Here is a 144179-nt window from a genome sequence, read left to right as displayed (position 1 = left end):
GGGAAGATAAGTGCTCTCATATAATTAAATTAATTATCAGTAGAAAGGAAAAATTATAGAATTTATTTTTAATTATATTTGAACAAGTAAAGTCTCAAAATGTCTCAAGGAAAGAAAGGTACAAGAAGCAAAAAGAATGAAGAAGATGTGGAAGTAGAAACACAACCTATACAAGAGGAGAGTTTAGTTCAAGTTCCACAAGATACTGCAGAAATGAATCCAGAAAGAGAGGAAAATGTCAATATGGCAGCTTTGATGTCATTAATGATGCAGATGAACAAGACAATAGAAGAGAATTCAAAAGAAATCAAAGAAGACATAAAAAAATTGGAAGAGAATTCAAAAGAAGTCAAAGAAGACATGAAAAAAATGGAACAGAAATTGGAAGAGAATTATAGAAAATTAGAAAAGAAAATAGAAGATAATAATAATAAAATTGTAAAACAAATGGAAAAACAAATGGATAAAAAACTTGAAGCTGCAGAAAAAAAAGTTGCAAATGAAATAAAAAGTATACGGAATGACTACAAGAAAAGGATAGACAATGAGAGGACAGAAGTAAAGAGGATTATTCAAGATAATAAAATAGATATAGAACAGAAAATAGAGTTACAGAAATGTAACTTAGAAGTAAAAATTAACGAAGACAGGAGAAACACAGAAGAAAAATTAGACGATATACAACAAAATATCCAAATAAATAGTAATCAAATAAGAAATGTGGAACAGAGAATAGATGATATTTCACAAATGAGAGACATAGGGAGACCTTACTTAAATTTAACAAATGAGACTGGGATTAAATTCTCTGGTAATATAAAAAATTTGCATCCTAGAGTATACATAAATAGTTTAAAACATAAATTAAGATTTGTGAATAATATTAATGATATTAAAGATTATATTAGAGTGACATTAAATGACAATGCAGCAACTTGGTTTGCTAGTATTGAAAATGATTTAGATAACTTTCAAACATTTGAAAATAAATTTTTAAATTATTATTGGGGTGAATTAGAGCAAGCAAAGTTTAGAGAAATTCTATATTTTGGAAAGTATAATCAAAATTTAAAATCAAATATGGTAGATTATGCATTGAAATTGATAACAGTTGCAAAATATTTAGAACCACCACTTAGAGAGGATGAAACAGTCTTAAATGTATCTAGACATTTTGATGCTGATGTTGTGCAAACCGTAACTGTACAAAATATTCAAACAATAGATAGTTTTATTAATTTTATTCAAAGAATACAAAGAGGCAATATGACAAGTAATAATAACAACAGAAAAAACAATAATAACTTTCAATATAATAAAAATGATATTCAACAATATAGACAATCATATAACATTAATACTAGGTATGGTAATAATTTACAAAATTTTAATAATAATAACAGTAATCCAAATAGACAGAACTTTAATAATAATACTAGTTATAATAGACAAAATTTTAATAATAATACTAATTATAATAGACAACATTTTAATGACAGTACTAATAATAATAGACAAGATTTTAATAATAGAAGAAATACAGAGCGACCTAACTATAACAGACAGGTAAATTGTGTTCGAAGGAATAGAAGCTGCGAAGGCAGGGAACGATGTAGTACAAGGCAGGAGAATGTGAGTAGAAGTCATAGTAGGGAAAGACATAGGACATCAGATCCAAGTGGTCAGATACAATCTGACAATTCTAATAATCAAAATTTTGTGCAGTAAACTTTCTGAATTACAAGTTAGGCCATTGCTATTATGAAAAACCTTCTGAATTTATTTCTTTAGATGAAGAGAAAATTATTGAATCTATTAATTTAATTTATATAAATGCTTTGGCCAAAAATAAAATGATTAAAATTATGATAGATACTGGTTCAGAAAGTACATTAGTCTCGGAGAATTTTATTTTTAATACATTAAAACTATCAGATATAATAAAGATTCCAAAAATTAAAATTATTGGTGCAAATAATAAGAAGTTGGGTGAAATTGATAAACTAGCCAATTTTAAAATTAATATTCTTAATAAAGAAATTAATATGCAAGGATTTATTGTCAAGGATTTATGTGTTGATATATTAATGGGAAATGATGAATTGGAAAGGAAGAAAGTAAAGATAGATTTTGAAGAAAAAATGGTAACTTTGGAAGGGCAAATAATTAAATTTATGCAGAAAGATGAGGTAGAAGAAGGAATAAGAGTTGATAGGATATTATTAAAAGAAAATAATGATGTTTATGAAGAAGAAATGTATTTTGATGATAGGGAAATGTCCCAGAAGAATGTAAAGAATAATTATTGTAGTGAATATTTAAGGAATGGAAATTTTAAGCAGATGGATGCCTACGAGGCGGAGTGCGTAAAATTGGAAGCAAGGAATAATGAGTACATAATGAAGAATAATGTTATTTGTAAAGAAGAAGATATAATGAAAGTTTTAAATTGCCCTGAAGAATATAAATCAATAGTCATTTCCATATTGCAGCAACACAAGGGACTTGTCAATAAAGAAAATAGAATTGCACAAAATTATATCCATAGTATAAAAGTTAAAGAAGAAAAAGATTTTAAAACAAAATCATACCCAATACCATATAAATACAGAGAAGAAGTAAACAAAACAATTAATAATATGTTAGAAGATGGGATCATTGAGAAGGCAGACACACGTTTTATTAACCCCATAGTAGTAGTACGAAAAAGATCAGGTGAAATCAGGTTATGTTTGGATGCAAGGAATATTAACAAGATTACTGAAAAGCAATTTGAAGCACCAATGAGTATAGATGGAATATTAGGAAGAATTACAGGAATGTCATTTTTCACTAAAATCGATTTACAGCATAGTTTTTGGTTAATACCTCTAGAAAGAAAAAGTAGACAGTATACAGGATTTCAGATAGATGGAGTAGTATATCAATTCAAAGTAGTACCATTTGGACTTCAATCATCTTGCAGTGCTCTATGTAGATGTCTTCATGATATTTTGGATCAATATGAACATTTTGTAATTCACTACATTGATGATATATTAATTTTTTCTAAAACGGCTGAAGATCATGAGAAACACCTAAAAATTATAATAAATAGATTAGACAAAGTGGGACTAAAAATAAATCAAGAAAAATGTACATTTTTTCAAAAAGAAGTCATATATCTAGGTTATAAACTTAACACTAAGGGAATCGAAATGGATCCAGAACGGACACAAGTCATTCAGGAATATAAAACACCACACAATTTAAGAACTTTAAGAGGATTTATTGGAATAATTAATTATTATAAAAGGATGATACCAGATCTAAGTATAAAAGAAATTCCATTACTTGAACTACTGAGAAAAGGTGTAAAATGGAGATGGGATCAGAGAAGAGAACTAGCATTCCAAGAAATTAAAAACATTTTTCTGTCAAATTTGAAAATATACTATCCTGACTATACACAGCCATTCATATTAAGAACAGATGCATCAATAGAGAGATTATCAGGGGTATTATTACAAATACATGATGGGGTCGAATACCCAATACAATTCATTTCAAGAATCACAAAGCCACATGAAAAGGGTTACTCAGTTTCAGAATTAGAACTAGCAAGTATAATACACTGTGTCACAAAATTAAGATTTTATTTGTTGGGTAATGAATTTACAATAGAAACAGATCACCAAGCTTTAACGTCTATATTAAATAACAAATATGGAAACAGTAGAATACATCGGTGGAGTCTAATACTTAGTGAATACTGCTTTGAAATCAAATACATTTCTGGAAAATCCAATATAGTGGCAGATGCTTTATCAAGGTTAGAAAATACACCACAAAAAGGGCAGCGCACAATAAAAATTGGATTAAATCAATTAGTAGAAAGTACTGGATTATATTCTAAAGAAGAAATTATAAGAGATCAGATCAATTTGAGTGAAAAACAAAAAGTCCTTAGGAAAGATGGGGTATATTATAAAATAAAAAATGGCATAGAAGTATATGTAATAACTAGAACTTTAGCAAAGAAAATATTGAAAAATTTACATAACGGTTATATGCATATTGGTTCAAGAAAGCTATGGATGCTATTTAGGGACAATTATTTTGCAAAGAATGACATAAGTATAGCAAAGGAAATTACTACCCAATGCCCAATATGTCAACTAAACAAAGAAAAGAATTTCAAAAACCAGAACACATATAAATCTAATGTTGTATATGAAAAACTAAATACAGTTTCCATGGATTTTATTTCAAATTTAGTTCTCAGTCCAACAGGAAAAAAGCATATACTAGTGATAGTTGATTTATATACAAAATTTATTAAACTATATCCCTGCTCTAGAACAAATGTTAAAACATTAAAATTATATATTAATCAATTTTTCGAAGAAATAGGACCATTTAGAAATTGCATAATAGATAATGCTACATATTTTAACAACCAAAAATTTCGGGCATTTTGTGAGAAAAAGGGAATCAACATTCATTTTACAAGTATCAGACATCCTCAGGCAAATCCTGCAGAAAGATATATTAAAGAAGTTATAAAATATTTAAGGATACTGTGCCAAAATCAACACGAAACTTGGCAGCAACATATACCACAAGTAGAGTATTTTTTAAATAATACACATAATTTGAATACAGAGGAAGTACCAGAATATATAATGTTTGGCCATATAGGAAACAGAAAGTGGATTAGTGAATATAATCAGGATATGTTAGAACAAGTAATGCAGAAAGTGAATAACCGAATTAGGAGGAAAGCTGAAAAATATATCAGAAGACAAAATCGAAATATAAAAAAAACCAATCACATTTCAAAAAGGAGACCTAGTGTTAATTCGTTCACTTAGAAAAAGTAATGTTAAAGAAAACCGTTGTAAGAAATTACAACCAATGTTTGAAGGTCCATATACAATTGAAAATCAGAATGGACTAAATAGTTATGTGTTAATAGATGCAGAGAACAGACTAAGAGGCATATTTCATATCAACGACATTTTTCAATATCATGAAGAGATTGAATAATGATTTCTATACCTTTAACACAAATATAATAACACTAATAACTTACTGATGTGTCCATTTTGTTCAATAGACTTGATTTGTTAAATGGTAGATGGTAGATTTCATTATTTTGAATCAATTTGACATCATACTTGTTGAATTTTGTATATATGGAAATTAATTTGTACCCTAAAAATCATAATTTGGGGTTAGACACAAAATTGATACTATAATTGCTATAAAAATGTCTTTCTAATATAATAAAGTAAAAAAAAAAACTTACCAATTTATATTGATGAAGTTATTTTGAATGGAAATAATTCCTATATTTTGTCTATAAATAAACAGAACACAATATAGATTATATTTTTAATTAAGGTTATATTTTATTCTCTGATAAAATCCATTCTCCATTTGACATGACAGTTTGACCATAGAATAGACGAACTGTTCTCCGTTATTCTCTGTTTTGACATAGACAGCGAACAGGGATGTATTTAACACATTTTAAATAAATAAAAAAAAAATTTGATTTATTAAATTTAATAAGGTATGAGAAAATTAATATTTAAAAAAATAATATGTAAATTATTTATTTTAAATATTATTTTTGGGGTATTGTAACGATTGGGGTTTATAGAAAATAATTTATAAGTTATATACTACATAATATTAGATATAAAAAAGTATTTGATTATTTTAAATAAGTTATATACTAGAGAATTTTATAAAAATATATTTATGTGAGGGCATTTTTAATAAATTAGCATATAATAATTGTAAAAAGTTGTATTTAGTAATTTTAATGTTGTAAATAGATTTAAGTGAGCCATGTGCCTAGGCAACCAACTATACATACTCCAAGTGTCAAATTAAGAATCATAATTACGAATAAAAGTGGGGTTATATAATATATTGTTTGAAATGTGTATTTTATTAAATTAGAGTGTTAGTTACTAATTTAATTATATATTCTGATCTGAAAAGCCTAAATGTAAACAAAATTATTAATAGAAAAGAATGGAATTCTCTGGATCTCCGGAGATGGCCATGTTTGCGAAATGGTTTGTTCCAGAAAATTCAGACATGTATTAAATAGAACTGAATAGAACATGATATCTTACGAGATGGTTCTAGAAATCCAAAAACATATAAATACCCGTGATTTGGATTCAAGATGGCAGTTTTTGAGTTTTTAGTCTGAAGTCAAGCAGTTTTTAGAAGTTTTTAGTCAGAAGTCAAGCAGTTTATTATGAAAGTTAGTTAGAGTCAGTGAATCAAGTACAAATAGTCCAATAGTTTAATATAGTGAGTTAAATGAAGATTAAAAATTATGCATATAATTTAATGCACATTTATAATTATACACAAATAATTATTGAAGATAAAAAAAGGTATATTGGAAGAAATTAAATTATATTATGGTTGGAGATTAGTATAAATCAACTTATAATAATTGGATATTGGTATATTGAAAAGAAGAATAAATATAAATGCTGTTTGCTGGTTTGGTTGGTGGTGTATAGATGCTGGTGAAGAAAAATATATCTTAAATTAGTAGAAGCTGATAATTGGAAAAAGAAATTTCACAAAAACAAGGATAACTGAAGTACGAAGACATTCAGTGGTGATTAGAATCTATATACTTAGTGGAAAATAGTTCATTTAGGCATTCAGTGAAAGAAAGGTACAAAATTTTGTTAATATAATTTAGTTAGTGTCATAACAATTTCAATTTTGAAGATAGTTTGTTTAAATTTTAGATTGTCTATAGAATTTAATTAGTTTTATAAGAATATCAGTTTAAAGATAGTTTATTTTAAATTTACATTGACTAGGTTAGATATATATGTGTGTTTCATAATAGTTATAATAAAGATAATTTAAAAAAGTACTTACAAGCTAATTCTTTGAGAACCGCGATAAAAACCCTATATATTATATTATTAAAAATACTCATTGCTCATCATTCAAACAAAAAATACATCATAACAATATATATATATATATATATATATATATATATATATATATATATATATATATATATATATGCATTTTTCCTTTTAATTTTTAATTAAAACATATTTTTACAGACTTTTATATACTGGTCTCAGAAAAAAATGCCGATGCTATATCCCTTTAATTTTGCCGAAATAATTTTTAAGTTTTAGCTTACAAAGCATAATACATATTAAGCATAAGCGGTATATGAATAGGCCAATTTAAAAATTGTGCCACATTTAAAAGAAAAAATTTCTTTTTAAAATGTCCTTACAATTTAAAAAAAGCAATAATTTTACTCCAGTAATTACATTCTGACAAAGGCAACAACAATTAACCAAATTCATAGGAGACAAACCCCCCTATTACCTACATATTTTATGGCTTGGTCACAGACAATTTAAAAATAATATTACATATTTCCATATCTGGGACCTAATGGGTCCTAATGGGTCCCTTAATGTTGTTGTTGAGTTGCAAAAGTAAACATAATAGGAGAGCTTTCTTCTATCTGATATGTCTTTTGTTTTTAATTTTTTCATATAATTTGTTTAACTTTGTACATATAATTTCAAATTTAACGTACATTTCTATATCAATTATTAACTGACTACAGTGTACAATTTCCATCAGACTAATTACAACCAATACCATACATGTCTTAGTGTATTGTATATCATTTCAATCCTTTCACTAAATTAATTTTTACAGTTATCATCTAATTAACAGTATTTATGGTACTCACTCTCTGACTTAATTAAGGTTACAGTTGTTTGCTTGACTGGTAATTTTGATTTTATTGTTTTGTATTAGGCGTTAATTCTTTGTTTCATGTTGTTGTTTTTTAGCTTTTAGTGTTTGTTAGAAACAATACTTATGTACTGTGGCCTTATAATTGGCATATATTTTAATCCTCGAAACCGATAGTCTAGAAATTCTACTAAAATAAAAAACTTCTCTAAGATTATGAGAATTGACTTATCTTCTTAGAACTAAAATAGACTTTAACGCTAGAAATGAAATCAGAATCAACAACACATACTTCCCTCATAAAGACCAACATAAATACACTTTTAACAATAATCGAGGCCAGCGATCAATGATCGATTTTATAATCACGAATCGAGTCATAACACCGTCACAAGTACTTGATGTCAGAGACTTAACATGTGCTAACCTGGGGACCGATCACAACCTTGTTTTATGCAAGATGCTATTAGAACGTCCGCAATGAAACAGAAAACTTCCATTACTTATCGAAAAACACAATATAGAGTCGCTAGCAACAGAGAGTACAAAACTAATTTTGAGAACAGGATTACCACCAAACTAAAAGATCGAGTTACAACCAGAATGGGGAGTAGAAGATACTTGGCAAAAAATCAGAAAATGCATCAACCAAGCAGCAGAAGAAGCAATTGGAAAGCGGAAAATTAACACGAGGGCGATAAACCACACCAAACCATGGTTTTATCAAGAGGTAAAAGAACTCTCTGAATTAAAACGCAAATATTACCTGAGATATAAAATCACACAATCGGAAGAAGCTCTCGCAGAATATGTCCAAGTAGGAAACGAAGTAAACTCAAGAATCAAATCAATCAAAAGAGAACATTGGGCTAAATTTACCAGCGACATGGACTACGATCTACATGGTGCCTAAAAAAAAGTATGGAAAATGCTTCGGAACAGGAAGAAACCAGTTAACGAGTTCGTGCAAACCAAGGGAGTACCTACAGAGACATGGCAACAGCATTTTAAGGAGCTATATGATGCTGAAGAAACGCTGAATATAAACGAATACGAAGCAGATATAAGTGCTACAATCAATGACGAAGAGGTAGAAGCAAAGATCAAGAAGCTAAAAAACAGAAAATCACCTGGAACAGATGGTATACCCAATGAACTCTTAAAATATGGAGACCCTGAACTTGCAAGTAAATTGTCACAACTATTTAACAAAATCTTAAACGACATAGAAACACCAGAGGAATGGCATAAGAGCATCATAATCCCCATATTTAAAAAGGACAAAAAACTTGCCCACAAAACTACAGAGGAATAACCCTCTTAAATACAACGATGAAACTTTTCACGATCATTCTTAAGAACAAATTAGAAAGGCAAATTATTATTGCTGAAGAACAACAAGGTTTTACAAGAGGATGGTCTATAGCAGGTGCAGTATTCATAATAAAACAAACAAAAGAAAAAGCTATAGAGTTCGGTATGTCAGCGTATATTTGCTTCATTGATCTGACGAAGGCATTTGACAGGGTTCGCCTGGAAGACATTCTAAATATATTAATAGAAAATAAAACACCGACCAACATAACAAAGATAGTTCATAACCTAAATAACAACAATATAACCAAAGTTAGAGCAGGAGACCAATTCACTGAAAATATTTCAACACCGGGAGGAATTAGACAACGCGACAGTTTAAGCCCCTTCTTGTTTAACCTACTCATAGGCAAAATTATAAACTAAGTAACACCTCTCAATCTCGGATACAGAATGGGCAACAAAAGAATTGGTATGGTGTGTTACGCAGATGATGCAGCAATTATTGCCGAATCAGAAGATGTTCTTCAGAGACAGCTCTTTCAGTTCTTTCAAATAAGCCGCCAACTAAATATGACGGCATTTCTACCGACAAAACTAAATGTATGACAATAGCAAAAGATCCGCTCAGATGTAAGTTGGTGGTTGAGAACAACCACATAGAACAGGTGATGCAATTCAGATATCTGGGCTTAGATATATCAAGCACCCACGACCCAGTAAAGGATCCAAGTAATCAGATCAACAAAGCATCCGCATTGTCGGGATGTCTGCGAGAGATAGTCTGGTCAAATCCGTATATGCGCACAGATACTAAAATTAGATTCTACAAGACTTGCATACGATCGATCATGACATATGGCATAGAAGTGCGCGAAGATACCAACAAAACGAAACAGATGCTAAGGGTTGCCGAAATGAAAACCCTAAGAACAATAGTAGGCAAAACAAGAAGAGACAGGTTGAGAAATATAAACGTCAGAGAGCAGTGCAAAATTCAAGATATTGTAAGATGTGGAAGGCAGCGTAAAAGGATGTGGTACAATCATGTAAGACGAATGGATAAGCATAGACTCCCAAAAATTGACCTAGAAAACAACCCGCCCGGTTCAAGACCTCTCGAAAGACCACCTAAAAGATGGAGCGATAGTTGGCAATCTACCTCCCAGGAAATTAACCAGAGGCAGCTTCAGAATTAAACAGATCGAAAGATCTCCAAGAAGTAGAGGAAGAAGAAGACTTATCTCCTATACAATAGTATTGTGGACTCAGATTGGCAACCTTTTCATCATTTTAAAAATATTGTGACTAGAGGCTGATGTTTAAGGATTTCACTTTAAGGGAATTAATTATAGGTGATAAGACCTTCAAGGGAGATATTTAGAGATTTTTAGTTAATACTCAAATAATAGATGTATACTGTCGATGTTGTCTGTGTGTGGTGGTTGAAAGTATGACTGTGGATTACAAGATTCTGTGGATGTTGCTTTGAACCAAATTTAGGTGTAAGTTATATTATTGTTTTAAATTGTATCAGATTTAATAAAATTATTATTTATACGGTGTAAATTACAGTTGGTTGAATGTTTCTGTTATTGATTAGAAAAGACTAGTATAGTTCATCAGTTAATAAGATACATATGAGTTATTGTATGTATTTGTAGTATCATCACCATCATCATCATCCAGCCTTCATTTATCACGTTTACTGCTGAACATAGGCCTCCCCTAATCTCCTGCATTCTTTACGATTTTTTGCTCTTTGTTTCCAATTTTTGGGGATACGCCTGATATCGTCAGCCCTACGGGTATGTGGTCTTCCTCTACTACGTTTGTCTGCTCTTGGCCTTCAATTTGCAATCTTGCTCGTCCATCGTAAGTCGTGCATTCTCGCTACATCGCCTGTCCAGTTCCATTTCAGTTCCGCTATCTGTTCCACAACATCAGCAATACTCGTCCTTCTTCGCAGATCCTCGTTTCTTATTCGGTTCGCAACGTCACTCGCAGCATATACCATTCAATTCGTCTATGTGCCACTCTCAATTTCAAAGCCGTAGGCTTGGTTAGAGTTATATTTTCCGCCCCATAGGTTATCACCGGTAATACGCATGGGTCAAATACTTTTCTTGTGAAGCTAATTTGTATGTTGGCCATAAGTGTGTCTCGCAGTTTTCCAAAGGCTGCCCACGCTGGGGTAGTAAGTAATTCGTCTTCGGATTTCGCATGTTTGGTTATCCCTGCTGATTTTTAATTCCTGGCCCAAATTAAGTAGGTATATTTCTCCACCAGTTCTACCAGTTTATCTTAAATAGTTAAATGGTTATTGGGGACCATAGTTATCATAAACTTAGTTTTGGTCAAGTTCATTCTATTCCACCTTCGAACATACAAATTCCGATTCATTTAACATATCAGTGGCTTCTCCTTAATTATTTGTGATAAGGACAATGTCATCTGCGATTTTCGCCGTCTATTTTTACTCCTCTGTGGTCCTAATTGACAATTTGAAAGGCATACCCTAATGCCGTTATGAATAATTTCCATGACAATGTATTTTTATTGGTCGGGTTTTATCGTGTATCTTATCAGTCTTTGTCATCTTATCATCATATCAGTGGCATTTTTGTTTATATTGTAAATAAATTCATTATACCTATGGTCAATCCAGCTGTCATTCATTACTTCTATAAGGCTGTCTATTTCAATCAGTCGAACGCTTTAAGAAAATCTATGAAAGTAAGAACAAGAGGTTTGTTGTATTCTATAGATTTTTCAATGAGTGTCTTTACTGTATGGAGGTGATCATTGGTACCATACTTTAAAAGGAATCCTGCCTGCTCTCGCGGTTGGTAGAAATCTAATTTTTCCAATCTTAAAGTCACTAACCTAGTGAACAGCTTGTAAATGTGGTTCAACTGGCTAATAGGTCTATAATTTTCTGGGTCGGTTCTATCTCTCATTTTTTATGAAAAAGGATGGTTATATCATTGTTATATTCTTTGGGCACCTCTTTTTGCTGCAAACATAGATTAAATAGTTTCCATAATTTATTTAATAACATATCTCCTCCATTTACGATAGTTACTATTACAATTTCATTCTCTCCTGGGGCTTTGTTATTTTTCATCTTTCTTAATGATTGTCGAATATCATCTACCTTTATCTCTGGCATTAGTTCGGAACCTTGATTCATGACCCTCTTTAAAATGGCTGTTTACATTCCTGTTTGATCTTTTCGTCTACTTCCATGTAATTCCTCGTAAAACTCTTCGAAGACCTCTATTAACTCGTCTTTACGTAATACTTCATTTTATTTGTTTCTTTATTTATGAATTTCGCATTTCTCATTCGTTAGCTTTCTACGTAGTACGTAGAACTTTTAGGCTGTTATTTTTCTCAATAGGGCTTTTAATATTATCGGTTTTAAATTCCCTTCAATTTCTCCTGATTGCCTTCGAAACAGTTTTATTTATTTCTCTTAGAGTATGGCTGTCTGCATTCTTATCGCTTCTTATTTGTCTTCTTTGATCCAGCAGCGTTTCATTATATGGACTTATTTTACTGATCTGATTTTTTTTAGGACAGTGCACTCGGTGACTTTCTTGTAAGGCGTTTATCATGAAATTATTTAAGTCGTTAAGATCGTTCCCGAAGGTTTTATGCAGTAGTAGCTTATTATTGATATAGGCCTATTGGTTGATATCTAATGGGGGTGTCCAGATACAATGAGATTTATTTTTAATTATTATGTCCTTTTTTTATGTCAAATTTTGACTTTGGCTCGTATCATTCTATGGTCACTGCTTGTGGTAAACTTGTTGAGTACTGTTACATCTTTAACTATTTGTTTTTTCTCACTTATAATGTAGTCGATTTCGTTCTTTGTTCTACAGTTTGGACTTTCCCAGATCCATCTTCTCTGCATATTTTGTTAAAGAAGATTATTCTGGTGAAGGAGTCCTAGTAGCGTTTCTCCTCAGTCATTTCTTCCTGGGGAACCGAATTTTTCCAAAGATCGCTACATACAATTGTGAATTAAGTACGAAAGTCATTAAGCCAAGTAGATATATCGTCATAAAACATTTCGATTTCTTCGTCTGTATGGTCTGTTGTTGGAGCGTATACTTGGATAATTTTGAGTTGATATCTACTTTTCAGCTTCAGAATAATATATGCCACTCTAGATGATATTATACTTTATTGTTGGATGTTTAGTATCTTGTTCGCGTGGTTTTATGGATAAAGAAACCGATGCCACCAACTGATGTAGTTTCAGGCCCAATCTGATAGAATATATGCCCTGATTTCAGTGTTTTTAAAGTTTCACCTCTCCTTCTAACTTCGCTAATACCTATGGAATCCTATATAATTTTATTTATTTCAGTTTTCATTTAACAGCAAATAAACAGCAAATTTGCTGTTTATTAAGTTAGGTCAGAAAATAACTAATAATTGGTCATTTGTGACCAGATAGCAGTATACAAACATCGCAAAAAAAGTTTTCATTTCTGTGAATCTCTCCTCGGACACTAGATTTATGTCATTGTACGTACTAACGTAAAGAGTTATGGTTATGAGGTTTTGGTTATAGTCATTATTTTTGTCAGCCCCAGAATCCAGAATCCAAATCCCAGAAGACTGAAAAATCAGTGTGAGATTTTGGACGCATCCTACTCACTTGGGGTAAATCTGTATTTGTTTTAAAATCTGACATCGCGGTTTTAAGGAGTATATTGGCGTTAAAACACCACGCCTGCTAGACGGGTTGGTGGGTGTTCGCAGTGTTACAGCTGGTTAAATCAACTTGATTGCCGCCTGCGTCTTTGTGGTACCGCACCTGTCAGGAATTGTATTCCTCAGCCACGGGCCACTATATTTGTGGTATATCGATGAAATAAACGATAACAATAATTGGAATCGAGATTCAATACATATAATGTGTGGTTTATTGCCTATATAAGGGAATTGTAAATGAGTGATGAGTAGTAAGGTAAATGTATTTTTTACATACTAAATAGTAATTAGTAAAAATCTGCCTAAAAAGAAATTTCCAATATCCATTTCTTCTAAGCAGCAAGAAGTATAAGAGATTTAGATAACTACTTCCTTTTATTTTCCTGAATTAGATAGATCGATTAGTTTTTTCTTAAATTTCTGGGTGAAAATAAAAATTAAAAAAAAATCGATTCTCTAGTTTTGCGAGGTCTGTCTGCCCGCTCGTATAGCTGAAACTATAACAGATACAGAAAAACTCGAAACCGATTTAGATTATTCGTGTAGCCAAAACTGTAACAGATACAGAAAAACTCGTAACGGCATTAAACGTTATGTAAAAGAGGATTTTTCAACAGAAAAATGTTTTAATGATTGTTCCGAGAAAACTAGATAAACACATATTCTCTAAAACTGTGATCAGTAAATATTGTTTATTATAAATCGTCATATGGAAGCAGTGGTGTTCTAGAAATTAATGTTGGACTTTAAATCAATTGGCTTTTGCCAGATGTTCAAATTTTTCCCAGAGGGTAATTCTTCTTAAATTGTATCTAAAATTAATTTGTTTTTATAAAAGCGAAGCTTCTGCACTGACGTTATATTAACTTTTTTCTATAGTAAAATGCTGAGACGATTGTAGTTAAATAAGCTACACGAAATAGTAGGAAGCGTCCATTTACTGGACGAGAGAGTCCGTTATTATAACATGTATACGTAGTTATAGCATTAGTATAACATTAATCAAATATATAACAAGGATATTAACTAGCAGCAGTTTTATGTATTCCAAATGTACAAAAAACTGTTAAAACAATTAAATAAACTTAGAAATATTATTCAAAATTTAAAAACACAGAAAACATAATATGAAGCTTCTCGCTAGTCTATAGTACCACCTACTGTACCTTATTTTTGTTATTTGTAATGCATTCTGTAATAAATATTGATTAAACAGACGCATAAAATCATTAAGTAGAAGATACAAAAATAATCATATTAAAGAAATATGCAAACAACTACAAGAACACGCCGACCGTCAAGAATCTAGAGAACTGTTTGCGAAAGTAAAATACTTAACTAAAGAGTTCAAACCACAAACGCAGATAATTAAAGATAACTTAAAGATCATCACCAATCCAAAGGGAATAGCAGCGACATGGAAACAATATTGTGAAATGTTGTTTCATAGTGACCATAAAGACGTGAATCCAGAAGAAATAAATGACGAAAAGAATCCACATATTTTAAAATCGGAAGTAGAAACCGCACCAAAAAAATTAAAAACTGGAAAATCTCAAGGAAAAGACGGAATCACGGCGGAAGCGCTTAAAGAAATGGGAGATATAGGAATTGAAGTAATGTTCAAACTGTGTAATGAAATCTGGAACACAGAACAATGGCCAGATGATTAGTGTAAGCTCACTTTCATACCCATTTATAAAAAAGGCTTACCAACTGACTGTAATAACTACCGCACTATAATCCTGATCTCCCACGCAAGTAAAGTTCGGCTAACTATAATTAACGAGAGATTAAAATCAATACTTTTGCCACAGATCCCACAATAACAATGTGTATTTGTCCCTGGAAGAGGCACACGAGAACAAATTCTCAATCTCAGACAAATTATAGAAAAATCCAGAGAATTTAATCTAGAAACATATTTGTGCTTCGTCGACTACTCGAAAGCGTTCGATACTGTAAAATGGCATAAAATATAGAGAGTACTGAGAGAAATGGGTACTCCCGAACATCTAATATACCTACTGAAACAACTGTATATCAACAACACAGCAAACGTAAGGGTCAACAACATATACTCCGATAATTTTAAACTAAAAGCCGGTGTTCGTCATGGATGTATTATCTCTCCCACGTTATTCAATATATACAGCGAACACATCATGCGCCTTGTATTCGACGGATGGCAAGGAAGAATATCAGTCGGAGGCCGAAAAATCAGCAATCTCCGCTATGCTGACGACACTTTAGTAGTAACATCATCAACGAATGACCTTGAATACATCATGAACAGACTAGACACTATTAGTCGTGAATAGGGACTTAAAATTAATGTACAGAAGACCAATGTAATGATAATCGATCGAATTAGAAATACCCAGCCGGAAATACGAAACGTAGCGGGGTTTGAAGTGCTAAGCCGTTTCAATTACTTAGGTTTTGTTATCACAAACAACGGTGGATGCGAAAAAGAGATACGTCAACGCCTTACAATGGCCAGATCAGCAACGGTCAAACTTACTAAAATCTGGAAAGATACGGACATAACCAGGAACACGAAACTGCGCCTAGTACGGACGCTTATCTTTCCTATGGCTACCTATGCGTCAGAAACTTGGACCATTAAAAAGTCCGACTCACGACGTATAATGGCCTTTGAAATGTGGGTATATCGTAGAATGATGCGCATACCCTAGACAGCACATCGCACAAATGTCTCAATATTGACAGAACTCGACATCAATACTAGGCTTACCACAATTATCAATCAAAATATATTGAGGTATTTTGGACATATTACCAGACAAATGGAAGGCATGGAGAGGTTGGTGGTTAAAGGCAAGGTAAATGGTAAAAGAACTCGAGGAAGATCGCCACTCCGATGGTCAGGCCAAATAAAGTACGCTACCGGTTACTCTCTGTCTGAGGCAGCACACCGCGCCCAGGAGAGAGAAGAATGGATAGCAACCATTCGTCAAATACCATAACGTCACCACATCCTTACGAAAGATAAAGGATAAAGGAGGATGAGATTTAATAACGCCTATTTGACTTGATTAAATTTCACCATAATACAAATAAGACGAATATCGCTATAAGTTGTCGAAATATGGGAAAACAACCAATATATTGCTTTTTCACCGTTTATACCGTGTTACATTGTTTAGCACAGCAAATTTTTATTTTCCGAATATTTATCGAATATCAATCATAAATCGTCAAACAGATTAAATTTTGATATTCTTGTTCCAAATTCACTCTTAATATTTCGCACACGATCGAAATATTGAGAATATGTTTTACCCCAACGTTTCCTCATTTTATGTCAAGTCGACGTACCCTCAGCGGATTATTGCAACGTTTTATTAGCTATAAGGGAAGGAAATATGTGATTACCCTTGGGTATAATTGGTTGTAGAGTAGCTTATTTTACTTATATACTGCGGTTCCCAATTTTGTTGAAGAATTATGGATAATAATGATATAGTTTTACCAAATGCAGTTTTTTCTTTTTTATTACTTATATAACGGGAGTAACGCACCATTAGAACTTTATTGGAGGTAACCGTTGGCCGTAAGAAGTATTTTGTAATAAATATTTAAATAAATCAATAAATATGGTCAATAAATTAAATTGTGAGTTAAATTTCTCGTTACAAGTGGTATCAAGTGCGAGTAATTTGTTCATTTACTTTTAAACCAAAAAAATAAAGTAGAGCATAAATTTGAAAAATAACGAAATAGGACTTTTAAATTGTATTTGTAACTACGGAGCTGTTCATTCGATGACGCGACTAAAACATCTTACCATGAAGCAGCAGTAGAAAATGTTTTCCAAGAACGATTAAAAGCAGTTATCATCACTAATGAATAGGATCCAGAAACTTATGAAATGAAGTCATCAGACGAGGCAAAAATGAGAAAAATAAAAGAAACTTTTAATCTAAAAGGACTTTTTCAAAAATTGAAGGAATATGATTAGAAGACCAATGGCAAATTTCCAAACAGCAAATGAGACATTTGATGAAACTTCCAAAATGATAAAAGTAAAGTTGGAGGTAGTTTCTTGTTTCCACTAAATTCAAAAAGGTTTCTTGAACAGTTAATAAATTGAAATGGAAAAAAAATTTAATAAGTAAATTTCCCAATAAATAATGGAGCCCAAAAGACAGATTCATCGGCAATTGAGGTGAATAGAAACGCAATAGATCCAGATCCATAGGGGAGAAAAAAAGCATAAAGAAAGAATCGGTACATCATGTTAAATTCAAATTGTGACCTTTTGATGTAAAATCTTAGTTTAGTCAATTTATTTAAGACAATTTGAATCTATTGCGATGGCCAACTACTAGGCATAAGAAGAAAAAATTGTTCTCTTTACTGCGTCTTTACAAGGTGATACTGCTGACGTATTAAGATCGATTACTGGTCAAATGTAGGTTTTATAATAATTGTGCGTGAGATTTTCAGAGTGTTCTACAAATTTTTCCTGTAGGTAGATTTAGGAGTCTAGCTCTAGTTCTTATTCTATCTACAGTTACCTCAAGGTCAGTGCCTCCGTTAAGAGTTCTTGTAAAAAGGACGCCCAAATAGTTTAGTATGAAGCTAAAAGAGAGTATCTGTACAGTCATTTACAGAAAATATAGAAGTTTGACACTGTAAATGATTTTGTCCGATTTTGACGGAATAATAATATTATTGAATCCAGTGCATTTATTGAACCTATTGTTGACCACAGTTAATGGTTTTGGGATCTCATAAATACTCACACAAGGGTTGTACCATTTTGTTGTAGTTATATGTATATGCATAAAGCAGTACAAGAGTACGTAAGCTGTTTCTATTAAAATTTCGCTACTCTTTATTGTATCAACAGGCAAGCTAGAATAAAACCTGAAGGGAATGCTGCTCGAGGAGAGGATGAAGTAAAGATGTAATGGTGTATTTTAACTCTGACAATGCTATATCACTAAGGTAATATTTCACAATTTTTAAGAATTGTAAAAGAAACCCGAATTCAATGAGCTTTCTGATCAGTCCGTTCTGCCAGGTTTGATATATGCACACCCCAATACACGCACACAAATAGGATTAAGAAAAAAGGAAAGAATTGTTGCCCAGGCATTTGATAGTCCCGAAGCCACAAGGAAGTACACAAAAAATGTGTTTTCTGATTAAATAACGTAAATTCATATTGATATATTCATACTTTTCATCACTTTACACACTCTTTTCCGGACATAGAGTCATCAGCTCAGGCTGATGGCTCTATGGTCGGAACACACGCTCTTTTTTCTTTTTTTAAGGAACTCTAGTCCCGACGTAAAGCTAGAGTAAAATCAATAGAGTCAGTAAAGTAAATAGGGAGAAAAGCCTAGATGTGGCTACCCTTACAGTTAGGTGGCATAACCACATTCACTAAAAACCGAGGATGTCCTATTACCCAGGGCATCTTAAGTAAATTTCAGATCATAAGCCTCCTCACGTAAGTCACACGATGAGGAGGGGTGGTGGAAAAGCCTGGGGGTCAGATAAGTACCACTTCGACTAGCGAAGTGTGATCGGTTTGATCTTCGGACATGTGGATCCCATTCTTACATTGGTATACACATGTTCCTAGGGGCAGGGTTGATCACTGCGTGTGTGTGTGTTACGTGAATGTGTGGTTGAGTAATATATGTGTGGTTGATCCACTAGATTAAAGTCCGTATTTTTAATTGGGGATAATGTATGAGTCGAGAAAATCAGGAAGTCTCAAGATACTCTAAAGGATTTTCCTTAAGATGTTGATTGGTGACATTGGTCTGTAGGATTTCACATCGGTAGAGGGCTAACCTTATTTAGGTATCATGGTAGTGTTAGTGATTTTCCACTGAGTAGGTAAATAGCCAAGTTGCATTATTATTATTAGTTAAAATATTATTGCTTCTACAGCAACAATCTCTGTAGTGGTATTGTTTAAAGGAGCCAAGATTTACTCATCGACTGTAGAATTTGGTAACAAGAGAGTTAGTGCTAACTATTTATTCTGCTTTGAACTCACATAATCAAAGTTGGTATTTGCTGGACTTTAAAAATTGTTTTCTGGTTAAACTTTTATCTCTCTATCTTTAATCGAATTTCTTTTTCTAATTCGATATGTCTCTGTCTTAATATATTCTACATAAACCTACAATTAAACTGTACATACAATTCTTAATTTTTACCCTTCTATTACCAACCAATATTTTAGAAAAACCATATTAGTGCACACACAGTTATTTTATTCACACAGTTACTTGCCATATTCTTTCAAAATGGCTTGACCGATTTTTATGAAGTTATACATATATATTCAGCAGGTCTGAGAATTGGTTGTAATATATTTTTCATACCCCTAAGTGATAAAGGTGATCCACCCCAAACATTCTTTTGTTTTTTGGACCAAATTTTTATTGTTTATGATGTAGCATTAAACAATACAACTCCCTTTCCTTTACATTACATTTTCAGCCTTCTATTACTAATCCTTAATTTTTAATAGCCATATTAGTAATTTAATAATTTTAATTTTTGTAATAAGGATAACATAATCAACTATCAGTTGTCGGAAAGTAGAATCAATTGTCATTGTACTGTGTAACATTAAAAAAATTATCAAGGAAAAATACAAAGGAGAGGATGTATTGATCCCGCGTACACAGATGATTCTAACAAACGCATCATTTGAGTTTAAACGTTTACAATTTTCCGTACGTCTATCTTTTGCAATGACAATAAACAAATCACAAAGTCAATCTTTAGAAGTTTCCATATTTCGCGCATGAACAAGTACTTGAGTTTTTTTATAAAAAACAAAAATATTGTTTATCAGAAAACATTAATTGATTTAAATTTTTCATACATAATATGTTTGTGTATTTATTTTTGTTTTTTTTATCAGCTAATTTTTTAGACACATTATTTAGTCTATGGCGGTACGAAGTTCACCGGTTCCGCTAGAAATTTTATATAAAATGTAAGAGAATTATATCTAATCGGTGCTGCATAGCTGGAAATCTCTTCCTTGTGAGGTTGTTGTTCTAAAACTGTGAACTTTTTTAAAAACAGAAACGATTACTATATATTGCCATTGTCACAATGATTTTTTTCATTAACGAACTACATTTTTATTATTTTTAATTAATAATTTTCTTACATTACTTGGAACATTGGAAACTGTTATATTGTAAGCCAATCAAGATTTGATATCGTGTTGGAGTTATCTAGATCCGAGAATTCAAATAATTTAAAATAATAATAAAATGCAAACAAAAAAATTGTAGAATGAGTATGAAAACTAACTTCGAAGGTTTCTGCATCTCCCTTGAATATTTACCGCAGTAGCAGAACAAAACGTTAGTAACAAATAATTTCAGACTACGGCCTAAAGGCCGGTTTTCACGCTACGTCTTATTGTACGTTTTGTTGGATAGGACAAATCCTATACAATAAAACGTGGCATGTAAACAGCAAAACGTACGTCTTGTCGAATCGAAATAAAATCCAAGGTCAGATCGTAGAAATGATGGGAGAAGCATAGTTTTGCGAGAACTGATAGGATAAAACGTTACGTGAAAATACATGTTCAGACAAGTCGTCCGATCTTGACTTATTTGACGACTAGTTTCACTGCAGTTCGTTTCATTTTTCCCAAAAAAGCCTAATAATGTCAGATTTGCGGCAAAGCACCCACGATTTTCTCGGGGAATTTATTGAATTGTATAAAAGTTTTTAAGTAGTTATGTTTTAAAACCAAGTAGATTGCATTACAGGTTTCAGGAATTATTTGGCTTAACGCTGGTTTGGATATTATGATTGTGAACTCCAAGTCCTTGACGCTGCGTCCTGTTGTAAGATATCTGAGAGTTGCTGTGAGTCTTTCATAGGGTGTAATGGCTTTTCTCATGAGGTGTCTTATTTCAATATGTATGGTGTTACCAACTCTAGCAATTGACAATAGGCTGAGATGTCCATTCGCAAATAATTGCGCCATCATCTGGTTCGCCTCTTTTAGTAACGAGACGTGGGAATACTGGTTTCTTTTTAGAAGTCCACTCTCTTGACCATCTTGTCTTTTCCCTCTTCCTCCCCTTTTTCCTCAGTCGTAGTATCTTTATAGTTGAAAAAATAAAAGAAAGCAGCCGTGTTTCCTCCATAATAAAAAAAACACTAAACAAACTTCACACAACTCAAGACTCTGAATTAGAAATGAGGTAGAAAATGGAAGGAAAACCGTAATGTGTATACACTGCACAAAACGTACATTTTGTCGTACGTTTTATATGACCCACAAAACGTACAATAAGGCGTAGTGTGAAAACGGGCCTTTAAAGACTAGAAACTAATGTATGATTGAAAACATTGTGAAAGTCTACATTCTTTAATAAAAAATAATTTGTAATTATATTAAAGCTCAAAATTTTATAATCTGCAATTGCTTTTTTCCTAACAATGACACAAAATACAAAATAATTTTTCCTGCTTAATTATAGTAATTTTACTATATTATATATGTACGTATATAATAGTAACTCATTAGTTGACGGTAAATCACAATGTAGAATAATCAGCTTATGCCTACAAAAGCCGGCTCTATACAAACACACAACCTTTGTCCTCAGCAGGAGTATGGCCCTAAATGGGAATCCATTAAAACAGAATAAATACTACATTAGATTATCCTTCTTTGTAGTAAAATCTGTTTTGAGTGGTTCGAGCGTAATAACAGTAAATGAATAATCTTAACACGGAACACCATGCCAAAAGTAAATCGATGTCAAAACCGGCTAAGATTTTTTAATTAAAAAAAAAATACAAAATGATGTAAAGTGGATTAAAAGTCTTGAAATGCCTAATTATCTTTTGAATGGATTGTCCTAATTGTAGAATTGTACAAAAACCGGGATACTCCCATTCTGTAAAATAGAAATTTTAAAATTGGATGCTTGCAATGTTGCCAGATGTATATTTTTTCTGATATCCTTATCCTTAGTCACTTTGGATTTTTAAGTAAAACACACTAAACATTGTACTATTAATACAATTCTCACTTTAATACGAGTTTAACCATATATAACACGGTATTTTATCTAGTCACGAAGGTCTTAAATAAATAAAACTTCTCAGTGCCGAACGGTTTTGAAGTAATTCAGTAAATAAAGAATGCTGTGATTTTGGCATTTATTCATAAAAATAACAATACCTTAACGTTTATTGGAAAGTTTTGTAAAATATATTGTTTTATTATTTAAAACTGACAGTTGTTTTGTGTGTATTTAAAATCTCTAGAACAAAAATAGTGTTCAATGAAAAAGACCTAATTACTGTTTTAATGATCAGGGTCTACGACGATAGAAAAAGATCTTATAGTGAAGTAGCCAATTTGTTCAACGATACTTTTCCAAACCATTCTTCTATCTATAAAGCGATGGTACACAAAAGTGTAGAGCACCTTGACGAAACTGATCGAGTAAAGGATGACAGTGGGAAAGATAGACTAAAACTGTTATAAATTAGAATAAAATTTTAGATTTAATGCGGTTTTGTTTAAGATCCATGTACATTACATACAGTACATGATGTACAGTTGGGTCCATGGTTCTTTACCCCTTTTGTCATTATATAAAGCATGCCAAATGAGTCGGAAATTTACTCCACGCAACAGAAAGTAACAGAAAGTGTGATCTGCTCCGATCACGAATTATATTATAAAATTTGACGTTTTCAAATAAATATATTGTAAAATGTTAGTTTTGCTTTAACATTTTGGTGCAGAATTACAGATACATTTTAAGTAACTTAATAAATACTTTTCATATCATTGGTGAATAATAAATAAATAAACAATTTATAAAAAAATATTTTTATAAAAAAACTAGTGATTTTGCTTATCCACTCCTTTTTCTTCCACGTAATTTTTTCTGTCTTCCTCCTATTTAAGGCTAGGACAACAATAGAATTATATTTTAATTTGTTGTACAACTTTCATAACAAATAAGTCACTTTTGTAGAGTCGCTGAACTTTTTGCGTAAAGTTGTCTTATGAAATCGACCTACGTATAGAACCAGTGTAATTCTAGTTTGCAATTTATTTGTTGAGAAAGCTCGAGTTTTGTATTATATTTTTTATCGATCACCAAATTCGCAGCCAATTTTTTAGGATAAACAAAATTTTCAAAAGAAATAAAAATTAAATTTTTAAAATAATAAACTTCTTACATCAAATGGCCGGACTTTTCACCCCCAGATAAATATTGTCCTATCTGACAAATAGTAATCTGAAGGATAGTCGTTAGTTATTGGACAAACGGTGTGACTTTTCATCATAGCCTTTTATATAGATAGATATTTACAGTGTGCTGATGTAATGGTAACAGTAAAATTATTTAAACATGACACATTACTTCTCAAATAATTTTGTTGCAAGATTTTAAACATACGTTTTTTCTTTCTCATATTTCAATTTCATCGCCGTCAGAATATGAATTGTTATCTCCAATAATAATTATAATAGGCTCGATATTATTATTACACATATTTTCTTCTCTAATAAACCATTGTTCAATTTATTAGTTAGTATGTTCTATACACTTCGCGCGACATCATTACACTTTTGAATTTCTTTTTTATTCTCTAGTACTTAAAACTGAAGACAAAAATATTGCCACCACCCGTTCTTCTTCTCATGACGCCGTCTCCTTTCGAAGGTTGGCGATCCAAATGGCAATTGTAGTTCTGGAAACTGCCGAAAGATTTCTGAGGATGAGCGGTCGAACCACCTCCTCAGGAGTTTTGGCGTCTTCCTACTGATCTTTTGCCCTGTACTTTTCCTTTCAATATAACTTGAAGTAATTTATATCTTTCGCCTCTCAACACATGACCCAAGTATTGCATTTTCCTCTCTTTGATTAGTCTTAGTAATTCCTTTTGTTTACACATGCGACGAAGTACCTCAACATTAGTAACTCTGTGTACCCATGGAATTCTCAACGTTCGTCTGTATATATATATATATATATATATATATATATATATATATATATATATATATATATATATATATATCTCCAAGGCATCTATTCTTTTTTCTATTTCAGAGTCCATTGTCCAACTTTCACAGCCATACAGTAAGAACAGAGCCTCTCGTGTTCCCAATCCGTTTCAAAATCCGAATTGAGTGTCACTCATCTGGAACTCGCACTTCTTGTAAATTCGTGTATGGATAAATCTGAGAAAAGTTTTAAGGACATGTGACATCAAGCTTAATATTCGATAATTATCGCATTGTGAGGAATTCGATTTTTTTGGTAATGCTACGAATGTTGATTTTAGCCAGTCTGTTGGTATTTTACCTTTGTCATATATCTTATTGAATAATGCTGTTATTAAATCTAGGCTTTTACTTTCGTTATCTGCAATTAGTTTTAGTATTTCGACATTGATATTATCTGGACCGGTGGCTTTTCCATCTTTCTGAGATTTTACTGCGCGAATCACTTCTTCTTTGGTTATTTCTGGGCCTTTTTCATTTATTCGGTTATCTGTGGATGGTGGAGAACAAGGTCTATATTTGTCAAAAAGAGTTTGTATGTATTCTTTCCATCTCTCTAGTTTGTCTTTTGTACCCATAGTTATTTCATTATTTTCATTTTTTAATATTGTTGCTTATCTCTTTTTGTGTCTACCTGTCATCTCTTCTACTTTTTTATGAATATTAAAGGTGTCGTATTTTTCTTGAAGTTGTTCGATTTCTAAGCATTTTGTTGACATCCAGTTTTCTTTCGCCTCCCTGCACTTTTGTCTAATAATGATTTTGTTGATTCGCTTGTATTCTATTGTGCTTGTTTTATGTTTTCGTCTTACGTCCATGAGGTCCATGATCTCTTGCGTTATCCATTCTTGTTTTTTGTTGTGTTTTATGAACCCGATATCTTCTTCTTGTATCTTTGTTATTTTTGTTTTTAGAGCAGTCCATGTTACTTCAATGTCTGTCTGTTCCAAGTTTTCGATCGTTTTTATTTCTTCCTCAAGCTTGATACTTATTTCTTTTTTATGTTTAAGGTTCTTCAGTTGTGAGATGTCTATTTTTCTTGTCACTGTTTTCTTTTTGACTTTTAAGAAATCTTTTTAATCTAAAATCCATTATAACTGGATTGTGATCGCTATGTATATCAGCTCCAGGGTATGTTTTCGTAGATTATATGTACTTCTTAAAGGTGTTATTGAGCAAAATGAAGTCAATTTGATTTCTAACAATTCTGTCCTTTCTGTCTGCAGGTGATTTCCATGTGTATAGCCTTCTAGGATGTTGTTTGAAGAAGGTATTGGCTATTAACAGATTGTTTTCTACGCAGAATTGTACAAGTCTAAGTCTATTTCCTCTATTATTTCTGGTACCTAGACCGTATGCTCCTATGTGGTCTCCTTCAGCACCACGACCAATTTTAGCGTTAAAGTCACCCATGATCATCGTTATCTTACCTCTTTTTGTCAGTCTCATTATTTCATCTATGTTGTTATAAAATTTTTCGATTTCTTCGTCTGACTTGTCACTTGTTGGTGCATAGACCTGAATAATATTTAGTTTTCTGTGAGTTGTTTCTAATTTCAATATTGCTACTCTATCATTTAGAGGGATGAAGTCTATGACTGATTGAGCAATTTTGTTCGACACTAATATAGCACTCCATATTGATGTTCTAGGTCAGTTCCACCTGAATAGTATATGTATCCATGTTTTGTTTTTTTGTACTCATGATCCAGGCCATCTTACTTCACTCATCCCCAAGATGTCTATTTTCAGTCTTACCATCTCGGCTTCAGTGTTTGCCAGTTTCCCGGACATAAATGCTGCGTACGTTCCAGGTGGTAATGCGTACTATTCGGTCGTATATTTGTATTCTCTGTGCACTTTCTTTTGTAGTTGACGGGGGGATTCTTCGCACCCTCTCCCCATTCAAGGGGTGCGCCGGACTGAGGACCATTTTCTTTTTCTCGTCTGCCATTTAGATTTGTGGAAAATATAATGGGGGTGGTTTGCCCGTTGCCTTCCCCATCACAGTACCACGACCAGTTAAACTGCTCCAGTCATGCTTATGGTAATCCAGTTTCTAGCCGGTCCAGGATCATTTCCTCTACGTCTTGAACTGGTACTGATGATCGCTGCTTCCCTTCACCAGGGAGGGATAGGAAGTATGTAACTAGATTTTGGAAGGATAAAGGAATGGGACATCATTTCTCTCAGTAAGGAATTGAGAGCAAAACATGGCTCGCGTGGGAAGGACGCTTCCCTAGGGACCACCCGTAATGAGGGTAATCATGCTTTTTTTTGCGAAATTTCATCAATGCGAAAATGCATTTGCGAAATATTAGTGATTTTAAAGTGTAAAAATGTTGCGACTTAAAATCACTGTAGAATCTGTTCAAAAGCATCTATAAACCTTTAAAAAAGAACAGAAATGAAGGTATGTGTTTATACTTTTAGACTGATGCCTTTGTTTTTTTTATTCTGAATATACAGGGTTAGTTTTAAGTATGGAACACCTTTATTATCTCGGAAACGGCTTGCACGATTTTTATAAATTTCGGTGTGTAACGGTATTGTAAAGCGGAAAATATTATGGTGGTATTTACATTGCTGTCAGATCTTTCATTTTACTTAAAATCTAATAAATTTTCTTATTTAAAATGTGTCACTCTATATATTTTTTGGTTTTTGAAATTCTTAGGAAACATTGATTATTTTTCATGTAATATTTTCTATACCTAAATGTAATAATTTTGAAGTTATCTTCAGAAGTTAAAGTAATACATTTAGATGAATAAACTTGTTTAATTTGAATGATCGTCAATATTTTATATCCTTATATTATCATAATAACATCTAGTGACAATAAACTAATAAAAAGTTAAACAAAACTGGTACAGTAAATGATTTATTTAAATCAAAGTGCCTACAGCAGCTAAAAACAAATTCATGTTAGAGGTATCTCAATATTTGAGTAGTAGAAAAATTAAGAATTTTAGAAAACCAGTAAAGGCGATTCTAGCAGATTCTCAAAATGTTGTTCGTTTACTTCAGTATGAAATTAGGAATTTTATATTCATATTTGGCGCGCGTTCGGATATTGATCTCAATTTTTTTAAAGTAAAAAATGGTGGCGAAAAATAAATTTATATAGCAAACTGTCGTTATTTTTCATATAGGTTCGCTCCCTGAAGTTAGTTGCACGTCTTTATTTTAACAAAGTTAGTTACATGTATTATTGAAAAAGACTAAAAACCGACATTTTAACCTCTGTAACTCAAAAGCAATTAATTTCTGAGGCTTTGGGGCAAATAATAACTTTTGATCATCATGGTCAAAACTACCTCTTTGCAAAGTTTCGGTTAATTTAACTGAAACCAGTTTTATATAAGAAAAGTGCCGGTGTCCTTTTTAACTTAGCTTTTGCTTGTCTGTATATAGTTATTTAAGTTTCTATGTACCGTTTGTAAATGCGTTGAATGGTCAAAGGTTCTATTACTGCCTTGGAATGTATAGAATTAAAAGCCTTCTCTAAATGAGAAGGTTCTATAAAGGTTAATGCCAGCGGTATTTCATATTCTTTATTTCTACTCATTTGTTAATCTGTTGTTGATGATCTTTGTAAATATCTTGTATATGATTGGTAGCAAAATGTAGGATTTGATATTCGGTTTGCTTCTTTTGTTATAAATTAGAATTAAGTTTGCTGTATTCCGGTGGTCTGGTATGTATCTTGATCTTAGGCAGTTTGTAAATACGCCTGCTTAGATTTTACAGGTTTTCTTGCCAGCGTTTTTAAGCAGTTTCACTTTCATGTCATCTATTCCAGCTGCTATACCGCTTTCAATTTTTATAATTGTCAAATCTACTTCTTCCGGAAGGATTTCTGGTACATCTCCAAATGTTTCAGGGGCTTTGTATAGTTCGCTGTAGCATTTAGTCATGAGTTGTATTATTTAATTTCTGTCTGTAATTCTGGTGTTTTCGTTTGTTAGAGCAACGATTAGCTTCTTATGATTAGATTAGAGACAATGATTATTGCCTTCCTTGTTTTCTTATAGTTTTTCTAATTTCGATTAAATTTTCTACCAGTCTTTCATTGTATTTTCTTATGTCTTCCATAATACTTTCCTTAGTGTGTTACAAAGTTCTGTGTATTTATTGTATTCTCTCTATGTTGCCCCTTACTTTTTTCTCTTCTTTGTTTTATCATTATTATGGTTTTATTGGACAGTTTAATAGCAACAATAAACTATGTTTAGTTTATTGTTGCGGACCTCCGATTTCTTCGTCACTATAAGGATGATTTCCAATAATTAAAAGCTGCCGATTTGGTCATGTAATATTTCATCATTCATTATCCTTTGATAGTGATCTTTGATGTCCTCTATGAGTTTTCTTTTGGATTTTTAATATTTATCTCTCTAGTTTTAGATCTAAAACAATTTTTGCTATATATATATATATATTATATATATATATATATATATATATATATATATATATATATATATATATATTTGGAAAGATTTCCGCGGTTAGTACAATTAAACCTAGAGCTAAGATTAATACTATTATAAAAACTAATATTAAACTCACCAGTCTTCCGGGTTGAACCGCGTCGATATCCATTGGGCCGAGCCTTCAACATCCTCTCTGATGTCTTCTTTAGGGCCGAAACGTGACGTTTGTAGATAAAGTTTGTAGATAAAGTAAATAAAACTAATATTATCTACTAACTGCCTTGTTTGGATTGCCAGAGCTGTTATGTTGGCCAAACTTCTCAATGTCTAAAACAAAGGATAACGCAGCACAAAAGTGACTGCACAAAAAGGAAGAATATATGTGCGGCAGTTGACCATTACTTAAAAACTGGACATCAATTTGACTACTCAAATGTCAGGGTTCTACAGCATGAGAATAATTACAAAAAAAGATTGTTTTTAGAAATGTGTCATATTAATAGAGAAAAATGTGCAGTAAATTACAAGGCAGACATGGGACAGTTGAGCAATATCTACTGTAGTATTAGCTATTATACAGAGCTGTTATTTTGGCCAAACTTCTATATATATATATATATATATATATATATATATATATATATATATATATATATATACAAGGATTTCCACAGTTTTCACTGTATTCCTTCACTCAACCGTTTTCTCCAATTTTTCCTGTTTAGCCAGTCCCCTTCCTGTAGGTTTCTTCTACTCATTGCTTCGTCCACCTCATCTCTGAAAGATCTTCGGGGTCTGCCTCTCTTTCTTCTTCCTATCGGGCTCCACTCTGTTATTCTATTTATCCACCGATTTTGGTCTGCTCTTCTGACATGTCCGTACCAGGTTAACCTCTTCTGTTCGATGTAGTCTATTATGTCGGAGTTCATGCCCATTCTCCTCTTTATCTCCATGTTATTTATCCTATCTCTTCTTGTTACTCTGCAGCTTCTCCTTAGAAATTCCATCTCTGTTGCTTTTATTTTGTTTTTGGTTTTCTTATTTATTGTCCAATTTTCACACCCATAAGTGAGGATACTTCTTGTCATGGTATTATATATTTTTTTCTTTGTTTTCATGCTGATGTTCTTATCCCATAGTACCGGGTTCAATTTTAGTATACAGTCTCTTGTTTGTCCTAGTCTATTTTTTATATCTTTCTCCGTTGTTCCTTTGTTTGATATTATGAAACCTAAATACTTATACTTGTCTGTTCCTTTGATTTGTTTACCTTCGTCTATTTCCAGCTGTTTTATTTCTGTATTCTCCGTTGTTAGGTATTCAGTTTTCTTTAGGTTTATTTCCATCCCATTCTTTGTATATTCCTTCTCCAGTTTTCTCATCATAAAACTGAGGTCATCCTCGTCTTGTGCGATCACTATTTGGTCGTCGGCAAAACTTAGCGTATATAGATATTCGTTTCTTACTGGTATACCCATTCCTAGGTATAGCCAAACTTCTCAATAGCTAAAACAAAGGACAACGAGCACAAAAGTGACTGCACAAAAAGGAAGAATATATGTGCGACAGTTGACCATTACTTAAAAACTGGGCATCAATTTGACTACTCAAATGTCAGGGTTCTACAGCAAGAGAATAATTACAAAAAAAGATTGTTTTTAGAAATGTGTCATATTAATAGAGAAAAATGTGCAGTAAATTACAAGGCAGACATGGGACAGTTGAGCAATATCTACTGTAATATTCTTAGTATGTTAAAATAATTTTTCTGTTTACAATTATATTTTAAATCACCCTGTATATTTTTAATGTGTAATTTCATTGTTTTTTAATTGTTTCTTGGTTGTTTTTTGTTTGCTTTTTATATTTAATTACTAGGTGCTTTTAACCAATATTGTTAGTACTGTTTTGAACATATTATGTACAAGAACATTTTTAAATATTTTAAAATCTGTAAGTAATTCATTGTTTATTCTCACCTTTTATTTATATAAATTTTAACCATATTTTATCATATTATATATATATATATATATATATATATATATATATATATATATATATATACATATAATCCCTTTTTAATCGAGTCCTAGGCTTTAAGTTCTAATATATATATATATATATATATATATATATATATATATATATATATATATATATATATATCAAAGTAGAATCCAGATTATTTTACTTTGGATATATTTCCATTCGGCATTTTTGCTATTATCTCTGGCTTTAACAAGATTTTATACCTATAATGCTAGCATATAATAATGAAAAATTGCTGGACTATAACACCCCTAAATTAACAATAACAACCCTCTATTTATCAATTTAGGGCTCTTCTAGTGCAAGCTATTTGATACATACTTGCTTTATAAAGCCTCCTAATGGGTTGCACAGAGCCGAAGTAGGTTCTAAAAGAAAATTCGACATTTAGCCAGTTTATCTGTCTGATTTAAAAAATAATAATAATACGAATAATAATTCGATATGTCTGATATATTCGGATAACGAAAATCGAAAAAGTTAAAATTACTCTTTTTTGATATTATTTATTTATAAAATAGAATCCGTCTTTACACTGCACAATATATACTATTGTACTGGTAACCCTCGAAAGCCAACCATGTCTAAGGCTGTTTAATTACGTTTAATTCACGTAGGCAGTCAATTATTTCCGAGTTCTGTTCTATTTTCCTAAGTCAGGGATTGTCAATCTTTTGAGCCGGAAGAGTGAAAAATTACAATATTCAAAATTTCAAAGTTTTTAAAAAAATACAAATTTTTTTCTTGCCAACAATAAATAGTACTCGCATAAATAAAGTTTTTTCGATAAAAAATCCATTCCATTTATTCATAAGAAAAAATAAGTATCTATGCACATAATATAAGTAGTATTTTTAAAAAAAAATTAGATAATATATAATAGAGTTGTATGAATAAATGTTAGACTTACTCATAATCTATTTTATTAAAGACGACCTAGGACGACCGGTTTAGAACACTAAAATTATTTTCAGGTCTGCGGTAAGATTAACTTAAAATGTCAAAAAATTATAAATAGCATACACTCACGATCATAAAATCCGGGTCACCTTGAAAATCACCGATATTTCATTTTTAACGAGATTTATTGTAAATAATAATAACACAAATACAAACTAATGCATATTTCTAAAAATTGTTCTCGGCTTAGCGGTTTCCTTTGTGACAAAGAATTCCAATAGTGCCGATTTCGTGGAAAAGTGCATACTTCCCAGAATGGACGGTACCTGTAACTGCCGCTTGTTTTAAATGTCTCATTTGTGCTTCGACTTTCTGTTCAAACGCAACGAAGAAACGTTTATTATTGCCACCATTAGTGTTTATTAGTGCCATTATTAGTGTTTATTATTGTTTATTTTTTTCCAAAAATGCCCTTGACTGTTGTTGAACCGGCACAAATTGTTGCGCTTGTGAAAGACGGTCACACTGAACTGTTGGCGTAAGCCTTTCTACGGTTCAACGAGTGCTTCAACGCTTTCAGGAGACGGGTTTGCTATCCAGACGACCTACCTCTGGATGAAGAAGAACGACCACGGCAAGAGATGACCGTTTTCTTGTATTTCGAATCATTAAATTACGAAATCGCAATGTTAGCGTTGCAACAGTCAGGATAAGACTTCGTTATTTTGGACTATATTCTCGGGTAATGGCTACAGGACCGCCACTTCGCCTGGCGCATCGAGTTGCACCACTAGCTTTTGCTCGATAATACGCGCATTGGGGAATTAACGATTGGAGTAAAGAGTTATACTCAGATGAATCCCGTTTCTGCCTAACTGGATCCGATGGACGTGTAAGAGTTTGGAGGAAAACCGGTGAATGATTTTCACATGCTTGCATTGCTCCAAGAATGCCATTTGGTGGAGGCTCGGTCATAGCTTGGGAAGGTGTATCTTACGACTTCCGCAGAAAACTACCCTTCATCGAAAATGGGTCCTTAACTGCACGAAGGGACATTACGGAGATTCTGGAAGAACATGTTATGCATACCATGGCAGGGCTTGGAGAAGACGTCGTTTTTATGCAGAAAAACGCGCGAACGCACGTTGCCACGATCAGTATGCAATACTTGGACGAGGTTGGAATTACGAGGTTACCCTGGCCAGCTAGGTCTCAGGACCTGAATCCCGTCGAACATCTCTGGGACGATTTGAAAAAACGTATTCAACCCCTAAAATCTCCTCCTAACAACGCACAGGAGCTTAAGGATCTGTTAATGAGAGAGTGGAATAACATACCACAACATGTAATCCGGAGAAAAATTGAGGGTACGCCCCGTCGTCTGCAAGAGGTTATTAGAGCAGTGGAGGCAATACACGATATTAGTCATTGAAATTTCACTGATATTTTACCACGTTCTGTATTTTCCATTTTTTTCGTATGTCTGTTTTATCAACAATTTGGTTTGTTTTCTGCGTTTTCAACAAAAACCATAAAAAACCGTTTTTTTTTTCTTTCAAAACAAACATTGATGACAAATAAAAAATACTTTAGCCTAAAAAAGGTTATTACTGCACCAGAGGCAAAAATATTCCAGAAACTTGAAATTTTCAAGGTGACCCGGATTTTATGATCGCGAGTGTATAAACTTATGACGACGGTGTCATCGAGAGCTGCTGACGGACTAACAACGCGAGTCACAGAAGAGAAAAACGGGTACAAGTGGCCGAGAAATATAATTGGTGCCTAATCCTCGTTAATCCATTTAGAACGACTTTTAAATGTTGTTTATTTTGATGAAATAAGAAATATTTGTGTATGTAACTAAAGAGCCGCAGCTTCATATTTAAAGAGTATGTAGATCGTGAGCGGAAGGTTTCCGACCCTTATCCTAAGTCATGCCTTTAGACGTTAGTACATAAGAAAATTTCTGTAAATGTAGATTTGAAGTAGTAATAGAGCAAATTATTCTAGATATCTGGGTGCGATATTGTTTAAGATAATTTTATATCGGGTACTCTAAGCATTTTTAGTGAAAAAAATGTAAGATAATCAAAAATTATCACAGAAGCATATACCAAAAATATATATTATAGTAATAGATATCACGAAAATTAGTTAGCAGGACAATCTAGATTTATTTATATTTGTGAAGATCCTAAATCATATTCCCACACAATAAGGAATGAACTTAAACATCGTTCTTAACCATGAGTTACCGGCCAGACCACCCCAGTTGGAGCACAACGTCGGCACGGCATTTATCTGATTTCTCATTTACACACGGTTCTCATACATTCGCGCACTTTCTCACTGCGAATGCTTAATTCTTTTCTCACCCTATTCCTGCTTGCGTCTTGGCACCTGCCTCCGGTCGAGTCGCCGAAGGCAGGTGCTAAGTGTTTCTCTACTATATCTTACTTATGTAGTATAATCTTCCTCCTTTTTACACTAGCACGTGCTCGTGAATCGGAATCCGTGCATCGGATTTGGGCCTTCCCATATTCAGCATGATTCCCACCAGCGCCGCGGATCTTACCGCAGCTGTGTGTATTACCGCCTTAACGTGCGCTCCCACCTTCCGTTCAGACTCAGATTTACACCAAAACATCTTGCGTATTTCTTTAAAACCATCTCGTTACTGCACATTTGAATGTTATTCCATCCCTTTTCCTTGGTCCCTTAAGAACTATTGCCTCTTTCTTACCCGCCACCATATCTAGTGCATACATTTTCATCCATTCTTCGGTTTGGTTACATGTACGCTGCGCATCAAAGATAAGGTCTTCTCTGTCCCGCGCCACCATATCACCCTATTCTTGGCTCATTACTCCGTTATATACCAGGTTCTACAGCATGGGTCCTAGGATCGACTCCTGCGGCACTCCAGCCGTTACGTCAACTACTCCTTCTTCTTCTACCAAAATTTTCCTCTCAGACAGATAGCCCGAGATTAAATATATTAAGTAACCCGCACATCTTATCTCTCGTAAATTCTTTATTACCTTTTCTTATTTTAAGGTGTCAAAAGCACTGCAGACGTCAAATATTACTAGGATCGCCCACTTTTTGTCAACTCCGAATCTGTGTAACTTCACGAAGACTTCCATCACGATATCAACCGTGTGAATAACAAATGAGGATACAGAATAAATGTAGAAAAGTCTACAGAAAACCAACCCACACTAATAGATATTTAAATTATCAGTGAAATATCAACATAAATATTAAAAAGGATATTATCAAATCATTAAAATAGAGTTCATGAAAATATAAACATGAACTTCTTCATTTGCTCGTTCAAATTTTCTTCAAAGATTTGCTTTTAGGGGTTTGTTGCTACATAGCCAAGTTTGGTTAAAAAAAAGGTCGAAAAATTTTTTGCAGATATCTGAAGCTTTTAAGATATAGGTGGGGGTTACTAGATGACGAATAGATGAAAAAGTACTCATATTTTTACCTGGCGTTTTTTTTAAACAATAATTTATGGTCACAATTTGATTTTTTGTCCATAAGTTTTTTCCCTTATATTTCACATAAACCATAATTGTATCATTTTTTATATCAAGAATATCTTTATTTTCCGGTTTTTTAAATTAAAATTGGTAAATAATTTACGGAGATATTTGCAAAAAAGCAGTTTTTTGCACCAATTTATAAATTTTATTAATTTTTTTAATAACAAAATAAAATGTTATTAATACATTTGAACATCGAGGAATTACCGTCTTTTAAATTTGTGCGAAATTTTCCCCCGATCGGTTAAATAGTTTAAAAGTTATTTAATTTATTTATCCCTGAGGCTAAATATTTAAACTATTGAACTTGCTCTATTAATGATGCTAGACACATTTAGAAAATTTCATAGGATTCTTTAAGACTTAAACTATCTCAAAAGTTAAATGCATATTCCGTTTTCATCAAAATTATTTACAAATTAAACGTTTGAAAAAGAGGTATGTTTTTTAGTTATAAACAATTGCAATAACTATAATGTGTAAAAAATTACCTGAAATTTAATTTATAAAATATATAAGTATTATAACATCATTGATATAAAATGAAAAAAATATATGTTGATTTTTCGGGATTTTCCGAGATTTCCGGGGGAAAGGAGTGAAAATTATGTCATCATTATTAATACTGCGGCAGACTATTCCAGTCAAATTAAAAAAAAAAGTAAGTTGTTACGGTTAATTTCAAATGTACTAAATTTTTCCGAGATTTCTCATATTTCCCGGCCAGTGAAAACTGTGAAAACTATGTAGTTATTCATATTTCGACGAGCTACCCCAGATTAAAAAAAAAGGCTTCTAGCTGCAATGGAAGCCAAGATAATGTAAATTTTTCCTACGTGTTTTAATTTAAAGTTCCGATCTCGAAAAAAAAAAACGGAGCTGAAACAACTATCCCCTCCACTTTCCTATGTTGATCTTTCGAAAGTACCTTCGTTTCGAAGGGCTGTAAGTTTTGAAAAATTAAATGAATTTTACAGCTTTAAGTTTCAATATAAAGTTTAGATTTTTGTTCAAAATTTGTGCAAATTTTACTTCTTAATGTTCATAAGCAATGGAGATTTTTTTAAAAATGGTCCCTAACTTCGTTCATATTGGTCATAGCAGGTTTTTTTAAATGTGAGTTTTTTTACAAGCTATCCAATGGTTGTACGTACAAGTCTGTAGCTTGAAAAATATAGAAGTTGTTACAATTGTTTATAAGTAAAAAACATACCCCTTTTTCAAACGTTTATTTTGTAAATAATTTTGATTGAAACGCAATATCCATTTAACTTTTGAGAAAGTTTGGGTCTTAAAGAATGCTATGAAATTTGCTAAATGTGTCTAGCATCATTAATAGAGCAAGTTCAATAGTTTAAATATTTAGCCTTAGGGATAAATAAATTAAATAACTTTTAAACTAATTAACCGATCGGGGGGAAATTTCGCACAAATTTAAAAAACAGTAATTCCTCGATGTGCAAATGTATTAATAACATTTTATTTTGTTATTAAAAAAATTAATAAAACATAAATTAGTGCAAAAAAACTGATTTTTTGCAAATATCTCCGTAAATTATTTATCAATTTTAATTTAAAAAACGGGAAAATAAAGATATTCTTGATATAAACAAATGATATAAATATTGTTTATGTAAAATATAAGGGAAAAAAACAAAAAATTAAACTGTGACCATAAATTATTGTTTAAAAAAAACGCAAGGTAAAAATAAATAAAAATACGAGTACTTTTTCACCTACTTGTCATCTAGTAACCCCCACCTATGTCTTAAAAGCTTCAGATATCTGCGAAAAATTTTGCCGTGAATTTGATGATTTTTGCGTGACCATACTGGGTCACGCAAAAAAAAAATTGGTAAAAAAATATTTTAATTTATAGAAAGCAGGCCAAAGAAAACGAAGGGTTATTATGTTGTATTAGTAAACATATGAAAAATACATATGACTATATAGAGGAGAAGAGACTATCCTGGTACGGCCACGTCAGAAGAGCGGACAGAGGACGCTGGATAAACAAAATCACAGAATGGAGCCCGATTGGAAGAAGAAAGAGAGGAAGACCTCGAAGGTCATTCAGAGATGAAATCGACGAGGCTATGGAGAAAAGAACCCTGCGAGATGGAGACTGGAATGACAGGGAAAATTGGAGAAAACGGTTGAGTGAAGGAAGACAGTGAAAACTGTGGAAATCCTTAGTAGTAGTAGTAGTAGTATGAAAAATACAGGATGGAATGGAATGTCAAATGATGGAATTTGAAAAGTGTTCATATGAATTAGAAGGGGGCATTAAATAAAAAAAATGTGCTAAACTAAATTAGTTATTGTGTTTGGAATTAGGTTGAATGGTAAAAGGAAGAGGATGTTACAATGAAACAAGTTTCTGGCAGATGTTAATGAGTGTTAAGTAAATGCTAGTTAAGAAGAGAAGGAGAAAGGGCCACAGTAATTAAGTAAGGGGATTTGTAATTAAAATCCATATGTCTGTAAAAATCTCCAAGGTTTAGACGTAAAATATTTTTCTCTTGTTTGTTATGAATTGATATGACACCATCAGGGATATTCAGATGGCGTTTGTTATCTTTCAAGTGATGGAAAATGCTGGAGTGTTTTACTATTTGGAGTGATCAGCAGATCTAGTTGATAATGTTCTATCTTCTGCCAATATAGGAAGCATCACAATCAGAGCAAAACAATCTGCAAACTTCCCTGCGGTTCATATAGTGGATAGAATCTTTGATATTAGTTAATATATTGTTAAGAGTGTTGCCAACTTTAGAAGAAATATGAGTGCTGTCAGAATAACTAAGTAAGATGTGTTTAATTTTTTCAGAAATAATTAAATGATGAAAAGGTAAAGACTTGTAGGTAAAAAAATTGATTGATTGGTAATAAATGCTGATTGCTGAAGCCATTTGGATTCTCTTTTCCTAATAAGTTTGCCAATGATATGGTGATCATACCCATTATTAACAGCTATTTGTTTAATGATGTTTCTTTGTTGTATTCATCAGCGGATAACGGAATGTTATATTGTAATCTATTAATGAAACTTATAAAAGATGATAATTTATGAGAGAGATGGTGACATGATCAGTTTGGGTGGGTTTGCGATAGATACCAAAGTTGAAGTGGTTATTAAGCCTGGTAATAGATAGATCTAGAAAATTTATGGCATTTGAAAATTCAAGTTCTATTGTGAATTTAATCTTGGTATAATTGCCCATTGTAAGACCATCAGGTTGTTTGTAAAATTTATTATTGAATTAAAAGAAATCTTGAGATAGACATAATTCGAGAAAATCTAGTATCGGTGAAATGATATGGGACTAAATGGATTTACTGACTAAGAGTATTTTTACCAGACCTATTGTTTCATGTTTGGACACTTAAGTAAAAAGGTTTGAAATCAAGAATTGTGGGGTGAAATTAATTAAATTTTAAATAATTTGGAGTATGAATCTAGGTAAAATAGACACAGGAGTAATAATGCAGCTGACAACAGGGCGGATAGGAATGTCAACTTTGTGTATGACATTTTGTTGTAAAGTGCACCATGATTAGAGAAAAAATCAGATTTTTTTATTGTATCTATTTCTTTCTTGTTCAGTTCAGATGTATTTTGTTGTCGACAGCTCTCTTCTGACTACTCTTTTGGTTGTTTCGACATCAATGGAGTCGGCGATCTATTACATTTTTGTTTTCTCGTTATATTATTTTTAACACTTTTGTAACACTATTTAAATGGGAATAAGCCACAATTAAAGGTTAAATTACGTTTATTGACGTTTCAATTTCCACTTCGGAAATCGTTCTCAAAATACAAACATTAGTAAATTAAACAAATTTTTGTTTTTTAAACAAAATTTAAAACCCACAGTATGGTGGAGATATGTAGATGATGTATTCTGATGATGTAACAATCGATCAATTAGAACAATTTAACTTAGAACGATATCCTACAGCATACACAAGGAATGATACGAGGAAAATAACAATACCATAAATAAAAGAATTATCAGAAAAACTTAAAAGGATAGGAAATAAATTTAACATTTCAACAATATTCAAAACAACAAATACTTTGAGATCTATTTTGTCCAAAAGCAAACCTAACAATGAACAAGAAATGACAAAGAATTGCATTTATAAAATAACTTATCAATGCGATCAGTTTTATTTAGGTGAAACATCAAGGCCATTAAATGTTATAATAGGTGAACATCAATCTTATATTAAAAATAGAGAATTTGATAGATCTCAAATATTTAAACACGCATGGGATAATGAACATAGGATTCAATGGAATGATTCAAATATAGTCCTGAAAGAAACGGATGGTAAAAAGAGAAAAATCAAAGAAGTGGCTCTAATTATGCTAAATGAGATCAATTTTGTCGCAAATTCCTCAGCAGAATGTAGTAGGATATGGTTACCCATATTGAAAGAGGAAGTTATTAAAAGGAAAATACCATTATTAGTAAGTCAGTAATATATAGAGCATACATCATTTATGTTTTTTAAATAACAAACATATAAAATCAGAATTAGGTGTTTATTGAAGGTAAACTAAATGCACGACCAAATACTTACCATGTCGGGATAGTATTATGAGGTTTTTTTTTCCTGGTTTTTCCCTTATAATTTACTATGAAATCACTAACAGGAGAATTTTACTGTCATCATGGCATTTATTTGTCTTTTTAAAGACAAATTACATGCTATGACTTATTCTGATGAATATTCTCAAGTTAAAGTTGATTTCATGTAAGCGAATGAACTATCTTATAAGTAAAGTCGTCCCAGGAGCGCAACTCAACAATATTGGCAATATCATTTTAAAGTCGTCTACTTTAAAATGTATAATGTATGTCTGAATTGTCAATATAAATGAGTCAGATAAAATTAAATTATTAGAAGAATTTTTCACTAAATAACAGAAAAAAAATTGTTTAATTTACTAATGTTTGTATTTTAAGAACCAATGAGAATTGCTTTTGAGAATTACTTTAAAATGCCACAAGAAAATAGCTTCAGAACCATACTTCTATAACACGTTGTAACACTTTTATCATTTTTAGGTATCCTCTTTTTTTTTGGCAGATTTAAGGACTATATCCTGGCTTTTTCCTACTGATTTCAGTAGGATTTCTGGTGGTTTTGGTAATATTTATGCCGATTTTTCTGATTCTGTGTTGGTTTGTGTCGATGGTTTTGCGAATTTTGCTTCCTGTTTCTTTGTCTGCATTCTTCTTGAACCCACTTCTTTTCTCTTCTCTGTTGTACAATTTGTGTCTTTCTTTTGGCCACACTAATTGTTTTTGGTTTTTTATCTAGGGTATGGTTCTTGGCTTTAAAAGTTGTTTTTTGTTTTCCTTTTCGTTTTGCTTGCTATTAGTTTTTTTCTTTTGGGTTTTCGAGGTTTTCTTCCTGTTTTGTCTTTTTGTTTTGATTTTTCTGTTGAGTTTTTCATATATCGTTGCCAATTTCTGTTTGCGTTTCCGTTTCCATTTATCTGTGATTTCTACCCTTTGTTAGGGTTTTTTTTGCATATTAAATAGCAAATGCTATTTAATATGCATAAAAGTGCTATGGCTTAGGATAGTTAGCTAGTTTATAAAAATAAATATTCTATTTGTTAGCCTTTGGTTTTCCTATTCCTTTTCTTTTACAGCCTTTTGCAGCACAGTCATCTGAGCTTGCATGTTGTCGATTATTTTGCCATAATCTTAATGCATCTTTGTGATGAGATCGTTTAAATTTTCTATAAATTTTGAAGTTTGGATGTTTTCCGTCATGTTTATGTTTTATTTTGTCTTTTTCTTCGCAACTTTGACGTCATTTAGACTGCTGTCTATATCGCCAAGAGAGTGCAACCTTTTTTGGTTTGATGCCTCTATTTCAGTTTCACCGTCACCACAATGGGAAGTATTGGTCGTGTGTACACTGTCACTGTCTGTCGCGATGTCGTCGAAATGATCGATATTTTCACAAACACTAAATTTTGGAAAAACCTGTGCCTGATTTTAACAAGGCAGCTTTTGGTATACCAATCACTTTTTAAATATGATTTTTACAACTTTTTAAAGGTATTTCACTCCTATAACATAGGCGTTCTCCTATGAATGTTCTTTATCGTATTTTGTATTGATAATAACTCTTCCATAAGGTATTTATAATCTTCTATAGGACAAAGCTCCAAAGACGACGTGTAACATGCTGAAAGTATCTGATTTTAATAAAAAATTACAGACTATCAAGTTTTTGAGGATATACAGGTGTTGCCGGTGTGATCTATATTAATTTTTTACCACAAATTTAAAATTTGACATAAATAATAGATAAGAAAAAATGTATTCACAAATTATATGAAAAACTAAATTCCGAAACTTTATCTTATTGTCCTATTTATAACAGGTTATTCTGTAGATAGTTTGAATTAAACGCATGTCAAATAGATGTATTTTAAGGCTAAAAATTAACACAAAGAAATAGATCTCTGGATCAACTAACTAACAATTTCAATTTAGCTATACTGAAATTAATAGTTTGGAAACAAGTGGAAACGTGTATGTTCAATATTCCATTGTCTTTGCGATCTATTCAGCTATAGTAAATCAACTCTTTGTCAACCAACCTGCTGTTTGTCTATAATTAACTCAAACTATGTCCCTAGAGATCGTGTCAGTTTTTGTTTGGCAGCGGTTATGTCCGAGTAAGTGCAGTCATGTAATGTGTTTGTATTTCTCTGAGGAATGATTTTAATTCCAAACGCCAATGTTTTGCTTTAATGATAAATATTATCTATCATGTACTGACAAGGAATATCCTACATTTTACATTAAAAAGTGATATAAGAAATGAAAAGATTAAGTATAGAAAAGTCAATAGTTTATTATTTAACAAACAATGATATAGTATCAAGTTTCGCTTTAAGTAGTGGAAGTGGGAAAGTTTTTCTGTGTATTTAAACTATTTATAGGGTTGTTTTAGTTCATAAACCCATTTCTACTGTTAAATATATCTTTGGATAAGTTGACAGTTAAGTTTAACATTTCTGACTTGTTTTTCAATCTTAACCTAACTAACCTCTATAAATCATGTTCTTTTAAATTTCATTAATAGTATATGTGGACAGAATCTTTTATTTAATTCATTACTTTCATAATCATAACTGGCCTTTTGGCTTTGCCAGTGCCATTAACTTAGGAACAAAAATTACTTGCATAATTTGTTTTAATAATAATTAACACATTGAAGGGAAACGAACTCTCTAGACGTCAGAATCATCATACGTGTGAGTGACACTACTAAAAAAGATGGATGTTATGATATGGCCCATGCGGATTTGTATTCATACTGCACACATATAAAAAATATATATACATAGTGTCACAGTACAATATAGACATCAGTGTCACATTACAAACATTCTTTCACACACTTTATGACACATGACACATATGTCAATAAACGTCTTCGTATTAATAAGAACTGTTTTTATTTATAGTAACAAATATGTATGGATATAGAGTAGATTAGGATATTAATCTTCTTCTTCTTAAAGTGCCTATCCGTTCAGGATGTTGGCGATCATCACGACTATCTTTACTTTGTTTATTGCAGCGCGGAACAGTTCAGTGGTAGTCGTGTTATACCACTTTCGTAAATTTTGAAGCCAGGAAATGCGTCTTCTTCCCGGTCCTCTCTTACCATTTACCTTCCCTTGGAGAATCAACTGGAGAAGGCCGTAACGTTCTTGATTTCTCATTACATGTCCTAGATATTCCAACTTTTTAGTTTTGACGGTCATGAGAATTTCACATTCTTTCCCCATTCTACGCAGAACCTCCACATTAGTAACTCTGTCAATCCAGGATATACGTAAGATGCGCCTATAACACCACATTTCGAAAGCTTCGAGCCGATTCATAGATGCAACAGTCAGTGTCCACGCTTCCGTTCCGTAGAGCAGAACTGTGAATATGTAGCAGTTCAATAGACGGCATTTTGTTTTTAATGATATATCTCGACTGTTGAAAATGGTTCTCATTCTAACGAATGCTGCTTTTGCTTCTATTATTCGCTGTTTAATTTCTGTTGAGTGGTCGCATTGGCTATTTAAATTGGTGCCTAGATATGTATATTGCTCGACTCTTTCGATATTCTGTTGGTTGATTGTAAGTTGAGCGTTTAATATTAGTTTTTTACTAATTGTCATAAATTTGGTTTTCTTTATGTTAAGAGCTAGTCCGTATCTGTTGCTGACTTCTGTTATGCGATTTTTTAATATCTGTAAGTCATTTAGATTATCGGCAAAAACTATAGTGTCATCTGCATATCTAATGTTATTCAACCATTCACCGTTTATTAGTATTCCTTTCGCACAACCGTCTAAAGCTTCCTTAAATACCCATTCAGAATAAATATTGAACAACAATGGAGACAAAATACAGCCCTGTCGTACTCCACGTTCTATTGCAATTTTATCAGTTAACTGGTCTTCTATTTTGATTTTGGCTGTTTGATTGTAGTAAATGTTTCTGATAATTCTAAGATCTTTGTTGTCAATTCCGATTTCTTGCATTAGAGTCATTAATTTGTCATGTTTTACTCTGTCAAATGCCTTCTGGTAATCTATAAAGCATACGTATATGTCACAATTCACATCCCTGCATCTCTGAAATAGCACCTGTACAGCAAAAAGGGCCTCCCGTGTTCCCAGAGCATCACGAAATCCGAATTGTGTTCTTGTTAGTTGTTCCTCACATTTTGTATATATTCTTTTGCGAATGACCTTTAGAAATGTTTTAAGTAAATGGCTCATAAGGCTTATACTTCTATAGTCTTCGCACTTTCTCGCATTGGGTTTTTTTTGGAAGATTTATAAAAGTTGACACTAACCATTTTTGAGGAATTGTGCCTGTATCATATATATTGTTAAATATATTTGTCAACATTTTTATGCCATCATAGTCCATAAGTTTTAAGAATTTTGAGTGAAAATTATCAGGGCCTACTGCTTTACCATCTTTGGTGCTTTTGATGACATATTTTACTTCTTCGACTGTAAATGGTGGTCCAGATTCGCAATTGGTGTTTGTTGTAATACCAGTGTTACTTCGTATATCTTCAAAAGTTTTTTCACCGTATTTTATCCAAATATCCCTTTTATGCTCTATTTCCAGTACTATGTTTCCCTGATTATCTGTCAGGTATCCAGTGTTCTTGTGTTTATATAAGCCTGCCGCTTCTTTAATCTTTTTATGGAGGTTAAATGAATCATGTTTTTGTTGTAATGACTCTATCTCTGTACACTTCGAGCTAAAAAAATTTTGTTTTGCTATTTTAATATTTGCCTTTTTATTTCGTTATTTATGTTGTTGTAGTAATTCTTATTATCTTTAGCGTTTTTTCTGTCTTCCATCATACATAGAATCTCCTCCGTCATCCATTCCTTTTTATTTGTTCTTTCAGGTTTTAAGTATTTCTCTGTTATTTCTTGACTTACTTTGTGCAAATTTTCTAGTTCTACATCTGTGTTATCTGTTTCTGTACGAGCCCATGGTTTTTCTATACGAGCCCACATTTTTTCTTTTAGGCGTTTTTGTACCTTTTCCTTTACTGTTTTATTTTTCAGTTGGTTAATATCGTACTTCATAATTTTTGGTCTTTGAACTTTCTTTAAACTAAGTTTCATTTTGGCGATAAGTGGATTGTGGTCCGAATTTATGTCGGATCCCGGGTACGCTTTCGCAGATGTTATAGAGTTTCTAAATCGTTTGTTAATAAAAATATAGTCTATTTGATTTCGTACTGTGTGATCTTTAGTATCCTGGGGAGATTTCCACGTATATAGTCGTCTTGGAGGAAGATCATAAAAGGTATTTGTCACTACGAGCTGTTCTTCAGTTGCAAATTCAATCAAACGGTCTCCGCGTTCATTACGTTCGCCTAGACCAAAGGATACCACAAAATTTCCAATTTGTCCTTTGCCAACTTTGGCATTAAAGTCTCTAAAGGATATTAATCAGGAATGCCAAAGTTTAAAACATGGTGCAGAACATAATAGAGGTTTATCTGCACATACTTCACACCTATACCTTGTTTCGTTTTGTTTCTTCTTTCTTGTACACTGCCTACATTTCAAGGACTAATAAAGTTTGTGGTAATATTCAGGCAAAGGTATCTTTTCTAAAAAATTCTGTTCTGTAACTTTTGTTTTTAGTGCTTGTTTTTCTTTTGTTTGTTGTTTTACCAAAAGTATACCATCAACAGCCGATTCTATTTATATTTGAGATCCCATTATAGCTTCTCTAAAATCAGCTAGTTTTATATTTTTCCTATCCGCTTTTACTTTTTGATATAGAATAAAGGAGATTTATACCGCTATATCTAGAAGATGAAATAACAACTTACATCAACGAATTGTTTTACGGGGGCAGCTATAGTAAGATATCATTTGACAGCTTTTATTGATTCCCGACATGTGCGTTTTATAGCCATCTATCTCGTAGCGATACACATCGCGCTTGTCATGTCATTTGCTGACATATAAGCTAGTATTCTTATTTTTCTTCAGATATATTCACCTTTTCTCAGTTTCTTTTGAGTAAGTTTTAAAAGTTAGCAACTTTAAAGACAGTGAAACACTGTTGTAAAAATTGTCCATAAAGACATGATGACACTTGTTGAGGTACGGCCCCACTAATCGTAAAACGAATAGTTTAGTTTTGGAAGTTTCACCTTTATTATTTGTTTTTTTTCAGTGAACTACGGTCACAACCCTAATAAATTTCTATATTTAAAATATAACCGTCATGGGTAATAAGTTCATGGAACTTTATCCCATACTTCGACTTTTTGTTTCTAATGTATTGCTTAAAAGTCAGTCTACCTCTAAATAGCAACATCGACTCATCTAGCGATCATATTTCACATGGTGAATGCACATAATTACTATTATTTATCACCAAAATCCAATATGATTTCGGATTTCATATATGTACATCAGGAATTGCATTGAAACATTGCAGTATTTGTTCAAATCTACGCCCTCTCATCGTATGTACTATATATAAATATATATACATATATATGAAAGTAAAAGATTGCATTTCATTTCAATCGGAACTCCACCATTGCTCTACACGTGTTTCGAGTTATTCAACTCATCATCAGGAACACTTGTGGAAGTTCCACAAGTGTTCCTGAGCGTGAGCACGTGAACACATGTAGAGCAATGGTGAAGTTCCGATTGAAATGAAATGCAATCTTTTACTTTCATTTAAACGTTTTCTCTACGCGAAGAGCGAAAAAGATAGTATTTTTCAAAGGGGAATCGTAGATGCATGTCGAAGTAAAAGGATACTTCTAGCGCCGTTAAAAGCCTTTGAATTTGCGGTTCACCTAATTTGCTCTCAGAGAGAGGTCTCTGGACTTCTTGTTATTTCGTATACACATATACATATATATATATATATATATATATATATATATATATATATATATATATATATATATATATATATATTAAATAAAGCGTTTGAGATGACACTTGAATTAAATTTCATGTTTGCTCGACGTCCTAAAACGTTGAGGATACAGAAAACGAGTTTATTTTAGGACTTTTCAGCACCTTGTAAAATTGGACTGTCGTATCATGCCCGATAACTTGAATGTTTATAGACGTCGCTGTCACACAAGGCACTCATTCACTAATGTGCCGTGCCCGTCAAAGTGTTAAATTTATATGCATATTTGTAAAAAATATATTCATTTAATTGTTTTTGCCACCTACTAATTTTCTTATATCTGTTAATTTCTAGAACTTCATGGCAAAGCAATATTTAAAATTTATACTGTTGCTAACACAAGATCTCTTGTTGTAGTTTTTTTCTTTGTATTAAATTTTGACTCGTCCCCCTTTTTGGTGGGACACACCAAACAACCAAGTGGTGCACCACAAATGTAGCAAGATTAAGAATTGCCATTGTTAGTATTATTTTCACATTTTTATTTATTCTTGTACAACTTTAGTCTTTAGCTTTAAGATTTGCTTTTTATTAATTGTAAAATTAATTTCTTTGTCTTTAATAAAAAATATTGAAACCATTGTAACCCATTAGAAACGGTGGGTGCCAATGGCTAACAATATAATTACCTCCGAAACTTTTATAAGCCCATGTAGAATAATAAAACTCGCAACTCTCTTTGGAAACCAATTTTTAATCCTCGTTTACCTCAATCTCTCAGTGTAGAAACTTTGTAGGGAATAAAACTTTTATTAGGGGAACCTTGGTAAGTATGTGTTCTCCACGGTAACCGGGAGTTCATAAAGTTTGCTTAGCTCTGTTGTTGGAGCCAGCTATTGTGCGAAGGACATATCTTTTGCTGAGAGATCCTTTATTGATGTGATGTTCGCAATTTGGTGAATTAGTGCTGATGGATAATCTGCACGTTTCCTCATGCATTTTTTGAAAAATTTTCTCTCAGTTGCCATAATGGCGTTTAGTGACGAGAAGGATTTGGTGACGCATAGACACATGCCTTGTATTCGATGATAGACCTAATGTAAGTCTTGTAGGTATGCAAAAGAGTTTTATTGGAGGTAATTCCGAGTTTTCCAGAGCAGCACTCCCAGGAGTTTAGCTTTTTTTCTTACCCTGGCTAGGGTGTCTTTATTGTCCATGTCCCAGTTAAGAATCCTACTAAAATGAAATCACAAGTAAAACAACGAGTTTCTGTAATCATGAGCTTCTCCTTTGAAGACTATCTGGTTCCTTCCACCATCAGGGCTGTGAGGCGATTTGAATAAAATTAATTGCGTTTTGGAGGAATTAAGTGTGACTATATTTATTGCACCACCTGAAAATTTTGTTCAACTGGTTCTGTGCTATATCAAATACAGACAAGTGCCTCAGCGTGTCTATGTGTTCCTGCACAGAGGAATGCAGTATCGTCAGCAAATAATAATATTGACTCTAATCTAGTCAACGGGTGGAGGATGTCATTTTTGTAGACTCTGTATAATATTGGTCCGAGTATTGAGCCCTGAGGGACTCTAGCTTGTAAAGTAAATGGTGTTGATAGCGTGTTAGGGACTTTGACAAGGATTGTTCGATTGGAGAGATAGGTGTATATTATTTTTACGAGTTTGGTAGACAGTCCAGTATGGTGAAGCTTTTCGGGTCTTTGTGCCAAGCCAAACCTGATCAAAGGCCTTCTGGACATCAAGGAAGATGTCTATGGCGTATCTATTTGTTTCATTTAGGGCTTGTGATATGAAGGTTGCTGCTTCATTTAATGTATTTTGTGCGGAGTGTTCAGCTCAGAATTCAAATTGAAAGTTGGGAATGAGAAGATGTGTGTCTAGGAATTGTACGAGTCTCTCTTTTAGAATCCGCTCGTAGACTTTACCTAGAATGCTGAGAAATAAGAGAGGTCTGTAGGATTCAGTGCTGGTTGAGGGTTTCCCTAGTTTAGTAATTATGACTGTGGGAATTATTCTTGGAAATTAACCACAATATAGGTTTAAAATACATTTTCCTACTGAAGAATAAAAGATTCTCCTCCTCTTGCAGAATCTTTTATCGATACAAATTCATTTCAATCTTATATATTACAGCTACCAAAATTTCCTTTTTACGTACAAGACTTTGAAGCTCTGATAGACAAACCAACCATTATAATGCCCTCTTATTCAGACTTGCCAACTTTAACTAACCTGATATTCAAATCCATATTAAGCAAATTAGTGGAAGATTTAACAATAATTTATACAGATGGATCAAAAACTGTTGAAAGTACTGGTTTCGCTTTTTTTGTTTCAAACAGCAATTATGTTAAGAAATATCGAATTACTGAATGTTGTTCTATTTTTACAGCCGAGGCTGCTGCTATACAGAAAGCACTAAATTGGTGTGTCACTAATTATTGTGAGAACGTCGTAATAGTATCAGATTCTCAGGCAGTATTACAAGCTATTGGTAGCCATCCATTGGATAATTTTCAAAACTCCATTATACTTGATATCAAAAAATTATTACATGATCTAAAATTCACAAAAAAAAAAAAAGTTACGAGTTCCAATTACTACGAGTAATTGGAAACGAATTAGTGGATGGTATGGCAAAAAATACATCTGAGATATCCGAAATTACAAATTTTTACTACTTTAAAGATCTTTTTTCTATTATCAGGAGTATTGGCAGGGAAAGATGGATGTCAAAATATAAAGAGGTTCAGAAGACTTCAAGAAACCATTACTTTTCTATTCATCCATGCTTACCAAAAAATATTCCCCATTTTAATTTAAACTGTAATAAAGTACATGCTTCGTTAATAACCCGGCTAAAACTTAACCATGGCCTCTTCCCAGAGCATCTGCATAGGATTGGAATCTATGAAACTCCTTTCTGTCCTTGTGATGGTAAATCTGTCGGAGATTTGAACCACTTATTTTTCGATTGTCCTAATCATAGGGAACAGACTCGAAGCCTATATTTAGGTTTAATTGATCTCAATATTAGCCTACCAGTTAACATTAGCAATCTGTTATCTTATATAATATTCTAAGTAAGTTAATAAACGATTCTAAAATAAAAATTTAAACATCCTTAGAACAATTTTTTGTGGCAAAAAGATTTTTTGTCTAATGCCATCTCTCTTTCTCTCACACACACACACACACACACACACACACACACACAAATACATTTATTTTGAATTACTTCTGAAATTATTCTCAAAATACAAATTAAACCAATTTTGTTTTATTACTTGGTAACACAAAAAATCTAATTAAGAATATAATTAAAAAAGTTAATTTTATCTGTCTCACTCTTTTTGACAATTTAGACATATACACATACATATATTTTAAAGTAGATGACTATAAAATGTTGTCAATAATTTGGAGGTGAAGTCCTGGGACGACTTTATTTAAAAATAGTTCAGTCGAATACATAAAACCAACTTAAAGTTAAGAAAATCCGTCAGAAAAATCATAGCGCGTAATTTTTCCTTAAAAAGACAACCACATAGCTTAGTACAGATTTGGTCTTATTACACTGTGTAAGCCGTTCTAAATTCAAAACACAAATTGTACATATTTTTAAACTCTTACCGCTTTTTCAAGAATCTGTTGTAGCGTAAAAATCTGGTGAATAGTGAACAAAGGTAAATAATGACCATAAAATAAATTAAATTAAAATAAATCTACATACTACTGGCGTTAACATGAACACATGAAATACAAACTCTTTATCCAAGTGATTTAAAAACAAAGTAGCTAACTAAGCATAATAATCAAATACCTGAATATTGACTGAACAATAAAAAAATAATTAAAGTTACAGTAAAGATGTGCAAATACTATGGGAATTATGTATGACCCACTGCTATAATAGGTAGAAAGCAATAAAATATAAATGAGGTATTTTAGAAAAGGAATTCTAAAAATAGTCGTCACAATTAATGTGCATTAATATTTTAATTAAAATAAAATATTCACTTAACTTATGGCATATAAATTATTTTTTAACCTTGCTTTGTTCCGGATCTGTAGCAAAACGCCATAAAATGTATCATATCCTGGCGAGACACTCTTCTCTTTGTCCTATTTTAATTGCTCAACTTAATGATTGTGTATAGTAATTAAAGGGTGCAAAGGATGTGAGTTATAGTCCTCAGACACCTGGTGCAACCCCACGGATGGGACTGAGCACACTTTTCTCCCTTTCAAACGGTGCTTGAAAACGTTGGCGATGTTTTAACTACTTGAGAATATTTGTCAGGGTGGCAACACCATCGAGTTGAAGTGAATGTCGTATTCAGCATGTAAGCATATCGCTTATTTGATGAATAGACCATACAAAAACGTTTGACAGATTGGTTTAAAAAATGTTTTTTTTTAACATTTTAAACAATTTTAGTTTAAAATACGTTTTAGTGCCATATTTTGTAACATTGATTGATAGATCATAGATATTCTTGTATAGCACTGATTTAATTAAACTATAAAATGTTAATGTTTCTGGAAAAATTAATCAAATTTTTGGTGCGTTTCAAAACTTAGGTTACTTCGTGGCAAAATGACGGTTTTTATATCTTGCCCAATTGCCGATTACTTTATTAAATTTTATAAAACTAATCTGTACATCACTTTAATTTTTATATAATTTTCTCCCGAAATCATTTTTGTTGACCGTATCAATAAAATAACTATTAGGTACAATCCCTTTAAAGAATTTACCGCTGTATTAATACCAAAAAATATCTCGTTAAAGATTCCCAAAAGTTCTGTCTTCCGCGGCGAAAGAAAAACGCAAAGTAATGATATCTTTTCTGCGTAAATATTTCTCAATCCTTCTCTTAGAGGGGTTAATACTCAAAACAATCGATCTACCAAAAACCTGTATGCCGTAGAAATAAATGTAAATAAAAAACATGGCTCAGATAATTTTAAATAAAAAAGTTAATTAGCACGTTTTCTGTAGAATGAACCATTCTCTCAAAAACAACGCTTGAAGCGACTGACGATTTTAAATGTCAGTTGCGCGCGCGAAATCAATGCTAAATAAAATGTGTATTAAGTCGACGGTACAAATTCGATAATTTTTGATCAGAGAGTGCTACCGATAAAGATCAAAATGCGTTTTAAAGACGAAAAGCGCACATTTATTGTGCACTTTTTGTATTTTGTTGGAAATGAAGTGGTTGTCTATAAATTGTAACGTTTCAATCAACCAATTGAATGTGACATCAGGCTCAACTTGGTACTTGTCTCCCGTACTATATTATTCCAAAGCGACCTCACTAAATTATAAATATTTTTAGTAGCCATTCCATTCTATATACGCCGATACAAATTTTTATTCCCTTTCTTTTCAATCATATCACTACAATCATTCTACAATGAAACTTTAGTCACACAAATTGGTTAGTGTCTTAGCCGTATACACGGGTAAGTATATTTTCTAGATTTAGGCCTCTGTTTGTTTACTTGTTTTCTTTTGCATAGCAGATACTTTCTTTCTTAAAATAAAGCTGAAAACATTTTACCTTTTAATTTTTTTATATGTATCTATATTTCTTTATTTTGTTTAATATCATTAATAAAATCTTTTCCAATAAATTTATTTTTATTATTGCCCCGCTGTGATCAGAGATTTTGCTGAGATCGTTTTTCTCTGAATACTTAGCTTTATTTCTGATCGGATTTTTCTTTTGGAAGAAAACTGATCTTTGTATGAATTTTCTAGCCACTACCGTGGGGAGCAAGCAATAGCCAACCACACTACCTTCAGAAGCAAACAACAGTCAACCACACTACCTTGGTAAAACAATCAGAAACCATCCATACTACCTTAAATCCACTGATGCATCAGAATATAATTTGAATTTCATTTACCAACAGGGGGACACAAATGATTGCTATAATCTAGACCAACAACCCTCCTTAGCCCAACCAACAACCACCGACAGCGGCTAACTTCCACAAAGATCGGAATCCTTCCTGGAGAACTGAACGACTCCTTCAGAACGAACTAAAGCTGAGTACTTTTTTTATACTTAAATTATATTATACTGGCAACTCGCAGAATCTTTGAGTCTCAGTTTAAAAATTTATTTTTGTTTCACATTCCTAATAATCTTAATTCTGTTTATCATTATTTAATAAATATATATACCTTTACTATGACTTATTTCCTGTACCTTTCTGGGATTGGTGTGGGGAGAGAATGAACAGGGAACGAACCCAGGGCTGAGCAGTCGGGCAGAGCACCATTCTGATGGATAGAACGGTGGGCGTTTTTCTCTTGAATATCCTTAGGGATATTCGAAGAATTTCTCTCCTCGTTTCTTCCAGCAGTGTGGTGTTGCTTAACGCCCTGGTCTTAATGCGAATAGACATTACAAAATCTGTTTAATAAATGAATGTTGCACGTTTTTGGCCATTTTTTACAATTCTCGTGAGATCAATAAAATCTGTTACTTTAATTAACCGATCATAGAGAAATTTCAATTTTTAGATCTCATTTAGATTCAATCTTTAAAACCTATAAAATAAAATTTGAATTTTGACTTGTTGCAACAAATATGAGGCATTTGAAATAAGACTAAAAACCGCAGAATTGAAACTTTTATATTACAAATGGTCGAACGTCACGGGAAATGCCGGTTTTAAGTACAATTTGTAGCAGAAGAAAGGAAGGAAGAAAAAATAGCAATTTTAAATGTTTTAGATTTTTTGTAATCTGAAAGTTTAAATTCAGCGTTTTTAAGCATATTTCAAATGCCCCACATTTGTTACCAAAACTCAAAATTAAAATTTCATGTCATAGGTTTTAAAGATTAGGCTCTGATTATCGAAACTCCCCAGTGGCCGATAATAAGAGGGATAAATTGTAATTGTATTGATCTCATGAGAATCATAAAAATTGTCAAAAATCGCGCCACGTTTATTTATTTAATGCACTTATGAAAACTCAGTTTATTTCTGGCAAAACACGAAAATTGAGTACAAAAGCTGCACTTTTTACCTTTAAAATGCATCTTGATTTTGTCGATAGGACACTTGTGTCAAAAGATAATATCGAATTTTTACCGTCGAGCTGATACCAATTTTATTGAATATTGATTTCGCGCGCGTAACCGACATTAAAAATTACCGATCGCTTGAAGCGTTGTTTCTGAGAGAACGGTTTATTCTACATAAAAATTGCTTATAACCATTTTTGTTCAAAATTATCTTAGGTCCATTTTTTATTTGAAACATTTTTTTCTATATCGTACAGATTCTTGGTAAATCGAGTTTTTTCCGTTTTCCCTCCTCTACGAGGGAGGTTTTAGGAGAAAGCCCTAGGGTAAAAGTGGTAAACTTTTTTGCACATCTTTTTTGGCGTCCTAAAATGAATATTCTTGGCAAAATTCAGTTTGCTCGTATGATTTTTAGAGGTTCAGTCGTATTTTCGTCTCTGACGACTGGAGTTATACAGCACTAAGTTATTGTAAGTTAAGAAAGTTCATATACAATGCAAGCGACTGGATATATACGGTAATTTTCTTAAATCTTTTGTTATATCTATATATTGATAGTGCATACTTCATGATTCTTTATTACATATTTATTATTAATTAATAATTTTAGTATAGGCTCAGTATATTAAACATGTTTAGATCGAAAAGGATTACCAAAATAGTCAATATTTTTTATTTGTTCTAGTATTTATCATTTAACTGTATGTCATATTTTATTTTCATACACAGTTATTCCATACACAAAGAGGACTTATGCTAGTTCTCATGTTTTCTTATAATATATGATAACTTTCAACAAGCATTTAAACCTTTTCCTCGTTGCGCCCCTTATGATTGCTGACTGAAATTTTTCGGTCCTTGCTAAGTTGGTGTATCGAAAACTAAATCTACAGTTTGCGAACTACTGGTGCTGAGTTGATGCGATATTCATTTTACTCTTTTAGTTTGTTTCGAATCCATTTTTGCAACACGGACATCTGCAAAATAGATGGTCACTCCCGACAGAACTCTGCAGTCTGAGGGAAGTTCAAGAAAGTGTGGAAGTTGCTTAATATTCAAAGTTTTAATATCTGGTAACTCTTTTCACAAAAAAGTAACTGAGCAACCTATTAAGCCCGCAACGTAGCTTTTACGCTACGCCAAGCCTTTGACCTTTGGCCCACAGTGTTCCACCACTGGCTTGAGGTAGATCTACAGTAATTACCATTTACTTGGCCAGCTAATTAAGATAAGGACACCCATTTATTAGTTATTAATCTACCTACTTCTATACCAACTTCAAACGGCGTGTTTAAGTTGTATATAATTGACGTAATGTATCACTCTATTATATTGGTTCAAGGCTTTTAATGGAATTTGATTTAAGATCAATTAATCAGCTACGTAGTAAGGTTTTATTTCTTTTATTTGGTGCAATCTTAGGATATAATACTTGCTGCTTACTTCGTGCTGCAATTTTGCAAAAAATAGACATCCAACGTTAAGTTTTTTGAACATAGCACATATCTTAGGTAGTACTATACCAGAATTTATTGTCAGTTAACTGCTACGATAAATAATATAAAAAATTTTCTAAATTCTCTAAAACAAAAGTAAGCTTGGTAACTTTATTGTAAGAGTTAAAAAGTTACAAAAAGACATATAAACGGACCATTGGACAATGCAAAAACACAATAAAAAATGTGGTTATGGTACGGGTGTAAGAACCCGACCATTTGGTAAGAGTTAAAGCGGCAGACAGAATGAGTAGAATCGTTGATTGAATAACCCAAATCCCCAAAGGTGATTTTGGGTTATTTAATCAACGGTAGAATCGAGTGCCGGCCTTTTAAATGATTCATAAAAGAAGGTGGCAATTGACACAGGAAAGTGTCCTAGGAAATAAAGAGTATTTAATTTATCAAAAAATTGATGAATTGAAATTCAAAATGGAATGTGAAATTTGTAGAAGACTGTCTAAAATTAGATAACATAAATCTTGGTTGGCATAGCATCATAATTAATGACGGGTTGAAAATTGACTGAAGACCAAAGCAGAATCAGTTGACAAATTCTCCCTAAGGTCTGCTTGACATTATGCTAAATTCAGTATTGAATTTAGTACTAAAAATATTGTAAATACAAATTAGATGCGCGCGCCGATTGAGTACTAATAATTAGAGCATGTTTTAATTTGTTGTACCAAACATAATAAAATATTAACTAAAAGGTTATTCTCAACTGATCGTAACAATTTTTTAAACAAATTATTATTCATTCGTAAAAAGTTTTTATATGTCAAAGGGTCTTTTACTAATAATTCCCCATTCAACATTATGTAATATTCCTTTGCTAACCCCCTTCTCTCGATCTATTTTTCTCCACATGCACTTTTTTTAAGAAGTATATGATTTTTTTTCTGACGCATCATTATTATAATTAAAGCTATTGCACATAACTTTAACTTCATTGTCACCATAATTATTTACCTGTGTGTTTTGTTTACTCTGATCAAATAAAACAAACTTCATTGTTAGGTTATCAATACAAAATTGGTAAAGCGCTACATGCTAATTAAAATTATAAGATAGTTGCAAACATAAACCCACATTTTTCACACTCAATCGACTCGCGCTTAAAATAGGCCGATTAAAGCTAATTTACCTTAGTATGAAAATTGATAATAACCGAAATACAGGGTGTCAAAATTAAACTTTTATTTTATTTATTTTTCAATAATTCCTGACAGGCATAGGATAACAACACGAAATTTGGTAAGTGGGTTTTTTTGGGACATGAAACCTAAATTCCCCACCATAATTTATGTATTACCCAGAGGGCGCCACTACGTCTTTCAGCGCTTATTTTAATAATTTCAAATTTTTTTATTCCCCACTGTATAAACTTTTTCAATCAAACTTTTATTCTCTTAATATATTTTGTGTTAAAACTTTTAATCTAAGAAACTTGATTGTAATGTTTCAAAGTATGATATTTAAGTGAATTAATATTATTGTCTCTTGATGGAGAATGTATGAATTTTAGGTAAAAATTAAATTTCTTGTTTGAAAGAAGAAACTGTCAAATGATTGGTTACTTAAAACTTATTATAAATTAATAATGGAAGTTAAAAATTAAAAAAAATACTTAAGATTGCATGAAGTCATTCTTGCTCCTCCAAAGTCTCCCACAATAATTAAAAAAAATCAGTTGATCATTACACTTGAGATTCATTTGTGTGTCTAAACAACAATCAGGGTTCAATTTCATTTCTTTGGATATCTTAAGGTCTTCTTAAAGGTTCATTTGTTTGAAATTTGTGTTTGAAATGTTATGTAAAATTTTATGGTTTTTTTGATTTATCTGTCTCATTAAGATGTTCTTTGATTCTTTGAGTCAGAGTTCTTACTGTTCTACCCACATAAGTCATGGTACAATTCTTACAAGATAGTTTGTAAATACCACTTTTGTTAAATTTATCACTTTGGTCTTTAGTTTTGTTAATGGTAAACTTAATGTTGTGTTTACTTTTGAAAGAGATGTTTAAGTTATTGCTTTTATAACAAAGTACTCTTAATATTTTTTTCTAAATTGGTCCTAAATAGTATAAGGAAGAAGGATCTATATATAGATGTACCATTGGGTTTGTTTTCCACGTTAAAAGCTTAATTTAATCTCTAAGTATCGACCTTCTAATGACCTTATCTACAGTAGAAGGAGGAGAAAAACCATTGTTGGTTTAATTTGACATATTTGACAAAATTCATATATTTGAATCCACTTAAGTATCATATTTATTTTAAAACATTACATGCAAGTTTCTTATTTATATATATATATATATATATATATATATATATATATATATATATATATATATATATACATATCGAGAAAAGGCGTACGACCGTTAATCCAATAAATTAAGGAACACTCGAAGAGTGGTGGGTTTTTCAGTCAAAAGGTGGAGAAAACAGACAAAGAAGTTGGTTACTTCATCTAATTATTTGAAGACGTTTCGCTCTCTAATCAGAAAGCATCATCAGTTCATCTAAAAAGAACATCATGAAAAATTAACATCAATAGAGAAGTAAATATACATGTGTTACCTTAAAAAGACATGTAGCAGTCAATGTTAAAATATATAAAGAAGCTTAAGATATTGGACAATTATTGGTTAGGTTGTATAAACAATTAATTTAAGCTAAATATAGTTTACAATTTGATACAAACATAAATTGAATAGATCATGTGGTTATTGTACATATCATTTAAAAAAAGTATGTAAAAATAAGTATTTGCCGAGAACTAACAAGATCATAAGATCACAGGAAGGAACACACAAGATCAAAATGTTGGAAGTGTATATATATACATAGACTTTATATATATATATATATATATATATATATATATATATATATATATATATATATATATATATTATATACATATATACATTCCAGAACGAAGGTAACAATTGACATGTGTCATAGATAATAAATTAAGATTATTTAAATTAATATATATATATACATATAATATACAATTTTTTTATAATTTAAGTAATCTTAATTTATTATCTATGACACATGTCAATTGTTACCTTCGTTCTGGAAGTATTTAAAAGTCCGGCATTCGATTCTAATTATTCTGTCTGTAGCCCTAACTCCAACCACTTGGTCGAATTCTTACACCCATACCATAAACAAATTTTTTAGTGTAGGTTGTTGTGGAGTCTGATGTTGCATCTTTTATTTATATTTTTAATTAAGTTATTGTAACTTTTTAACTATTGTGATCAGAAAAAAGTAAAAATTGTGGATTTTTCCACTAAATTGGATTTCTCTAGAGAGGTGCTTTTTAAAACTTGGAGTAGATAAAAATTGTAACACTTAAATTAGTTACTTATTCTTATATTAGTACTCTATTGTAGCATAGGTCTCAGGATGTTTGTAAGCCAAAAGCGCTCAGCTAGGAATTAAATTTTTACACACTTAAAAATACTTTTTTTTCATTCTATTATTTGTCATAAGCGTACAAAGGACATATCAATCTTTTCATTTATTAATAGAATAGATTCTATCAACCATCTCTTTAGTAGCATCTGTTTTGTTTCGTAATTTTTTGTGTTTCAATATATACTTTTCTATCTCTTTCTCAGCCCTAAAATAGTTAATTTTAAGAAAACTCCAATAATTTTGTCTCTAGGGACTAAATCATTCCCCCTTCATAATATCTACTCCTATTTTAAATAAAACATTACGTCCACCCGCTCGACCCATTTTGAAAAGCGATCTGAGCACGTTCCATCTCTTATTACATTTTCTTCGCAATTTATCGCTTGCTTTTTTCGACTTGTAACGCACCAACAAAGAAAACACATTTCAAGAATACGAAAACGGAAGTAAAAATAAACTCCCATCATTCCATAGAGGAAAGAAAGAAAATGCCAATAGGTTCTACTTTATACGGGCATTTCCAGCACTATGTCTGATTCGACGTTGGTATTTCGTATAGTTAAGGTTGCTATGGAATCCTGCTTGGAGGGTAGTAAGAGCAAGGTCGGTGGTTTATAGTCGAGGGGAATATTTTCAATATCAAGCTTAACAAGAGAATGATTTTATACTATTTGTTTTTTTTTTATTTTTTTCAAAAATTCAAAGATTTAAATATTTGTTAAATATTGTATTTATATGGGATCCACAATTGATTGTAATGATAATTTTTCGACTGTTCTAACAACCATTCAAATTTCGTCATTTTGTGTCATGTGGAACAATTTCACCCAATCATGACAACATTAGACTCATAATTGCATTCAGTGCAATTTTCAATCCCTATGACAACACGATCGAGTTTGACAACTTCATCCAAATAAATTTCAAAATGTCACGTTTCGGCAATGAGAATGTTCAAAGTATAAATGATAAATATAAAAGTAAATATACTTTTAATAAATAAATGTTTCATTATGTTGAGTTATGATTTTTTTTTTCGAAAAATTATCCGCCGAATATCCCTCGGACATTGATAAATGCCTCATAATTTCATGACAAATTTCTCAAGCTAGTTGCTTGGTAACAGCACTCAGCCTTCGGCTTCGTGCTGTTACCAAGGAACGAGCTTTCGATTGTCATGAGATTATTTCGTCTGTTATCAATGTCCTAGGGATATTACTACTGATAATTACATTTTTAACTTAAAATTTTGATTTCCACTCCAAAAATCGTTCTCAAAAAATATTATTCCAGAATTTTGTTAAAAAATAGTGTAGAATTGCCAAATATGTTAAGGAGGTTCCCTAATAGCACACGAACGTCCAGTGGACGTCCATAGGACGTCCTTCACGGAATTTAAGGACATCCCTTGAACGCCCGTTTTAGTAAAAATGACTTCCTTTTAATGTCCTATATTGATCCAAATGTCGCTGTGCCAAACATTCAATGGACGTCTATTTAACATCCTGAGAGGGCGTTCGTTGGACATCCAGAGACATGAATTGGACCTAAATCGAACGTTCATAAAACGTCCTTTGGATTTACTTGATCGACTTTTGGAATGTTCCTCGGAAGTCTAATTTAGAGCTGAGGATATACATATACATCTAGCGCCTTCGGACGAAGTAATAAAACTGACTGTTTAAAAAATCCTGTTCATATTAAGAATGTATTCTCGAAAATAAATTATTTATAAAAAAATACATTAATATTACATAATATATATTAGATATTACATTTATTTATTAATAACAAACGGGACAAATCCACTGTCAAAATTATATAAAAATACAACAAATAAGTACACATTTATTTATACAAAGTTGTTCCAGAAATGAACATATCATTTTAAAATACAAAATAAAAATATAGTTCTTTACACTTTTCTTAGTGTAGAATAAGTAAAATATTCACTAATATCAAGTTTGCTAGCCGACTTAACGGCGCCACAGCCTCTCAGCCTCTTAAATAGTTTTCACACCTAAATACAAGAGGGGTAATCTACACTTTTACGCACCAAATTTTATTTTATTAGTTCTCACTCACACGCCCTTGAGGCAACACTCTCAATTCATATATAAAATATTTCTCTACGCCGAAATCGGGCATTTTTTCTCATAAATACGGTTTTCTATTTTACGTGTAATAAAGAAAGAATTATTTGATACTGTATAGTCAGCTACGTCGTTTTCAACCTCTTTAATCTAAAAATAGTTAATTATAAGTCGATAAACTTAAAGTGCTTTTATTTCTCTGGAGCAATATTTGCTCACATTAACAATCCTTATCCTTCAACGGTCACTGAAGAACCAAACCTATGGAGATGCATCCATTCACAAGTCCTTTGAAGTAAGGCTTGGAATCAGAGGATTTCCAACCCTCGAATAGTACGGAGCCAGTTACAAGGCTCCCACATATTCGTGGTCCTATCGAGCACAGATTATTTGATGAAACAGGACTGAAGAAAGAAAAGGATTACACACGCCGGAGAGCAACAGGAAGAAAGAATAATGGTTTCTCGTCCCTAGAAGAAAGATTGCACAAGTTGACCTTCGTTCAAGATTAGACACGTGTGTTTTGTGAAAAGTGCGTTATGTGCTGGTAAGCGACAGCGGTAATTAAATTGGATACTTGAAAAACATTTGGTGAGGTTAAAACTCTTTCTATATTTTCTATAGTTACTGCATGCACGTAATTTATATTGATAGACATTTGTCTCGACTTTTATTTGTTTATTAATATTTATATGAACTAATGGCTTTGATTTGACAACAGATCTTTCTTCTCAATATCGCTAAAGATAGCTGACAATTGTTTATTATACAGATTGTCTCACAGCCCGCTCTCACGAATAATATTTGTTTATCACTCTAGTAAAAATACTCTATTAAAATTAAAATCGCGTCTTAGTTGAAAAAGACATCTACACTAAACAAAATCATTCACTCTTATTTCTCGCTCAGCATATATTTGCAAATAAATTCACTTTAAATAAAAAATGGAAACTTTAAAGAAAAAGCGCAAATCACTTAAAGCATCAATTACACGTATCTCAGAATGGTTTATAGCCAATAAAGATACAGAAAACGAAATACTTGATTTTGAAAATAGGAAAGAAAAACTTTTTAATTTTTTCACACAATATGAACAAATTCAATTAGAAATCGAACAGACTGATGACAGTCACCAACAATCAGCTGATCGAGCAAATGTTGAAGAAAAATACTTCAACACACTCAAAGGTTTGCAAAGAAAAATAATAGAATTAAATTTAACAGAAAATAAAGTACCTAGCTCAAATAATAATGCTGTTTCCAGTGCGAGGCTGCCTGAAATTAGCATGAAAACCTTTACCGGCAATTTCTCAGAATTCAATGAATTCTTTCAACTATTTGAAACTCTGATCACAAACAATTCAAGTTTAAATAATGTACAAAGGTTTATATATTTAAAATCCTTCCTCAAAGGAGAACCTTTAAACTTAATTAGCAGTATCGAAGTAGTAGATGCAAATTTTGCTATCGCTATAAAAACCCTAAAAGAAAGATATGATGACAAATCACGAGTGATTAGTACTCTTATAAAAAAGCTGTTAAAATCTCAATCTCTAGTTAAATGCAGTCCTCAGGTACTAAGAGATTTTCTTGTACACACAAAGCAAACGCTTCAAGCTCTTAGTAATCTCGAAGTTCCAATTGAACATTGGGACCTCCTTTTAATAGAAATATTTTTAGAAAAAATAGATTTTGCTTCTCACAAGGCTTTTGAATATGAAGTAGGTTCTAAGAATGTTCCAACACTCAAACAATTTTTTGAATTCCTAGAAAAAAGATGTAATGTTTTAGAGAAACTTAATTACACTGAAACTCAGTCAAGGTTTAATAATAAAGTCACTCAAAAAACTGCTCATATTTCCACTATAAATAATAATAAATCTAGCTATGAAAATTGCATATTTTGTAAACAAACTGGTCATAAAATATATCAGTGTAACTTATTTAAAGACACAAATTCTCGAGAAAGGTTTAATTTTGTAAAGCAAGCACAGCTTTGCAGAAACTGTTTTGGCACTAAGCATTTTACTGATAAATGCATCTCTAAATACACATGTAAAATTTGCAATAAAAAGCACAATACACTTCTGCATGAAGAAAATCATTTTTCTCACACTCATGAAAATACTGTATTCTCTCCCACTCGAAGCAATCAAAGTGCTTCAAATTCACATGATGGTAATCAAAGTCACGCCAATAGGCAACAATCACGCTTTAATGCACCACAAACCTCTCAATCGTCCGCAAGTATACAGGGTGATTCACAAACTCGCCATAGTGCACCACATATTTCTCAAAGTCATTTTCATATTCCTCAAAGGAGTAATAATGCCCAAGTTACCCAAAGAATTAATTCTCCACATTCATATAATGAATCACCAAACACTTCTACTCACTTAAGCACTCAGACAAATGAATATTGTCTACTCTCAGACACACAAAGTCAAAATTCATCTTGCATCTCTTCTCTCTCCACTTTCAATCCAAAAAACGAAGTTTTGCTAGCCACAGCGCTGGTAACAATTTACTCTAAAAGTGGACAACCTGTACACGCAAGATGTCTTCTCGATAATGGATCTCAATCGAGTTTTGCAACAAAAGATTTAGTAAATAAACTAAATTACTCTACCACTAATAAAAGATTACAAATTTCCACAATCTCTCAAAATTGTTCCATCTCAAATGAAATGGTAAACATTGAATTTTTCCCATATAAAAACAATGATATGAAATTTGAAGTATCATGTGCAGTTTTGGATAATATTACGTGTAAAATACCTCAGGTACCTCTAGATCGTAGCAAAATAAAAATACCAGCTGGCATAAAGCTCAGTGATCCCTCTTACTCCTCCCCAGGGAGAATCGATCTCTTATTAGGTGCAGAAATTTACTGTGATCTATTAAAGGATGGTTTAATTCATATTGGAGCAGGTCTTCCAGTGCTTCAAAACACTCATTTAGGATATGTCATGTTCGGTAACTTATCTCCACAAGTTTCATCTAAGAAAAAGATGCACTCTCACTCAAACTGTAACTATTCACACTCGAATCATATTTCTTTATTTGTTCAATCTCACACTGAAGAAGAAAATATAAATAATCTTCTCCAAAGGTTTTGGGACATTGAAGAAGTTCCCGAAATAAAGCATTTAAGTCCTGATGATGAAAAGGCTGAGAAAATATTTAAAGCCACAACACAAATCCTACCGAATGGACAGTTCCAAGTAGATTTACCCCTATGCACGCCTAATGAAAATAATAAATTGGGCGACTCTTTCCAAATGGCGCGAAGGCGATTTCTAAATTTGGAGAACAAATTCTCAAAAAATGATTCTCTTTACAAACAATATAAATCCTTTATAGATGAGTATGTTGAATTAGGACATGCAAAATATGTTCCGTTGTCTCTGCAGAATGTACACTCAGAAAACAAATATTTCTTGCCTCACCACAGTGTAGAAAAAGACACTTCTCTCACAACTCGTTTGCGCGTAGTTTTTGACGCATCCATGAAAACCACTTCTGGTTTTAGCCTTAATGATATTATGTTAAAGGGTTATACCACACAACCAGAACTATTTGACACTTTAGTCAACTTTAGACTCTTCAAGTATGTATTCACATCTGATATAAAAAAGATGTTTAGACAAATCAGAATAAACCCCAACCAAACTTTCTTATTAAATATTTTGTGGCGCAACTCTCCCTCGGAGCCGTTAAAATGTATACAATTGGAAACGGTTACCTATGGAACGAAACCAGCTACCTTCCTTAGCACACGATGTTTAATTGAACTCGCAAACATGCATAAGGAAGAATATCCTCTCGCTTATGATATGCTCATTAATTTTTGCTATATTGATGACATATTATATGGTACAAATAGTATTGACACACTCACACTTGCGCATGAGCAAATCACTGCACTGCTACAAAAGGCAGGCATATCTCTTCACAAATGGTGTTCAAATTCACCACAATTTTTAGAAAATATTTCACAATTTTCAACTGACTCTACGTATGTCATATCTCCAGAAAATCATTCTAATAAAATATTAGGTCTTTGTTGGGACTCTAAATTAGATAGTTTCTCTATTTCAGTACCAGAAATCGAAATAAAAGATTCCTACACTAAGAGACAAGTGCTCTCGATAATCGCAAGTTTTTTCGACCCCAAGGGATTAATTAATCCTGTAATAGTAACTGCAAAAATAATAATGCAAAAAATTTGGCTTTCAAAAATTCAGTGGAATGAAAGTTTAGACTCTACACTCTTAAATGAATGGTTAAATTTTCTCAAACATATTTCAGCACTAAAACATTTAAAAATTCACAGACCTTTTTTTATTGAAAATTATATATGTACTATACAAATACACGCATTTTCCGACGCTAGTGAAAAGGCATACGCCAGCTGCATATATATTAGAGTTACTTATAGCTCAAGAAATGTCTCTTCCACACTCATCACCTCTAAAAGTAGGGTAGCTCCAATAAAAACATTAACTTTACCTAAGTTAGAACTTATGGGTGCTGTTTTATGCAGCAAACTCACTAAAAGAATAGTTGAAATTCTAAATAATAAATTAACTCAAATAGACTCAATAAACTGCTGGACGGACTCAGAAATCGTACTTGCTTGGTTAGGCTCACATAGCTCGAGATGGTCACAGTTTGTTGCAAATAGAGTTTCTGAAATACAAGGAAACCCACAATTTAAGTGGCGATATATAAAGTCAAAACAAAACCCCGCAGATATTGCGTCAAGAGGCATGTCTGCTCCTGAACTTCTAAACTCAAAATTTTGGTTTCAAGGTCCCTCATTTCTACTTAATTATGACTTAGATTTAACTTCTTATGATTCAAAACCAAATGTAAGTAAAATACCCGAGGAAAAGAAAATAGTTCATCTAGCACAAGAAAGTCCAATAAGTTTCATTGAAAATTTATCTCTCAAATTTTCAAACTTCTCAAAACTACAACGCAGTATCACACTTATTCTCAGGTATATTCACAATTTCAAGTTTCCAAATGAAAAATATGTTGGACCCTTCTCTGTTTCAGAATTAAAAAATGCTGAAAATTTAATAATAAAACTTTTGCAAAAGGCACACTTTTTTCGAGAATTTTCTTGTCTTAAAAATAAGGAGATAATTTCAAATAGAACAATTTTAAAACTCAACCCATTCATAGATAATCAGCAAATGATTCGTGTAGGTGGTCGTCTAAGGTACTCAGACGTCCCATATGAACAGAAGTACCCATTACTTCTACCCTCTCATAATCACATAGTAAAATTAATGCTGCATAGAGAACATATAAGATTATGTCATGCAGGCCCTCAAAATACTCTTTCCAATTTTCGTTTAAGATATTGGTGTCTAAATGGTCTCAAAGAAACTAAAAGGATAATTAATAAATGTCACGATTGTTTTAAATTTAAAGCAAAGACAGCCACACAGTTAATGGCTGATTTACCACGGGAACGTTCATGTTTCTCCCCTCCATTTACCAATGTTGGTCTAGACTTTGGTGGTCCATTTCTTATAAAAAGCTCCAATTTAAGAAAGGCTCCAAAAATAAAATCCTACATAGCGTTGTTCGTATGTATGGTTACTCGTGCAGTGCACATCGAATTAGTCACAGGTCTCTCCACCGAAAGTTTCTTACTTGCTTTAAAAAGATTCATCAGTAGGAGAGGCTGTCCACAAATTATCTACTCAGATAACGCCACTAATTTTCTAGGAGCTAGAAATCAGTTGAGGGAAGTTGCACTATTTCTTAAACAAAAGGAAACCTCTGAGTCCATATTCAATTTTCTCTCCTCTTCTGAAATCCAATGGAAATTTATTGTAGCCCATTCTCCGCATCATGGTGGAATTTGGGAGGCAGCCATAAAAAGTGCCAAATATCACATTTTAAGACTTTTAGGCAATACCACTTTAACTTTTGAAGCCTTTAGCACAGTTCTCGCACAAATAGAAGCAGTACTAAACTCACGCCCTCTTTGTGCTATGTCAAATGATCCAAATGACTTTAACACATTGTCTCCAGGACATTTCCTAATAGGAAAACCAATTACGTCATTTCCTGAAGAGATAGTGACGGAAATACCTGACAATAAATTAACAATTTGGCAAAACTACATGAAGATTCAGCAATCATTTGCCAAACGCTGGAAAATTGATTACCTTAATCAACTTCAGAATCGCCCCAAGTGGTTAACACCACAGAAGAATCTTGAAGTTAACGACTTAGTTCTATTAAAGGAAGATAAAGTTCCACCCCTACACTGGCCATTGGCAAGAATTGTTGAATTGTTTACTGGTAAGGACGATAAGGTCCGTAGTGTTAAAATAAAGACTAGAGATGGATATTTTAACAGACCCATTACAAAACTCTGTCCTCTTCCTGTGGACAAAGTAGAAAATTAAAATTTTAAATTTTGTCACATTTATATGTATTACTCTAGTTTAGGAATAGTTATTTCTTAAATTACATTTAAGTTAAGTTTGCTTACTTTCTCAAATCACTCTTTCTTTCGTTTTGAAGTAAATACTTCAACGCGGGCAGTCTATGTTCCAGAAATGAACATATCATTTTAAAATACAAAATAAAAATATAGTTCTTTACACTTTTCTTAGTGTAGAATAAGTAAAATATTCACTAATATCAAGTTTGCTAGCCGACTTAACGGCGCCACAGCCTCTCAGCCTCTTAAATAGTTTTCACACCTAAATACAAGAGGGGTAATCTACACTTTTACGCACCAAATTTTATTTTATTAGTTCTCACTCACACGCCCTTGAGGCAACACTCTCAATTCATATATAAAATATTTCTCTACGCCGAAATCGGGCATTTTTTCTCATAAATACGGTTTTCTATTTTACGTGTAATAAAGAAAGAATTATTTGATACTGTATAGTCAGCTACGTCGTTTTCAACCTCTTTAATCTAAAAATAGTTAATTATAAGTCGATAAACTTAAAGTGCTTTTATTTCTCTGGAGCAATATTTGCTCACATTAACAATCCTTATCCTTCAACGGTCACTGAAGAACCAAACCTATGGAGATGCATCCATTCACAAGTCCTTTGAAGTAAGGCTTGGAATCAGAGGATTTCCAACCCTCGAATAGTACGGAGCCAGTTACAAGGCTCCCACAAAAGTGTCATTTTGCATTTTATGTTTTAGTTCTTCAAAACTACCTAAAGCTATTGATAATTGAGTTAAACAAATCTATCTCAAGAGGCAACTGATTTGAATGCATACGAAATTAGACCAAACCCATATTTGAACCACAATTGATTGAATTATTTTATAAATAAGCTTAAATATAAAGGTAAATTCAAAGTTAACCCTTCTGGTAAGAAGAGATTCCAGATTTAAGATATTGATCATACCAGAATAAGAATATGGGCTACACAATTTACAAGAAAAGTAGATCGGAGATCTTCTTCGAACTCTCTCCAACTGTTCGATTTTTACATGAGTAATGGGAAACCAGATCATAGTTAAAATTTCAACTTGGGAGCGAACAAGAGAAAATTATCTTTTTTAGACGTGCAATCCCACGAAAATCTTTGGAATGCCTCTGAATAAAATCAAGCTGTTTTATAGTCTTGTTCCATATAAGATATATGCAAATTAAAGAACAAATTTCTCAGAAAAAACACATCTAGATCTGTGACATTATTGATAATCTCAATCAAAATATAATATTAAGCTCAAGCGATCGATAAAATTAAATCATCTAACATTTCGTAAAACTGTCCAATAATATCTTTAACTCAAGACAATCAGAATAGCCTCAAATATTTTGCATGTTTTAAGATTTCACCGTCACTCAAGGATTTGATAGCATCATCAAGAAAAACTGTGAAGAGAGGAGGTCCCGAATGGGTATTACAAAGCTATAAAAATATTCCGCTAAAGTAAAACCCTTCACTTTGACACACAAAGATCTGTCTTGCAAATAACATTTCAACCAGTATAGAAGTTTGCTAGACACTCCAAAAAATTCCAGTTTATCAATGATCTACCCTGCCAAAAATGCTTTAGACAAGTCAGGATAAATGAAATCGACCTGAGAAATATTTTTAATGCATTGGTAATGTTATCAGTGTAAACTAGTAGATTAGTAGAAGTTGAACGACCAGGCAAGAAACCATGCTAACCAGTATGAAGCTAATTCTTTAGATTAACTGTCAACAAATTAGGCAGTATCAGAAATAACTGATTTAATTATGAAATTAATCAATAAATTGTGATCAAAAGTGACCCTCGGTCAGATATTTATTGAAAATAAGCCATATAGGTTTACATAAAGAGAATGCACAATTCTTTAAAAATAATTAAGGATATTCTATCTGGACTAAGACCTTTATTTATTTAAGACACTGTAAACATGAGAGAATGTTACAAATTTTAATAGTTAAGCAGTGAATATTGTGGACATTACTAAAGAAATTGGCAAACGCATCAACAGTGACTGCGGCTTGCTAAAAACAGAACCATTCAACTTCATGCAACTTGAAATATCAAAATTAGACGAGTAAATTTTTGAGTTTTAAAGTTAAAATCGTAAGTATGAAAAAGATCAATACTTGATATGAAAATTTGTCTATTTTATTTCAGCAGTGGATAATTTTTTAAGGTATTTTTATTAAATAAAAATATTTCTCAAAAATTGAGTTAATCACTTAATGCATTTTGTGGTATTTTAAGGACAAAGTCCAGTTGCATAATTTATTACAAAAATTAAAAGCATCTCAAAAGATTCTCCATAATTCTCGTTAAAACCATGTTTAGACCCTTCTTCAGTTTTACTGAAAGAAGAGCTCTTTGTAAAGGATCTAAATCAGAATGGTCATCCACGTGGACCATTCCGATTATTTTAGGTACTTGACATGATATTGATAAAAAGCTTAAATCGCAAGTATTCAAATCTGAACTATTTGAACTGCAACTCTCATCAAAATTATCAGTTAGTGATTCCGAAGAAAGGTTTGAAGAAGATGGAATATCGGGATTATTAATATTTTTCACAATATTCTCTACATTTTTCTTAACCACTCTTTGTTGATAATGCTTTGAAACAAATCGTTTTTTTAACATGACTAATTTTAGGTAGAGTTACACTTACCTTTTTTTTATAAATAAAAATCATAAAACCAAACTCGGGCGTAACGTAGCAAATGGTAATAAATCTTTAGCAATATAATTTAACCAAAGCAAGCATCAAAGATAGTCCGCTAATTCACATCATTTGCACAATATATTGCTTAAAAAGAATGCTCTTATCTGTTTTCGGCACAACTGTTATATTTGTTTAAATAGATATGACAATGACAATTAATATCATCCTTTTGCCACACTTTTCAGTGCCACATACTGTTCATCTTCGAAAAGATGCCTTCAAAATTCATCTGGTTGATAAAAATCATATTTTTACTTAAACTTTTAACTTAAAACATATTTGTACAATTTACCTACAAACAAAAACATATTTTGGATATTAAACTATAAAATTTTTAATTAATCATGATTTAACCTTTTCGATTTTAATTATTATATTAATTTAAATTAATAACGTTAAATAACGTTAACGTGTAACGTTAAATTTTTCAGAAAAGTTTTCTGTAACTTAATTGAATAATTGCTAGTCTCTGTAAAAATACAAAACTTATACTTTGGTAACGAAAAATTTTTTCATATTAAAAAAACTGAAAATTTTAAACGAATTTTAACCTAAAAGTTATTCTGGGATGATAATGTAAAAATATTTAAGAGATTTTAATTAGTCCCATTTGAAAAATAAAGACTTAAAGTTTATTGCCAAGTCCTGAACATGGTTAAATTTTGATAATTTCCCTGCAGTAATATATTTAAACCTATATGCACAGATGAAAACTATTTTTGTCTCTCAATTCAGACAGTGATATAAGGATATATCATATAGGTATAAAATGTTTATTATTATATGTGTTAACAAAATTTATTGAAAACGTACAACTTTGTTTATTAAACCAAAGAATGAGATCAATAATGCATTAAACTCTATCATTAATAATAAAATATTGAAATGGTTCGGTCTCTATAAACTTTGAATTGCAGCGTTGTCGGCAAAATAAACCAATATGTTCCATAACATCGTGACAACTAAATGCTCGGACAATTCAAAAAATGACTACTTTAATATGGGGTTAGATCGCCACGCGCCTTTACAACCGCAGCAATTCTGTCTGGCATTATTTGTAGTAAGGATTTAGACAAGTCAGGGTTGAAACTATCACATAATTCGCCTAATTTACTCTTCAAATCGGCGACGGTTCTCTGGGGATTATTGTGCTTCATTTTTGAATGGCGAAAAGTTGAATTTTATTAAAACATTGTGGTATAGGGTAAAAAATAAATTGCGTAATAATCCACAGGGAATCGTCGCCGATTTAAAGAGTAATTATTTAATATAATGATCAAATACTATGTATAAACAATAAGTTTATTTTTTGTATTATTATTTGCAAAAATTTGTACAAATGCATTGCTAACGACGAATTTAATATAGAGATAAGGATTTGTTAAAATAGTTAAGTACTTATGTTAATTTAAAATTTTGAAAAATAGAAAGTGTGGATTTTTGGGCATTTTCCGATTTTGCGGGAGAGTGAGAATTATCCAGTTGGTCATATGTCTCTTCGAATTAATTTAATGTAGAGATAAGAATTTATTAAAATAGTTGAGTATTTATGTTGATTTAAAATTAAAAAAAATAGTGGTACCAAATTTTACGGCATTTTCCATTTTTCAAGGGAATGAAAACTATCCAGATGTTCACATCTCATCGAATTAACCCAGTTAAAAAATGAAGGTTCTACAGATTCTTCCGGAGATATTGCTAATTTTGAGCTAATTTTCAGCGTGTTTTATTTTTAAGTTCCAATCCCAAAATTTGAAGAACGCCAAGCTTCTTTTCCTTTACTCTCCCTTGGCGCGAGAACCTTCAATTTAGAGAGCTAACGCTACTACTTATATAAAAATTACATAAATTGTATACCTATCGAAAATTTCTCTTAATATTAATAAAAGATTAAACTCTTAGTCAATAAAAAAAAGAGATATGATTTAAAAACATATTATCTTGGCTTATTATTGGTAATAGAAAGTTCTCTTCTTTTTTAAAATATGTATTTGAAACCAGTTTTTCGGTATACCTAATTGGAAAGATGTATCATAAAATCTTACAAAGGTATTGTATTTATTTATAAAGAAAACATAATTACCTTTTTGAACGAGAAAATCTCTTAAAGAGATTTTTTTGCAAAAATAAGTTGTTTCATCAATCCCTCAATAAGGGATCAGCCATTATAGTCTTCACGACTCAACCAAGCTGTATCTACCAGAAGAATTAAACGTAAAATAACTGTACAGGATGTTTCTAGAGGACAACAAAGACGTGACAGTATCTTTTGAAACATACCGGAGTATATTCTAAAAGCAGGCACTTTCTATAACAGAAAACGACAGTCTTGAATTAACAGTAGAAATAACGCAAATTTTTCAGAATCTATCTGCATAGATTACGGAAAAAATCTTCCAGTACCTAATATTCAAACTAATGATGCTTACTATAAAAGGCAACTTTCTGAATACGTATTTAATATTCACGTACTTGTACTGGCTACATCACAAAATATCTTCTACATGTATCCAGAAATAGAGGGTAAGAAAGGAGGTGATGACGTTTGTTCTCTTGTTCACCACTTCGTGTACAATATTATGCGACAAAATACAAAACACCTAAGTATCTTTTGTGACTCTTGTAGTGGCCAAAACAAAAATTTTACAATGTTTCGGTTCCTTCATCATTTAGTTCATGTAGAAAAAAAGTTGGAATCTGTAATGATGACATTTCCAGTAAGAGGGCACTTATACTAAAAGTGCGATAAAAATATGGGACTTATCAAATCTGCAACAAGGACAGACGTTCCTGACGATTGGATTGAGGTAGTTAAGGATGTTCGTCAAACACCGACGCTATTGGAGGTAATTAATGTTGACCATTCATTTTTTAGAAGTTGGACATCCCATCTTGATACGATATATGCCAAGAAATCAACATTTCCATCACGACCGATAAAAGAACTAAAAATTACTAATTCAAACACTAACATCTACTTCCGTTTAACATACAATGAAGTGTGGGAACAGGCCTCTATCACTGGAAGAAACAAAAGACACATAAAGAATATACTTGGTACTGAATTCATACTACCAGGATCTGCCTATGAAGATGTCTTGCCAATTTCTGCAGAAAAATATAAGGACCTGCAAGATTTAAAGAAGATCTGTTCACCGACTGCGGTCGAATACTACACTAACATTACATATTAATGCCCTAGGGCGGCCTAGAAACAGGTGGAAAGATGCAGTCAAAGAAGATCTAGAGAAAATAGGAGTGCGACAATGGGAATTACTGGCACAGGACCGACAAACATGGCAGGTAATAGTAAACGCGGCAAAGACTCACGAAGAGTTGTAGCGCCATTGATGATGATGATGAAGATTTTTAAACTAATGTAACATTGTAAAATTAAAATTGCTATGTCATTAAACAGTAGAAACCTTATTTGCATTAATTTTCCCACAGATAAACCCAACTTTTGTTTAATCGTTAAGGAGACTTTGCGTTTAGATAAGGTACAAAAAGGGGCACATTGCAAGAATGAGCCCCTTGTTCCTTTGCAGATATCTGATATGGTGCGTGAATGTTAACAGATCGTCTATAACAAGTACATAATTAGACAAACAAAAGTAAATTTATATTATACAAACATTTAGTAATAACGGGATATTATTTTATAGTTGTTTATGTGTGTTTGAAAGAGGTCATATGTAAATTATCCCTTAAATATTGATTTACTCAAAACAACAAAATGTCGATGAGCCCCTTTTATTCTTGTACCATATATATGTATATATATATATATTTATATTTATATATATATATATATATATATATATATATATATATATATATATATATATATATATATATATATATACAATATATACAATAAACTTTGATAATTTTGATAATTTAATTTTAAAATTTTAGGACCAAAATTTTTGTGCCCATAGGAAACACAAAAACGGAGAAACCAAACTATTTTCTGATATTGTTTGTGTAATTTAATCAAAAAGCCACTCCATCTATCTTAACTTGTCACAAGCCAAATAATCGGAGACAAACATACACCTTCAGAATGATTTATGCTATTATATCCAGATAAAATTCACGTAACACAATATACACGCACATTATTCTCCCTCCCCAGCTGAGATCCCGTTGTTTCACCCTTTGCACTCCCCCAGTTCCTCATACAAGTGATTTCTGCAAGAAGCGGCAACTATTCCTATTAGTGTAACTGACATTGATGGATGTTACTTGTTTCTGCTGGAATTTGTTAACTAACTAGTTAAAATGTATTGTTGGGAACAAAATACGGGAGTCAGAATGCTTCATTGCAGATTGCAGATTAAGCGAAAATTTAGCCACAAAATAATCCAGCATCTTCTAAGACTAATGTCGATATTACTGAAAATTTGGGAAAGAAAATGTTAATATTGAAACCCTCATTATGCGGCACTTTGACAGGGCGATATAGAACTATATACTATATTTTTTTTATCAATTAAAAACAGTGATTTAATAAAACGTATTTTGACAATACAAATGCATTACATTGAAATTATGTGAACATAAAAAAGCATACTTAAACATAAATTACATATAATTAATTTATCGGTTTATTTATTGTATACAGTAGAACTCCTAAACCTAAAGGAGAAATATATTATTAAATAAAATTAATAAATTCAAATTATCATCACTATCATCACCATTCTCTTTTATTTTGTCACTACGCGTGGTAGGCTTCCCTAATTACATTTTTTAAGTATTTTCTTGAGTCACACCAATATTAATCTCTTTCACATAAATTTTTTTGCCTAAGCATTTTCCACTTCAAGTCTTCTTTGGTCTTTCTTTTCTACTCCTTCCAGGAACTTGCAACTAAGGTATTTTTTATATTAGTGCGATTGATTACAGTGATATATTCTTTTTTGTCATTCCACTTATCTATCTAAGCATTATATTATTTACGCCGTAAGAATTTATGCGTTGTTCTCCTTTCATTTTAACTGCTCAATATTTAGTGCTGTACACCATAGGTATTTACAAAAGCACAAAACATCAAAGTTAAGCTACTACTAGATAATACAGAAATTGAACAAATATCTACAAATACCTTGGAACATATATCACAGACGATACTGATCAAACAGAAGAAATAAGATGCCTAACTGAAATTGCACGTACCTAAAACCTTGATATTATTTTGTGCTCATATTGCTTGTTTTACTTCTTCCATCGTCGAGGGTTCTATATTTTCGGTGTCTTCCTCAATGTGATGCGTATCCATTTACTCTTCATTTTCTTGCATTTCTAGGAGAGTTTGGAAATAGGTTTATCAAAATGATTTCATTTCTTTTGAATCACTGGATATTTGCCTTCTTGATTTCTTCATAGATTTGTTTGAGATTTGTATCCTTTTCTTAAATTGCGTAGATATCCATACGCTTCTTTTATATCGTTGCTTTGAAGATGTTTTTTTCATTTTTTGTATATTATTGTTTTCCTATTTTCTTTTCTCTATGTGGCATATTTTATCGGCCCTCCGTCTTGCATCTTCGTAGCTTGTTCTTCTTTCTCTGGTTGTTCTTTCCATATATTTCTTGTATTGTCTATTGCTTTTCTATATGGCCTTTTTGAACTCGTCATTAAACCATTCTCTTTTTGTTTGTTTTTTTTTTGCCCATGATATTTGTTGCTGCGCCAATTACTCTCTTTAATTTCTTCCCAATGTTCTTCGGTGCCTAGACTGCGAGTATTTGTGAGTGTTTGTGTTATTGTGAGTAAATGTTTACCAATGATTCCTAAGAAAAATCTTCTTTGCCTATTTGATCATTCACATCTTCTAGTACGATCTTGATATTATTTCCCGGTGAGCTCTCGTATACTTCCTCTAGCTATTCGTGAAAATCTTCTTTTATTTTAATGCTTTGTTCTTCTGTTGGCCGATGTATGTTAATGATTGAGAGGTTAAAAATTTTGTTTTTATTTTTAGTTTACATATTCTCTCATTTACTGCTTTAGAATCTAATATGACATTTTTCATCTTATTCTCAACTATGAAGGCTACTCTGAACTCTTTTTTCGCTATCTTTTCCGCCATATAGTATTGTATGCATTAATTCCTTGTGAATACGAAAACTTTTATTTGTGTGATACAATACCACTAAAAAAAAGTGAATAAACATGAATCGCAAATTACAAATAAAAAATTTAACAGATCTCAGATATCTAAAGATACAGGGGTTTATGAACTAAGAGTCCAATGCATAAGATTCAACCATAATTTAGAAATAAATAGATAGTTATTAAGTGAAAAATCAAAGAAGTCGCTATCACTTTACTAAATGTAGCTAATTCTTCAGCAGAATGTATTAGAATATGTTATCGATATTAAAACATTTTGTTAAATAGAAAATAATAATATTTGGCAGTTAGTAATATATCGATTTGTAGTTTAAAATAATATTTATATAATTTAGCAGTATAAAAATTCTTTATATATATATATATATATATATATATATATATATATATATATATATATATATATATTGTGACGATTGGGGTTTATAGAAAATAATTTATAAGTTATATACTACATAATATTAGATATTTGGTTGTTTTAAATAAGTTATATACTAGAGAATTTAATAAAAATATATTTATGTGAGGGCATTTTTAATAAATTAGCATATAATAATTGTAAAAAGTTGTATTTTAATATTGTAAATATATATAAGTGAGCCATGTGCTTAGGCAACCAAAAATACTCTCGGAGATTGACAGATATTTATACTCTGAAGTGACGTTTAAGAATATTTACGAATATAAAGTGGGTTATAATAATATATTGTTTGAAATGTGTATTTTATTAAATTAGAATGTTAAGTTACTAATTTAATTATATATTCTGATCTGAAAAGCCTAAATGTAAACAAAATTATTAATAGAAAAGAATGGAATTCTCTGGATCTCCGGAGATGGCCATGTTTGCGAAATGGTTTGTTCCAGAAAATTCAGACATGTATTAAATAGAACTAAATTGGAACATGATCTATTACGAGATGGTTCTGGAATATCCGAAAGATATAAATACCCGTGATTTGGATTCAAGATGGCAGTTTTTATTCAGAAGAGGCAGTTTTTGAAGTTTTTAGTCAGAAGTCAAGCAGTTTATTATGAAAGTTAGTTGGAGTCAGTGAATCAAGTACAAATAGTCAAAATGTTTAATATAGTGAGTTAAATGAAGATTAAAAATTATGCATATAATTTAATGCACATTTATAATTATACACAAATAATTATTGAAGATAAAAAAAAAGGTATATTGGAAGAAATTAAATTATATTATGGTTGGAGATTAGTATAAATCAACTTATAATAATTGGATATTGGTATATTGAAAAGAAGAATAAATATAAATGCTGTTTGCTGGTTTGGTTGGTGGTGTATACATGCTGGTGAAGAAAACTATATCTTAAATTGGTAGAAGCTGATAATTGAAAAAAGTAATTTCACAAAAAACAAGGATAACTGAAGTACGAAGACATTCAGTGGTGATTAGAATCTATATACTTAGTGGAAAACAGTTCATTTAGGCATTCAGTGAAAGAAAGGTACAAAATTTTGTTAATATAATTTAGTTAGTGTCATAACAATTTCAATTTTGAAGATAGTTTGTTTAAATTTTAGATTGTCTATAGAATTTAATTAGTTTTATAAGAATATCAGGTTAAAGATAGTTTATTTTAAATTTACATTGACTAGGTTAGATATATATGTGTGTTTCATAATAGTTATAATAAAGAAAATTTAAAAAAGTACTTACAAGCTAATTCTTTGAGAACCGCGATAAAAACCCTATATATTATATTATTAAAAATACTCATTGCTCATAATTCAAACAAAAAACACATCATAACAATATATATATATATATATATATATATATATATATATATATATATATGAGTTTTCTTTGTTTTTTATCTTGATTTCTAATGTATTTACATTTACAAAGCCTTATATTTTAAAATATATATAGTATGTGGGACTTGCCATTATAAATTTATTAGATAATATAAAACTAATAGCAGAATTTTACTCTCAAATAGCAAACAACAAAATAAGTTGTTTAGTTGACGAAAAATTTGTATTGTAAACACGATTTCCGAGATGAAAATCGAAATTTTAATATATGTCATGTTATTAGAACCACTAACTAAAATACTAATTAAAAAGTTAAAGCTGTGGCAGACACTCGAGACTGTATAATTGTAAATAAATTTTTCATTTTAATTAAAATTTCTCCAGGTCTGTGTTTTAACTCTATATACATATATATTTTTATTTCGTTTTTTTCTTCTCGATCTTTTGCGTCTATTTTGATAGTCTTTATACAACTAAAACTTTTATTCTCAAGCTCTTTTTTCCAATTATCTGCCTTTAGTATTCCATCAATTTATTTCACACTCAATCAACCATAACAAGAGCCGTAATCCTTGCTGTGTACACTAATTTGCACCCTACCGTGCTCTTGTCCTATTGCACACCTACAATTAAGAAAACTTTAATTGCAAAAGTTTCCACTTTAAATTGAAATTCGGTAGACGACCGAAACAGCACTTTCCTCCGGGTGAACATTGCGAGAATAATAGACAAAAATAAAAAGTCCTTGAGGATTAAAGCTGCTGCTTTTAGAACTTAGAAGTTTAGAGTTATAGTTTCTTCCAAAGTGGCGCAGTCAAAAGGATTTTTAGAGTAAAATAAAGTTTTATTACCCAACATAGTAATTATAACAAAAAATAACAAAAAAAGTAGTGTATAAAAATATGTACGACAAACATAATAAATAAGAAATAAAAGAAGGAAAAGGTGTTATAAGGAAATAAAATAGCAAAATATAGGGCAAACAATGTAACGCTTTTAATCTTCCAAATTTAATACACAACTACTTACATCAACAACAGATGCAATTTTCAGCATAAATCAACCGATAAGCTGATGTAGGTATAATATAGAAATAAAGAAACAATCCTCTGTTGATAATGAAAAATCGTGTTAGACGGTGCCTTGAGAGGTTTTTTGGTGTGCACTGACTAAAAAAGGGGATTTTTGAGATTTTGGGAGCATATATGAAGTTTTTGAAATATGTGTCTAACGATCTGACTGTTACGAAGGGTTTAGTACTGATAAATTTCATGTGAAAGTGGGATTGATTCATTGCTCAGTGCTTAGTATTTATTTATTTTAATTACTGTTAAATCAAATACCAGGAAAATTCAAAGGCAATATTTCTTAATGATTAATATATACTGATAATATGATGAGACATAGTATGTGATGAGAAAATAAAATATAATGAACGCTTTGGACCAGCTCTTAAAGGAAAAATATTTATAGCTTAGATGAACAAAAACATGTTCTAAAACTTTTTTTTGATATTAACTGCTATATTTTGTGGGCATAAACGCTTTTTATGTGACATTTTTATTTTCATTTTAAAAATTGTTTTCAAAATAGGTACAAATTATACAGCCACCTTGAATCATTTTCGAAAGAAATAGTTGGTGAATACCGATATGGTTTCAGACCGAAGAGGTCAACTATAGACCAAATACATAATTATGTTAAGAGGTAAAGATGAAAAATTTGTTAAATATAAAATACCAATTTACAACTTGTATATTGGGTTCAAACAGGCGTTTGATGAATTAGATAGGCAAAAAATGTTAAAACAACTATCCATGTTAGGAATATCGAAAAAGTCAGTTAACCGTATACAAATTAATTTGGAGGATTCTAAGACCATGGCGAGAATAGAGTTATGCAACACCTTTTAATATAACTTTGGAAGCTATTATCAAACAACTAGATATAAATGGCTTTATCAATACAAGATCTATTTAAATATGAGCATGTGCGGATGATATTGCCATAATAAGATGCAATAAAAGGGTATTAATCGAAAAACGCTATTGATTTAAAACAAGAAGCCGCTGCATTACGTCTAAATATAAATGAAAGGAAAACAAAATATATGAAGTGCATACAGTTGAATCGACATCAGAATCTGAAGGTAGACAACCATATCTTAAGTTTAACAACGTCAGTCAAGAAATACAGGCACGGATTCTTAGCGGTAGTAAGCTTCTTAGCGACTTTAACGCATACAAAGACTTAATCAAAAGTAAGTTACTGAATCGTGAGTCTAAGCTTAGAATCGCAGATATCGGTAGATTTGTAAAGTCAAAGACTAAACCAGCCTCAATCACTTAGAAAGAATTCCAAATAATCGAGCTGTAAAAGTAACCCAGAGATGTAAACCCCATGCAAATAGGACAAGAGAAAGGCCCCGTAAAAGGTTATTGCAAAGAAAAATCTCAAAACCATGAATATCAAACCGTGGCGAAGGAAAGCATCCAACAGGGTAGTATAAAAAAACGTTGTTAAGCTGGCCAAGACCAACAAAGGGTTGTAGTGCAATTAGAATAAGAAGAAGAACACCTTATTATTGTGAGTATAAACCAAAATTTTAATTCAAAATACTTTTTGTGTGACGTTTTTATTTTCATCTTAAAAATTGTTTTTAAAATACAATTTAAACAAACTATTAGCAACAAGTTGTTACATACACGAAGTTCTGGCAGGAAAAGGTTACGGGGGAAAGTGGAGTGCTACAATTGATGCCAAAACCGAATAATCTCTTAATACGAGTAGGAGTAATCTGTAACTTGCAAATTACTGGATGCAAATCTGAACAAAAATTAAATAACTTTTAAACTATTTGACCGATCGGGGAAAAATTCGGCACAAATTTAAAAGACGGTAATTCCTCGATGTTTAAATATATTAATAACATATTAGTTTGTTAATAAAAAAATTAATAAAACTTATAAATTAGTGAATAATTGAAAAAACGGGAAAAATAAAGATATTCTTGATATAAAAAAATTATATAAATATTGGTTATTTAAAATATAAGAGAAAAAACGTCTAGACAAAAAATCAAATTGTGACCATAAATTATTGTTAAAAAAAACGCCATCATCAATGACATCATCTATTTGTCATCTAGTAACCCCCACCTAAGTCTTAAAAGCTTCAGATATCTGCGAAAAATTTTGCCGTGAAATCGATGATTTTTGCATAACCAGACTGGGCTATATCTACACTTTAGCATTTACACTTAAAAATTGTTCCCATGTGATCAGTAGATTATGGTTAGACATCTACTGAATGTTATTTTCCACCAATCTAAAACCTATATTATGGATCAGTTTTCATACTGGTATGTAAATCAGTATGCACTTAGTATACTTATAATTGTTCAGTTTCAGAAACTCCAGCTGTTTAAAATATGTGTTTATAAAAAAGAAATAAATCGAATTTTGGAAATGTATTAAACATAATCTATAAAAACTTTTCTAAACTAATATGCGTTGCCATTCCAGCTAACACATGGTATTATAGGTCCTCAGAAGAATAAAGAAGAACCGGGAAGAACACACAAATCGTAACGGACAATTTGTAAAGCCGTCAATTCAATGACACTTCACAACATCGACAATCCAACTATTACTAGTCGTAACGGTATAATTTATAACGCCAAAATTGAATTATTATGTTTATTTTTCTGAAGATTCTGAAAGATTCTGGAATGGCGACCAAGGCAAGAGGCATATCGAAGGCAGATGGACTGATGATATCAAGCGCAGAATAGAAATAGGTGGAAAATTTTACGGGAGGCCTACGTTCAGCAGTTGACAATTATAGGCTAATTGATGATGATGATGATGATGTTTATTTTTGTTAACGTGGGAACCAACTTTTATTGCAAATACAGTTGCAATTAAAATTGAAATTTAAGTTTGTCTCTTCTTGAATATACATATTAAATGTTCAAGCCAATAACCGAGAAATATAGCGCACATGTTTTAATTTTTATATTAAATAAATCAGCATACTTTTAAAATTGTATATCTGGTTATAATTTCTCGTTGTTTATAATATAACTAAAGTGTATGGATTATTACAATAAACAGATTTGTATTAAAGTGGTTTTTATTTATTGCGTTATTTTTCAGACTTAATTTTACTACTTTTAAGTGGTAATTTAGGTTAAGAAATAAACTTCTATTTCTTCACCTCTTAAATTTACTTTTGTTCTAGAAATTTAAGAAGTGGTAGAAATCTGAAGATATGACGATAAAACAGAAGATTGATATTTTTTCCCATCTGAAGCGCATCTCGGCATTGTCCACCAGAATGGACTTACACTGACTAAACTTGCGGTCATAGCAATTTCCACCAGCTATAATGGATAATAGAAAGCTGGTTTTAAAGTCAAGCTGACAACTTGCTGACTGTCTGCGCCGACTGCCGAAATATATGAAATTCAAGGAAGCGTTTTTGAGTAACGCGTAGCTATCAGCATGGACGGTGGTCAGCGCTGAAAGTCCAGCGGACATACGCATCGCTCGTCAGCGTAGAAGTCATCGCTGACCACCGTACACGCGCAATCGCCTTTTTTTGAGCGTTCTAGTGTCGAACCGAGTGGACGCCGTCAGTGTGTACTGTGTACAGACAGGCCCAATCGCAATATTGATATAGACACAAGTCGAGTGATAGTTAGTCATGTGTAACACTGTGTGATATGACACTTTTGTGCTGATACTTTAGGATGCGTCATGTGTATTGACACCGCGACAATAAAGTGTCATGACACAGTAACAGTGTCGTAACACCCCGAGTGTTTCCGGCCCGAGCAATGCAATTCACCGCAATAGTGCGATTTGATACAAGATACAACAAAAAGAGACAGAACACGAAAGTTGTGCCTTAAAGTTTTCGAATCTCACCGAAACGAAAGTGTCTTTCAACTGCGTTGACTATTTTGTATTTTACCTGGTTGCCACGTTTTATATATTTTTACGGTGTCTACAGATAATTTTAAATCTTAAAAAATAAATTTGAATATATTTCTGTTTATGCAGATAAAATAATTAATAAAGAAAAAAACTGTATTATAAAAAAAAACAAATAAATAAAATTTCAAATCTAGGTCCAAACAACAAAACACAAAATTTGAAATTAAAATTGTTATTGTTTAAATTATGTTTAAATTTGTTATAGTTTAAATAATTATAGTTAACTTAAAAATCAGTGGAGAGATATTAAACGCTAAAGAAAGAATAAAGATACCTACATAAAAAAATCTAAATCTAGGTTAACGCAACAAAACAAAAAATTTAAAGTAAAAAAATATACACCTACTTATTCGTTATTGTTTAAGTTATAACTTAAAAAAATCACTTAAGAGATTTTATCCGTCTTTAATCTCTCTTGCTTTTCGTTGTTTGAACTAAAACAAAATCTTTGTTTTAGTTCAAATTGCAGATTTTTTACCATATTTTAAACCTGAGGCATCATTGTATTTATGTCAAATGAATTCATGTGTTTCGTAATTTGTTTGTAATAAAATATTATTGACGAAGCACTAACTTTTTGCTCGGAACTTATGGCAGTTGTAACTAAATTAAAAATTTCCAGAACTTTAATGAACTGTTCAGCAATAGTCCAGTCTTCGTTTTGTAGAGAACAGATTCTGTAGCTGAACTATTTAAAACTGCCAATGTTGATATGATTGCATTTTTCATCTGTAAAATTCTCTTAATCATATCAAATGTGAAATTCCATCACGTAACTACATCATTTTTTAACTTTAGTGATGGTATATCCATTCGCCAAATCTCGGACTGCTGTCAAAAAACTGACAACGTCGCAATATATCTAACTAGTTCATCAATCAAACATCAACAAACACATTTTGAGTTTTTAACCTGTCTGATCTATTATCCTTTTGTGTGCTTCTCAAAAAGGATTTATTTGTGAAAAGATCAACTCTCGGTCAGTCCGCACAGCTATTAAGTAAATGCAAAACAGATGTTACAGCTTAGGGAAGGTTTCAAACTTTCACGTAGTGTCAATGGCTTACTGTGTTATATGACACAATAGTGTTGACACACTGAGTTGATACAATAAACTGCGCCAGTGTTGCTGTATCAACACCTAAAAATTTAGTGTGTTACCCATCTTTAAGTGATAGTACAGCACAATACTGAAACGTCTCGCGCTGACCTTCGACGCTGACAAAATACGCGCTGAGCTGTCAGCGCTGATGGATAGCCAACATGATATCCAACGATCGATAACGGTCATGCAACTAGAAGAAGAAGAGTAGTTTAAGCCGAACACCCAACACAGGGTTAGAAGACAAACCAACGGAGTAAAAACTTCTGAGCCACAAACTACCATCCCTCAACCGTCAAATAATCTCTCTCGCATTTGCCCCATTACCTTCCACTTCTATTGATTGAGAAAGAAATGCGTTTAAGAACATTAATGTGTTCGAATATTAGGGGTGAAAACTCTATTAAGGTCTGAAATCTTTGATGCCTTGCCAACTCAGTCTTTTCAAATAATTCTCATAAATCAAACCTCAGAATCCTATTTATTGAAGAAGCATTAAAAATCTTAAAACAATAAACAACCCTCATCAAACATTTCCAGTACTTAAACTTATAGCGAAGTGAAAATTTTCTAGTGTAAAATGGTATAGATTTTATTTTGCTGTAAGCTTATTTAAACTATGGTATATAGCCAACCACTAGGATCCTTCCCTTTTATTAGTTTCTAGTACGTTTCCTGTACTAAATATTATGAAATTTTAAACATTTGTTATTAAAAGCGGCTTTGAATATTTTTGATTGTTTCTAATATATGATAAATTTTGGATCCAATATTTTTATGGCAAATATTGCTGCTTAATTTGTTGTTTCTCCCCTTTAGTTTTCCTTCAATTTATAAAAACTATTCCAAATTAAATAAATTTTTAGTACTTATTCAAAACCGGTATTTTGGACAAAATTGACCAGACTTATAATAACAAACAATGAAATAAGCTACTTATTTAAATAAAGATGTTTATACATGTCAGTCTCAACATTTTTATTACAATTCTCCGATAAACATACAGCTCATCTGCTTATCTCAATTTACTTCCTTCGGGAAAACTGAAAGCTATATCCAATTATTTTCATTTTTTCATTCTTCTCGTTTATGGCGTCAGGTCACGTTGACGCTCATTGATGTAACTAAGTTTCCCGCCGTCGCTGGTAAATAATCGCAGAACCGTACTGGAAAGGAAGAGAAAATATATAAATTAGTACAGTTGCAAGCATAATAATCAAGATAGTAAATGAGTAAAGAAATTAGTGGTAAAAAAACTAAAATACAAATATCGGAAAAGTCTAAAAGTGTTTTTATAAATGGATTTGTTGTTTTTTATATAATTTATTTAGACCGATATATACCCATTAGCATTTAAACTAGAGACGGGCTAAATATTACTACCCTATGATTTAACAGCTGTGACTAGAAAATAAAAATCACGACCGGTGATTAACAACAAAATATACTGTAACTGTGATTTCGGTCTTTATTTCGATCCTATGTCTGTAGTTCTTGATCGCTAAAATGTGATATATCACGTTCTCGTCTCAATCGCAAAGTTGTGAAATGAGAGACGTGTAACAGGATAACAAGGAACGAGATAAAGGTAGTCGGCGGTATTGTAAAGTCTTTTTCTAATGAGAAATGCAAAAACAAAAATAATATTATTCTATCGTTGGAGGAATATGAACATCGCTAGTTTAGTGTAATATTAGTACATAAACAAATATTATTTGAAGAAAATGAAAAAGGGTATTATGCTAAAATTCCATTTTCTTTTATGTGTTTGCATATGTGTCGTAGGATTTTCCTTTTAAAGGTAGCTAATAATCTTTCCTCACTTTAAGGAAGTGTTCAGGTTACTGAACCAAAACAAATGAGTTTAGTGTCCATTTTGTTCCATCCTGCTTTTTCATTGTTCTGTCGTGTGTTATATTTCCATAATTATAATAAGCAAATAAGTTTAATGGTCAAATTGTCTCTTCTCTCCTAAAGCTCGCCACACTTCTCCAGGTATATCAATTTAATCAACTGATTTAATTTGAGAATTGTTTGCATAGTGTTACGTTGGTCAATATTTAATGCAGTTAGTGTATCTTTTTGTTGCAACAATAATATAACTTATGTTTTTATACTCTCGTTATATTCTTGCTTAATTCCGGGTATTACTTGATTGTCTATTAGAGCGTTAAAATCCTCAAGTATGATCATCTTCTTCTACTTCTACTACTTCTCATAAAAATTTTTCCTTGTTGTTTGAGACTTGCTATTTCCTGGGCCTTATACTACGAGAATGTTCAGGACTTCCTTCTCCATTTTTATCTTTGTTGTAACAATCCTTTCTGATACATACTAAGACATTTTGATGAGATTTTGGTATCTTTGGTGTATACGTAAGGCTACACCTTCATTGGCTCTGTTTTCTTTTGCTAAAATAATAAGGGAAAATCAAATTAAAATAATCTGCTATCCAAACGACATACTGCACCAATTCATTATAACTGCCAGAAAATTTGACATGTTACTTTCCCCAAAGAAGAATAAATGCATGGTTACAACAGCAACTCTAGTAAGATGTAAATTAAAACTGGAGAGTCAGATAAGAGAACAAGTGAGGCAGTTTAAATATCTAGGCATCACATTATCTAGGTATGGAAAGCTCGAAAGAGAAGTGGAAGATCAAGTGAATAGAGCAAACAGAGCCGCAAGTTGCTTGAATAAAAAAATATGAAGAAATAAAAATATTGGGAAAAATTAAAGGCAAAATTTACAATATAGTCATCAGACAAATAATGACGTATGCGGCAGAAACACGACCTGACACAGAGAGAACAAATAAATGCTAAAACAATAGAAATAAAAACCCTTAGAAAAATCGAGTGTAATACACTATGGGACAAAGCTAAAAGTACAGATATAGTACAGTACGGATATGCAAGGTGTAGAACATCAAGAATTGGGTAAGAAATAGAAGAGTAGAATGGAACGATCATATAAGCCGAATGACAACAAATAGAGTAGTAAAGACGGCAAGAGACGGTTCCCCAATAGGAAGATAATCAGTAGGAAGACCACAAGAACGATAGAACGACACAACTTACTGGAGGCACATTAAAAAACACGTAAAGAGTCACGACTAAATAAGAAAAAGAAAAAGAAGAAGCAGATATTGTCATATTAAAAGTAAATAAACAAGTGTTTTGGCAATAACGAGACAATTTTTTAACAATATTCTTATGTATTTATTGATTCTCAATTCTCTTATATTCTCCGTTATAGTATTAGTTTAAAATAATTCCTCCTAATTTAAGATGTACCTTTTTTTGTATATTTCGAGTAGATCATTACAGTTTTCTTTTCCTACTTTTGTATATATTGTATATAATGATAATTGTTCGTGCGTGAATTGTCCCGTACAATATAGGTTAATATTATATATTTTATTCTTTTTATCACAAAAAAAACAAACAAAAACGAAATCAGCCTTTCTTTTAATTAAATCATTATGTAAAATAAAAGAAACTACTTAAACCTTGGATTTTACTGTTTAAACCAAATGATGCGTAAGGTATTTTGAAGGGTAGATGGGAAAGCATCTCGGGAAGAACAGAATAACAGGAATCTGAATACAGCATACCATTCTGTTATATCTCTGTCGTTCCTTGAACCGAACAGGCGTTTGGTCAGTGGTGTCGTTGAAATTTTTTTGAGTGTGGTTTAAATTGTAATTGAATTTTGCTAAACTCTTATTAAAATATTAACTAACGAAGGAGTGTTATGCCATTAAAGGTATTTTGAAAGTGGAAGTGGGTATGAAAAAATTAACTCATTTTAGCAAATGATACGACTGCATTACAAACATTTTTGTGGAATGGTCTTTTATCTTAAAGATAAAGTTCTATAAGAGTGTATTTCTATGATTATCTTTACTTATACAATTATTAGATACTATGGTCTTAGTAGAACAAGCGCATTGATAGTAAAATCATAAATATAGTGCAAACATTATATTGGAATCAAAGTGCCATATTTCAAATTGATGGGGCACACTCAGAAGAAATGAAGATCTGTAGAGGAGTTAGACAGGGATGTGTTTTATCGTCACTTTCGTTTAACTTATATTCTGAAGAAATTTTCCAAAACACGCTCAATAATATCAAAGCGGGAGTTACCGTTAACGAAAAATTAATTAACACATTACGATATGCAGACGACACTGTCATCATAGCAACGACTATAGAAGACCTACAACATCTTATCGAAAGCTTAAGTATGAATAGTGCTGAGATGGGAATTACTATATGTAAACTCTAAAAAACAAAGTACATGCTAATTACAAAAACACCACAAAATATACATCACCTATTGACAATCAATGGAAACGTGATAGAACATGTAGAAAAATTTCAGTACTTGGGAACTTTGATCAATGAAACCAATGATCATACTGCAACCTAACGTGCAAAAATCTAAATTTGGAGATCAGACTACGTACCATTCGCTGTTATATATTTTTAATATTATTATATGAAGCTGAGACTTGGACATTAAAAAAATGCAATTTAAAAAGAATCGAGTCTTTCGAACTTTGGTGGTTGTACCGCAGAGTATTAAAAATATTATGATGATAAATATTATGACTGATAGAATTACAAACAAAAAAGTACTGGAGAGGGTTGGTAAAGAAACAGAAGTAATCATCACTATACAAACCAGAAAACTGGAACACCTAGGCCACGTGATGAGGGGACCAAAATATGAAATTTTGAGACTCATAATACAGGAAAAGATTCAAGGAAGACGATCTGTTGGCCGAAGGCACAACTCATGGTTGAAGAATCTACGTGATCATATAAATAATTTTCTTTTTTTATTAACTATTATTGTTTCCCTTTGTACTGATACTTTAACTTATTAAACTATCTGTGACTTATTATATTGTGTTTGCAGAATAGGTAGCTCAGCGGGTTAGCGCGCATAATTAATTTTTGTGAATTAATAAATACTTAGTCGTAGCTACGTTTTACCAGAAACTTTTTAAATATCATAATATATCCAAATAAAAATTGGCTGTGCAGCTTTAAGTTTGAATTCGCGGGTTAATCAAGTCTGCCAACGGAGTAGTGATTACGATGTAATCACTCATGCCTTGGTGACGATCACTCAATATATCCTACACACCAAGGCCCTCCATGTCCTGTAGAGCTACTATATTATTATATTATTAGGTAATATATTATAACTTATATACGCTGGCTAAATATTAAAGAATATTTATTTAAAATTTGGTACATCTTTCGTTTTCACTTATGGTGTAAAGTCAGAAAGATTACAAAGAATTAAGAAATATTAAGAAAATTGCAAAGGTATTTAATGCAAATTGATAAATGAAAAATCAAAAACATAAGAAATTACATAGTAACTGGTAAATTGCCTTGATTATTTTGTTTTGCTAGAATTTCGAAACAACTCTGTTAAAAACAAAGTTTGTTCTAGGGGAATGGTTTAACAGGTCCTCTGTATCCCTTTTTCGAGCTACCGTTAATAAAATCAGTATAGCTAATTTAATAGCATAATCGATGCATAAACAAGAGCAGGTCACAGAAAGAAGAAGATTAAAAAGTATGCTGCTTGTCTGGAACTTTACTAGGAGCACCTAACTTGTCTAGGAACTCCTCTGATTATTTTTTCTAGTACTAGGTTAAAGAAATCTGTTGACAGGGGTCTTCTTGTATTGACATTAAACTGATTTGAAATACTTTCTTCTGGCATGACTTTATGTATTGTATTTCTTAGCGTTATTTCAACCAATCATATCAGTTTCTCTGATATTCATAGTGATCTTATTGCTTCTTGTAGTTCGCTTTGTACGATGGACTATCTAAACTCAATGGAGAGCATATGCAAACCTAGATGTTGTTCATAGCTGTTGTTTTGTACTAACTTCAGCATAAAAATGCGATCGCTTGTTGTTCTTTAATGTCTGAAACAAGCCTGGTGCTCTCCTATTGTCTCTGTTTCTTTGGTTTTTATTCTATTTCTTATAATTTTTGCAAATAATTTATATAATACTTCTATTAGTGCGATCCCTTTGTAATTTTCACAGAGTGTTTTATCACCTTTCTTAGAAATTGGGCAGATGAGTGCTGTGTTCCATTGCTTTGCTATTTTTTTGTTTTCACTTATAATAAGTCGAGCAATCTTTTGCTACATTATACCTTTTCCTACTTTTTATATTTCTGCTAGCACTACGCTTTTTCCTGCACTTTTATAATGTTTAGGTCTCTTATTACTCCTATTACCTCCTTCTTTGGGGTTTTTTTTGTTTGTTGTTGTTCTGTTTCAAGTATTCGTTGTTGTATTTATGTTTTTGTTTGGCCTTTATCATTTAATAATGCATCGAAATACTCTGCCCATCAGTTTATTTTTTCTGTTTTACCTCCTAGTAACATACCATCTTCATTTCTGCAAAACATTGTACTTTTATTTTGTGTCACAAGAGAAATAGCTACAGAATATTCTACAATATTCTTATCAGTTAGCAAAACGAACTCCTAGATATTTAATATAATGCATTTCTTAACTACAAAACGTGTAAGCTTTTGGTGAGTTAAAATTCAGAGTGACTCAAATTTCTTAATGTCTTATTTTTAAGTTAAATTAGCAAATATCTCTTTAGATGTGAAGCCAGAAAAACTACCTTGGATTAAATCTTCAAGCGATGCATTTAGAGCCCCTTGATTTTTAGACATAAAACCAATTCACTAAGGTTTGATATTATTTATTGTTAAGCCTTATCTTTTGCTTTAAAATTTAATGTTTTTTTAACTGTCACATGTTTCTGGAAGTACAATTTAAACATTGTGCCATTGTAAATTGTGGCAAAAGCAACTTAGACTTTTGGCAAATTACGTTCTAGTAACTCTCTATTTTCCTCACAAAAATTACACACAAGTGTATTCACTTGACTAGATAAACTTTCAAGTTTTCTTCTCACCATGTACAAGAATTTCAAAAATGACAACAAAAATATTGCAGTTTCAATATTTTTGTGGTACAAGTGGTTCACTTTCTACCAAAGTATTGAAAGGCTGGATTCTCTTTCCATCTCCTTTTTAGTCATTCGTTTTCGTTCTGAGGTTTTTTGGTTTTGGCTGACAATACTCTAAAAACCCATGAAATAGTGATGGTATACTATTAGGTTTCCATTGCTTCCGATGGGATCAAGTTCCAAACTAATAAAACATATACAACTGACACCCCCTTAAATTGTTCGACCTTATATTATAATTTAAAATATACTGCTGTTTGCCTCACTTACCTTATTACTTAGTCAATATTAAAGTATTTTGGATTTTTATCAATCTATCAATCAAACAATCACTAAGTGTTAGTTGTAATAATTGTTGATTCAAGCCATAATCTTAAATCTATAGAAAAACAAATAGAAACCGACAAAAACCACATAATTAACAAAGACAAGAATAATTTCACACAAGCATTTTTTAATAAAGAGAAAATTATATATAAAAATATTTTTAACAAAATTAAAAACCGTAACCAAAAAAATTAAACAGCTATTGGAAAAACAAAACTAATTAAAAATAAATTTAAAACCAAAGAATGGTTGGATAGTGAACTTAACTCAAAACAATAAACCACCAAATGTAGAATACTTTTTAAGTTTAGGTCCTATCTTTTCTTTACCTTTACAAAAATTTCCTACGTTAAACATTATTGCTGGCATCGAAAATGGTCTAACATACATTAATAACTCAAACATAAATGAAATTAGATGCAAAGCAGTCAATATAATCACAAATTATACTCAAAAGATACAAAAATATGCAGGTCACCAGAAAAGTCAATATAATTATTATTTAAAACAAACTAAAGCTTTCCTAGAACAAAATACAAACTTAATAATTTTAACAGCAGATAAATGCAACGAAACAGTAATAATGTTAAAATCTAAATATTTAGACAAACTTAAATTACTATTAAATGATAAAATAGTATACAAAAAAGAAAAAACAAATTTTACAAATAAAATCCAAACTTGTTTAAATTCTCTCATTAACAAATGGTATAATAAGAAATACATAGACTTAAACTTAAAAAATAAATTAATATCTCACAATGGCACATCTTCATATATTTATGGACTTCCAAAAGTACATAATAACAGCATTCCTATAAAAATTAATGGGAAAATCCCAGTAGTTGGCTGTATACCATCGTTAAAAAAAACATACAGAAGTTAAAACACTTATAGTTAAAACTTTTAAAAACTGTCGTCAAAATTTATACAGTAGCATAACGTTTTCGATCTAATCAGATCATCCTCAGTGCCTTATGTAGTTGAAGCTAACAATAAATTTGTGGCTGTGACATCCATATATGGGTTTACATCATTCCAAAATTAAATTATATTGTGACTTTAGGTCAATGACATTGGATAAAATTTAATACTTGAGGAGCTACATGTCTCCCTGCTCGGTTTTTAACATGTGGTTCCTGTCAGTTAAAACGACACAGATCCATATATGGATGATGTAAACCCATATATGGATGTCACAACCACAAATTTATTGTTAGCTTCAACTACATAAGACACTGAGGATGATCTGATTAGATCGAAAACGTTATGCTATTGTATAAATTTTGACGACACTTTTTAAAAGTTTTAAGTATATATTTTTATATACCTAAATATAAGTGTGAAGTGTTTTAACTTCTGTATGTTTTTTTAACAACAGTCCTCTTCGCCCAATTATTAGTAATATTGGAAGTCCAACATACAACCTCTCCAAATATTTTGCAGACATTTTGGAAAATGCAATTGGTAAAAGCAACTATCATAAACAGGTTTCATGGGATTTTCACAATTTTATTTTAAAACAGTCTGTACCAATTGATCACAAACTTATATCTTTCGACGTAAAATCATTATACTCTAACATCCCAATTGAAATAGCTTTAAACAGTGTCAAGACTAGATGGAATGACATCCAAACACGTTCTTCTCTTCCTGTTGAAGAATTCCTAGAGGGCGTAAAATTCTGTCTTAATTAAAAGTTCTTCCAACATGAAAATGAGTACTATTCTCAGATTTCTGAAATTGCCATGGGTTCGCCTATCTCAGCACCAATGACAAACTTAGTAATGAAAATATTAGAAACAACAATCATCTCTAAATTGAAGTACAACATACATTTCTACAAACGATATGTATTTAACTATATGTTTACTCAGCATTCCGGATCATGAAATCGATCATACTTTTCAAATGTTCAATAATTTCCATATTAACATTAAATTTACATACGAACTAGAAGAAAACAGTAAAATTACTTTTCTTGATTTAAGTTTAGAATATAACAACACTAACCGAATGATAACAACTAACTGGTTTACAAAAGATGTTTGGTCTGGAAGATATCCAAATTTTAATACCAACGCACCCATAGCCCATAAAATTAGTATTGTGTTCAGTGTTACTGACACAGCAATTAAACTATCTAGTCCAGAGTATCATTCCACAAATTTGAAGATATTTCAGAAAAAACTTATCCATCCATATTATCCATCATAATTTTACAACCCTCTAATTAAACAAAGAAATTATATTATAAGAAATCAAACCAATTCCAATATGAAACCAAAACAAACCCAAACCATATCTAGCAATAATATTAATAATGTCACTAACTCAAACAAATACGATATATCCTTACCGTACATTAATGGATTTTTTGAACAAATGTCAAAAATGTTTGCAAAGTATAATATTAATGTTGGACATAAATCATCAAAAAAAACTGGAAAATATTTTTCAAAATTTAAACCCAAGGTTAATAAAGACCATCAGTCAAACGTTATTTATAAAATAAATTGTAAAGACTGTAATTCAACATACATTGGGCAAACACACCAATACCTACAAAGAAGAGTTGTTGCACACAAACATAGTATACAAACCAATGCATTAAACACAATAGCCGTAGCTATTGTGTTCATAACATTCTCTAGAAATTAGCCATTCTTTTGATTTTAAACATGTACAGATTTGGGAAAAAGAACAAAATTTTCACATAAAAAAAGATCAAAATTCTATCAATAATAAGACTGACATCAAAGATCTTTCCAATATGTATCATAATTTTGTTGTTTTTTAAATGCACTATGACAGATATTTTAGATACGACCCTGAACCACTCCTATTTTTAGATATCTGCCAGATGTCATCTGTCAATGTCAGATACCAATTTTTTAATCCATGTTAAATTTAAAAAAAAAAGTGTAAACATGAAAGTTAATTGTAAAATGTAATGTTTATAAAATAAAATGAAGTGCTTATTGAAAATGGCAAATTTGCCGAAACGTTTAAGCAAAAGTTAAATAGTTTTATTTACATCAGACCGACAAACCCAGGATATAACAAAGTTTCTATTTAAATATTCACGGTCAGGAATTAACCAAACTATATATATATATATATATATATATATATATATATATATATATATATATATATATATATATATTTTTCAAATTATTTTTTCGACCGTACTCTTTTAAATATTGATTTAGAGTATCAGCAATCGGTCAGGAAATAAAACTCTATTTGTTCAGTCTCTCAATATTTCGTCACGATTTTGTGACTTCTTCAGGAGAAAAAACTATAAGAATGAAAATTTAAATTTTTCTAGCATATCTAAATAAATGACATATTTTTGTTTGATTTTATTAAGGAGTTATGGTAACCGCAATATGTTATAGAGTTAGACTCTATAACATATTGCGGTTACCATAACTCCTTAATAAAATCAAACAAAAATATGTCATTTATTTAGATATGCTAGAAAAATTTAAATTTTCATTCTTATAGTTTTTTCTCCTGAAGAAGTCACAAAATCGTGACGAAATATTGAGAGACTGAACAAATAGAGTTTTATTTCCTGACCGATTGCTGATACTCTAAATCAATATATATATATATATATATATAGGTATATGTATATACGCCAGGATTTTTCTTTTTGTCCAAGAATCTCCTACCTTCAATCTCGCCTCCACTATAAGCTGTAGCGGACTGTAGTTATCATTACTAAACACATGGTCAAGATATGAAGCTTTCTGCCTTTAAACAGGTAAATTTGATTTAACCTTATTTTGGGAATGATTACGTATATCCGTCGTGTACCTCCTTCACTGAATTTACTGGATTTCGGTATTTTTCGAAGGTCTCGCCATTGCGTCAGCGCTGCTCTTTTTTGCGGTGTGTGAAGTTGGAGAGGTTCAAAAGGGCTTATGGCAAGGGAAAGTTTGGAGAGGATGTACGGAATTCTTTATGCATATAGAACAGAGGTTGTAGACTCCGCAGTGCCGCGCGAAAACAAAACAAATAAGTGGAAAACTTTGTACGAGTGCATAATTTAAATTATCTCGGGTTTTATCTGGGTACTTGGGCGAAGTGGAAGGGTTTTTATCTGTTTAACGGTGATATTTTGTACATAAATTAATTTGGTAGATAACATGTAATGTACGATATATAAAAAGATAAACATCTAAAATAAAGGATCTATACAGGCTAGTGATAGATTTGAGGCAGCCATTATAAAAGGTGATGTAGTAACGGACGTCCTTGTAGAGGAAACGCCTGTAGGAAGAAACATGGATACTTCACGTGTTTCCTTTTTTAAATTCTCAAATTTTTTTATACTCCATTAACAGTTTATCTTCGTGTTCTTCTATCACATCTTTTTCTTGGGGTGAAGTGGAAAATATTAGATAGCTCTAATTGTTCATCTAAAACAAAACCAATCTAAAGAAAAAAAAATATTTTGTGTAAGAAACAAAGACAATTTCTAACTTACCAAACAGGCACTTAACAAAAATTATTATTTATACAAAAAACCTGGTTTTTGTCAACTACCTAATTTAATATTGGTTTAAAAATGTTACCTTTCAGTCTTACAAAGTCAATGATCATAAAATGATACTCTAATATGTTTCAGTGTAACTGGTGTTACTTAAATTCTTCTAAATTTACAGTATGGCATCGGTATTATCTGCTGGGAAAACTAAAAGTTGTATTAGCAAGTTACCGTTTAATGTCCTATTTTTAAGATAAGACAATTAGAAAAAAACTGCATATCATTTCTGGATATGATGGTGCACCGGGATACAAACAACGTTCTAAAAATAAAAAGGTACAAAAAGCCAATATGTGGCAACAGCTTTATTAATTACTTTTTAGCATATCCATCTACGACGAAGACCAACTTAGTATCAGATATGAAAACCTTGTCATATTCTCCCAAAAATATGAGTTATAAACTGGTCACTTAAATTTAAAACTTAACGGAAATACTCTTATAACAATCAACGAAATCAAATTTTTGGGAATGACATTCGACTCTCAACTAAAATGGACATCGCACATAAATGAACTAATTAAATCATGCCAACAGAGAATAAATCTTCTAAAAGTTCTTTCCAATCACAAATGGGGCGCAGACACAACTATTCTTCTGCGATTATATCAAGCTCTAATTAGAAGCAAACTAGATTATGGATGTATATGCTACGAAACTGCTACTAAAACTCAAATGAACAAACTGGACATCATCCAATCCACAGAATTACGCATAGTTTTCGGAGCTTTCAGAACCACGCCAATTAGCAGCCTTCAAGTCCTAGCAGGAGAACCGCCATTAACTCTCAGAAGACAATATTTTTCAATGTGTTGTGCTACTAAATATCTCAGTGCAAAGGAAAACCCGTTTATAACAAGCCTAATAAGGAGCAACCCTCCAAATCTGTACTCAAATTATTGCCCTAGAAACTTACCTTTCAATGAACGAATAAATCGATTTGAATTCGATATACATCAATTGAGAGCCACTTCTACAAACAGATGCCAGTCTCCTCCCTGGAAAGTTCAAATACCAAAAGTAGATTTTACCTTACTTAACTATCCCAAACATTCACACAATCCTTCTGAAATACAACAACAGTTCCGGTCTACCATCTCCAGATACCCTGATTTCAAACTAATTTTTACTGATGCCTCTAAAAGCAGTAATGGTGTAGCTGCTGCAGCTATTTTTGAAGACAACACCTCTATCACCCGTCTAGCCAAGGAGTGTAGCATATATACTGGAGAACTGCAGGCAATCTTCAACGCACTGAACCAATGTACCAGCATTGATACAAACTTTCTTATTATATCAGATTCTCTAAGTGCCTTAAATGGTGTCAAGCAGATGTATCCTACTCATGCCAATTTAGCATTAATAAAAGACATGCTATACAATGCCCAAACATGTGGTAAAAACATAACAGTTTTATGGGTACCATCCCATGTTGGGATAAAGGGTAATGAAGCAGCTGATAAAGCAGCAACAGAAACTATCAATAACATGACAATTCCTATTATGCAAAACATACCAATTTCAGATCAAAAAACATTAATAAAAACTTACATGAACAAAATCTGGCAAGTAAAATGGAACCAAACAGAAGCAAAATTAAAAAGTATCAAACCAGATGTTACTTCTGCTTTACTACCGCTCCCAGCTAAAAGACATGACCAAGTAGTTATTAACAGACTGCGGCTAGGTCATACAAAATTTACACATGGATACATCATCTCCAAGGACCCTCAGCCGATTTGCCACATCTGTCAAATACCATTTTCAGTGCAACATATAATGATAGACTGTCCAGTGTACTCAACAGCAAGATCGACAGCAAAACTAAAACACAATTTGAAAGAAACTCTAAAAGAAGACATCAGCAATACAATAAATTTTATCAAAAATTGTAAACTGTATAACAAACTGTAACATAACATAAAATGTTTGTATTTTACAAAACTGTTATGTAAATTTTAATAATATACTAAATGTAACTTTTCTAAAATAAAGATATACCACCCGCTAATAACCCTAGGGGTTGATGCGGTAAAAAAAAAAAAAAAAACTGGTCACATCCTAAATATAGAACAGCTGATCTCATAAAAATAAAAACGGTAATGTTTTAGAATTATTTCCCAGCGAAACTTCTGAACAGACATGCTTTGTGTCTCAAAAGTCAAAACGACACATCCAACAGAAGTCTTAACAAATAGCCAACGAACGGTGTACCACTCTATAACATTAATTCCAGACTTAACAGATAGACTTTTAAATACATTTAGAAAAGTACCTAATATTAAAATTAAAACCAGAAATATAAAAACGCTATCGAAGTTACACATCAAACTAAAAACACCCTTAAAAATTAAATAAAACTTGAATTTGCTGTACTCTGTACCCTATAATAATTGAAATAAAGTATATATTGGAGAAACGTCCAGAAATTTGTCATGAAGATTAACATCGCACAAGAGTAACATTAATTTGAATAAAGTACAAGCCAGTGCATTAAATGAACATTCTGTCCTATTACCAAGTAGAAATATTGGGAAAGAAATCATAACAAAAGTCTGTTTCTAGAAACGTGTTTAATTAAAACTACAAAGAACTCCTTGAACAAAAGAGCAGACATTGGAAATCTTAGTGGCATATACAGTATTATACTGCCAATAGAAGAAACAACAGCTATATAAAAGTGTCATAAAAATTAAACATATTAGTCCAAGTTCAAATAAAATCAAGTGTCAAATTTTAAAATTATACAGCGTGGAAACCACTTGTGGGATAAAAATTTGTGTGTCCTTATTTTAGAAAATTATAAAAAAAGGCTGAGACATTAAGTTCAAATGTGCGCTTATCTCCTTAATGACCTGATCTTAACAAACTATATTATGTAGGGTCTATTATGAATAATACAAGGTAACATTTTGAAGTTATGTATAATTTTCGTCAAGAAATTAAATATAAAGCACAATATATTTTGATACTTAGTTTAGAAAATAGATGACTGCTTTTAGCTAATTAAAAAAAAAACACTATTCAAAATATGATAAATAATTAATTTCAAATTTTTAGATATGTCCTGTCTTGACGAAAATTATACAATGCTTCCATGTAAAGTATTAACGGCATATGCTATGTACATGATCTTTTTAAAATCAGCTCATTGAGTAATCCTCAGTCGGTAGCCTTCATGGTCTCGTGAAGTTTAAATACAATTAGCTAGTTATCGTACTTTGTTGTGAATAGTGCATTGAGGTAGACAATTACTGTAAGGCGCTTGGTGGTGAATATCGCATTAAAACTTATATACATATCTGAAATATATTAGAGTACTGTAGAATTCTATATTAAATCATATTTTTTTAATTCTAGATTACTCCATGTCGTTAAAAATACGAAGGAAGTGTTAACTCAAGCACAACTAGGGGAAATTCTAAACAATATGATAGATGTCGAAGACAGAAGACGAAACATATGAGATATTGGAGAGTTATAGTGATTTGGATGAGCAAGAAGTATGTATTTTACGAAAACGTTAAATACGCATTCATTGGCAATGATAAAACAAGTAGTAGCATAAAACCTCTTGCCACGTCTAAGAGAAAGCAACAAAACATAATAAGAGTACCACTGGGTTTGAAAGAAACTGCACGTCACATAAAAACAAAAATTAATGCATGTTTTACTATTATCAATATTGATATTGTTGATGAAATCCTAATTTTTACCAATTTATATATAAATGAACATAGAAATAAAACGCAACATTTGAGAGATAAAGATTGCAGGAATGAGTTGTTGGCCTTTTTCGGACTCCTCTATTTGATTGGCATAAAGCACGGAAATCACACAAATGAGATGGAACTTTGGGAAAGAAATGGCACCGGGATTGAAATTGTTCGAGCAGTTATGAGCTATAAACGTTTTCTACGCTTTGCACGTTCATTGAGATTGAATGTTGAACACACAAGGGATGACAGATGTAAAATAGACAAGTTGTCCGTCATTAGATCGTTTTTTGATAAATTTATAAAAAAAATTTAAAACCCATATAATTTGTCAGAGTATAAAACAATTGATGAAATGCTCAATTACTTCAGAGGTAGGTGTAGCTGGATACCATATACTGTGTGTTTTTTTTTTTAGAAGTACAGAACTTTGAAATGGAATAAAACAAAGATAATTTTTATCAATTGACATGAAATTGACTTTATTCGAAAGATAATCTTTTGGCATTATAATGTCAATATGATTTCTGACATATGACCGCCACAGCTGGCTCTGACGTAGTATAATCTAGAGGTCCAATTTTTGATGACTTTTTCTAACATCTGTGATCATATATAAGCAATAACGCGGCGAATGTTATTCTCCAAGTGATCATTCAGTAAGTGGTAAGTGGTTTTCAGTAAGAACATGACACAACCAGCACATATTAGTATAAACGGCATTCAAATTGAAAAAGTATTAAGTTACAAATACTTGCGGACTTCAATAAACGAAACTGGAGACCAAAATAATGAAATAAAAAGACGTATCGAAATTGCCAGGGTCACCTTCATAAAGATGAGGAAATTCTTATGCAACAAAGATATAAGCATCCCTCTACGATTAAGAATGCTAAGGGGCTACGTGTTTAACACCCTATTATACGGTGTAGCGGCCTGGACTCTCAAACAGAACAACATAAAAAGTATTGAAAGTTTCGAGATGTGGTGCATCGAATGCTGAAGATAAGTTGGGTTGAAAGAGTCACAAACTTTGAAGTAATGAGAAGGATAGGAAAAGACCCAGAAACTTTGTCAGCGATCAAACGAAGAAAACTCGAATATTTGGGTCACCTGATGAGAGGACATGAATACGCATTACTTCAAAATATAATGCAAGGAAAAATGGAAGGAAAACGGAATCCAGGCCGTAGAAGAATGTCATGGTTGCCTAATTTGAGAGAGTGGTTTGGCCGTACCACTAATGAACTGTTTAGGTCAACTATAAACAAGGTCAGGATAGCCTTGATGATTTCCAATCTCCGATAGGAGTGGCACAAGAAGAAGAAGAAGAAGGTCTGCATGCTTAACCTTATCGAAGGCTTGACAGACGTCTGTAAAGGTTGCCGATAGGTAAGATTTACTTTCCAGAGCGTAGCAGCCTTTTTTTTCTATTCTGTGGACCTGTTCAGTTGTCCCATGCTTTAACCTGAAGCCGAATTGGTGGTCCAGAATAAGTTAATTTTTTTCCAAGCTTGCTAGTAATCTTATCAATAAAAGCTTTTCAAATAATACCTTTGATAGAATCGGCAGTAAACTTATAGGTCTATAGAATTTTAGTTGGAAAACTACAATACAAAAATTCCTTCCTCACACTATAGACAGCCGAAATAAACTTGCACATTTGCAGCCTAATATTGCAGATTTGCTTTATTGAAAAAAGAAGAGTTATTATAAATAGTAAGAGTGTATACTATTATATTACCATATAGTAGTTAATATTTATATTTATATTATAACGATGTTTATTTTATTTTTGGTTCAGTTCTATTATAATATAGATAACTTAAATTAATTTTAAACTTGTGAGTATATAGAAGTTTTAAGCATTGCCGAATTTTAATGAGCAAAAATTACTATTGGACACAAATCTGCCTAGCATAAAGGCGTCAATGCTTAGAAAATTAGTACTACATGCTTTGTTAAATCTTCTTTCCATAGGGAATTAAGTATACTTATTTCATAAGATAAAAAACCTAAGTTTATGTTGGTTCTATCATACGAAAATGACAACAACAATAAAGTATGTCACATTGTCCTAACTTTTTTTGATTGACTGCCTAATTTTGTGAAATTTATTCCCTCAAAATATTTTGTAAATAAATGAATATGGATTAGTGGTAATTAATTTTTTCTTCAATCGTCAAATAATGATGACATTACTTATCTAACTTGATCCTGTCAAAGTTTGATGTCTTCGCTGGCAGCAGTGTTTTTTTTCCCATGTCTTTAAGGCGGAGGGAAAAATGTTGTCATGGCAACAATATGAAACATGTCACAAAGCAACAATACAAATGTCATTAACAACAATTAAACATCATTTTTATTTATAGTAATATTAAAAGTACAATTAGTTAATAAGGCATTTTCAAAATTGAAACCGTGCAAAAATGTTCCCGACTCTTGATACGCATTGGAAATTCTTGATGATACTGATGGTCGAGAACAACTTTCAGCAATCATTCCCGATGTTGGCGAATCATGAGGGTTTAAAATTTGTTGAGCATTATCGTTCTTATCGGACTTGGAGGGCCCCAAACGTGATACTGCATCATTAGCCGCGGACTCAATTTCGTTTAGGTTTTCCATTTTCGCACTAAATTTGCGCTTGCGGTTGCAACAACAATAAGCTGTCTTTAATAATTGCAAACAACTGTCAACCAACTGTAACCAGGGAGACGCAAATCCCACCGACGACTTAATTATTTTAATTTCTAACATCTAGACAACTTTGATAGTTGTCACAGTTAATTTCGAGTAAAAATAGCGTATAAATTGTACTATTTATAAAAAATAGTATACTTTATTCGGCAAAGAAGCGACTTTTCTTGACTTGCCCTCTATTACGCGGCTCACTTCGTTCGGCGCGTAATATCGGGCGCGTCAAGAAAAGTCATGCTTCTCCGCCTCATAAAGTAATATACTATTAAAGTTTTATAGTATAATATACTCGTAAATAGTAATTTTTCTATTTGTATATACAACTCTGTAAAAAGTTATACAATTTCAAAAACATAAACATTAAATCTTTGATTTATTATTTTAATTTACGCAGTTTTATTTTGTTAACAAACTGCATGTGAGTAAATGTTTGTTTACAATTAATATTGGTTATAAACACGTGTGCTTGGTTATATAGTAATTTTCAGCCACTTCTAGTCAAAATACATCTAATTTCACAAAAAAATAATTACTAAATTCACAAGACAGTTGGGACTGAGATTAGCGAACCGATTATAACATACCCTACAAACACACTTTTTTGAGATGAGGTTCTTAAGTTACTTCTAAAAACATAAAAATATACAGACTGTTTCAATAATATACTATGTTAAAATAAAGGTGATGGACTACTCTTGACTTGCTTGAATCACACTGTACATTTTTGTTTGGACAAAAACAATTTTATTCCATAAGTGGTTTCAACACTTTTAAATTTCAAAATTTCTCCCTTTATTACTCATAATAGACCCTATATGATATAGTTCGTTGAGATCAGGTTGTAACCAGCGTTTAAAATTATAAAAATATGTACATTGAAATTTATATTTAAAAAGCACAAAATTTCTACACAAAAGTCCATGAGTCTCAGCGTTTTTTCTAATTTTTTAAAACAATGACAGAAATAATTTTATTCCGTAAGTAGTTTCCACTCTGTATATAAATTAGTCTCTGTCTATCCATTGTAATCTGAATATCTATCAGATCATTACATCATTTAGGATTTACGAAGGTTGAATATTTACTTGTTTCAGCAATTATTAAAATTTTTCTTTAATTTTTTTAAGTGCTCAACATTTGGTACTGTATATTAAAAATTAATTGTTGTATATTAATACATGATATTGCTTTTGTGTCAATTGCATCTAGTCTAAATAAAGTATTTTTTCCGTACTTCTGTGTTTAGCCACTGTATCTTCTGTTTACTTTATTCGTTGTTAGTCTTTCATATTAAAAATTACATGTAAGATTATTTTTTCTTCGGTGATCATACTTTGTGACTACTAAATATCTTTTTGGAATCAATGGCTGTTCTTTTTGAAATTGCTATTTATACGACAAGATTAAATAAACTCCAATGGTTCTGAAATACTAATAATAAGCAACTCAGCTAGCCCCATCAACTTTTTTATGGAAGAGCAATTCTCGAACAAAACAAGACCTCCAAATAATCAAAAAAGGATCTAGAAATTTGAAGTATCTCTTTTCGAAAATCAGAGTGCATAGAGCATAAAAAGAGTTGATTCCATTGAGTAATTTGTAAAATTTCACATTTCGCTGGCGACAACGTTCGGGTCGGCTCGAGCAAAGGGAGAATTCTCTTTGAGGGGTCCCAAGTGTCGTGAAATAACTACTTACACGGAAGTTCTTCAGAGGTTCTGGATCGTGTGAAGGCGGTTCGTAGGTCACGCGCCAAAGAATTTAGGTTAAAAGGAAAGCTACGATGAATGTTGAGTTGAGCTAATTTTTATTGCTTTACAAACACTAATTTAACATATGACTACTTTCCGAACGATTTCTTTATATAACACAGTCAAACAGTAAACTTTTGCAAAAAATACAAATAATTGAAAATAATAAAACTCTAAATCACTGGAATATGTTAGTTCCTGACTAGATGAAACTCAATAACTGAGAAATGGATCTGCTGTCTTCTTGCTATGTGTATATGTTCTACACATCTCTTGCTCTTTATCTTCTATTATATATTAGTTCATTTATAAGAATTATTATTGTTGTTTTCGACGTAGGTATCGTAAAAATATCATGCCGTAAAAGCAATTTTTAAAGAAATGAAAATCATCTAACGAATTGCTCTTGAATATGTCAATTACAATTTTAATATTAATACTTTGATCTATATCGGTTATATACTAGGATATATAGTTTGAGGAATAAAGAAAATATTGCGTTATCTTAGCAACGAAGAATAACATATTAGAATTTTCACCCAATAAATCTCACCTCTAAAATATTACCTCAAACAGTCAAACCAGAGTTGTGCCATTAAATATAGAAAGGTCGACAAAAAATTGTAAAAGTACCTGTATTTAAAGGTATTGAGAGGTAAACAGATTTAGAAAAATACGCTAAATATTAATCGTCTGCGACCGTGAAAAATTGGATTGTAAGCTTCAGAAGAGGTAAATTTTTATTTTAAAAAAATTGTAGTTTACATTTCAGCAAAAGCATACTATCGCTTCAATGAATAGAAAAGTGAAATATATATGGCGCAACAACACAATTCTTCAAACGGTTCTCTTCAAACGCATCCCTTGGAGTATCTAGCAGTATATCTTCTAAGTGATTGTTGGCTTTTTTCCATTCTTACTCATTTCTGTCTTGAGAGATATATACACACACACTCTCTCTCACACTCACACACACCTACACATACACACACACACACACACACATACACACACACGCGCGCTGTACCCTCTTTAATGACAGATTAGAGGTTACACAAAGAACGGTACTAGGCTCGGGCTTCAGTCTAGTATAGTTATCTTGGTCGGGGCTCTTATTACAGCTCAAATATAAATAATCAGTTAGAGAAGTACTGAAGATACAGAGACGAGGCTAGCAGATAAGAGAAGAGAAGTTAGAAGATAAGACAAGGGAATTATTTGGGCACCACCCTATTTTTAGAGGGACAGGGACACCTTAAGACATATAGAATAAGATAACAAGAAAGATAAGATACAGTTAAGATAATCACGCGAGATAAACCGTGAGAGAAAAGGTATTATGATTGTGCGGTACACACTTAATATTTCGACACATATACACTAGTTATATGATAAAACAAATAATAATATAAATCAATAAAAAAGCCTGAAAGAGATATTCCTTGCACAAAAATATAAATTAATATCATAGCAAAAAATAAAAAGCAATTACTTCGTCAACAAAGTTATATTGAGGTATATTAAAAAAAAATCACTATAACAATTTTTACGGCACAGTTAAATGGCACGAGATAAGTGATTGCACAATCTATTATCAAATACAACAACAAAATGTCTTTTTTAAAAAATTATACTGAATAATGTAGTATTCTCAAGAATAGAAAAAAAACAAGGAATATTATAATTGTCAATATTCGTCAAAATAAAAAATATTATTATGCCTTGAAAATACGTAAACATTTACTAAATTTTTTTGAATATGATCACCTCAAATCTATTCCTAAAATTCATCATAAATATAACCCACTTTAATATCAAACAAATGGTTCGTAATTTATACGTATATATGATATCGTAAGTTTATACCCGGAATAGTTTATTCGGTTATACTTAACCATAAAGCAAAGTTACTGAATTGAATGTTTTAAATCAGTTTCTTACTATTTAGGTATTGAATAAAATTTATAGTTACTCACAGTACAGTAGACAACAGGTGGACACACAGGTAATGGTCAATAAAGGCACTTGACACTGGGTCCTGGCAACAGGTATTGGACGGCAGGTACAGCAACGAATTACGGTCTTCGATCCGTAATCCCTTGAATTGACTTAGGTAGACGAAAAGAGAAACAACCAGACAGGAACAGCACAGGTAGTAGTAAGTAGTAGAGAGAACTAAAATTTTACCGATATTTTCCTTACTCGTTCTTACAACTTTTATTACATTCTCTTTTATTTCTCTATCAACAATTATACCAATCTGTTTCTAGTGTTGCTTCTTCTACAAATCATGATTTATATTTTTCATTTATTTCTTTTTCGTCTTCATTTCAGGGTTTGCGCATTTATTGCCTGTTCTGGTATTAAACTTCACTGCATGCTCTCGAGTGCCGTCATGCAATTCTCTCTTTCGGTCTGGATTTGAAATTTGTCTTCTTAATGTTGATTGATTTTCTATAATAATAATAAAATTCTGTTTAACCATCTAGTTCTCGAAAAATAATCAAGGTGACTCTTAAATTATCTGACGTGATATATTCTAATAAAGAACCTTTCAAAACAAACTGTAACAATTATTAGAAGTAATTTTCGAATATATCGGAACTATTCCTTTCATGTGAATCATTGTTAAATTAAAATTAGTTATTTACATCATTGCTCTCTTGTAGCGTATCTCCTAAGATGGCTTTGTAATCCGAAAGGGCTCAGCTTGGAATTAAAATCTTTTACACACTTCAAAAATACTTTCCCTTTCCCAACTTTTGATTTAAAAGTTCAAATTTTTAGTGGTTAGCAAATTAGAAAAAAAAAAATAGAATAAATCAACGAAAATCTAAACTGATATGGGTGAAATTCTAATCGTTTATTGATTTCGCCAAGATAAACCTCTATACCAAATTTTATTAAAATAAAATAATTATATAAATGTAAATAAAATTTATTAAGTCTTCCTATTTTTTTGTCACTTAGTATATCATTAAAAATACGTCATTAAGAACCACATCTAGTTATTATTTCTGTTCGGACTTAATCCAAACTGGCAACAGCACTCTCACGTTCTACCCCTGACTGCAATATCGCTTGGTCCAAAATTTGACTCTGCGAAAGATTGCACAGAATTCTTTTCTTTTTACGTTTAACTGCCGACCAACTGCCGCACGGTGGATCATACGATCACGTGTTAACAATAATTGTAAGTTATATTTTTCTTATACAAGCAGAGAGCAAATAAATAGTAACTGTGTTATCTATCAAACAATTTAAAGGTATACTGTTTATAATTGAAATACATTTCTTATAAGTAAGAAGTACTTTATTTAAATACACACAACAAAAAGAACCACCGCTTATGGAAATATACCAAAAAGTCGAAGGAATAATCCGAAGTAATTACATCTAATTACTTATACCCAGCCGAAATATTCATTCGGCTAAACTTGAACGGTGTTAGAAGAAACTCTGCCCGTTTCCAATTTCTCACTTCTAAACTAACTGCAACAATTTCGTCATCAAACAAAAGATTCCAAACTTCTTTAGGATTGGAATAATTAGTTCTTGGAACAATTTTTTAGTCAAGAATATTTTACTAACATCTTATGTTGAAAAGTATAGACAGTTCTAGGACAGTGGTTTCTTAGACCATCTAACGATATGTTTACCGTAAAAATTTTCTTTTTCAAGTTGTGGTTCTTTAGGTCGAAGCTCCTGTTCAGGTTGAGGTTCATATTCACTGTCTGCTTCGATTTCGCTATTTGCATCGTATTAAGTTAGCATAAAATCATTGTCAGAATTAACATCAATAAAATTACCTCTATCTTCTTCTTCTGTTCGTTTTAGCAAAGTCTCCTAAAACTTTTTGTCGTCAAATTTTACTTTCTCTCCCAGCCATCTCATTCTCTTTCAGGCCCAGCTATATTTTTATTTGTAGATTTATTACCTATTAATAAATTAAACATAATTTAGAAACCGCATCATATAAGTTCGAAAATGTATATTCTACAATCGTAAGGTCTGCGACACGTGGTAAATATTGTATACTTTGATAAAAACTAAGTTCGAACCGTAATAAAGCAAGCAAGCAATAGGTTAACCCAGGCTGAGAGGCTTACACACCCCTTAAGTATAGCATTAAGGTGATAAAATTCATTGGAGCGAGGAGAATTAACTCGTGTGATCAGGAATCACTCCACCCCGCCCCAATGTTCCAGACCATCCACTCCTCTCCCCGATAGCGCTCTGATGCGCCATGGAGGTTCTTTTATTAGTAAGGTGCTTGTCATGTGGTAGTCCTGGGTACAAGGCCTCCCACTTAAAATCCTACTCCGAATAATACAGGCCAGCCAATTATTATTTTATTATTTTTTGTGGCTTGCCCCTTTTGTTGGTGTTTTATTAATTTTTTTAACATTAGTAAATACACTGCTATGCCAAAAGTAGGCGGGTTGTCTTTTTTTGATAGAGCTATGATTATTTTAACTTAACTATATGTTTGCTAATGTTTGCTGCTTGGGGCTTCTGTATTTCCATCTATTGTACTGTATGTATGTATTGTTTTGGTGGTCTTCTGACTAAGCGAATTTTGTTGTGCCTTTTTCCTCCATCATATCTAATACCTTTATTTGTTTTAGGTCTCTGAATAGGAACCGTTTAGCAACGTACCTCGGCACGTTTGCAGCTTCTCTAAGGCAGTTGTTGTGTGCTGCTTGAATCTTATTTTTGTTGCTGGGACTTGTGTGTCTCCATGCAAGAGATGCATATGTGATTATTGGTAGTATAAGGCTGTTTATCAGTCTTCATTTAATTTTCATAGCAAATTTACTACTTCTTCCTGTGAGTCCTCTTATTGCAGCTCTGGCCATTGCTGTTTTCTGGACTGTCACGGTAACAAGTGGTGTGAATGTTAGACCTCTTGCCATTGTGACTCCTGGGTATTTGGCTTCGTTTTTCACTTGATGGGTCTGCCTGGCACTGTTAGCTATTTTTCTGGGTTATCTCTTTTCTTTTTAAAGATAACTGGTTTTGCATTCGATTTACCATTGGATACTCCATTCTTCTATCCCATCCAGTGTCGTTTGTAGATTTCTTACAGCCTTATCCAAGTTCCTATGTTGTTCCGCGTCTGCAGTAACGTCAGAATAAAGGCTGATTAGCATTCTGGGTGTTCTTGGAACATCTGGCTTATATATTGTAGCGAGATTAAATAAAACGAGCGGTTCGAATTTATATAAATATATTTATTTATAAGTTTACAGTTCGGTACTCCCTTTTCAACTGAACTAACTCATAACATCGTTACATATATATACCAAAAGTATTATTCTAGAATCATCTTGAGTAGTCCCACCTCTAATTCGTTGTTTGACGGTCGATCCTTCCATTCGCTCGAGACATCTGTCGAAAGATCTCGATCTCCTTTCGAGATGCAACCGTTACATGGCCACGCTGAATGCATGTTCGTAACACTGCTCCCATCTTAGATCTGAGCGTCCCGATCAGCAACTCTAAATGTAGGCCCAAGATGGCGAAATCTACAAGACTCTCCAGCTCTGCATAAACCCCTCAGAAAGTAATAACAGTCTACTGTCTTTGAAGGACACGATCTCTTCGGATTAGTGCAACACACAGTAATTCTTACGCCGGTTTCTCGAAAGATCACTTTAAGCATGCTTCTGACAATCTTCCAATCCAGATTATCTAGTGCATGGCCTATCTTGGGTAAGGCCAAATTCTTAATGTCGTAATTGCAGACGATTTTCTTCAAATTCGTTAGAGCACGCCATATATCCTCGTAGGTTGCCCTGTCTGTATACGACTTCCTGGTCACCATATACAGCAAAGATCGAGAACCATCTTCTAGTCTCAGTACTCTTCCAACTTTAGGCTGCTGGTTTTTTAACTCGTCCAAACGACCGAATTTCTTATAAAATACGGATGAAATTCCTTTAGTGATATAGAATAGAACAGTTCTCGAACCTTTTGCAGAATCTTTGTAATACCAAAGTGTCCACCTGATGCACCGTCATGTAACTGACGCAATACTTCTGACATTTTACTTTTAGGTACAATCAACTGAAGCTTAGATTCTGTACCATCAACCTCTCTTTTAAAAGTTCTATAAAGATCATCTTTTAGCACTAGGCAATTCCATTGGCTCCAGTAACACTTGACTTCAGGACTACATGCACTAATGTCTTGCTAAAAAGGTCTTTCACTTCGACGCATCCAATCCAATACTCCTTTTATACATGGATCATCTGCTTGAGCGTATTGTAGCTGTTGAGGCTGCCATTGATCATTAATGACGGTGGTTCGTCTCACGGGGCAAAGTCGTTTTTTTAATTCAAGACAATGATTACGATTTGCACTGTATGGCCGTCTTGACTGAGCCTCAGCATTTGAATGACTTTTTCCAGCCCAGTGTTCGATCTGTTCTAGCTTTCTGACTGTTGTATTATTTTCATGCAATTTACGATGAATGTGACCTACGTCGTTACCATTCCAACATCTGGGTTCACGTCTCTCCTGATCAAGTTACGAACTACTTTCCGTACGATTTCTTCCAGACGTTTATCGTTTTGTACGTCGCTCTCTTCAGAGGTTCGTACTCGATGGCTCCGTGAAATTTGACTAGCTGTTTTATGTTCTAAGGGAATTGCAAGCGCTTCGTCTAGAACTTTCGGTCTTGCTAGTCGTAAAGCTTTCTGTAATTTACTTTCTTTTAACCCATTGACAATGGTAACTACAGCTTTTCTTCCAAAATGTTGTCTGATACCTCCGGATAAGCCAACCGCACTATACAAGCAACATCTGCTTCAAACTCTTGCAAATTTTCACTTGCTCGTTGAATTCTACTTCTTAGTTGCGCCTTGTAGACTTGTTGTAGATGGGCATCTCCGTAACGTTTGTCTAGTCTAGTGAACAAGGTCTGGTAACATTTTTCTTGACTCTTAAGAATCGATTTTAGGATATCCGCAGCATCACCTCGTAAAGTAGCAGTCAAGGAAACAGCTTTTTCTTGTTCTGTCCAATGATTGGCTGTCGCAATAGCTTCAAATTGTATAAGGTATATGGACCAAGAAGACTTTCCATCAAAGGTTGGCAATTTGAATCTCATATTATGTGTCGTTTCGTCTCTCTGTGATTCTTCTTTTATTACCGGATCTAAGGCTACTGTATTAACTGGTGGTAGCACTTTCGTGTTAGTTATTATGGTCTCTAATTGTTTGATTTTCTCTTCTACGTCTTCTATCTCGTCGTTTACATTTTTCTGTATCTTATCGAATGTTTTAGAGACTTCTTCAAATTTTTCATTGTTCTGAATACATATGTCTTTAATTATTTGTGAAGTCTCGTCGTTTTATCTAGCTACTTATTTAATAATTTGAGACGTTTCATAGAATCTTTTGGAAACATTTTCGAATTTTCCATCAATTATTTTAGTTAAAACGGCTTCTTCTGCTCATTGAAACTGGAATGTCTCTGGGTCGTCTCCATTGACCCGCTGCAGTCTTCATCACGTTCTTCTAGTTGCTCACGCAACTGTTTAACTGAAAGTTCTACTAGCAGCATCTATGGTCAGGCACACACGTACTTTTTAAATGTTCTTTCGTACAAAGATCACTACCGAACTACGCGGATGTTCCCGACCAACAATATTTTTCAAAAGTTCAAAAGTCTTTTTTAAAAATCCCTGCTGAATTTATTTTTTTTAATCTCACGCCGTGACACCAACTGTAGCGAGATTAAATAAAACGAGCGGTTCGAATTTATACAAATATAGTTATTTATAAGTTTACAGTTCGGTACTCTATTATCAACTGAACTAACTCATAACATCGTTACATATATATACCAAAAGTATTATTCTAGAATCATCTTGAGAGTCCCACCTCTAATTCGTTGTTTGACGGTCGATCCTTCCATGCGCTCGAGACATCTGTCGAAAGATCTCGATCCCCTTTCGAGATGCAACCGTTACATGGCCACGCTGAGCATGTTCGTAACAATATGCTATACAGGAGGGGTGATAAGACTGCCCTTGTTGTACTTTAGCTTCTGGGATTCCGTATTCAGATGAAATTGGGCCTATCTAAACCCTAAATTTCCAGTCGCCTACGTACGAGGAGATTATTTTCGTCATGGCCCCGCTGTATCAATAATCTCTCATTTTGTATGTCAATCATTTATGCCACACTCTGTCGAAGGCTTTGCTTACATCCAGGAAGGCGTCTCCTATATATTGATTGTCATTAAATCCAGCTGCTACGTATTCTGTAAGTCTTAGACTTCAGTATGCAGTACTTTGCTGGAATATTGAGCTCTGAATCCGAATTGTGCTTCTGAGATTAACTCTAACCTGCCTGTCACTGATTGGAGTCTGGTTTAGATGACTAACTGTACTATCTGATTGACTGCTGGAGTAAGCTAATCGACCTGTAATTTTGCCGAAATATGTGGTTCTTTTCTTCGTGTGGTATATTAGTACTGCATTTGTTATGTTTGTGCGATATACAATTGATTTCGAAGGAAGATACTTTATATCTTCCTATTATATACCTATTATTATAAAATAATAGGTATTCAAAAACCGAATTCGTATAATAATCATTAACCCATAATGATAGACGTGAGGATCGTCTATCATTATGAGTTAATTTAATTTTATTTCCATTTTTCTCTTCGTTATGTTATGTATATTTTCTTACTACAGATTCCTGTTAGCTAAGATCTTTCACTTATTTTATTTATTAATGTTTTAATATAAAAAATATAACAGACTTTTTCTAATTTTTAAAGTCGTTACCTTTGGATATACTCAGAAACCTCTATAACGCAAAGGTAAGCCTAAGGCCATAAAGAAAAGCATCTTACTGTTTTTATTTACGGTACGTTAACCTAAAAAAGGCACTCGCGCAAAATGAGCAGAAACGAAAAAATATTCTTGATGTTTGTTTGGGTCTTTAATGTTTATTTCTTCACACAGATTTCTAACAGATTTAGCTACTGAGAGTTTGGTTTTAATTTGTCACTTATGAAATATAGTGCTAGTCTTGAATTAAGAATTAAAAAGTATTTCGAGAAAGAGTGGGATATTTTTTAAAGATTTAAAGATAAATGTTTAAATAAAATACTAAAAAAACTAATTACCAGGATAAACTATTGACTTACCATCAGTCAAATTTGTTGGCCTGCTTCTTCTTACTAAATTAGAACTGGTTATATTAGATGATATATCTAATATTGGTTTTTATTTTATCCAAATATCCAACTTTCGTATTATATTTTACGTGGTAGGCGTTAATTTCTTTGACTTTCTTCTTTTTAATATCCCTAGCTGCTACGGATTTTGACGGCTAACATAGCTATTGTGACTTTATTTGCTAGTACTCTAAATACTCCAAAAACTAGAAATATCTTGAATTCATAGATGTAGTAAAGCAACGAACAATAAATAAAACTCCAGTGCCAGACGAAATTAACAACGAACTGATTATAAACGATTAAGAGGAACTACTCAGGAGGATATACAAACTAATGGTTAAAATTTATAAAAACAAAAACATTTCTGCAGAATGGAAAATTTGACATTTTTAAGAGGAGGTATCCACCTATTTCAAAAGTGTAACAAAAGATTCTGACCACAATCACAAGAAACCGACTGAACTCTTAGATGGAAAAACATAAGACTATATCAAAAAAAATTTAGAAAATGTAGATTAACAATAGACACAATATCGTATAAACACACACCATCGAAAAAAGGTATGAACGTAAAATGTAACAAAACATATTTTTCATCGATTTCAAGTATGATAACGTACAAATGCCATGAATATAGAACGTGGCGTAAGACAAAGAGATGGCTTGTTAATGACACTATTTAATATCGTCCTAAAAGGAATAACTGGAGCCCAGGCTAAAAAAGATATTTATTCAAAGTGCTACACAAATCGTAGATGAAAGACGTAGGCTAGAAGAAACAATTTTAACGCTGATAAGATAAGCAACGACCTGATGAGTAATATTTAATCAAAATCAAACAAAATACGTAATAAGTACGAAAATAAATTCCAAATTGATTGATTTAAATACTTGGTGGGTGATAGTAGACGGCAAAAATGAAAGGAGTGCAAACATGAGCGAAAAAGTTAAAGCAGAGAATGAATGGTATATTAGAAATATCACTGACTACTTAAAGACAAAAAAATAAGAAAATAAAACAAAGAGAAACATATATTATAGAGTACTAATTAGACTAGTGATAACATAATGTGTTTTACAAAATAAGACGAAGAACAGCTAAGTGTAACTGTAAGAAAAATTGTGAGAAGAATACACGGCAGAATAAAAACACCGGAGGAAATTACAGAAGATTGAAGAACCCCCAAATTTTATTTATAACCGAAGGGGAAGATAAAATAAAATTTATTTAAGCACAAAGAAATGCGTTTCTTTTATCTTTAAATATTTAAATCTACCTTACCTTACCTATTTACCTTACCCATTCACAATACACATTGATCTTTTAAAACGAGTGATATTTTTGCTCCAATATTTGAACTTCTTCACATTGTTCACTCATCTATCGATTTTTGTCTCTAATAGCACTATTTACTGTTTTGAATATGTGCTTGTATTTCACTGTCTTCTTACCTTTCAACCTCCATCTACTGGAGTATTTCATCATTTATTCAGTTTATTTTTTATACTTCTTGTAGTCCAGTCGTTAAAGATTTAACATCTAAAAATTATATGAACTAGCTGAATAATGAATATCACTTGAACTTATATATTGGCTTCCTTGATTATAAAAAGGCATTCGACTCCATAGAACTTTGGGCAATAGAGAGAGCTATGAACAACTACAGGATAGACTCCCAATACAGAATGCTCATACACAATATTTACAAGAAAGCTACAATGAAAATACAAATTGATGCGAAAACCAAAGCTATACCAATCAACAGAGCAGTTCACCAGAGAGATGTTATCTCACCAAAGCTATTCACACTTGGACCTAAAGACGTATTCAAAGACATTAACTGGGCAGATAAGGGAGTAAATGTTAATGGAAGAAAACTGAGTCATTTAAGATACGCTGATGACATTGTAATATTCGCTACAAGTTTCGAAGAACTACAGACCATGATGACGCAACTATTTCAAGCTTCGGAAAAAGTAGGTCTTAAGATGAACTTGGAAAAAAACAAAAATTATGACAATTACACCGAACATTCCAGAAATAACATTGAACGACATAAATTTAGAAACAGTAAGCGAATACATCTACCTGGGACAGATAATGAAAATTAACAAAAAAATCAAACTGCCGAAATTACCAGAAGAATAAGGTTAGCCTGGACAGGATTTGGAAAACTGAGTCGGATCTTGAAAAGCACTAAAATAGAACAGTATTTGAAAACCAGAATTTACGATCAGTGTATCCTCCCTATACTCACGTATGGTTCACAAACGTGGACACTCACCAAGTCCAAATATGGATAAAATAGTAAAAGCACACAGAGCGATGGAAAGATCAATGCTCGGGGTGAGACTTATAGACAAAAAAACAAACAAATGGATTAGAAGCAAAACGAAAGTAGAAGACGCAGGAGAACATGCTGCCAAATTAAAATGGAGCTTCGCAGGACACAATGCCCGACTGAAGGATAAGAGATGGAACCACGAAATACAACAGTGGAGGCCATGGTTAGAAAAGAGAAGCAGAGGAAGACCACAAATGAGATGGGCTGATGATATGAAGAAGATCGGAGGACACAACTGGAAGCAAGTGGCGCAAAATAGAAGACACTGGATTGATTTGGGGGAGGCCTATGTCCAAAGTTGGATTACTTAAGGCTGAAGAAGAAGAAGAAGAAGAAGAAGCTGAATATTACTGAGAATGTTAATTTGGGAACCCCAAAAAAGACCCAAAAAAGTTTACCACTTTTACCTCCTGGTTCGTCTTAAAACTCTTCCTCGTAGGGGATACGGGTACGAAAAAAATCGATTTACCAAGAATCTGTACGTCGTAGAAAAAAAAACTTTTTCATCTGTGAAAAAATCTGATCATTATTGGTCGCAGCTCTGATTTCTTCGATTCTCTCCATAGATATGGGTAGATCAAACTCAACTAAATGAACAATTTCTCTTATTTTTTTATCATCTTTAACTGGGGTATTTAGAAATGATCTTAATGGAAGATCTGCTATTTACATATATTTGCCAGGCCAGGCAAGTATTGTACTTCAAAATCATAATTAAGCATTTTTAATTTAAGTCTTCGCAAACGATAACTTATTTTACAAATGTCTTTTTTGTTAATTACCACCAATGACTTATGATCAGATTTTATTATTACTTTTCTACCATACACAAACTGATGAAACTTATTTAAACTATACCAAATTGCCAGATACTCCTTTTCAATTTGAGCTTATCTAGTTTCTGTGTCAGTCAGTAGAAGCAAATGCTACTGCCTACCTTAAAACAGCAAACGGCAGCCAATACCATTCTGGCTTGCATCAGTTTGTATTTCTATGGGCAACATAGGATCAAATATTTTTATTATAGGTATTTTGTAGACTATATTTTTAATTTTTTGGAAGACTGCCAAGAGATCTTCTGTCCATTTATATTCTAAATTATTTTTAATCAATTTATTAACGGTAACAACAGTTCAGAGAGATTCGGTAAGTATTTATACAAGTAATTAAACATACCTAATATTCTTAACAATTCTTTTTTATTTTCAGGTTTTTTAAGGTTTAGAACAGCTTTTATATATTCAGTGTCAGGCTTAACACCTTCAGAAGAAAAAACCTGACCATGATAACAAACTTCAGAGACTTTTTATTGAATTTTACTTTTATTAAATCTTATACCAAACTTCTCTGCTCTCTTAATTATAACTTTAATGATTTTATCATGTTCTTCTTCTAATGAAGCATCTATAATAAAATCATCAAAGTAGATGACAATCGGCAAATCCCCAAATATTTTCTCATTCATGCGATGAAATACCTCAGGACTAACATTTAAACCGAAAATTGTCAAATGGTGTTATGAATGTACATAGTGTTACGAACATGCATTCGGCGTGGACCATGTAATGGTTGCATCTCGAAAGCGCCGAAAACTTTCGACAGATGTATCGAGCGCGAGAGGGATCAACCCGTCAAATAGTCGAATTAGAGGTGGGCTACTCCAGAATGTTCTAGTACATAGTGACTTTGACGTAGGAATAGGAAACTGGTCTAAACATATCTACTTATTTAAATGAACTGGATCTAGGCATATATGTAGGGTAACTGATGGTTTCTCCACAATAACTATATTATTGACCTATTCTGTTGGCTCTTCAACTTTAGAAATTATTCCTCTTTTCTCAAGATCTTTTAAAACCTCCTTACGACGTGGTTTTAAAGGATCAGATACCCTCCGACAACTTCTAGTTACAGGTTCGGCTTTTTTATGTAATACAATCTTATACTGATAGGGAATTTTGCCAGTGCCTTGAAAAAATTGAAATATTTTGTAAACGGTTTACTTTTTTCTTTAGAGTAAGTACTTACTGTATCTACTTTTTATTAGACCAATTTTTGTACAAGCGTTTAAACCTAAGATAAGCATACTGTTGTTACAATCTATTACCACAAATTTACTATTATTACTTTTACCTTTGATAAAACAACTTAAAATAATGTAACTTATGGCTATCACTCTATTATTTCCATAAGTGCTAAGTTCAAGGTTATTTCCACAATTTAATTTACAACTTTTAAGCCTTTTACAAACTTTAACGGTAGGTAGCTACAATTGGCTCCTGAATCCAGCTTAAAATTTACAAACTTGTTATTTATCAATATAATAATAGTTCATATTACCTTTATTATTGTTTTTTACGTTATCTATGTAGGGTTCATCACCACTCTTTATAGTTGAGGTTTCAGCGCCAATGTTATAAATAACTCTTGACTTCTTTTCCGAATAGTCTGACTTCCTCTCATGCCTTTCATTTTTTTGTTTACAACTGGAAGAAAAATGGTTTGGTTTTCTGTAATTGTTACAAATTTTCCCAAAGGCTGAACAACTTCTTGGGCCATACTTTGTGCAACATTTAAAACAGTTGTATTGGTTGTTACAAACAGCTTCTGCAGATCGTTCTAGAGTTTTTCTCCTGGAGGGCCTATTGTATCTAATTTCATTAATTTTGTATTTTTTTCTTAGGCCTTTGACTTGGAAGGTACTCAAGTCTGCTATTCTGCATTGATTTTTGGCTTTTGCAGTTTGCGTTTGCGTTTTTTCTTAAGAGTCTTTTTTGCAAGGATTGGTCTCGAATCCCACTAACAAGTCTATCTCTTATAAGGGAGTCTTCAAATGAATCAAAATTGCAATTTTTTGCCAGCAATTTGACATTCTTCATAAAGTTATCAGACTATCCATTTTCTTCCTGTACTCTAGTAAAGACAAGGTACCTATCATAAGTTTCATTTTTCAAAGGTGAGCAGTATGTTTTAAAGACATTTATTACAATATTATACAGTTTCCTCTCCTCATCAGTGAGCTTAAACGTTTTAAATATATCTTCGGGTTCTTCCCCTGCTAGATTTAAAAAAATTGCAGTCTTTCTGCTCTCTTGTTTGTTGGGCAAATCTGCTGCGTCCATGTATATATGTTAAATCTATCTAGAAATTTATCAAAGTTTTGACTTGCATGTTGATCAAAACGGATCCCATCAGGCGGTTTAAAATTAGAATCCATTGTGTTTAAATACGGGTTCAAATACCTGACACCATGTGATGTTTTATAGAAAAATAGAAACAATTATTCTTAGTTTAATATTAAATTTCTTTACTTCTACAGGACTTATTCAAAATGTGTCTCTTCAAGTGACAAGTGGCAGACGTAACCTCACAGGTAAACTAATTTATGTTAAGGTTGGTTCACACTAAGCTGTTTACGTCACATTGTCTCAGAAACAACGCAGCCAATTTTAGTAATCCAGTTTGCCCGCGAAATAAATTTTAAATATACTTTGTATCAACTCGACGGTAAAAATTCGATATCTTTTAATCAAAACGTGCCGCAAATGAAGTCATATTTTTCTACGCCTCAAGCATGTGATACAAAGACATATATTATATATTCAGCTATTGCAAGAAAACGTGTATCATCCGTATATTCTCATTAACATACTAGCTCTGAACATATCGTCAATCTTTAGTATTGTTTTTTTTTTCTCGAATGTAACAATACCCTTTTTCCCGTGGTCTCCTTAGTGTGTGGTTAGTCACCATGAACGACTCCTGGGTTTGAAAAGTTGTTTCCCTTCTTCTCTATTCTTTATTGTTCGATTAGGTTTGTAATAGTCTTGGTGAATGGTAGAGTAGGTTCAGTTAGGCGTTAATTTTAAGAAATGTGGCTGGCTAAATGGGCGCAGCTCTCAAAGGCCAAAAAAGAAAGTTTTTAAAAATTTGTTAAATAAATAAGTGTTGCGCGATTTTTGCCATTTTTTATGAATCTCATGAGATCAATAAAATTTATCACTTTCATTGACTGGTTGTAGTGAAATTTCCATTGTTTGATCCTAAGCTTTAAAACCTTTAGCAATAAATTTTGATTTTGAGTTTTGGCAACCAGAATAAGGCCTTTGAAATATGCCTATAGAACGCAGAATTTAAGCTTTTAAAATACAAACCATCACACGTCGCGGGAAAGGTCTCCACGAAGACGGTATTGACTGAAATTTGTAGCCAAATTTGTGTACTTTCAAAAAACGTACTTGTTAAATCTAAAAGAGATACACTTTTAAACGTTTAATATCGTTTGTAATGTGAAAGTTTAAAGTGTTTTTTAGGCTTATTTTAAATGCCTTACATATGGTTGCCAAAAATTAAAACCAAAATTTTATAACATAAGTTTTAAAGATTCGGATCTAGAAATCGAAATTCCATCGTGAACATTCAATAAAAGTGATAAATTTTATCAATCTCATGTGAATCATAAAAAATGGCAAAAACCGCCCTACATTTATTTATTTAACACCTTTATAAAAATTGACTTTATTTGCGACAAAATACAAAAATGGTATACAAATCTGACCTCTTCACATTTAAAACACATTTCGACTCTTGTCAATCGGACACTCTGATCAAAAAATATCAAAATTTTACTATCGAGTTGATACCTTTTATTTTAAATTGATTTCGCGCGCGTATATGACAGTTAAAATCCCCGGTGGCTTCAAGCTTTGTGTCTAAGATAACGATTCCTTCTACACAAAAAGTGCCAATTATTATTTTTGTTTACAATTATCTGAAATACATTTTTTATTTAAATTTTTTTTTCTACGGCGTACAGATTCTTGGTAAATCGATTTTCTCTCCATTTGTGTCCCCTTGCGAAAGGGCGTTTTAGGGAAAGCCGGAGGTTAAAGTGGTAAACTTTTCTGCATCTTTTTTAGGGTTATGAATTTGACATTCTCAGCAAAATTTAGCTGGTTCGAACGATTTTTTTAGGTGTTTTGTGTAAAACTTAAGAGGTCGAATAATCGAAGAAAAAATGCAATATTTTGACTGTAAATAAATTAGCAAAAAATAGCAACTATAACTGTGAACAAATTACGAGAATTAACGGGCTTTATATCATACTGTTATCTGTATAAAGAAGATAGATTCATCTTTTGGTATATTGATGTATTCGTAGTCAGTGGAGTAGCGTTGGTACCACGTTGAGACGTTAAGGGACACCCGGCGCCGAGGCCTAAAAGAGGACTTAACCGATACACTCGATATGCTTACTTGTCATCGAAAGCCATAGTCTGTGGACTAGTACGCATTTCGATGAGCACCGCCCCGCCTCGAATTTTCCCATTGGCTCTTGACCTGGAAATCCCTATTTATCGCTCGAACAGCGCATATAAATAGTGGCGATTTTCAGGTCAGCCAGGTCAGTCCCTCACGGGCTTTTCGAGAGCTTATTGCTCTCGGGGCTCTGCTTCCTGCATTTATTTTCCATACTCTGTGGCTGAGAATTGTTTCAACTTAACTTGGTGCTTTTATTTCGACGAAGAAATTGTCATGTAAGAAATATCTTGTCTTTTTCAAGGCAAGACACCGAAGGTAAAATGGACTTAAGTAGAGGAGCACTCGACGTTCACTCCGAAGCCCTCTACAGAGCACCCGGGGATATCAGAAGGTGGTTAGACCCTTATTTGTTCCCCCGAGGTGACATACTGTGCGCTGTCGCGATAGGAAGTGTCTCGCCTTTTTAAGGATAAAAGTGTGCACCTACAATTTCTAAGGGGTGGTCAATGGTTCGTGGGGCAAATGCAAAAATGCAAATGCAAAAATGCAAAAGTGCAAAAATCACCCTCTTGTATGGCGCTTTGAAATAATTTCTAAAAATAACAAAAGAAGTCAAATTCTTCGTACTTAAAACCAGACATGTGTTTAAGCCAGTTTTACAATTTTACAAGATTTTACGAAATAACGCGAAACAATATATTTTAAAGCAAAGTCGTTAGAATATACAATTAAATTAGATAGCATTATAGTACAGTTAAAGAAAAATATTAAATGTAAAATATGAAAATGAATACTACATACTTTCCCAAACAATGGGTATAGCGGAATTTTCATCTCTGACGACTGAAGTATAATTGCTTATCTTGGATTTCTTAATTGACATAATTTAATATGTATTTCGATGTTATTTTCTCTATGTTTTGCGTTTTCTGTGTTAGTCATTCTTTTCCTATACATCATTGTATGTCTTACTTTACTATTATTATATACTGTACTATACTATTTTTGAGGATGATTAATTTATTTCCACGACCTCAATGTTTTTGTGCTTTTCAGATTGTTCCCAAAAGTTCTTCCACTTTTTTTAATTTCTTTTTTGAATTGTATTGTTATTCTTGCTTTGTAGGTTTTTTGTACTTAACTGCCATATCCTTTATTTTTTTTTATTAAATTATACACACTTATCCTTTTTCTAGTTATATGACCGATATCGATCGTTGGATATCATGTTTGCTACCAAATTCGCAATAGTTACTTTATTGACAGCAGCTGTAAATAATGATGTAGTCGATTGTCAATTTTTCAGCTATGATGTTCTTCTTCTATCAGGAATACATTTACCTTAGATCTTTCCCTGGATGATCCGATGTAAAAGTTCATAGTTTTCAAGGTCTCTCATAATGCGACCGAAGTAATCCAGCTTGCGTCTCTTTACAAAACTTACTTTTACCTACAAAAACAGTTATAAAATAATGTTTCGGTCTATACTAAAGTATTATAGTTGTTCTAAATCTGAGCACTTTCCAAGTCAAGCCGTAATGTTTTTTTAATCCTCATATTTGTCAGTTTACTGAACATTTGTATTCACCCCATCCACTGCTTAATTTTAACTGTTTTGTATCTCATCCTGTAGCTCCAAATTCAAATAAACAGAAATTAAATTACCTCGAAGGTAAATCTGCAAAACCCACACGAGCGGATTCAACACAGCTTTTCATTTCGACATTAAAAATCTCCCGCCCTTTCCAACGACTTTTAATTCTGTCTGTGATGTCAATGGGGGTTTGATGAATTTTTTTAGTGGAAAATTCGGGAGTTCCTTGTTAAAGGAATTAATTAAGCTTGGGGGATTTAATGAAATATTTTTGAGTGAGAGCGGAGGAGGTCTCATTATTAAAATGAGAGAAATTATATTACTGTCATGAAACGTTTAGATTTTGTATAAATATATATATATATATATATATATATATATATATATATATATATATATATATATATATATATACATATACAGGGTTACGAAAAAGTCTGGCAACAAACCTTTATCTTGGAAAGGAATAAACTTAAAATTATAAAATTTTGGGATATTTAGCATTATATTATGCTTGTTTTACAAGATAACTCAAGTTTGTATGACGTCATCAATTCCAGTATCGCAAGTATATAACCACCAATATATAACCACTTTAATTAAAAAAAAAACATGAAGTTTAAATTTTGACCAAAGTTAATACAAAATGTGGTTAATACTTACTAGGTGTACATGTTTTGAGCCACTAAATATCTGGGTAATAACCCGTTAAAAGTAATAGGTTACAATTTAGTTTACATTATTTAGTCTTATATATTAGGTTGTTAAAGTTACCAGTGGATATGATAACATGGCAACGTACGACTCCACATGAAGTTGTCATCAAGTCCTCGTAGACTGAGACGAAGTGTCTACGAGGACTTGATAATAGCAACTGATTGAAATGACAATATTGACATGTTAGGACGGAAGTCCTAACAGTACAAGGTAACAAGTTAATAAAATAACAGTAGCAACCATCAATGTTGTAGTTTTAAATTGTGAATTTGTCCTTAAGTTGTGTTAAGAACATGTAGAAAAGTGTTTTATTGATTAATGTATGTGGCGAAGAATTGTGGTGAAGAATTGGGTGGGTACTAATAGGCAACCAACTATACATAGGTATAATAAATTGGTGTGAAATAAGGATTCTAATAAAAGGCCCTTTATGTTTTGCAATATTTGGTATCTGGAAATTGCAAAATAGACATATGTGGGAAGTTCGATTCTTGAAACTTGTCAGACATTCTCAGACAAATAGCAGTCGATAATGGATACGATCACAACATCATCAATAAACCCATCCATAGAAGACGCCTTAAAACCCTTCAGGAGACTGCGTTCCCCAGAGACCTTACCACCAAACCCAATTATGTTTTACTTCCAAACCATCACGAGAATCTTTCTGGAGATATTTGAAATCTCATTAAACGTTCGTTTGAAAATCTTTTAAAGTACCCAATAATTTGGGTCAATACATATCTAAGTCAAAAGATCCCATCAATTATATGAACCGTAGTGGTGTTTATAGACTAAAATGTTCAGATTGTGATGCCACCTACATAGGAAAAACATGTAGATCATTGTCTTCACGCTCTCTAGTTTTCTCTTCACACAAAAAGAGAAAACACCTCCACCTTCTCTCAATATCTAAAAGAACAAAACCACACCCTCAATATCCCAGAAGAGATATCACTTATCCACAATATCCCCAAAAAAAAATTTATATTCATCATTATTCGTTCGTCAACTATTCATCTTCCTTAGGTCACTCCAAAACCTCTTTTCAATACATCAAACTCTCTATCTTTCCCCACTCCTTTCTATTTAACCTAAACTTCAGGTATGACCCCTATATCTAATGTTTGCCATGCTTATTTTCGACACAACTAATCTTCTCACAACTTACTCTCCTCACAACATTTTAAAACATCACATTTTTTTTACATAAAAATTTATCAGAATCACCATAACCATTCTACTTTTGCAGTTCTTACATATCTGGTCAATATACACCAATAGTCTATCAACTTTTCTACCCACCTCAAGCTCATGAACTTATAACTTATCCTTTTTATATTTCTCATGTACCTAGTATTGCTTTATAACAGATAGGGCCTTTTATTCTTAAGTTATAAGTTGAGTAATGTATGATCTACCTATTACAAAACCACCCACATATCTGTTTATACAAAAGCATCACCTTTTCATTCTTTTCCATCCCTCATCTCATTTTACTTATTCATAAAGCTCCCTTAGGATTTGGTTTCGGATCTCTGGAGACCCCAGCCTTCTGTAGAGTCTTTTTACTTCTCACAACTTTTTTAAAATTAGACATTTTCTTTTTTACTTAAATTTAACAGACAACAAACATTCTACTTTTGCAGTTCTTACATATCTTGTCAATATTCAACAATAGTTTATTAACAATATTTACCCACTATAAGCTCATGAACTTTTAACTTATCCTTTTAATATTTCTAATGTACCTAGTGTTGCTTTATAACAGATAGGGCCATTTTTTCTTAAATTATAAGCTGAGTAATGTATGATCAATATATTACAATACCACGTTTCAGCCATCAATTTTCTGTTCGTCACATATAGTTATTAACTTAAAAAAACAAATAACCAACTTTATCCGGTAACACATAATCAGTTATTTATGTTCATAAACTTGTAACTTAAGAATTTTTTATATTTACCAGGTACCAAATGTTGTTTTTAACATACAGGGCTTTCTATGCTTATCTTATAAGTCCAGATACCAGATGAACACTACATTACAAAAGTATTTTATTGTTTATATATTATTTCCAGGTACTAAATGTTGCAAAACATAAAGGGGTCTTTTATTAGAATCCTTATTTCACACCAATTTATTAGACCTATATATAGTTGGTTGCCTATCAGTACCCACACAATTCTTCACCACAATCCATTCCACATATATTAATCAATAAAATACATGTTCTTAACATAAATTCAGGACAAATTCACAATTTAAAATACAACATTGATGGTTGCTACTGTTATATTATTTTTATTTTAACTTATTTAATTTTTAAATATTGCTAGCTTCTGTCATATTTAGACACATACATTAAGTTACACTCACTGCTTTGTTCGGACTTCTGTCCCAACAAGTCAATTTTGTCATTTCAATCAGTTGCTATCATCAAGTCCTCGTAGACACTTCGTCTCAGGACCAACAACTTCATGTGGAGTCATACGTTGCCATGTTATTATATCCACTGGTAACTTTAACAGCCTAATATATAAGACTAAATAATGTAAGCTAAATTGTAACCTATAACTTTTAACGGATTTTTACCCAGATATTTAGTGGCTCAAAACATGTACACCTAGTAAGTATTAACCACATTTTGTATTAACCTTGGTCAAAATTTAAACTTCATGTTCTTTTTAATTAAAGTGGTTATCTACTTTTTAGGACACTAATGATGGAATATGGAGTCCGAAAACGTTTTGTCTTCATGACAGAGCCCGTTTGGGTTTTTTAATTTATATACCTTTTATAAAGAATTTTAACACAAATTTTTTTTTAAATATCTCAATGATCTTAATTATAGACTCCAAAAATTACAAACGCCTTTAGGGTTTAATAGTGTTTAATACATACAACAGAAATAAAAGAAAATAACAAAAATGCCAAAATGTTCAATATAATTAAAATATACATTGAAAAATTTTACACATATAAAACAAACCAAAAATAAAATATCGCTTCCTCCCTATCCTGACAATTTAAACCTGCGTAGCCCAAATTTATTCTAAATGTAGTTATTCACTGTTTCCCTGACGACAGGTGAAACCTCAAAACATATGTAACAGAAAGGTGAAACTTAAATTGAAATAGTAAAAATGTATAGCGGAAGAAGGTTAAAACAGACATTATTGAAGATAGAAAATATGTGTTTAAACTTTAGTTGGGAGCAACGATACATAAAATTCTAGATAAGATAAAGAATCTTCTATACCAGCCTTGTATTACTTTTGCTCTATAATAAAATGCTGAGGCAAGCCCCACGGAAGAGTCGTCTCGAAATAACGTTCTTCGCGTCGATTGACCACTCTTCATTAATTATTCGTTTGTAGTCATCATATATTCTTTTAGTCATCAACTATACTCAAATTTTAATTTTAAATTTTAACCCTATTTTAAACTCTTATTTCTTTTATTTTAACAGGTTAAGAGCTACCATATTGAAAATTTTAATGTATTCATTGACCGATCAATTTTTTTAAAAAGTAGTTCTATTACTTTGAAATACCACAGATCTGAGGCTTGAAAACGCAGTCATAAAAGGCTGCAACCAGTATAAATATCTAGGAAGCATCATATTAGCAGATGGCAGAGTTAAGATAGATGTACAAATCCGAATAACCCAAGGGAAAAAATGCATACGAATACTGAATTCATTACTGTGGTCTAATAAAATAAAGATGCATACCAAACTTTGCGTATACAGAGCAATTGTAGAACCAATTACCACATATGGTGCCGAATGTTGGACGATGACAAAGAAGGTCATGTCGAGCATCGAGAATGGAAAGAATCAGGAATGAGGAAATACGAAACCGTACAGGAATTAGAGATACTCTTTCAGATAGAATACAAGGAAGGCAATTACAATGGTATGGTCACGTGATGAGAATGGAGGAGGAGCGGTGGCCAAAGAAAGCCTTAATGTATGTTCCGCCAGAAAGAAGGAAAAGGGGAAGACCACCAGATTCCTGGAGAAGCGAAATTACAAAAACAATGCAATCTAAAGGCTTAGAAGAGGGAGATTGGAGAGATAGGAAGATGGAGGCTGAAATGCGGGAAGCGGCAATCGCCGTAGGACCCCCGTTATATGATGATGATGATGATTTCTATTACTTTCTTTAACTTTCAAATCAAAATCTAACACTCTAAAACGCGAATTTTGGTTAAAATTTCATTTTTCAAAATGTGAGTCCACGTTGGAGTTTTACGGCCACCAGCAAGATTTATATTACAAAATGCTTATGAGAGTTCAACGTGACATCACTTGTCTATTCATGTTAATAAAGTGTCGGCAAATCTAACAAGCGAAGGCTCCATCGCCGTGGCTTGCGTTTTTCTTGTCAGACTTAGATTAGAGCGGTACAATGCAGTCGTATGAGAAAGAACAAAAAATATCGGCAAGAAATTCTGTCAGATGAAGAATCGGGTGAGTTGACGACACGTATCTTTTGAAAGAGTACCAACCAACTGATTCTAGTGACAGTGAAAATGAATCAAGTAATCCAGAACAGAATAAAAAAAGAAAACGTGTGGCCAAAAATACCAAACCCTTGGAACAAGATGTATCGGCGTCCACCAGTAAAGAAAAAGAATATACGAATTTCGGAGAACATGTTGATGCTGCTATAGAATCTGTCATTGCTCAACATTCTGAACTCTCCGAACAGGAAATTTTAGAAGAACCAATAGAATCCAATGCAATGAATGAAGCTATTGTCTGGGAGCCGGTCAACAGTGAAAATTTACAGAAATTTACATTTGAGGACTATAATTCTGCAGGTTTTTATATACAATTATACGAAAAGTTCTACAACAAATCGCCGTTTCAATTCTACAGATATTTTGTAGACGACGGTGTTTTATCCATAATGGTAAATATCTTATTTATTTTGTTCAATTAATTTTGATTTTTTTTTAATTTTTAGGTCGAAGAGTCAAAAAGTTATGCCTGCAGTCTCAGGAAAGAAATCAGAAAAAAAGCGCACGTATTACCGCGTGGCACAACACTGATGTTGTCGAAATAAAACGATTCCTGGGTATAGTTATATGGATGGGATTATGTCATTTTCTATATTTTCATTCTTACAGGTCAAAGAATGATCTTTATGTGAATAATATCAACAAAAAAAAATGTCAAGGAATCGCTTCCAGTTATTGTGGAAAACGCTGCATTTCAACGATAATTGAGTACAAACAGATGACCGTCTGCAGAAGATCGTTCCCTTGGTTAGCAGATTGAAGGATAAATTCTAGGTTGTCATCGTTCCAAAGGAAAACGTGTGCATTCACGAAACGTGCCTTTTCAAGGGCACTAAAATTCAAGCAGTATATTGCCATCAAGAGGCACAAATTTGGGATTAAATTATTTAAACTTTGTCTGGAAATGGTTATACCCACGATTTTAACGTATATGGTGGAAAAGAATATGCTGAGGGTACCACTGTACCAACAAATGTGGTGATAAAACTTATAGTTACTTATAATGATAAAACTACTACAGTTCTGTCACACTTGCACATGAACACCTACACCGAAAAATGTATATGATTAGTACGCTACGTGCAAACCGCAAATATAATTCCCAAGATGTCATTTCCAAAAAATTAAAAGTAGGTGAACATGTAGCTGAACAAAGCAATTCGGTCATCGTTGTTCAGAAGTGGAGAGAAAAACAAGATGTGTTGATAATTAGTACCAAATTCGCTGACGAAATGGTGACAATGCAGAAGGCACTGTGATGTTGTAAAGCTAAATAATGTCATTGAATATAATAAATATAAAGGCTTCATTGATATATCAGATCAAATAAGAAGCTCTAATTCGCCATTACATATAGGAATAAAATAGTACAGAAAATTATCGCTGAAGCTCTTGACTGACACAGCACTTATAAATGCCTATGTCGCGCATCAAAGAATTGCCAATGAAAGCATGACGATTACAAAATTCAAGGAAGAAGTAATTCGGGGCCTATTAGGAGATTTTATTGTCACACCAGTCATTATGACAAATAGTCACAAACTCAGCGATATTGGTCGTGCAGGCAAAAGACGATGTATAACGTGTTACGTAAAAATGGTAGAAGAGGAGAAGGCAAGTAGCACAGAGGAAAGCAACCAACACTTTATTGACATGTGATGGCTGTAAAAAATTCTATTGCCTTAACTGTTTTTTTGTCATGCATTCCACGACAAAAAATTTAGTTAGTACTTTAGATACAATTTTGATATATTATTAGGTTTTTTTTTATGAAAATAAAGCTTATTTTGCCTAAAATGTATTCTTACTATAAATACACAACAAAAAAATATATAATTAGGCAATTGTTACTTATAAATATGATGGGTCATGTGAGACCTCGTTGACATCTCAGAAGCACAGGCCAACTATGCTTTCTAGACCATATGGCCGGGCTCGGAATGTCCCCGTGTATTTGAAATGAGTTCGGGAAGCCGCTGTTGAGCTACACAGCATTTTTTGACAACCTGGCGCGTGAGTCCAAGTCGGCATTACGCGACAATTATATAACTTTTATGTGTGAGTCCATGTTATCCTCTCATGGCACTTAACCTGTTAATAATAATTTAATGTTTAGTCTGACTTTGATAGGTCTGTTAGAAGTAAACAAAGTATGCTTTGTTGTTTTAGTAGATGGCGCTACTAACAAACAGAATAATTTATTGAATTATTTTAATATAATATAATTTGTTTAAAATATAAATAATAGATAACAAAAGTCTTTAATCAATTTTAAAAATATTATTTTCATATAACGTATTTATATAACTTGTCTAAAATTTAAATAATAAATAAATTATGAAATTACTATAATTAAATTTTGAAAATACAATTCTAATTTTAAGAATTCAAAAAACATAGTATAAAGCTTCGCGCTACCACCTAGTGTACTACGTTTATTTTTGATTGTATTAATAGAAAAAATTTAGAGCTTTCATGCCCTGAGTATGGCCCTGGATAACAAACAGTTACGAGAAAAATATTGATACCGAATATCCAGATAAATATCCACTTAATAGAATCAACACACACATTACTCATATCCACTGACTAAGATCCCCTTCCACTTTTTCTTTTTTCCCAAGCGACTTTTCGGGACGACGTGAGAAGTATTTTTTAGAACCTCTAAATAATAGATTACTTTCCGCTAAGTTCTAAAGATATATTTGGTTTATTGGGGAGAAGTCGTTTTCTTTAGTTTGTGTGTGGAGTGTTAAAAAATGGATGGATATAATCCACTGTAATAATTTAGTTTTATTCTAATAGAATGGTAAATTTTATACCTTCTGATTTAATAAAAAATTCAAATTATTTAAGCTAATAATTCTTAATAATAGCTTCGCATTCTTTTTTTTTTTCTCCATCGTATTGAATATATTCCGATCTGTTAATACCAATTAATTGCTTTTATTTTCTGCCTTCTGACTTATTCAATGGAACTCAACTTAAACTCAAATGAAGCTTCATGGGATACACTGCTTGACAAAATGACCAACGTTGAAATGCCACAATTTAACATTGGAGATCCTACAAAGGCTCGAGGAAAAGCAAGGACGAGATGGGTAGATGAGATCAAAAAAATAGCCGAAACAAATTCTAAGTATGTTGCTTAGGTTAGAGATCGATGTAAGGATTTGAGAGAGGCCTATGTCCAAAAATAAACAATAAAAGGCTAAGAAGAAGAATTATTAAATAAAATTAAATTATTTCAGCTAATAGTACTAATAACAGATTCCTATTAATTTTCTTCTCATATTTAATATATTCCTATCCGTTGACATGTTTATGCTTCTTCAATTAAAGCTAGCTTTGGTAATTATTTCCTATCATTCGCATTTAGCTGATATTTTAAGTATGGTGAGTTAAAAATTTCGTTTGTGTGGAAAGCTTAATTAGAGAAAATCGTCGAATTTCAATCAGAGAAATTGTAGAAAATGTTGTTTAAATGCAGGATCTGTCCATACTCTCATCTATAAACTGGTTAATGACAAAGTTTGTGTGCAATGAGTTCTTCGCCTCTTGTTAGAGAACTAACACAACATGCGAGTGGATTTATCTTTGCAACGTTTCACGGAATATAGGCAAAACGGCAATCTCATTTCTTTGTACTTTTACTTATTTCAGGAAAGCTGAAAAACCGCGGCGCGTTATATTCTCTACATCCAATTGTGATTTTTTTATGAATATACTTCTAGCGTCTCTTAATACGTATGTTTTATTCCCTAAAACCAATAAAGAAAACGCGCACATTGCTAGTACATTCATATTTTTATTTTGGATACATTAATTTACATACATTAATTTCTGCAAGATTTACAGTTCTAGTTTTTTTTTTCAGAGCTCATTAAAAACCGCAGAGGCAACTTGGTTGGAAGATTTTTGCATATTACTTTGACACCATGTATAAATTGAAACAGAGTCTGGATTCAGTGAAGTTGATGAATTACCAGAAATGACAGCAAGATTATAACAGTACAGCTGTCAACTGTAATACGCCATTTGGTCAGGTACTTTTGAAAGTGAAAAATTTTTTTGCATATCGAAAGGGATTATCAAGAGTTCATTTCTTTACTCCCCTATATGGTCAAAAAATGCTCGAGCCTACATTTCATAAAGGTTCTTTTTCGTTTCCCATAAATTAATCATATTAATTTTTTTTCTGTAGCTTGTTTTACTCTTTCTTCAAATTCAAGGCAGGTTGAGCAAACATCTGGAAGAGGTGACGTAAAACTGACATTAGAACGTGTATTAAAAATGTTTCTTAATTATGATTATGTTACCTTTAAAAAATTTCCGTCTGTACTTTGGTCATACATAGCGTACATTTTGCTGATGTTAAAATCAAAAACTAAAGTACATTCTCTTGCTTTTATCTACACCATAATGAGACTCAATTCCTTTAATTTTTTTAGTAAATTTAATAACAGATGATTTTTCTGCAAACACTGCCTCTTTCCTATTGCCACCACGAGTTTCGCGGGTCATCAGAAAACCATCCTTCCATCCTGTGATCCCTAAAATTGCAAAAAGGCATTTCTTTAAACCTTTATTTGAACTTGGCCCTTATTTAATACAAAATAATAGTAGATCTTCTAGTTTTGTAAGGCCCACCTTTCTTATTTCGCGTTCTGGCTGGGTCAGATTTCTTGAAATATTTGAGAAGAAAACTATCTTACTTTGTCTTATCCTTGAAATTGTAAAAAGGTTAGTGGAATTACGAAACATCTCTTATTGTAATTGACAACTTTTTATTTTTACTTCTATGCTTACAAGTCGAATAAGTTCGTAATAATTTCGCATAGTACCAGAAGCAAACAGAAAACCACATGTTTATTTTTTGCAGGAATAAAAATTAAAATTTATACATTTGTAATTTACAACCCAAAAACGGTGTTCGTAGATAACATAAACCATGGCAGAACGTAAACTAGTATATAGAGATGACATGCTAACTTACCTTTTAATCTTATCCTGTTCCCGATTCCAATTGTTTTTGTCGCCTAATATCTTCCTGGTTTCATTTTTAGGCTCTTCATCTGCGTTTACTTGCATTTTTCGGAAGAATAACGCAAATAATATTTAAAAAACACAAAAACTGTTAAAATTACGTCATAAACTGTTGCAAACTTAAAACGCAATGACCACTCTCAGTAGGTTTGTTCTAGTGCGCCTGGCAACTTATCGGAAATACTACCTTTCGATTGGCTGTAACGGAGTAGTCCGATTCTGCTACAAAATTAAGTTGAAGCTGTCCGTTTCTGAAACTGATGCTCGTTTTAAAGTGCAATTTTTTTGCATGTTCTAACCGCTTTTAAAGCTAAAGCAATTTTAATTTAAAGTTGTCCGGCTCTGTACCAAGCTTTATGTCTTTTTTTTTGAACCATGAAGTAAGCTGTTTCATGATGCAATGGAAAAACGCAAATTCTCTGCCACCAAAGAAGTTTAAAGTATACTCTTCTGCAGGTCATGTTAACATTTTTTTTCGGCCATAAAGTACCCTTGTTCGCAGAGTTTACTGGACTCTCTTTTACTAATATAGTAAATATTAATACAAAACTGAACTTTAAACAAGCTTTATTAAGCAATAAGACAAAACCATTAAGGGAAGCTTAACATGATGTTATTTTTCTGCACAAAATGCGCAAAGTAATGAAAGAAAATCGACAAAAAGAAATTAAAAATATTAAAGGATCCACCCTAAAGTTCCAAATTACATGAATTACTGAAACCTGCTTTAAACGGTAATCATTTACAGACAAACAAAGAAGTACAAAATTTTGTAAGGCAATCGCCACAAGAATTCTTTAAGCAGACTAGACATCGGTTGGTGAAATAATGGGATATTTACTTTAATGGTGGTGATTTGTAGGGTAATTATTTGTCGATATATTTTCCAGTAATTTTTTTTTGTACTAAAAATATGTTTTAATTGAACAAGCTTCGTAGCCATTTTTTTAGTTAAAAAGCCTCGTTAGATAAAAAAGGCGATCAGCTATAGTGTGACAACTACAGAGATATAACCCTGTTAACAACTGCTTACAAATACTAGCAAATATTCTCTACGAAAGGCTTCAAGTTTACACAGTTGGCATAGTTGAAAAATACCATGCCGGATTCACTCCAGAACAATAAACAATTGAGCAAATTTGTTTAATAACAGATCGTCGAGAAAACATTAGAACTTAACATTGAAATCCATCATCTATTCGTCGACTTCAAGTCTGCATACGATAATGTCAAGAGAACAGTACTATACCAATCAATGCGTGAGTTTGGTATACCAGAAAAATATCCGATTAACGAGAATGACAACGTCTAACTTAAAACGAAGACAAAACCAGGCACATGTTGGTTACTAAGAATCCTATAGCAAATGAGAAATGGGAAACAGCATTTGGAAGTCATATCGTTAAAACAATTTTACAGCTTAACATACCTTGGCTCGCTAATGACTTCTACCTATAAAACAAGCAAAGAAATTAAAAGACGAATAAACGTTACAAATAGGGCGTACTATGGACTCCAAAAACAATTTCACTTTGGAAATTTCACAATTTCACAATTTCAAGGAAAAATTGAAATTATTATATACAAAACACGGCTGAGCCGGTCCTCGAATACGGGGCGGAAACATAGACGCAGAAGAATAAAAGTCTTCTGGGAATATTCGATTGTAAGATACCTCGCAAAATATTTGGAGCTATAAACGATCACGGGCAGTGGCGCAAAAGATTAAATTTTTAATTATATTAACTCTTTAATGGACCAGATATCATAGCGTTCATTAAAAAACACAGCGTCTTAGATGGGCCGGACACATAATACGAATGTCTGACACAATGATTGCTAAAAAGCTAACGACAGGAACACCTATAGAAAGAAAAAGCAGAGGCTGACCACGAAATTAGGTGGTTAGATGGAGTTGAGACCAACTTAGGGATACTAGAGATCAGTAGATGACAACACGTTGCTAGAAACCGAACATAATGGCGACTAATCTTAGAGCAAGCTAGTATCCACAGAGAATTATCGAGCCAAATATGATGATAGTGAACCGAACAGGCACCAATAGAAAAAAGAAATGGGATACCTAGATTCCGATTCGTGCATCAAGACGTTAATATTCTGAATATAACCAACTGGCAAAAACAAAGGATTAAGGAGGTCGCAATGGAGGAACTTTTTAGAGAAGGTCAAAAACTTTAATAAGGGTTTTTAAAGCCAATGATGATGATAAATACATTATTTGAATATTTTTTTTGAACTACAACTAGACAATTGTAATTTTTGGACAGAAAGCTCTAAGTGGTTAATTTTGATTATGAATATTTGCACATTTACAAAATAATCTTACAAAATGAATGCCCCACCGTCTTTTTTACCGGTTACATCATTGAATTAGATCCAACTCTTTAAATAATTACCATAAAAATCTTTAGAAACTGAGGTTTTAGTTTAGAAATTCTCTAATTTAAGTCTACTGAGTCCGTAGATATGCAGGACGTGAATAGAAGCGCTTTGATTTGGGTACTGCATATTACAAGATTGCGTAAAGTGAATTCATATTTATAATATTGTCGTGTTGGGTTAAATCATCTGTATTCATCTTGTATTCATCTGTTAACTTCATTTTCTATTATAGTATTTTTATTTTAAAAATAGTTGGCGTCCAAATTTTCATTCAACTCTCCAATCAACTTTCTATTTACTAAATATTGTCTTATTTAAACATCCTATTTAATCTTTATTTTTTATTTTCAATCTTCATTTTGTTTTTTTAGTTATAATTTCGGTATTTGACTCCAGCCATTGGCATCCAACGTTTCTGGTGGGTCGTTCAGTAGTTACAAATCCTTATATTATTCATTTTATAAAAAAAAACTTTTGAAAACTTCTATATTTTTTTTGTCAATACTGCTACAAAAAAATTATGTGCAATTTTTTAGATCTAACAAATATAAGTTGATATTTTAACATAACATGTAATTTGAAAGTACTTTGTATAAAATCTGCATAAAGCAGTCCGCAGAAAACATAAACACTATAAACTAACTTTTCCATATTGATCATCGTGACCTGTAAAGACGCAGGATTATATCCATCCCGTCTCTGGTATCCCGTTCGTATCCTGTTCTATTCTGTTCTGGTGTGGTCCAATCACCCCAGCGTTTGTATACGAGTCGTCTGCTCGATTCTGGTGTGGCTGTGCTCTACAGAGAACATCGACGTCAACATCGACGTCGGACGAGTTTTGAATTATAATGGTTATTGCCCCTTCTATCCGTTTCAGGGACGGCTCAAACGGAATAATTCAGCAGGAGGTATGCCTGGAATGCGCTGCAGGATGTAAAACAGTTTTCGATTGCCTTTAAAATATACAACGATGGTGTATAATTCCTTTTGATATATCCAACAAATAAGGTGCAGCAGGTATTAGGAATTTTTGGCATCAATCGTCCGAAAGTGATAAAACTCGGACAAATAGACGCTTATTTAACTAATACGAAAAAGAGCAGGAAACAGGTAGATGCAAAAATATATATATATAGTTATCAGTTTTTTCTTTGTGGTTAAATGAAATTATGGAAAATGGAATCTCACTTATTAGAAAAAATAAATTATAATTTTTAGAAAATTTACTATTTGCATGGATCCTGATAAAAAATATTTAAGGGGATTTAAAGAAAATACTGAAAACGGGATGTGGCAGTGGCTCTTTGGGAGTGACCGATGAGGGGAAGCATAGATTTCTTATCGTGGTCTATGCACGGAGACCAAGCTCCATATATATATATATATATATATATATATATAAACTCCTGTTCAGAGTTGGTTATCAATATATGTACCTGGAATGTGAAGAAAATTTTATGTTTTACAAGTGTATGCCCTTACGAGCAAAAAACCAGAGAAAAAGGTAGAGCAATTGTATTGAATTAATTGGTAGTTTTGGTCTAGGGAACACAAATGAAAGGGCAGAAATATTAAAACTATTTTTAGAGAAAGAAGAATTTGCAATACTAAACACGTTTTTTAAACTACCGCCAAGACGTTTGTATACTTACGTCTCTCCGCAAGATCAACCAGGAAACATAATAAGGAATCAAATTATTTATATAATCGCGAACAAGAGATTCCGTAATGGATGCCAATCAGTTAAAAGTTACCTCGGTCCTGATGTATCATCATATTCCTATTATTGGTAAATTAAAGTTTAGATTTAAAAAGGTTACAAAAAAGAATAGCAACAAAAAATGTGATTTGAGAAGACTAAAAGATATGAAAACAAAAGAGACAGTCGCACGGATTCTTGCAGAAAATTTAAGTAATATGGAGCAAACATATAATCCAAAAGAATCACTCCAGAATATATATAAAACCTTTAATAATATCAGATAAGAACATCTAATAGAAAATATAGATAAGAGAAAAAGTTGCATGAATGAGAATATAATGCAACTCATGGAAGAAAAAAGAAAATAAAAGAATAATAAGAGAATGTACAAAAATATTCAGAGGCGAATAAGAACCGAATGACAAAAGGTCAAAGAAAATTGGTTAAAAACACAGTGTAAAGCGATAGAGTTATTGGAACAAAAATACGTTACATTTAATATGCAGAGAAAGGTAAAACAAGCAGCCAGTCTTCAAAAATCCAACACAGCTAACAATCTGCAAGATCAATAATAATCACAGATAAAAATAAAGTAAATGAAATTGGGGGTGAAAGAAAATGACATATGGCGCAGAAGATATACATAATTATGAACTATACACAGAATACAATGAATCCGAGGTCATAACATTCATAAAGATCGGACGTCTGCGCTGGATGGGCCATGTTGAACGGATGTTGGAGACTGGAACACCAAAACATATAATGAGGCAAACACCAGTAGGGAGAAGGTCCAAAAGGAAGACCCAAACTTAGATACATGAAACAAGTGGAACAAGATCTTAAAACATTTAAGATTACCAACTGGAAAAACAAAGCAAGGAACAGAACAGAATGGCGGAAAATCCTAGAACAAGCCAGGACCCAGAAAGGGTTGTCCAGCTACTGATGATGATGATGATGATGATGATGATGATGATGATGAAAAATCAAGAAATATGAATTTCGTGCATATTTCGTGTATCGTTTTCGTGGTCTTTGTACTGATCGTCTACCTATTGAAGAACCGGTTCTTGTCGTCTTACTCTATTTGTTCTCATTTGGTTTATATGATCAATTCGATTCGATTCTACTCTTCTATTTCTTACCCAGTTTTTGATGTTCTCCACCTTGCATCTACGTCGTATATCTGTACTTCTAGCTTTTTTTTTTCCATCGAGCAAAAAGACAAAAGAGGGACTACCTTGTAAAGGTAGTGGGGGCAAAAATAATGTTAGACAGGAAGTGCCATCTTGAGAGGCCACATTAAACAAGGAAAGAGAGACTCTTTCCTTGTTTGAGAAATTAAATTTAGTTGGGTTATGTTATTGCTGATGTTATTGTCTGTCCCAACTGTCACATGAAAGATTATTTGTATTTTCTATTGAAGTTTTTTAACAATTGTTTCACATTTTAGACTATTATTGTTATTATTTAATTAAAACTTTATTATGTTGTAGTGTTAAAAAAGTATATTATGTATTAATATTATGTAATATTAATATTATGTAATATAATAAATAAATAGATAAATTAGAACCCCTACACCACTGTATGACTATTGTGAAGTGTCATGAAATTTAAATTTGGCGCATTCGCATTTCCGGATATGTCCGCCATCAGAGGCCACTTTTTTGGTCTCCTTTTCATAACGATTAGATTCCCTCTTTTGTCTTTTTGCTCGATGCTTTTTTCTAACATCCTTTTTGTTCTTTCTGTGTCAGATCGTATTTCTGCCACGTATGTCATTATTTATCTGATGACTGTTTTGTAAATTCTGCCTTTCTTTTTTTTCTCGATATTTTTATTTCTTTATATTGTTTCATTTAGGCAGCCTCCATCACTTGTTCTATTATCTGACCTTGCAGCTCCAATTTACATCTTAGTATATTTGCTGTTGTAACCATGTATTTTTTCCTTTTGGTAAATTAACATGTTAAATTTTCTGGCGGTTATATTATATTGGTGCAGCATACTTTGTAAATCGTCTTCACTTTGAGAGAGTTGTATTGCGTGGTCTGCAAAGCAGATTATTTTAAGTTGTTTTTCTCCCATTTGATATCTTTTTTTAAATCTTACTTGTTTTTTATTATTTCAGCCATAATCAGGTTAAACAATAGAGGATTCAGGGAATCTCCCTGTCTTATCTGATTGCCAGCTCTAATAGGGTCGGTTAGTTCTTCTTGTACTTTTACATTTATTGTGTTGTCTTGGTATATATTTTCGATCGTTTTGATTATTCCTAAAAGTATCTCTCTTGCGTACAATAAGTAGACAACGTCTTTTAATTTGGCCCGGTCAAATGCCTTCTTAAGGTCCACGAAACATAGATATGCCGGTTTGTTGTATTCTATTGATTTCTCTTGCACTTGCCTCATTATAAATACAACGTCGGTCCATGATCTTCCCGATCTAAAACCTTGTTGTTCTTCTACTAGTGTTATAATTTAATTCAGTTTATTTTTTATCACTTTGGCTGTTAATTTTAGTGTTGTGTTTAATAAATTAATTCCTCTGTAATTTTCCAGGTCCGACTTGTCTCCCTTTTTGAAAAGAGGTATTAGGATGCTTGATCTCCATTCTTGAGGAATTCTGGTTTGTTCAATTATTTTTCTCTTTCTGTACTTGTTATATGTAATAAGGGAGGAGTCTATGTTTTAATTCTATGCCAAACCGTGGTCTATTGAATATTTATAGCCTTAATAATTCTTCTATTGCGAATTTCCGGATTGTTCTGCAATCTATTTAAAATATGGTTTTCCATTCCAATATGCCTCCTTTAATGGCATTTGTTCAATACTACTATTGGAAACGGTCCATGCTTTTGCGTATAATTAAACACTAACCCAAATTTTTTATTATATTCTAATCTTCGGCGAGAAAATCTTCTTGCAGCTAGCCTATTTTCATCACAAAACCCATAAATAAAGATAATATCCACATATTCTTCACTAGAAAATTGAGAAGGAATTTTTATAAATCAATAGGAACAACAAGAAAAAGAAATTCGTGAATAATTCTAATTATATGACATAAACAATGATCTGTCAAAGACATGGGTGTCTAGATTGAAACTTTGATACGAATGTTGTAGAGTTTAGAGTTTTATTTATTAAACTACTTAACAAATATAAATATTGTTTGTAGCAAGTCAAAAATAGATAGTATACAAAAAAGGAACATAAACCGTAACATAAAAACATCACAAACAAAAATGCGGATTAACAGAAAATGATTTATGGCAAAGTCACGTTAACACGTTCATGCCTTTACCAGATACATAGGTCTGGTATGAACTTTACGTTCAACCGATATTGCAATTTAGAGACCTTGATCTAGCGCCGACATCGATCAAATAGCTATTTATGAACTAAATATTATGATATAAGTATCTACGGAATCGTTGTGATGTGCTTTATATTTTTTGGTTCTGTTTTAAGTTACCAGATGCCAGCACCTGGTAACGTCCCACACAAAATTTTTTTACGCTATGGGATTTACCGGACCTCCGTATCTGGTTACTAGTTTTATAGTAAACATTATACAGGTGTGTTGTTTTGTTTTTTTTTGTTTTTATTAAAATCTATTCACTCCGTGCATGACCATGGTAGGGGTACCTTAAAACGATAACAGTGTTCGTAGCGGCGAAATATGACAAAATTGGACCTTTTGGATCTTTTTATGCATAAATTTTATCAAAGATGGGAGCAAATACGTGTTGCGTATTTAATTGTGCTAATAGCAAAAATAGTGTGTGTAGTTTTTATAGGTTTATAGGTTACATATAAATTAGAGAAAAGAAAAAGATGGATTCCTGCCATTAATATGAAAAAGTAAATATCACATAATTTCACTTTTATGCAATTGAAATAGGAAAAATTTAAATAATTTACCTTAAATGATATTTCATAAGGCTTCAAGCTAACTGCAGCCTGCCTGATGACTTTAGCTTTTATACCATAATTTTTACTTATTTTTTATATCATAATCATTGTTTTTAATTACACGCTCTTCCACATGCAAAAACTTGATTTTCCGGTACTAGATTTTTCCCATTCTTTTCCGTTTGGGGTTGAAAAGATAAAGTTGATGAATTTTTAGAAACCCAGTTTGTAATACTAAATTTATTTTGTACAAAAACTGAAAAAATATAATTAAAAAACTAATTATTAATACTTGTCAATTTCGTATCTATTTAACATATGTTTAACCTCAAATTGGGAGGTCCAAAACTGTAATATGAATGCGGTAGATGTCGCGTCAGTCACGTACGGAGCGAATAAAATGTCGTCTAGATGCAAAAAAATGGTTTAATTGGTGCCGAACAAGTACCAAAGTGCTTGAATACGAACTGAAAGTGAATCTGATAGTGATCCATTTGAAAACTTGTTTGATGTAGATCCTGAATACACTCCTAGTCGAATCCATAAATTGAACGAAGAAGTATCCAGTGATATAGAAATAAATAAATATGAATCGAAAAAAGAAATTGGTAACAATAAAAGCGAATCTTATAATTTGATTCTCATTATCTTTATTTTTAGGTGATGCTAAGGAAGATGTAGATAGATTTCCATTCAGGAAACAGATAAATTAGATTTTGATGAATATCCTACAGATTCTAAAATAAATATTCAATGTAAAAATATGAGCCCATTGGATATTTTTTGTATCTTTATCACAGATGAAATTTTGGAATTAATTGTTCAAGAAACCAATAGATATGCAGAACAACAAATTGGTGTACAAAGTATCAAACAACAATCTAACAGTAAATGGGTTCCGAAGAATAAAGAAGAAAAAACATCTTTAGTATCGTGATCTGTATGTGATTCGTAAAGGTCCCTAATATTAGAGTATAGTCATTCAGATTTATGAAAATCATAACTCCAGGAAGGAATGTAGTCATAGGTGAAAGTATGGTACCGTGGAGTGGTCATTTGAGTATACGGCAATATATAACATACAAACGCCATAAATATGGCGTTAAATTATATAAACTATATATCGTCAGGAAATATAGCTATAAAGTAATGGTTTACTGTCGAAAAAAAAAAAACAATATGATAAACAAAAGCCATTGTCAGAAAGTTGTGCTGACCTTAATGAATAGCTTGTTAGATGCTCGGCGAACTTTATATGCTGATAATTTTTATTATCTTATATTTAAGATCTAAGAGGATCTATTTAAGATCTTTAAATATAAGATATCTTATATTTAAGGAAATAGTTTAAAAGAAACTAAAGAAGAATAAAATAATTGGCATTAAAAATAAGGACAATATAAAGGTAATCCGTTGGCAAGACAAGAGACCGGTATAAATGTTATCCAGTAAACCTGAGCATACCCTAAACTTCTGCAATACGGAAAAGAAAAAGAGATCAAAAACAAGGAAGGAACCAGTGGAATATATTTTTAAACAGGAAGTTATCCAAGACTACAACAAAGCTAAAAAAGGTGTAGAATACAGTGACCAAATGGCAGCTTATGAAAAGGTCTTAAGTGGTATCGTCTTTGAACTAATTTTTGTTGCTACAATAATCAACAGCTGGATTGTCTATAATACTAACGTTTCGTGAACAGTTAGCATTACAACTTTCAAATCAAAATGATTGTATTTCTGAAACCAATTTATCAAAACGAAAACATTGTCTACAACGTCGAGAAGAAGGTCCTAGTAGAAAACGTAGTCGAAATTGTGTTGATTGTTCAAAGAAGTTGAGACAGACTATAAAAACTAAAAAAGTTGACAAGAAGGTAACAAAGTAACCACTTTTTGTGAATATTTGTAAAAATAAACCGGTTTTGTGCTTAACTCGTTTAAATGATAGACATACCTAATTATTAACTATTTAATTTATTATATATTTTTGTACACTTTAATATTACTTCAAATAAAAATTTATAATTTTATTTATTTTTAAAAGTAAAATATTCTAAATTGCCACATCAGTATCAGTATTTTTTTTATATACCGAAAATGTTTTACTGGACATCGAAATCTGGTGCTGTGGCTGCCAAAAATGGATGATAATGTTTACTATGAGATGGCAGTGTTAGATTCACGGTAATTTCAAATACAAAGCCACAGAAACCGTTTATTTATAGATATATTTACCAGTCCCATAGGTCTGGTATCGTCCGAGCAGTAGACAGTGTTACCAGATACGGGGATCTGGTAACGTCAGTAAATGTTCCTGACAAATTTAATGCCGTCGTGAACGTGTTTAGGAGTTTAGTGGATGTTCTGCAATGAGTCATATAATCTTCTGAGCAGTAAAAGCAATATTTCAAAGTATATATTTTTTTTATAAATGTCTCTAAACTATTAAGGTAAAGTGCCCAAATATCGTCCCTCTAAACAAAATATTAAATTCTAAAATTGGATTTAGAATTAAAATAATGGAAAAAACTGATTTAAGTAACTTAACTATATGTCTAAGAGTTTTGCTAATACGATTCTACTAAATAAAATTTCCTGATGTAAAAATAAATAAATAACAAAATAAAGCAAATTTCGGTTCTTTAAAAATGGTATCCCAATTCCGTCCCCCACCCATTCCTTTTTTGTAAAACACGATTTAAACAGTACTAATATCTGTTATAATAAATT

The sequence above is a fragment of the Diabrotica undecimpunctata genome, chromosome 1 (genome assembly GCF_040954645.1).
Source record: "Diabrotica undecimpunctata isolate CICGRU chromosome 1, icDiaUnde3, whole genome shotgun sequence".
Classification (NCBI taxonomy): Eukaryota; Metazoa; Arthropoda; class Insecta; order Coleoptera; family Chrysomelidae; genus Diabrotica; species Diabrotica undecimpunctata.
This window is presented reverse-complemented; position numbering follows the sequence as displayed.